This window comes from Sabethes cyaneus, chromosome 3 (assembly GCF_943734655.1).
Source record: "Sabethes cyaneus chromosome 3, idSabCyanKW18_F2, whole genome shotgun sequence".
Classification (NCBI taxonomy): domain Eukaryota; kingdom Metazoa; phylum Arthropoda; class Insecta; order Diptera; family Culicidae; genus Sabethes; species Sabethes cyaneus.
In genome coordinates, this window is record NC_071355.1 from 33,035,001 (window position 1) to 33,179,179 (window position 144,179).

Below are 144,179 nucleotides of genomic sequence, written 5' to 3' on the forward strand. Positions count from 1 at the left end.
TGTCGGAATAATAAAATAACTTTGTAGAACTTAATCGGAGTATCTTAATGGACTGTCCTGTATGTTATTCAACATCGCTATTGAAGCGACTTACTGACAAATCTTCCATATGATTGTGAGGAACGTGCTGCTCGAGCCAAAGATGCTGATACCTGATACTGACACCCAATTACCCGGGAAGCTGTCAACCGACTGCGATATTTTCTCTCTATGCCGGTTATACGCTACCGGCTACGACCCAATTAATGTGTCATTAACATCCAATTGGCCTCGAGGTAAGACGCTGGTCTAATAAGCCAGTCGTCGTATGTTAGAATCTCGGCTGGGAGAGGCTGTTAGAATCAATAGGATCGTAGTACTGACCCCGCACTGTCCTGTATTCTAACAGCTGGTTGCGAAGTCTGTCGTATAAAAACAGAAGGTCAAATTTCGATAACGGAATTAGCACCCAGGCTTTGCTTTGCTTTTTAACACACACTACACACAGCCACGTAGCCAGGGGGATGCCCTGGGGGCCTTGGCCCCCCGAAAAATTTTGGATTAAATTTTAAAAAAAAATTTCAATGCAGAATAACAATACACCAAGCTAAAACTGTAGCACAAGCATATTCCGGATGAGTGCGCCTTTGAATAACAATGTAACTGACGACGTTTTGTATATCTCCTAGTCCTCGAAAATTCTCAACTATGTAGCTTTTCGTTTTATTTGGCATTCGGCATTGACAAAGGCGACGAAATAAGGACATCGAATGGAGACTGGAACTGCAAATCGCGTTGGTGGCGATAGGATGCTGCTCGATCAGTTAGAACCCCGAAAGTTTGGCATCGTGGCACTGCAGGAGATCTGTCGCAAAGGTGAGAAGGTGTGGAGGATCCGTGGCGACAAAGCCCAACTTTTCCAGAGCGGTAGAGCGACCAACGAGCTGGGAACGGGCTTCGTATTGTTGGGCAAAATGCAGGATCGCGTAATGCACTGGAAAGCGGTCAACGAGAGGATGCGCGTGTTGAGGATAAAAGGCCGTTTCTTCAACTACACCATCATAAACGTATATTGTTCACACGAAGACGACGAGAAGGAAGCGTTCTATGCGCAGCTGGAGGCAACGTACGACAGCTGCTCACGACAGGACATCAAGACTGTCATCGGGAATGCAAAGACCGGTGATCGGGCCCCACAGCCTGCACATCGACACGAACGACAACGGCCAGCGATGCAACAGCCCTCCTCAGTTAAACATTCGGCAGCTAACCAACCCGCCAGTTGCTGTAAACTACGCGCGCGTGCCGGATGAAGCTCTGCCTTCTTCTGTGGGGCTAGATGCTTCGACCTTCGAAAACGGATGGAGCATGATATGCTCTGCTGTCAACGAGGCCGCAACCGCGGTGCTAGGAGTGGAAACCTCGAGTGCACGAAAAGATTAGTTTGACGGGGAATGTCAACAAGCGATAGAGAGGAAAAAAGAGCTTAGAAAAACTGTCTAAGCATATCCACGAGAGAGAATTTGGCCAAGTATCGACGAGGGCGGAATGAGTTGACCATGATCCTTAGGAAGAAGCGCCAGAAGGAGGACAGAGATCGTGAGGAGCTGGAACAACTATTCCGGGCTAATGACACGTGCAAGATTTACACAAAGGTGAACCACACTCATAAGGACTACACACCTAAACTTGACATGTGTAGGGACGAGGGAGGGGATCTAATCACAAACGAGCGCGAGGTGGTCGACAGGTGGAAGAAGTATTTTGATGAGCACCTCAATATATAGCGATATAGCAATAGGAGACGCAACGGAAGTTAACCTCGGAGTGCCTACAAACGACAACTGCGTGCCGGCTCCCGATGTCGAAGAGATTCGACGAGAAATTCGTCAGCTGAAGAATAGGACTACCGACCAGATTAGCTTTGTGCGGCGTATGCTCCTTGATCAAAGCGTCTTGCGGAGGGAAAAGTAGGCTCGATGCGAGAGTGCCAGAAGCTATGCAGTCTTTAAAAATCCTGCAAAACATTCTTCTCAACAGCAAACTAATTAGCAGAAATCCTATTATATGCAAACTTTTGAAAACCATTAGAAAGTTACTTGTGTTACATGAATACTTAGTTAAATAAATAAATCAATGAATTTGAAAGAAAATTCTTTAACATAAGCATTAAATATATTGCTTAAACAAATGGTTTTCTGCATAATAACTTGTCCTCCCTCCAGAGGCGAGTGAACCTCTTAGCTTTAAAACTTCTCTAATAACAAAATGGCTTGGCCCCCCCCAAACGAAAATCCTGGCTACGTCACTGACTACACATTGCAGGCAAATCTATTGATATGCTATAAATACCAGGATGCCACATCTTCCCCCTACAGAAAATGAAGACCATATCGTGTTTTTTTTTGTCGGAAGATTTGACCACTGCGACCATTATTTTGATCTATTGTGGTATACTTCTTCTTTTGTCTAGGTATTAGTTGCCGACATAACACTATTGATGGAAGTGTTTGTCATTGTCAATTCATACCTCTTCTCTCAGTCCGGCATTGAACTTCTTATGAAGTTTATTACCTGGTTGGGACCATATCGTGTTATTGATACACAGTATCATTGACAGCGGTACACAGCACTCACCTTTAACACGCGGGAACCATGGCCTTTTGCTGTTTTAACCTTAATATATATATTAGCCATGTGCTTAATTTTAAAATGCGTTGACCTTGGCCCTCTCGCCGGCTTAACTTTAACACGAACTGGCCATGGGCTTTTCTCGGCTCAATCTAAATACATTTTCCCGAAAAATAACCATCAAAGATAAGAATTATTGTAACAGTCAAGTAGAAAATAATGTTAAAACTCCAACATTTATTGTCAGAAAAGACAACCATACCCCGAAATCTGGAATCTCTGGTCACCGCCGACAATATTACGAGTAAGAAGATTCAACGGCGCATTCAAGCTGGAGGTCGTGCCTACTTTTCCCTCCGTAAGGCGCTTCGATAAAGGAGCATACGCCGCATACAAACGGATAGCGGAGAGTGGCGTAGGCGTATGAACCACGAGTTACAATTCAGTGGGCTGGCCACGTCGCAAGGATACCGGAAGACCGTGCAACGAAATCCGTTCACCACGTCTTAAGCGTTCGATCCATATCTTAAGCACAACAAGCAAGAGAGAACACTAATAAAATTTGATGCTAGATGATAACAACCAACTGTACCGTCATTAGTACTATCATAATTATGTTCTAATAATTAACTTTTATCTGTTGTTCATTTTAATCTTGGAATAATTCCTTCACTGTTAGTAGAGCGAGCTATTAAACGTATAATTAAAAACGTACTCCGAATTTTCCAACTTGCAGACCCATCGTGTTTCTCTTGTAAGAGAAAAAAAATTAAATCATAATGCGAACCAACGACTACCAGTCCTACGATGTAAAGCGGGAAAATACCCACTTTCGCTTAGAATTGTCCACTTTCGCTTGGCTTACCGTAATGCTCGCTCACACTGGCTCAGTGTCTCAATCTAGAGTACATATTTGCCTGTGTGCCACTAACTGCTTATGCTGTAGCTATGCTACGAGACGACACACAAGTTCGCCGTTCCACATCGTTCGTTCGCTTCACATCGTTTCAGTTTTAGTTTAGGGTGAAAATTAGGTCTCTTCTGGCTGGTAACCTTTCACACCTGTTCGGCGCAAAAACAAACGGATGGCGGGGAGGACAGCGTAACTGTAAATTTACTGAAGAATTGTTAAACAAATTAACCCGGATTCTTTGAGGATTCCCACATTCAAGACCGAATATTATCAAAGCAGGGCGTAGATAGATGGTTAAAACTTTGGGAAAACTGCGAATATCACCCCCGCTAAGGTTGATTAAATTCAATCTGTTTTCATTATTATCGCAGATACGTCAGTTTGTAATTAGACTCCCAGCTGATTGGATACCACAGCACAGGTGAAGCACAGTCCGTCGGACGCTTTTGGTTGTTTTCTCATCACAGATTGTGGCAGAGGCTAAAGGATAATGATTGTGCATTCTCCCGTTGAGCTCAGAATTACAAACATTGCGGGCGCACATGGAGGATGACATGTCAACGAACACAAAACAATGACGTGATGACAACAGAGAAAACCCTCCGTCTAATGGCGCTGCTTGAATACAGATGGTTCCGTTGTCTAGGTCAGTGGGTAGCTGCTATTCTTGTGTCCCTCCCTGCGCTCAAAAGGGGAAAGTTCCTCCACATGAGGACGAAACTGAAATGAGCGTTACCTACTGCGGTTGAAGACAATGGAAATGGAACAGTTTCACTGAAAATGAGCGACTGAAAACAATTACTCCTCACCCAGCATTTTCATAAACGGTGCCTTTTCTGTTGTCAACAGTAAACAAAATTTACCAAATAGAATGTAGGTTGCAATTCACGGAATCATCTCCATCTGTTCAAAGTTGATGGAGACGCTTTGTAGTGCACGAGCAATATAAACGGAATAAATTAGCCAAATTTCAAAATGGAAAACAATCCCAATAATACGTAATATTTCAAATTGAGGTAAATTATTATTACAATTTCTCGTTTTTCTAGATGGTTGCTTGCGAGAGATGTCAATAAAATGAAAGATAACGGGCCAACTTCTACCATACATATCTGGCTGCTGGATCAAGCCTATTTCTTTTCCAATTTGCCTGGATAGCTAAATATTCATTCAAACCTACTACGGTTTTAAAATTGATTGAAAACATCGTATGCCGCCTCTTCGTTCACTTTTCAGATATGAAGAAATACCTACATTGAGTTTGGCCTTTCCTTCATGTTTCTTATGCCGTTTGCAATGTGTGCCAAAAGTCGTAAATCATTGAAACCGTAGGATGTAGAAATGCCAGAAAACGGCCACTTCATTGGTTTGATTTGGGATTTATTTCAGCCTAAATAAGAACATATAGACTTCTTTGTTGAAAAGATATGTAGTACCTCTATTCGCAGATCGGATAAAACACGAGTAGTAGATTGAATCTTGCATGATGAAATTTATTTACAGTTGTGAAATAAACCGGACAACTAGGAGGCTTGTAAAACATATTTGAAATAACATTTTTTTCGAGATCATATTTTCATGTTGGTTTTTTGTAATATTTTCAATACTTCTAGACATATTTGGGGATCAGTTTCATATCTTAGCTTTTAGTAGTTTCTAGTAGTTTACAACGCTTTTAAGTTTATTTCGGGATCATTTGATCTTATTTTGAATTTATATGATTGTATTCTCATTTTTACATTTCTGATTTCAAAATGACGTCTTTAACGTTTATATTCAACTTTGTTTTTGTATTGTGAAGTAACGATTTAGTTTTTACCTCTTTCCGAAATGATTATAAAACAATACAATTAAGGCGACATAAACGACTAAAAATTTAAAAAAAAACATATTTCCCATTTCAGATTTCGATTCTGAAGACTTTTTGGCTTATTTTGATACTAATTTTGTAATGATTCAACCACAGGAAGGGGATAAAAAGTGTTCACATACATAAGTATTCCAGTGCGCACTCGGAACAAACTCGTCGTAATAAAACACCGCTCCTGTAAAAACATGATTTTCATGTACCTTTCTCTCCAAAACTAGATAGCGTATCGGAACAAAATTTTTTATTTTGTTTTGCAGGCAGAGAAAAGAAATTTATAACTTTTGAGTTTTGTAAACGAAACTGAGTCCATACTGGAAAAAAGATAGCAATACCAATGCACTTAAACGCATCCGCGTTATATGAATCAGTTGCTGGTATTATTAGTTAGTTGATCGTTAAAAAGCATGCATTGAAATGCATTTACATAGCCAGGGCAATCACCAGGTACACTGATGAGAATCCGTCAACGTTATTTAGGTCTTTTGAGTTGTCCGCATTCGCAATATTCTTAAAAAGCAAGCTCATCGCGTGTTGATGCTATCCAATTCGGTTCCATCTGAACTTGTTTTGTCATGTCTGCTTGCTTGCTCAAGACTAGCAACCGTCAAGGCACGACAATTTATTCACAGTAACCAGTCCGTTTTTGTACATATTGTCTGTGTTTGGAAAGGTGAAAATAATTCCAAACAAAACTACAAATAATCCTACTAACAGAGTAGGCCAAGTAAAGCCTCAAGAAAATTCAGATTACTAATGAAGATTAGACGTTGATGTATCCGCACTGGAGGTGGTCCTAAAAAACTATACTCGTTTTTTTATGCTGCAGAATGCTGTTCCTTCCTATCCAGACGCATTCCATCTAATCTGCTTCCTTAAACCTAGAGTTTCAACTCCGACCATTAAGTCACTGCAAAGTGTAAGGGACCAATCGTTTCTGAATTCTGTCTGGTTTATGGCTCGTTTTTAGACACCGTGTACCGTTTCAAAACAAGAATGACGTATTACGCCTGTTAGGTTTCATTTTTATTTTATCACGTACAACGGCAAGCTATGCTTGTATATATTTTGATGCAAACGTATCTTATATTATCAAGTTCTGTTTTGTCCGCTAACTTATCCCTGGGTTGCAACAATCGTATCGACGGTAGAATGTCGCGTCATTCTCTTTTACTCCCTTGTACCTATATCGGTTCACGAAAAAAAATTCCACAGTAACTAGTTCGTACATACCTGTATTATCTGTGTTTGGGAAATTGAAAAATCTGGAAGAAATTGTATGCAAAATTTACACCTCATTTATCGTCAGCTTCTACTATTTAGCGGTAATAATAGGATCAGAGCCGTGCCGTGACTTTGTGGTTCCCTTAGCGTTTCTAAAATCAGTGTTCCTTTCAAGTTTATTATTTTTGATCAGATTTTAAACCACCAACAGGGTTTTGAACCTGCACTAAATTTCAGATCACATTTTTATCAGATTTTGTTCCAAATTTTGTAATAAATTTTGGATCAGATTTGGACTAGATTCTGGAGCACATTTCGGATCTCATTTTGATCAGATTTTAGGCCAGATTTTGGCCCACAGTCCGGACCAAAACCAGATTTCGGACCTGGATCAAATTCTGGACCTGGACCACATTTTTTAACAGATTTCGAATCAGATTTTGGACCACATTTTTGATCAGATTTTTTAGGCCAGATTTTAAACCTGGAGCAGATTTTTTTTTATCAGTTATTAAAACACCAGTCGGATTTTGGATCAGATTTTGAACCAGATTCCGAATCTGTACCACGTTTTGGATCTGGACTATATTATGGACCACATTTTTTAATCTACTTTTGTTTCAAATTTTAGAACATATTTGGACTAGATTCTGGACCAAATTTTGAACCACATTTTTAATCAGATTTTGGACCCAGATTCTCACCTGATCCAGAACATTTTGAACCTGCATCAGATTCTGGACCAGTTTTTGACCACATTTTTATCATATTTGCCCCAGATTTTGGACCACATTTTTGATCACACTTTGACCCTCACTTATTTTTGATTCAGATTTGAGATCAGATTCTGAATCCGAACCATATTTTTACCTGAACCTGATTTTGGAGCTGCATCAGATTTTAGACCAGATTTTGGACCGCATTTTGATCAGATTTGGACCCCATTTTTGATCAAATTTGGGACCAGATTCCGGAGCTGGACTACATTGTTGACTTTTCCGTGACTCAGGGTCGCATTTTTTACTAGATTTGGAATCAAATTTGGGTCCAGATTCTGGAATTGAACCGAAATTTAAATCAGTTTTTGGGCCACATTTTGATCCGATTTTAAATTAATAAGCAGATTTTAAAGCTGATTTTAAATCAGATTCTGAATCTGGACCGTGTTTTGGACCTAGATTGCGAACCACATTTTTATATCAAATTTTGTTCCAGACTTTGGAATAGATTGGAACTAGATTTTGGACCAAATTTGGGCCTACATTTTTGATTAGATTTTGGCCGTATGTTAGACCAAATTTGAATTAGATGTTGGACCTCAATAAGATTCTGAACCAGATTTGGAATAATATTTTGGACCAAATGTTTGATCAAATATTGGATCAGATTCTGAACCTACACTTAGTTGTTGACCTTACCCCGACTCTGGACCGCATATAAACCAGATTTTGGGCCACATTTTTTATAAGATTTTAAACCACCAAGCAGATTGTAGATCAGGTTTTGAACCAAATTCTGGACCTGGACCGTATTTTGGACCTGGACTAGATTCGGAGCCACATTTTTATCAAATTCTATAACAAATTTTGGAACAGGTTTGAACTAGCTTCTAGACCAGACTTTGGACTACATTTTTGATTAGATTTTGGTCGAATTTAGGACCAGATTCTGGACCTGAACTAGATGATAGGACCTCAATAAGATTTTGAGCCAGATTTTGCACCACATTTTTATCAAATTTGGACCAGGTTTCGGATAACCTTTTGAACCAAATTTTTTATCAGATTTCAGGATCAGATGTGGGGCCAGATTTTGAACCACATTTTGGACCACAGTTTTTATCAAATTTTGGTCCAAATTTTGAATCAGATTTTGGATTAAACTTTTGACAAGTTTCTCAAGCTGGGTTAGATTATAAACTAGATTTTAGACCACATTTTTTATGAGATTTTAGACTTGGAGCCATTGGCGTAGCTAGGAAATTACCCTGGGTTGGGCCTAGGGAGTGTATTCTAAAAATTTTTCACTATGTATGAAAATAACGATCTACCAGTAACTTCCTGAATATTATGTTCCCAGTATGAAAGTTTTATCGATGTAAATTCCCACGCAAAACTTATATAAGTCGTCAACAGCAAAGAAGTTGGCGGAGTGGCTTGTGCTGTTTCAAACAGTTGTCTCCATTCAACACGATTTTGGGTCACTCATAGTTAATTTTCCAGTCGTCTCAGAAGTCGGAAATCATTTCGACCTGGTTAAGCCAACCTGCATTTTGATCCCCCTGTTTTTGGGGCCGGTGGGGTGGTTGAAGAACTATTTTCGTTGCATTGTCGCGCGACATCCTTACCACATGTTTGGCCCACCGTAGACTACCGATTTTCCCCAGATGTTTGAAAGGAATCTCTCCAAGTAGTCCCTGTAGCTCGTGATTCATACGCCTCCGCTACTCTCCATTTTAGTTTCGTCCGCAGCACTCTCGGCGTGCAGCGTCACAGCTTCAAAGCCATGAAGAACTACCGATCTAACTAAGGGTTTTGTACATTGTTAGCTTGTATACGCCACTGGATCTCCTTACTAGGGTTGTTGTCCACGGTCACCAGCGTTCCCAAATACACGAACTCATCTACCACTTCTAGTTCGTTGCTGGCAATGGTTACTGTCCGTAGAAGGCACGCGTTGGTTTCCTTTGAGCCTCTTCCTTTCATATATTTGGTCTTCGACACATTTATTTTTAACCCAATTCTCTTAGACTCCGCTTCCAGTCTGGCGTAGGTTGCCACCACCGTCGCAAAGTTCCTGTTTATGATATCAAAATTATCTTCAAACTCTAGGAGGGTCTCGGTGAAAATCGTACCTCGTTTCGATACTCGCTCGTCGGATTGCCACCTCAAAAACGATGGTGAACAGCATCCTGCAGGATAAACCATCATCTTGTTTCAACCGTCGTCGCGTCTCGAGAGTGTCCCCGAAATGCGCATGAAACACAACGCTCGGTCCAATAGCTCGGCCCAGTCGCGTCAGTTTATCCGGAAAATATGCATTGGTCATGCATTATCTGCCAAAGCTGGTCTCGATCGACTGTTTCGTATGCCGCTTTGGAATCAATAACGATGTGATGCGTGGGCTCGTTGTACGCTTGAGTTTTCTGCAAGATCTGTCGGATTGTAAAAATATGGTCCGTAGTTGTGCGAGTCCCAATAAAGCGTGCTTGGTAATTTCCAACGAAACCATGTGCTATCGGTGACAGCCAGTGCAACAGGATCTGGGAGAATTCCTTGTAAGCGGCATTTACCAGCATCGTCGCGATAGTTGCAGCAGTCGAGCCGATCACCCTTTTGATAGATGGGACAAACACTCCTTTCATCCATTACTCCGGTAGCTTCTCCGCCTCCCAAATATCGGAAATAATCCAGTGTAGAGGCATTGCCAGCGTTTCTCCGCCATGTTCATAAAGTTCTGCCAGTTGACGGTCCTTACCAGCGGTTTTGTTGATCTTCAGCAACCCAATTTCTCGTTTGACTTTTTGAAGATCAGGTGCTGGAATATTACTCTCTTCCATGGGCACTCCTAGGTTAACTCCCTTTCCACCTCCTGCAATTTCGCCATTGTGGTGTTCATCGCAACTACAAAGCTGATGACATTCGTTTGGTTTTGCGCGAGAAAAATAAGGAGGGAAATATTTTTGGGAACATATATACTGAATTTTTTTTCCGGTTTTCAATTTCCAATGGTGATAACTTCTGGAGGGAGCCTTGTCCTCCAGAAACCCCCTCTAACTACGCTAATGCCTGGAGTAGATTTTAGACCACATTTTTTATCAGATTTCAAACCAGCAGCCAGATTTTGGATCAGTTTTTGAACCAGACTCTGAACCTGGACTATATTGGGGACCACATTTTTATCAAATTTTTTCCAGATTTTAGACAAGATTGTGGACCATACTTTGGACCAGAGGTTATCAAACTTTGGATCCAGATTCTAGACTCTAGGCCTTGACCAAAACCTAATTTGGCGCCCCTCGTTGGTTAAATCAGTGTGCCTTCAAAGTTTATTGTTTTTAGACTTAGACAGTCATACATAATTCGTACAACTCCCTATATCCAGTACTTCGTTACACTTGTACTGAGAACCCAGTAAATTGTGCTCCTACGCCAAAATGGACATGGATGAAATATTAACAAAGTATCAAACATAAAATTGACTGCAAATTAAAATTATTTTAGAATAGCAGCATTTGCATATAGCATAATAGCATAATTGACAGCGTTATATGTTGAGCTACAGCAACCATGGTGAAAACAGTCTAACAACTGCGTTCGATGCTTTATTCGTACTACCAGCTCCATCCCGGAGCGAAAAAGTTGGACGACGTCGAACGGACGGTGTTGCACAACCGTAATGTGCAGCAGAAGCTGAAGCCAAAAGCCGAGGGCACGCTGGCATCAGCGTTCCGCGCCCTGGGCTGAGAGGTCGGAATAGCCGTCCAACCTGGTCAAAATGGGTATTTTTATGTCTGGAAGCCAGTCGAAGCCGTGTACTTGAGTAGCAGGCAATCACTCAAAAATAGCGGCTTACTTAAAGTGCTGGTGAAAAACATTTTTCCAGCGAAAAGCCAAGACCGTGGTAATAACGGTTTACGAGACCTACTTAACGCTGCCAGGTACCTAACGATTCCACTAAGGAAATAAATGAGTTCCCGAAGAAGCTCCTTATTCAAGCCACCGTAAACGCGGAGATACACAATATTAAGTACCTGCCGAAAGTTGCCGCTTTCATCAAGAAGCATCTCATCCGGCCAACTGCGGTAAAGTCGTCCAGCAGTGTGTCGAAGCATTTTTATAGAAGATTCAAGAATGCTTTGTAGTTTTTATTCATCAACATCCGAAGTTTCACATTTCACAACTTCGAGTATCGTACTTTTAGTATGTTATTTATTCTTTATAAAAAATCTACTGGAATTGAATAGAATTTAATTTGACTTTGAAATATAAATAAATTGAAAATAGTATAAACTATGCACTCAAAACATTCAGCAAATAACTTTTCTGTTGCATCAAATAACATGAGCCACACTCACTTATGTTTGATCTACATAATTTTGCGTTTTAATTGCTTTGGTGAAAAAAACTGTTTCATGTATTCATGTCCATTAGGTTGTCTTACACTACAGCTGTCTTTGCTTTCAATATTTTCCTGCTGAATTGCCTGTTTTCAATTTCATCATGTTTTCTCCATTTGCGTTAATGAGACATTAATACAACATATCCTGCATACAGACCTATAGAAACGTGCTCCAAAGCAAGGAGGGTGCTGAAGCTGACATTTATAATTCCTTTCGCGTGTATAATTTTTTGGGTTAAAAATGTTTTCAACTCAATTTCAGTTCAGTTGTTGACTCTATTTAACGTTGAGTTGCTTATAAAATTTAGTGCTCATGTGAACTCTGCCCTAGTTATGGCATAAAAGGAAGTCGAGAAAGGCTAACAAAATTTCACGAACCCCACTGCGTTTCGCGTAAAGCAGTGTCCTGAAAAGGCTCAGTTAAAACCGAACAAAAAAGCCGAAATTGTTTTAAACCTGCAAGGTCGATGTTAACATCTTTTCCATTAATGTTTGAAACAAAAATCCTGAAAGCATACCTTCTTACAAAATTGCATTTCAAGTGACATTTTTCCTATACCGCTATAAAACTTTCATAGTTTTTACAAAGAAATACCTATCAGAGAAAATATTTTTTTCCCTAAAGTGAAACTGGATGATGGTGTCAAAAAGGCCTACAAACGTCAACGGTGTCGGGCATGTGTCCCGCATCTGATGATGGGAAAGATTTCGCTAAACATGCCGTCAGAAGTTGTCCCGAGCACACTAGCAGCTAGGCTCTGTTGTAACGTTTTGGTTCGGCAACATCAGCTTATACCTATAATATAAGTAGGTATACCGGAGCAGAGTTGAGCTGGGTTGAAATGCACCGATGATGAGCGGAAACGAGAACAAACTGACAGATTTTCCAGTGGATTCACGGATTCCGAACAATGCACGGGTATGAATTACCTACGTGTAATTTCGGTCGTGGTTTTGTCTTTGTCGTTGCATTTTCTATTTTATTTCTCTCGTGTCTCTAGTAAAGCAATCAAGATAAAAATATTTATTGTTGCTGCTACTATGACTGTGGTTTATTATCATTTTGGGGTTGATCTTCCATTTGTTAGAGTGGCATTAAACTGTTAGTCAAACTTACATGAAAGTAAAAAAATACCCCTAGAAAAAGATATTGATCGATAACTTCAGTAGCTATTATGACTCCCCACTGACTGGTTTAGTTACATATTTTACGACCATTTCACTCCCCAATTTACCAGGAAAAAACAACCACCTCCATCGGTCCTAGTGTATGGTTAACTCCAGTCTGGAGGTGGCCTTGTGTAAGCTATTCACCCGAATTTCAATATCAGGCACTACTTTCCAATGTGTAAAGTCAATCTATGCTCTTAGCCTCGTCAACTCGGCTATAGCTGCAGGCAATAATTGCAACTTAAATCCCCCGGTTCGTGGGCGTTCGATTTCCTCAGGTTCAAATTGCCAGTCGGAACGTACGTACATAAGTGTGGAAAGGACAGTCAAATTATTGCGGATTTGCCTTGTGTAAATCCCGAAAGACAACATTAGCTTTAGCTGGCGTACGGTTGTATCATCAGGAAAAGTGAAATATGTTAGCGTAACGGAACGGAGGATAAGACACACTCGGCGGGTGCTCGACGGGGGCTGCTTTTGGGGGTTTCACTGCGATAAAACAGACGGTGATTGGGGAAAGCTCGCCGAAAATGGGAAACGTTTTCCCATATGGTTAGATCGAATGGTTCGATTTCATCGTCAGCGCGAAGCTCCGTTCGGAAATGGTTATTCCAGTTGGAATACCTAGCGATTATCTTTTCTAGAAATTAAAATTGCGATTTGACATCTGGACTGACAAATTTGCGCGTGGGCTGCGGACGTCTTCGGGGACTCGTAGCCAGCACAAACCAAGCCATTTCTGCAAATCGTAATTTTATAAATTTTACTCAACTAGTTGTAGGTTAGTTCAATAATGATTAGTTTGCTAACAAATTACACCAGAGAATAATCCGGTGATCCAGCTTTAAAATCCACCGACGACACTACACTTTCATTGTAGCATAAAATTAGCAGGATTAGCAGTGTCTCAATTATGATAAACTGCAAACAATCGACCAGGAAAGCAAACCACCAACAACAAAAAATAATTCTCATAAACTTTTCCAGACGAAGTCACTTCGTCAGAGAGATACTTCCTAATAAAATATTGATCGGGTGGTTTATGCCCGGCACATTTTCACTGTACCTAACCTAAAATATGAACCATCAACCACTGTCTAGGAACGGTCTGACAATGGTGACACTTTTCCCCAAGGTGTTACACCAGAAGTAAGCAAGCGTTCGTTCGAGCGAGTGCTCCTTTGATTGACTAGTCGGAATAGAATCGTGCGGTGCGGTTTGCGGTTGCCTATCTGTACGATGATGGAAAATATACGACCAATTCGAATCATAGTTGCCTATTGTTGGTACATTCATGTTGTTGTACATTCTAACAACACATCACATTCGACGGTTTCGGTGTCGCCTTCGTGTAGCTGTCTAATTGAAATTTGATTACAGTGGTCAGCATTCTCAAAACATTCTCTCCATTCAAATCTAATGACTTAGCGCTTATGAATAGAATGTTTAAATTGACGATATTTCAATTGTTTCAATTGATTGTTTAAAATCGAATGTTTAAATTGACAACTTCTCGTACATCCTACTAATGGATGATACTCGTACGTGGAACTGCAGATCCTACGGCAACTTCTCGTACATTCCTTAAGAATGTATACCTGTATGTATATTTTTTTCAAATAATTTTATTCATTCTATGGTCAGTGAATAACTATAATGGAGTTAATTATACAGAATTAGTTTTACAAACGAATAGCAAATTTGCTCAAATGAGCGTTTCTGGTAACTCTTTGCAATGCTGGGAGCAATTTCCATTGAAAGTGGTGAATTTTTCCTAAAACCGACCACGACGCTGCTACCGGCCAGTCGGTCCTCATCGAGCTGCCCAGTTTGAACGGTTGGATGGCAACTTGCGCAAACCGGATACCCCGGCTTTCGGTTGCTTTCATTTTGAAAGAAATATCTCCCCATTACGATCGCTACGGGGTATAATTGGCCCCACCGAACGAACGCCGGATGGTCCGTGCATTTTGACCCGCACAGATGGCGTGTGCAGAAAATGCAGAGACAAAAACTAGAACATGCAGTTGGTTACATTGTTATTTCTAGCTACGACGACGATGGTACGGCAGCGATGCCGCAAGCCATTAATTAAACTGTGCGTGTATTTGCTCAAACAACAAATACCGGATCGCGGAGGGAAACAATATCCATTGTGCCGAGCCGTCGGTCAAACGAAGTATCACACGTGCTTCTCGAATTGCTAGCGGGTGGGCACGCCGCTGCTGGGTCAATTTAATGAAAAGTCGATCTAAGGTTTCGGGACCGATTTTATATCGGCGATTTTCGGACGGATGTAGGCCACGTAGATTGGCTTATTAATGATTGTAATTAACCGAGCTAGAATAGGAACAAACACTTTTCAATATCAGTTCCATCATTAAATAGAACACAGCTGACCAAACATTGCCGCTGGATACATAATTCTGTCGCATCTATCGATAATAAGGATTGTGCAACCGCGGTCAGAATGCTGGCGTTGTAATTTGAACTTACTTGTTTTCTAGCTTCTGGATTAGGATCTGGATTAAATCACTTTTTTGTAAGAGTAATCCAGATTATTAATACTTCATCTTATTTAACCTAAAACATAACATTTGCCATGTCATTGCTAGGATAGAGTTCTTAGTCTTTTTCGGAGCTTTCCCTGTGCAGAAACATGTTCACAAGAGGGAAAACTCGTTTTGGATCGAAATTGTGCAGAGTCTTTCCTCAGCGGAAGCAGCGGCTAAATAGCACATTGACGGACGGCTTGTGACCCGGCAATCTCAATAGTGTTAAAGTATTCAGCCGGATTTCCTGTGCTATGTACATCGTTAAATGTTCGTGCAGGAAGCAGATCAACAGCGGTGTCAGTCAGCGGTTGGTGGCTACCAATTCGAAAGGAATTATTCCACTCTTCAGCTGGAGTTTCTTTTACTTGATTTGGACTGACTTTTGTTCAAAAGCTGTACTAAACAGATATATTTAAGTGATTTACTTCAATCTGTAGGTGAATATTTTTAGGAAATAGCTACAGGTATTAGCATTAAGTTTCGTGAATGGAAAAGTTTGTGGCTCAAGCACCACGCTCCTCAATATCATTCGGAAGGTATCCTGGCCCGTCTTTTGTCTTTTGCTTGTAGGGTAACCAACCTATTTTGGACCCCCTCAACAGCTGTACATAATTTGGACACTTACAGCAAAATCAAATGGAAGTGTCCAAATTATGTACAGCTGCTGATGGGGTCCAAAATAGGTTGGTTACCCTATCATCATTTAGAGAGGAAGGGAACTCAGAAGGAGCACCCAACATAGTTCTGGCCATTCAAAGTCTCTACTTTGCGCCTCTAAGTAGCTATATCTTACTTATTCACTTTGTTGGCTTGCCGTCCTAAGACAAAACCTAATGAACAAAGTTTCTCCAATTCCTTGGACACCGAGTATTCTCCGTCAGATTTCGCTCTACCTGATCTAACCATCTTGCTCGCTGCGATCCTGGTTGTCTTGTTCCTACCGGATTTGAGGCAAACATTATCTTTGCAGGGGTCCGGCATTCTTGTAGCATGTCCTGCCCATCGTATCAGTCCAGTTTTAGCCACCTTTTGAATACTGGGTTCGCCATAGAGCTGTACGAGTTCATGATTCATCCGCCTCCATCCGCTTCATGCCCGTAGAGAACAACCGGTCTAATAAGCGTCTTGCATAGGGTACACTTTGTACCAAGAGCGTAGTCTATTCGATCGCAATTTACTTATGAAGCCCATAGCAAGCACGACTTCCGCTAATAGTATGCCTCCGAATCTTACGACTGGTGTCATTATCTTCCAGGTAGACTAATTGTTCGACTACCTCAAACTCATCGCCGTACATTGTTACATTAGTGTCCAAGCGGCGACGGTTGGCCTCGGTTTAGTTTGATGTACTGTTCAGCCACCGCCACAGATGTTCTGCCGATAATATCCATGTCATCGGCAAAGCAGACGAATTGACTAGATTTGTTGAATATCGTGCCCCGCGTGTTGATATCCGCTCGGTTCATAACACCTTAGAGCGCTATGTTGAACAGCATGCACCTTGACGAAGCTCTCTGTGTGATTCGAATTAACTTAACAACCCACCCGAAATCTTTCCGGTCGATGGTATCATACGCGGCTTTGAAGTCAACGAATAAATGATGCGTGGGAACTCTGTATTCACGGTCCTTTTGGAGGATTTGCCGCAGTGTAAATATTTGATCCGTTGTAGACCGACTTTCGACGAAGCCGGCTTGATAAGCTCCCACTAATCTATTCGCAATTGGTGATAGTTGGCGGAAAATGATTTGGGACAGCACTTTATAGGCGGCATTGATAACGGTGATCGCTCGATAGTTCTCACAGTCCAACTTGTCGCTCTTTTTATAGATCGGGCAGATAACCCCATCTTTCCACTCCTCCGGTAGCTGTTCCGTATCCCAAATTCTAACAATTAGTCGGTGAAGACAAACGGTCAGCTTTTCTGGTCCCATTTTAATAAGCTCCGCTCCGATGCCATCTTTTCCAGCTGACTTGTTGTTCTTTAGCTGCATGATGGCCTTCTTAACTTCGCCTATCGTTGGGGCTGGCACCTCTTCCCCGTTTGTTGCACCGTCGAAATCGCTTTCCCAGCCGCCATGGTTATCCGCCTGGGCGCTGTTCAGGTGTTTATCGAAGTGCTGCTTCCACCTATCGGTCACCTCACGATCGTCCGTCAGAATACTGCCAGTCTTATCCCGACACATTTCGGCTCGCGGCACAAAGCCTTTGCGGGATTCGTCCAGTTTCTGGTAGAACTTTCGCGTTTCTTAAGAACGATGCAGCTGCTCCAACTCTGCATATTCCTGCTCTTCCAGGTAGCGCTTTTTCTCCCGAAAGATTTGGTTCCGCTGCATCTTCTTCTGTTTGTGTCTTTCCACGTTCTGTCGTGTGGCACTGCGCATCTTGGCCGCCCGCGCAGCCTTCTCTTCATCCATCACCCTCCTACATTGATCGTCAAACCAATCGTTCCGCTGATTCCGGGCCACATGCCCGATGGAGCTCTCCGCTATACTGCTGATGGCTGTTTTGATAGTGTTCCAACAGTTCTCGTGATGGGCTTTGTCCAGCTCGTTCTCTTCCGGCAGCGCAGCTTCGAGTGAATGCGCGTAGTTTGCGGCGACGTCTGGTTGCTTCAGCCACGCGAGATCTAACCGAGGCTGGCGTCAGTACCGAATGTTGTTCACAACGGAGAGTCTTGGGCGCATCTTAACCATCACTACGTAGTGGTCCGAGTCAACGTTAACGCTTCGATAGGATCTGACGTCGATAATGTCTGAGAAGTAACGACTGTCGATCAAAACGTGGACGATCTGTGATTCTGTCTGATTTGGTGACCTCCAGGTGTACTTGTGATGGATTCTATGCTGGAAAAAGATACTACGTACGGCCATGTTCTTGGAGGCGGCAAAGTCGATAAGTCTTAGGCCCATTTCATTGGTCCGTGGGTGTGCACTTAACATCCCAATCACCGGTTTGTATTCCTATTCCTGGCCGACCTGAGCATTGAAATCCCCGTTGACGATCTTGATATCATGTTTTGGGCAGCGGTCGTATTCACTCTCCAACTGCGCGTAGAATTCATCCTTGCCGTCATCGGTACTTCTGAGGTGAGGGCTGTGCACGTTGATGATGCTTATATTGAAGAATCGGCCCTTGATCCTCAACCTGCACATTCGAGGATTGATTGGCCACTACCCAATTACCCGTTTCCGCATCTCGCCCATCACTATGAAAGCTGTACCCAGTTCGTGTGTGTTGTCGCAGCTCTGGTAGATGGTATGTCCATATCTGAACGCACGTACCGTTGAGCTCTTCCAGCACACCTCCTGCAGCGTTACGACGTCGAACTTGCGGCTCTTCAATACGTCGGAGAGCACTCGAATGCTTCCTTGGAAGTTGAGAGATCGGCAGTTCCACGTCCCGAGTTTCCAATCCATAGTCCTTTTTCGTCGCGTAGGTCTATTTCAATTGTTCCAGTAAGAATTTATTTGTTCTTCGTTCCGTGCTTTAGTATTTTTCGTGGTGACGGCTTGCAAAGCCTGCTTTATCAACCCCCTGTTTCGCAGGAGGGCCAACGAAGCTCGAAAGAGCCCTCCTTTCCTGTCAGCATACGACCTTGGCTTCCACCAGGGTTGGTTACCCGATCTCCACCAAAGTTGCTCGTATCCCGGCTGGTACCACGAGGAGGTAGGAATAGGAGTTGCTGAATAAGAGGCTATGAACCACTGAGAACGTCGTCAATCGAAAAGTTTCATTGTAAGTTTCTTTTACAACACTTTATGCCTAAATTCAGTGTTCTTGTCAGGTCAATGACTGGTCACTGATTTTCACATGCCGACAAGTTCTCCAGAAATATCTGTAGTACAACCGCTTGGTTTCAATCCTTCCTGTAGATAAATCTTCCACTCACTCCTCCACCAAAATCCTGGAAATCACCCACTGAAGTGATGTTGCTAGTGATTTATTACCTTTTTGAAGAGTTCTGTCGCATGCATTTTCCTAGGTTTACTGATTAGTAGGGATAATCTCTTAGTTGAATCCAAACGAGCGGCAATGAGTAAGGACAGCATATACCCAACATTTGTGCAGTTTGAAAGCCGTGAATTTCTTCGGCCGAATATGCCATCCCAAGTAACAATTTCAATTTTAAGGTACACTTGAAGAGGTTTCCAGCATTTGCTGCTTAAAACCGATCTCAAAACTTGTAATACTACAAAACTGCGATAAAACAGCCATAAAACCCTTATGAGGCGAGGGAGGCCCACACTAAAGAAGGCTCTCAAGAAAATTTCCAAAGATCCTTTTAAAACTTGTAATTCTTATCGACATCTGTTTATAATGACATCCAAGAGTCGCTTGAAACAAAAAGAAAACCGCCACAAGTGTTGATGATTTTATTGTTGTCTCTTCAAAGAACACTTGCAAGACATCATACACTTTTCACAGTCTTAAATATTTTAAATTGACTAAGAGCTATAAGCTATAAGCATTCACAGATATTGCTATTTCGAAATGGGTATAAATGAAAATTGAAAATAAAAATGGTGATAAAAGCAGCTGCTTTGTTGCTCATGAAAGAGAAATTTTTCATGCCACGCTCGGTTTGTCGATGTTTTGTGACATGAAAGTTAGAAAATTTTAACGCGCCAGTCATTTTTGCTAGATTATTGAAAAATTAAATAATAAAAAAAATTAATGATTTATGAAGAAGTTGATAGCTACCAAATTTTTAACTAATTGTGGAAAAAAGGCTTTTATATGTCTAAACATTTATTTAAAAAGATAAGATCACTAATGGTATTGCATAATACCATATTTATAAGCGCCCATATGCAATTGACTACAATTTCAAAAGTAATCAAAATATTCCTGTTCGCCATTTTTTCAATGGTTTTATCTAAATCAACCCGAAAGCGCTTATTAGACTAACATTTCTTGCACAAGACAAAGAACATTTTTCCAAGAGCGCGATAAGTTCATCAATACTTATTGTATTCTTGAAGAAGACAAGTTGCGCTTGAATAAGAATTGTTTGAATTACTTGAAGTTAGTCCTGAGATCTTTATTGTTTTGTGACTTCGCTGAATGTTCATATGAAAGAATTTTCCAAAATTTACACAGATTTTCGCTTTATTTTCGTTTAAAAGATCTGTATTCTTCAATTTTCTTTAGGTTCAGACGCCCATTTTGACAGATTAGTTGTTTACGTTAGAATGTTCTTATTCAAGAGTATAATTTCTCTTTCAAAAATATACGATTTTAGGAGAGTTTTATGGCAGTATTGTTAAGATAAACGAATCTTGCAGAAGAATGTCATAAGTTTTTGTCAAAACTATTGTTAAGTTTTAAGGAGCGTCGTTTTTAAGCAAAAATGAAGTATCCTTTAAAACCCCTTATAAGGTGAATTACACTTATTGATAATTTAGTTTTATGAGTGATTCTTCAAGTCTCCTTCAGTCATACTTCAGAAATGTAATTCAAATAAGATAAAATTCACTTGAGGAGAAACATTATAAAACCTAACAGACTTTGAAATGCTCTGATAAAACTATTATAAGAAATGAATAAGACCAATTTGCCATTGGATTGTTACTTGGGATTCGACCACTTGTCTTTCGGCCATTCGTAGCTAATCCGAAAAACAAACAAACGAATAAAACGTGACAAAATGGAAAGGAACGGGACATAAAAAGAGAAAAAAATTGAAGAAAACAACGAGATAGAAAGAGAGAAAACACCAGGAGGATGAACAGAAAGAAGAATAGCGGAAATAATAAACAGAAAAATGAGAATCATTTAAAAAATTATGAAAACGATAGGAAAACCACCATAAACTGGATGGAAGAGGAGGAAAACTTGACAAAAAAGGGGAAAAACCGGAAAAAAAGCAACAGAGCAGGTGCAAATACAGGAGAAGGAAAGCGAGAACAGAAAAAAGGTACAGAAAAAAAGGAAACGCTAGACAAAATGGATAAGATGGAGAAGGAAAACAGTACGTGATCTGTCAAAAAAGAATAAGCAGGACATAATAAGACAGACAGAGCACAGACAAAAACGAAAAATAGAATAGGAAAGGAGTAAAATAGCATAAAACATGACGAAACCGGGACATAAGAAAGCCAATTACAAGACAGCAAAAAGGAAAACAGACCGAAAAATGAGGAATGGAAGAAACGGGATAGGCAAAGAAGAGAAAAGGAAGAGAGAAAGAGGAAACAGCGGTCTTAAAAGAAACAAAAGGAAAAAGAATTGAGAGAGAAAACGATAGAGGAAAATGGGAAAAAGAGATCATACGGGATAGAAGAAGAGAAAGATGAGACAAAAAAGCAAAAAGGGATAGAAAAAAAGAAAGAAAATATAAAAAAACGAATGCAAAAAAGGGAAAATGGACTAAAGGAAGACGAAAAACGGAAGATGAAAAAGAAAACTGGAGAGGAAAAGGAAAAAGGAAGCAAACAACGTGAGTAAACGTGACAGAAAAGACGACAAACAGGGAATCAGAATAAGGTAAAACGGAACGAATGAAGACGAAAAATTAGGAGGAAATGAGGTAAAAAAAGCTAGAAAAAGACGAAAACTGGGAAGGAAAAGAAAAGGGAAAGGAGAAAACGGGAAAGAAAAAAAAAGAATGAAAAACGCAAGAAACATAAAGTTGAAAATAGGAAAAAATGAGACAGGCAAACGGAACAATGAAACAAGAAATCGGACGAGAGAAAATGACGAAAAGCTGAAGGTAAGTTATAGCGCAAAAATCAAGAAAACGGTACAGAAAAGAAGAAAAAACGGAAGAAAAAGTAGAAAAACGAGACTGAAAAAGAGGGAAAACGGAACAGAAAAGAGGTTAAACACACGAGGGAATAAAACAAAAAAAAATTCAATTCTAATTTCAACTAAAGTTACCTTGCTGTAAAAAAATATTGAAACACAAGCTCCAGCACTACCTACCGTCAGCATTTAATCTAAGACACTACATTTTCTTCTATTTTCCGATGCCTGTCGCCACATCGCTGCCGGCTACAAATCGTCAATCACTACGCGCCGCCCACCATACATTCCACGCCTGCCACCCACCCACAATTCCCACCTTCTTAAAAGAGTTATTGCTCACCTGAGGTTAATTGTTAAAAAAGTGTAAAATGATGTAGTTCAATTAAAAGATGAGGAGGTTTTATGCGTGTTAGAGAAGAAACCTGAAAGGTGTTTACTTCAACGGGCCTTTCTCTGCTCCATGGAAAAAATCAAAGAGAGAAATAAATAAATAAACAAATATAAATAAATAAAAAAAATACAACTTATCTAATTTATTGTCTATGTTCGGTTTGAAGTAAAACTTCAGGTTCACATTAGTCAAAATTCTAGTGTAATTTAATGTTCAATGTCAAGTTCAACTGCATGTCCGACTTTAAGCCAAATTTCAAGTCTAATTTAATTCTAATTTCAAGTCTAATTTTAAATGTAATTCCAAGTCTGATTCCAAATCAAATTTAAATCTCATTTATGTCCAACTTCAATTCCAATCTTAAGTTCAATTTCAAGTTTATTTTTATATCTAATTACAAGTCTAATTCAATTCCAATATCAAATAAAATTTCAAGTCCAGTTTCGAATAAATGTTTTGAGTTCGATTTAATGTCTAATTGGAAGAAAAACTTCCAATTCAGTAATTTCCTTTAAATTTAAGCCTGATTTTAAATCCAATTTCCATTTCAAGCTCAAATTTTTCAACTAAATGTCCTTGTTTCAAAATTTCTTCGTTAATAGAGAATTTCTTGATTTTTTTCGAAATTTTCAGAAAGTATCTGTCTTATCTGTGGCGTTTCTCTGAGTATTTCAACTTTCACCTCGTATGATAAAAAATCGCCATTCGGGACAAGCCATCCAAATCCGGGACTTTCTGCTAAATTCTCAACATGTCCGGGTAGCCTAAATTAGTCAAAACTTAAGTCTAATTAAATGTCCTATGTTAAGTCAGATTTCAACGCTAATTTCTAGTTCAAGTCAGTTTTTTTTGTTTATGTCTGGGCACGCTAGTGATTATAACAATTGTAATGAAAACTCAATGAAGTATTTGGAGCGTCTTAGTAGAATACGAGTGAAAACTCAGTTTTTTTACTGTGATATACATAGATACATAACCAAAAGTACAATCTATAAACTTTCAGTTGAACAATCTTCAAATAATTATTCATGTAGTTTACTTTTTGGACAGGCCGGACTGTTGACAGCAGCAGCACTAAAGCGGCGATGTCCGCATGAACCATTTATTTACGTATTCATGGATACTTCCATTTCATTAGCGCGGGGATGATTATTTTTAGTCTAATTCATGTTTTCAAAACACGACCAAGATTCCCATAAATTAAACACACAATGATAATTTGATGGTAATCGAACGAAAAGTCATGGAGGGGGGACGTTATTATTTACCGTTCCTTCTTCACGGAATAAAAACTATAATTTCCTTCCGAAAAAATGAGCTCTGTAATTGAGTAAAAATGCGTATGCATGTGCGTGTTTGAAAAGCACAATTAAAGGTGATCAAATTGGACAAGCCGTTTTTTGGCCAAAATGGAAAATTCTGTTCTGTTAAATTCATAAAGCCGAAGACAACGCTTCTTTCAAATAAATACGAAACAATACACGAAAAATTTTAAAGGAGGCGCGAGTAGTTTGTATTTTAATAGAGGAAATACAAACAGTTTTTAGATGTTAAATGTTAAAAACCGATAAAAATTTAGGAGAAATGCATACCTTCGCTTGCAGATGGATTAATGCTGTTGTTTTGAAGTTTTATTTCCAAAAGTTAGTTGTAATCATAATAGCTTATAGACCTAGAAATTGATAGCGACTGTGCTCTTCATAAAATGTTGAAAGAATTGTCACAAGTCTTTCGACAATTTGTCTTTACAATCGAAAGGGAATGTCAATGCCCCACGATAGGTGACTGATTACAATCTATCTAAATTAGTTTCATTCGAATTTTAGGTGAAAAGACGCCACTTTTACCGGGGCTGGGGATGTCTTGCACGGAAGCACCTCGTCCAATCACACGCACTCGGTCCGTAGACAGACACTAACGACGAATCACCTCGGCTGGCAGCCTTGACAGGGGTCGTCTAATTACTGGTACCGATACACAGCAACAACGAGCGGCAGGGGTATTACTTTGGCTGCGTCATGTCCCCTCTGCCGATCGGTCACCGCACCGGTTACCCGTTAAAGCATCAGGACAGCAAATTGGTCGCAATAAAAGTGAAGTTTTTATTTTTGATGTTACTTTCTTCTTGGGTTGATGTTTGGCTAATCGATAATGTCGATGTATATAAAGGGGGTAGCACTTTTTCTAAAGCGTTAATTCTTGCTTAAACGTCTCCCTAGGTACGTCTGGTAGTTGCTGATAAATTTAAGAAATCTTAGAAAAAGTTTCCAAGTTACTTAGAAAAACAAGTCACAGACATAGAGAGTGGATAACTTTAAAGCTAGTGATATAGTGATAAGTGATAAAGCTAAGAAATACAGTTCAAGAAATTATAAAATGACAATCAAACTTTGAAGGACTGCTTAATTTAACTTAGTCAAAGTAGGCATGCGTTTCAGTGAATTGTTTGTGTTTTGTGCTTTCAGCTAACTCTGTTGGTTCCCGTGAAAAATGACTACCCAAGAACAGGATTTATCCGCGTTACAATTACCGGACGATACCGGACTGACCAAGTCCCAGAAGGTCGCCGTAGTGGCAGCATGGAGCATCGTAAAACAGGACATGATAACGCATGGGCGCAACATATTTATACGGTAGGATTGTTGGGTTCACTATGGGAAGAACAGTTCTTAAATTATCTGACGCTTCATTGACAGTTTCTTCGAAGAACATCCCAAGTATGTCAGCTACTTTGATTTTTCACAGGACACTGAGGCAATCGAGCTGAAAGACAACAAGTCGCTGCATGCGCACGCTCTGAATGTAATGCAACTAATCGGTGAGGACTGATTTATTTCTTATTGTAGCCATTAAACAAAGTAACTAATTTTACTAATTAATTCCTCTAGGGTCACTGATCGACTATGGGCTCGAAAACCCAGTCATGTTCAAATGTACCCTTGCTAAAATGGCGAGGAATCATAAAATGCGTGGCATCATCAAAAAAGACATGGAGGTATTCAATAACCTTTTATCTCATGACTCAAATGTTTTTTTTGTTATTGTTATTTGGCTTTTCACAGATTGTTTGTGAAGTTATCAAGGACTACTGCCTCGAGGCATTGGCAAGTCATCGCTCAAAAACTTTAGATGAAGGATTGGTCGCATTCCTAGAAAGTGTTGTCAATTCATTTGAAACCTAGTTTTATAGATATACATGCTAGATGTTTGTAAATGACCCACAAGGAGTTGACACAAGTTTGTGAAAAACAATAATTTTAATTATTTTTATGAAAAATAACTTTCAAAACAAGAGGATAGAAATTTCTTTGAACATAACATTGGAAAGCTGTAGTGAACAAAGAAGATATAATTCATAAAACGGGAATTAGAAGTATAATTCTACTTGGAGTGTTAAGATTTCGCAGAAAGACAACATTAAATTCATTAAAACTGGCAAAAAGCAGTCTGTTTCACTGCCTACTTTGGCGACAATTATAAAAGTACTAATCTCCGATAGAACGAAAACAGTAGCGATAACCTTTTTCCTTCCATTTTCACTGACCTATAAACAAAACAAATTGTGCAGCGAAAGAAGGATCGCGCACCGGGAAAGATAACCGGAATCGCTGCTGTTGATGTTGTGTTACCGCGAATGCGAGTGGGTGACAAAGCAACAGCCAGGAGCAGAACACCCTCCGCAGTTGACCCACACTCGACCGAAGCTAACTTCGAATAAGCGCGAAAATCGATTTTTTTGTCATTTTGCACTTATTTTTTTTTTTTGCGCGTCTGGCACTAAAACTGCTGCCACCAGCAGCAGCGGCAATAGCACCAGCACCGCCTTCACCACCATCGTCGTCAGCATTCGCTAGAATACTTTCTTAAGACGGGACCCAAGCGGAAACGGGCGCAGAGCGGCCGGACGACGAACGTCGCGGAAAAACCAAACAAAGAAGTCCTACAACTGGGTATTCGCGAACGAACGTTGATGGTGCGTTTTTACATTCTTTTTTTTTCTCTCATACCCCGCACGTTCGGAAAGTCATTGCCTTGGATCTTCTGAAAATGGGGACAATAGTGCGAATACTTACATTACTAGTTGCAGGTTGAATTCTTACATAATCGTCCAAACGGGAAAATATTGGTCAACAAACAATGCCAGTCGAATGCAAAACTTCCTGTGCTGTTTAGGTCAGCTAATCCTGCTTTTCTGGGAAAAACACTGTACTGTTTCTAGCACTTTTCACTCGAACTTTGTTGCCGATTGGCTCTTCTTGCACACTTGCACTGGGGAAAATAACCGTCCATTTACAGACACGTAAAGGAAGACGAAATTTCCGCTTCTCGTTAACAAAATTTCAATTAACTACAGGAACTAAAAAAATCAGAGCTAAATTTTCAAACCAAACTGCACAATCTATAGTCAAGTACCTGTGACTCTCCGTACCCCGATGCGAAAGTAAGAGGAGGTTCGCACAAACAACAACACAGGATGCGCTCTCCTTTCCATTCGCTCGCTCGCTCGCTCGCTTTCTCTCTGGCTGGCGGCGGCGCGACGGTCGGGAAAAACTCGCTGTACCTATCTAATGCTCTCTCGAACTTGGGGGTGACAGCTTTTCCAGTGCTCCATTCCACGCTGGCGGCTTCATTAGAAACACACCACCACACTGGAACGTCTCGTACCGTGTTGTCACATGTTTCACCTGACTGCGACTGCGGTAAGGTGGTTCAAATTTCTGGTTAAAAAATCCTGGTTTTTTCTTTTCTATGCGAAAGAAATCGTCCCACATCAAATTGCACCACGGAAGAAACGCTGTAGAAAATTACCGATTGGGTATTTTTTCTTGAAAATTTGAGTAGAAGTAGTGTAGAGTATATTGTTTACACTTTATTTTTATCGTTGTCAGTTTTTGGAAAATTGGAAAAAATGGCGTCACCCAAAAAGGAACGTCGCGAATTGATTTTGCGCAAGCACCTGGAAAATCCTCACCTATCTTATCGGGATATCGGAAAACAACTCGGAATCGTGCACTCAACCGTGAATTGAGTGGTTAAACGTTACTACGAAACTCTAAGCATCGAACAGAAGTAGAAATGCGGTCAGAATGGATGTTTTATTGATGATTAGGATCACAAGCCTGTCGTGGAAGCGTTGAAGGAGAATTCCAATGCTTCTTTCAGGAAACTGACCAAAAAGTTGAATCTGTCCAAGTCTTTCGTCCAGAGAGCCAAGGAACGGGAGGGACTGCATACCTACAAAGTGCAGAAGGCTCCAAATCGTGACGAACGGCAAAATACGATGGGAAAGTCACGGTCCATTAAGTGTAATCCCAGATGCTGACGAAGCCTCATTGTCTCATCATGGGTGATGAGACTTACGCCAAGGGGAACTTCCGGCATCTTTTGGGGCTACTGTTTTTCACCGCCCAGCGCAATTTTGGTGTTCCAGAGGAAATAAGAAAGCAAAAACTTTCAAAGTTTGCCAAGAAATACATAAGTTGGCAAGCGATCTGCTCATGTGGCAAACAGAGTGCGCCGTTCGTGACTACCGGGACCGCAAACGGGCAGATCTACCTCAAGAAGTGTCTACAGAAGCGTCTGCTTCCTGTGTTGAAACAACACGAGGGTCCTATGATCATCTGGCCGGATTCATCTTCGTCAGACTCAATTTGAGTCAGATTTAAAACGACTTTTGCTCATCTTCAACAAAGCAATTCACAAACATTCAACAGAAAATGAAAACGATAGTGATTAACTCAAGCGCTATAATTAAATCAATATAAAGTGAATCCCATAGATCATTGCACTTGACAAAGATAACCCCACTAGTTTGATAGTGCTGAAAGGTGCAAGGGATTATAATTTGAATTTTGCTTCTGATAAATGAGATGATGGGAAACGCTTATCGTGTTGTTCTTAGGATACCAATCTGCAAATCGATTTATAAAATCTTGCATCTATTTGCAGACCTCCACTGATCTTACAACAAGGAATATTTTTAGATCATCCGCATATAGTAGGTAACATGTTTCCAGGTTTCATTACAAAATAAAAGCGAGGAAAAAATAATGGTCCTAGATAACTTCCCTGTGAAACACTGGACTTGTTGCAGAAATCAGTTGGCTCAGTTAGAAGCCAGCAGACAAAACCTGTTGTTAATGCTGCTAGTCGGTTTTTAAGTAGAGTTTAGTAGTCAATATGTCTTGGCATAAACATAAAGGTGGAGCACCCGACCTTCGGAATAATTATAGAATGACGAATCTATTATTACCTATCACAAAAATACCGGCCGTGGAAAACTTTGCATTTTTGGGTGTAAATTGTAAAGTTGAAATTTGACTAGAAAATAGAAACAGAGTTGAAATCGAACTTGACATAGGACTTTAAATTAGACTAATTTGGGCTTGAAGCTTTACTTCATATTAAGGGGACATGAACGACATAAAATCTATGAAAAAATCATTATTTTGTTATCACAGATTTTGATTCTGCGGTCTTTTCCGCTTATTTTGATACTAAATTTGTAATGATCCGACTACGGGAAGTGATTACCTGATTAGTTCGTAAGTGATTACAAAAGTAATCTCTGATTACTACGCACTTTTACGCCTTACTGGAAACCCCTTGCCTTGAGTACATGTACATGTCCCCTGTACATGTGGCAACACTGGCTGGAACATAAAAGGGGAGTGGACCTGAGTAAGCGTATTTATTGGGGAACTGTAGCCGTAAGGTTACCGATTCTGCTTTGACAAGCGAATGGTCATGGGTTCGAACCTTAGTAGAATTAGGCCATTCGATGTCAAAGTGACTTTAGCATGGGTTTATTCTCAGGCCCCTCACCACCCTTCCTTCATGCTGAATTCTATGTTATTCCGATATGGCCTATTGACAGAGCGAAAATGATTATTTGTGCCAAGGCTGGGGACAGCGCTGTCATGTGGAATGTGGTGGGTAAAGTAGAGAAAAGCATTAAAGGAAGGGTACCCAATTACACACAAGCACGCATAAAATTCAATAAGCATACCGCTCACTCAATAGCGATTATAGCAAAAATAAATGCAGTGCGGGTATACAGCAAACACCCGGGCGATATCACAATAGATCAAACGATACTGGTCGCAGTGATGAGTCTATACAGGAAAAAAAGTGTGTTTATAAAAAATTATCGCGGAATGCTGCTGGTTCTTCGTTCTTCGATGATCACCTCAATGGCGTTGTTGCACAAAAAGGCGAAATGGAAGTTAACCTAGGAGTACCCATTAAAGATAGTAATGCCCTAGCACCTGATCTCCAAGAAGTCAAACGAGAAATCGGCTTACTAAAAACTAACAAAGCCGCTGGTAAGACCGAAATTTGAGAGAAGGAGAAGCTACCAAAAGAATGGATGGATGGTCGTAAACTGGTTGCGACGGTTGAAAGTTTTCAATCTAATGCGTTTTCAGCCTCGTCTGGAATCCCACAAGGCAATCATTTGGGACCATTAATCTTCCTGCTGTACTTCAATGATGTCAACCACGTTCTTAAAGGCCATCGTTTATCCTACGCCGATAATATTAAGATTTACCTGAGGATTCACTCCAAGGTCGATGCAATCCGTCTTCAACGAGAGTTTAACATCTTTGTGGATTGATGTAACCTGAACTTAGCGAATTAGCGAAATGTTATCAAAAAGGGAGATATCAGCAAGCCTTGGAAGCTCATCTATAAGCATTAGAGCAGTAAAAGGTTGCCCACAAGGAGGCGTAATATCACCTCTACTGTGGTCTTTAATAGTTGATGATCTTCTTCAAAAGTTGACGGCGCTAGGCTTTGAAATAATTGGCTTCGCAGATGATATAGTCATAATTGTTCGAGGAAAATTTGATTCTATTATCGCTGACCGAATGCAAATGGCTTTAAATTTGATTTCATCATGGTGTGATAGGCAGGGTCTCAGCATAAATGCCAATAAAACTTCTATCATACCATTTACGAGAAGGAAAAAATTTACATTAAATAACATCAGATTGAAAGGAACACTTTTAAAACTTTCAGACACTGTTAAATATCTTGGAGTATTTCTTGACAGAAAACTCAATTGGAACACACATCTAGAGCAAGCAGTAAACAAAGCAACAAATGCTCTATGGATATGTAAAAGAACGTTTGGTAAGCAATGGGGACTGAAACCGAAGATGATCCATTGGATCTATTCGGCCATTGTCAGACCCAGGATTACCTATGCTTTGTTGGTCTGGTAGCCAAAAACGAAAGAGAAAACTACCCAAACAAAGCTGGAAAAGCTTCAAAGGCTAGCCACTCTCTCAATAACAGGTGCAATGAGAAGTACACCTTCGAAGGCATTGGATGCTTTACTCTATATACTTCCATTGCATCAGTTTATACAATTAGAAGCTGAAAAAAGTGCTCTGAGGATCAAAAGATCAAAGAACCTTTTTGAAGGGGACTTAACAGGTCATCTCAGTATTCTAAAAACTATTAGTATAAATCCTCTTGTAACCAGTAATGAAGATTGGATGGAGAAAAAATACAACTTCAACCGAATATTTCGTGTATTTGAGCCTAGACGTGATTCCTGGGAAGATGGTGGTCCCGATATTCGTCCAGGCTCGACAGTTTTCTATACAGATGGTTCAAAAATGGACAATCAAGTGGGAGCAGGAGTCACTGGCCCAGGAATAGACATGTCAATTTCTATGGGCAGATGGCCAACTGTATTCCAAGCTGAAATACAAGCAATTCTAGAATGTACGACTGTGTGCTTGCGCAGGAACTATAAACATTCAAATATATGCATCATGTGCGACAGCCAAGCAGCTCTAAACGCTCTAAAGTCGGCGACATGCACATCAAAACTTGTCTGGGAATGTATTCAATCACTCCAAAAATTGTCTCGTCGTAACCAAGTCAACTTGTACTGGGTCCCAGGTCACTGTGGAATTGATGGAAATGAGAGAGCTGATGCACTAGCAAGACTCGGATCATCTCATCAATTTGTAGGACCTGAGCCCTTCTGTTGCTTATCTGCTTCTGCTTTAAAAATGGAGCTAAAAGCATGGGAATGTACGAAAGTGGAATCAAATTGGAATAACACTTTCAATGCTAGGCAGTCGAAACGTTTCATCTCTCCAAGCGTTTCAATTACTCGCAAAATACTGGAGCTTTCGAAGAAAGATCTAAGCATTTATACTGGTCTTATAACAGGACATTGTCCGAGCCGCTATCATCTGAAGCTAATGGGAAAACTTCATGATGATATATGTCGCTTCTGCGGCATAGAAAAAGAAGACTCGGAACACCTGTTATGCCGATGTCCGGCAATTCTCAATAAACGATTAAGGTTCTTCGAAAGAGGGCTGTTAGAACCCTCTGATATTTGGAGAACAACTCCCAGCGCAGTAGTGCACTTCATCCGAAGTGCATCACGGGGCTGGACAAATGCTATCGTCTTCCGCATTGCTAAAGGTTTCAGCAACGTGTATTGTCTCAAGGCATTATACTGCTCGCTCATCCGTTCGACTCTCGAATACGGTTCCATTGTCTGGTATCCATATTATCAAAACGGAATGGCCAGGATTGAGTCGATTCAACACCGCTTCTTACGTTTTGCGCATCTACCTTGGCGAGATTCGTTCCGATTGCCGAGTTACGAGAGACCATGCCGATTGACCCATTTGGAGACACTTCTGGTGCGAAGAAACGTCGCAAGAGTATTTTGGTAATGATCAATCTGATTGTACGTTCCAGGGCGCTGTGGAACGACGCAATGCTGCGAATACCATTTCAACGCACCAACTATATAAGAACCCATTATTAGGACAACTGTAGTCTGTTGATGTTAAATTAATAAATTTTAATATTAAATGTTAAACGCAGCCTACAAGGTACTCTCCCAGATCCTGTAACGCCGGTTGTCACCGATAGCACAAGGTTTCGTAGGGAATTATTAGGCGGGCTTCATGGGGGCTCACGTCACTACGGACCAAATTTTCACCATCGAAAAGATCTTGCAGAAATGTTGGGAGTAACTACAACGTGCTCACACATCATATCTTTATTGATTTCAAAGCAGTATACGATACACTCGATCGAAACCAGCTATGGCCGATAATGCACGAGCACGGTTTTCCGGATAAACTGACGCGACTGATTAGGACTACATTGGATCGAATGAAGTGCTTCGTGCGCATCTTGGAAACACCCTCGAGTCGCTTTGAGGCGCAAAGGTCGAGACTAGATGACGGTTTATTCTGCATGCTGCTTAACGTCGTTCTTGAGGGCGTGATCCGACAAGCGGGCATCGAAACGAGAGGCACGATTTTTACTAAGGTTAGGCAATGCCTAGGCTTTGCAGCTGACTTTGATATCATAGCCGCGAACTTTGCGACGGCGGAGGCAATCAGCGCAGTCTAGGAGAATTGGGCTAAAAATAATTGCGTCGTTGACCAAATACATGAAAGGAAGAGACTCAAAAGAAACTAACACGCGCCTGCTACGGACGGTTACCGTCGACGGCGACGAACTAGAAGTGGTATATTTGGCGGAGTACAAGTTGAATGCGAAGAGTGACAAAGGCGTATGAATCACGAGCTTGTGATCTACCTTGTGATCACAATACGTTTTGGTCACTGAGCCAGCTTGAATTAGGCCCTGTGAAACATTGTCATTTTTTTGTTAATATTGTTAGTAAATGTCTGACGGCAGAATCAATGTCAATCCTCCATGCTTGCATGTTTGAGGGACGTTTATTCTGTGTTCAGTAGCCTGAAGTTGGTTTCCGCGAATATTAGAGTTATTTATTTAAATTATTTAGTTTTGTTGAATTATTTGTTTGTTGCATGCAATAGTTTTTGAGTAAGGTTTAGTATTAGTTTTAAGATCAAGAAAATTAAAAAGAAAATATAAAAAAATCTGCATGCAACATTTACCATAAAAGTATTCTTAAACTTAAATTTTGCTCGAGACACCAACTCGATATTGTAAGCCGAAGAACTGTCATTGAGTTGCTGAACCGTCGGGATAGAAGAAATCACTCACACCAACAAACTTACGGAGGTATAAAAGGCGGCACGATGGCGCACACGAGGTCGGTTCTTGTCTATAGAAATCAGTCCGTGGAGTGAGGTCCAGTGGCACCGTTAGTCGATTAGTCAGTGTCGATCCGCGTTTTAACAATTCCAAACTAGGGGGATCTTCTGATCCGAAGCACGATCCGCCAGAAGGCTACACGGACGTTATTTCCTGGCCGGATCAGTCGATTGGGGTGAAATGCAGTACAAGTGCGAACGTTTCGAAAGCCCAGTCCCAGGAAAAACTATACAGTGTACCGCGAGTGCGACAAAATGTCGGTGGCAACCATTTTGGACGCTAACTTTGAACAATGGTGGGGACTGGTGCTTTAATAATCGCCCCGACACCTAAAACGTTAAACCCTTTTCGACTGTGCAAAGTCGCTCGCGAAGTTATGTGCACGATTCCACTCCCGGACCCGAAACGCTAGGCCATACGTTACACGGTCGAGTTGCCACCCTCGATACAGCTTGCCAATGCCGTCAGTGCCCGTGCCCGCTATCAGTGCCAGTGCCCACCGTCAGATCCGGGTAGTCATCAGTTCCTGCCGTCGAAGCTCCTGTTCCGTTCCAGTCGTCAAGATCCCCGGTTCCTGTATGTCGGCCACCGTTCGTCCCGGCTGCAACGAGACCGTAAAAGTGATTGAAATAAACAAAATTATACCAAGTAAGCGAGTATGCATACAAATTTGGCTTTCCCACCGTTAATAGTAATAAAATAAAAATGTATGGTCTGTCTAATTTAGCTGTTTTGTGTGTCATCAATTACATGAAAGTCCTTTAGGTTAGCTTGTTCACTAATTATCGTTTGAAAGTTTGCATCGCATACGCTCAGTGACCAGACCTACACGATAGGGTAGGAAAGGTACTGCCCCCGAAATAGCTCCAGGAGACCCCGTGAAACGACCCGGTAAAAGCTGGTGAGTATAGTGTGGCCCCACCACCACCCAATCCGTACGTAACAAGCTACAGGCACTGCTTTTACAGATGCCCATCGTACATCTGGCGAAAGTCGATAGGTTACGGTCGGTTACGGTTACGGGTCGGACACGTCATAAGGATGCCGGACGACAGCGCGACGAAAACAGTTCTCTTCAACAACCCCACCGGCACTAGGGGGCTCAACGTGCAAGGTGGCGACCAAGTCGAAAGTGCCTTGCGACTTCTGAGATGACTAGGAAATTGGCGACGAGTGGCCAAAGATCGCGTTGATTGGAGACAACTGCTTGAAACAGCACAAGCCAGGACGACGACGACTGCTGGCATGGTCCTAGAAGGAGCTACCATCGAACTGATTAGAATGTCTCATATGCCCGATCTATCAAGAAGAGTAATTAACTCGAAAGCATCGACCCATCGATAAGGGAAGTTAAAGAAGCCATCCAGCGTCTGAAGAACAACAGAGCAGCGGGAAAGGATGGCATCGGGGCGGAGCTTATTAAAATGGGCCCGGACGAGTTGGTGCATCAACTGATTGTCAAGATTTGGGATACGGAACGACTGCCGGAGGAGTGGAAAAACGGGGTTATCTGCCTTAACTACAAGAAAGGCGAAAATATGGATTGTGAGAACTATCGAGCGATCACTATCCCGAATGCCACCTACAAAGTGCTGTCCCAAGTCATCTTCCACCGACTATCGCCAATAAACAATAGATTTGTGGGAAGTTACCAGGCCGGCTCCATGGAGAGTTCCAAATCTACAACCTGCGGCAGATCCTCCAGAAGTGCCGCGAATTCCGAGTCCCCACGCACCACCTGCTCATCGATTTCAAAGCCGCACATGATAGCGTAAACCGACAAGAGCTATGGAAAATTTTGGACGAAAATGGCTTTCCGGGTAGGCTTACTAGACTTATCATGGCTACGATGGATGGGATCCAGTGCTGCGTGAGAACCTCGGGTGGATTGCCGGACCCATTCGAATCTCGCAGGGGACTTCACCAAGGAGATGGTTTTTCCTGCCTGCTATTCAACATTGTGCTTGAAGGTGTTATAAGACGAGCGGCGATCGAAATGCGGGGTACGATTCTCAATAAATCCAGTCAATTTATCTGCTTTGCTAACGACGTGGACGCTGTCGGCAGAACATTTGAGGTGGTGGAAGATCAGTACACCAGACTAAAACGCGAAGCAGAGAAGATTGGATTGAAGATAAATACGTCTAAAACGAAGTATATGCAGGCGGGCGGAACCGTGGTAATCGACGGGGATGAGTTCGAGGTAGTCGACGAGTTCGTGTACCTTGGCTCACTAGCAACAGAGGACAACAATATCAGCCGTGAGATTAAAAGGCGTATTATCAGCGGAAGTCGGGCTTACTACGGACTCCACAAACACTGTAGTCTGTTTAGTTTTCTGAATCTTTTCGTTGTTACCACGAACCACAGGAAGCCTGTCTGATTTGCAGTTGCAGAATTGCAGAATTACTCATCATCCGAGCCGTCAAGCAGATTTTCAATTGCTCAATTGCAAGCTTCATACCTGTCGTAGCTGGGTCCTTCTGTAGAGTGACTTGAGCCTTCCGCCATTCTCGACTGTTGGAAATATCACGTTGCCCCAACGATGATGTGTTCGCAGTCCAAAAAAGAGCCACGTGAATGCCACCGTGCACGTAGAAGGGGCGAATGTTGTTGCCGATGTGTTACTGTTCAAAACCGCTGACTAAATGACCCCGTGCACCGAAAAGGTGCGCTTTTTATGCAATGTAAAACTTAAAATACGGCCACGGATATGAGTTCAGTCGAAATTACTCACCGCGATGCCGCATAGATTTTGTTTCTAGAACGGCCGAAAGTTATTTAAACATTTTCTATGATTTTCCGACTTTTCTTCGAAAATTATCCGCCTACATTTTCATAAAAACTATTTTGATCTTTACAATGCAATGGTTGGTTCAAGATGCTTTTTTGAAATATTTTAAATGAACAATTCCCAAAAACAACTCCTAAACAAGAGAGTTTTTTATGGTTTTGTCATAGATTCAGATGAACAACACTAACGGTCAACTTGAATAGGATGCTCAATTCTCATCGACCCGTTGAATCTCGCAAACTCGTTTGTGTGAGTGTGCGGGAAAGCTGTTTTCAGTTTTCCACCGCTGCTGAGAGACACCTTTAGGCTGTTTCCCTGCCAGCAGTAGGTAAGGGGGAGATTTGCCTACGTACTGTGTCGCCGATGCAACCAACGCGCTGGTGTCATCAGAAGGTAATTATAATTTCCACCGGACAGACGGAAATCAATTTGAAAAGCTAAACTAACTAAGGCTATAGACAGTTTATACGCCTACATATTGTATGGAAGCAAACATTTCGTTGCAAGGGAGGGCTGAAATTTATTACGTTTATGTGATAACTAAATTGGTGCTTCATTCATTTGTATTATTCTTTCGGCCCACCCACAATGTTTAACAACAAAAATAACGGATAGACAGACATAAACAATATAAATAAAATCAAGCTGTATGCATCCCTGCATCGATATGGGATGTACGAAAAGGCGGCTTAAAACTGTATATCAAGTCATTTTTATTAATTTTTTTTCATCTACTGGCCGCTAAGAGTTAAATCATCCGGTTGCAATTATGCATCCCTGCCGTACGATCAAACAGAAACAAATTATGCCAGTTCGCGCAGATCCAGTGCACCTTGTAAGTTTCCTTAACCCTGTCCATTTGGAACGGATTTAAGCTTATTTCGAAGCAGAAATTGTTCTAGTTCCGAATATGTAAGAGTCCTAACCTTTATTAATTCACGAATCCCCTGGAGGATTCCGTATACTATTTTTTTCCTGTTGTCTTTAAATGCAGTGGACGATTTGTTTTATTTTACGCCAACGTTTGGATCTTTGGTTTAGATCTTCTTCAGGGCTTCTGTCTTGTGTCTTTTATTAGTTAATTGTGATCTATCTTGTAATTTGTGATGTGACTTACAAAGTTTAAACCGCCTTTGTCTAGTAGCGTATAGTGTTGTCTGTCTTTGGGTTTGGATGTATAATGGTTCGTTTGTCTATAATGTCTAAAATATGTTAATTGTGTCACAAGTTCACTCATTTGTAGCTGTTTTTGATCACGATATTTTTAACTCTTAGCTTGATTTTTCCTATTGTATTGCATATTGGCTGTTTTCTTCTGTTTGCGTGTAGCGTTAATCATTTATGTACGTGCTAATTTGTATTTGTCTGTGTGTGAGGTTTATAATTTTTGTGTTTTAGTGTGTTCAGTATTGCTGTGTAACATATATTTATTTATTAACTTGTGGCACAATTAACATATTTTAGACATTATAGACAAACGAACCATTATACATCCAAACCCAAAGACAGACAACACTGTAGGCTAAATGTTACTAGACAAAGACGGTTTAAACTTTGTAAGTCACATCACAAATTACAAGACAGATCACAATTAACTAATAAAAGACGCATTCTAGAAGCCCTGACGATCTGAACCAAAGATCGAAACGTTGGCGTAAAATAAAACAAATCGTCCACGGCATTTAAAGACTGAACAGCCAATTCTCCAACCTATTATGGTTACAGTCGAAAAAACTCCCATTTTTTTCCTCTATGGAGTCATCACTGCGACCAGTATGGTTTGATCTATTGTGATATCGCCCGGGTGTTTGCTGTATAATCCGCACTGCATTTATTTTGCCTATAATCACTATTGAGTGAGCGATATGCTTATTGAATTTTATGCGTGCTTGTGTGTAATTGAGTACCCTTCCTTCAATGCTTTTCTCTACTTTACCCACCTCGTTCCACATGATAGCGCTGTCCCCAATTATAGCCATCCCTGGCGCAGATAACCAGTGCATTTAACTATAAGAGTCTCATTTTTGCACTGTCAATAGGCCATATCGGGATAACATAGAATTCAGCACGAAGGAAGAGTGTGGTGAGGGGGGCCTGAGAATAAACTCCCATGCTAAAGTCACTTTGCCATCGAATGGCCTGATTCTACTAAGATTCGAATCCATGAACATTCGCTTGTCAAAGCAGACTCGGTAACCTTGCGGCTACAGAGTTCCCTATTTTACTGTGAGTTAAGTTTTTCATGAATCCAATTTTCTATCAGTCACAGCCGAGGGACGTTGGGAAATTGGTGGTTTTCGCCATAACGCTTACCGTCAGGCGGTCCATCTTCTTAAGTGATCTCTTGGCATAATGGTCCGGCCAAAAGACTGCATCCTCCTTTTAGAGTGACAACTGTATATCTCCTCATTCACCGCTAGCACCGAAAAAAAGAACAGCAGCTTAGACTTTTCCTTCTTCCGTCGGCAGCTTGCCAGCCACAGAAGGATCTTTTTCGGAAACTTAGTGTGGGAGATATGTTTGACTTCAGTGCTTACCTCCTTGGTGGGGACGTGAAGTACCCGGTCCTCTGCCACTCGTTGCTGTTCAGCCTCATGTAGGTCTCGTCGTCCATTATGATCACGGCGTCAGGTTTCGCCGGAACGAAGTTTTTACACCAGCACCTTCAACCGAAGTTTCTGGTCTGCTGGTCAGACACGGCTAGTCTCTACGTACGCTTCGGCATAAAAATGTCCATTTTGGCTAGATACTCCTTTTCCGTTTGGCCGATTGCTCCGACCTCTCGGTTCAATGCACGGAACTATGAGGCCACTTTATTCTCGGTCTTCCTCTTCAGCTTCTGCTGCACTTTACGTTCGGGCGGTCGGAGGGTTTCGTTCGACGTTTTCGCCTTTTTCCAGAAATAAGAGAATGAGCCATCACAACGCACTTCGGGTCAGCTACTCTTCGTCACGTTTCATCGTTTATTGGCCAAACCAGATGGAAACATCCGCCTTCGTCACCGCATAGAGAATAGAAAGTTTCGGCCGATGCTTGAACAGACTCGACATTTTTCTGGCCATCCAGGTCAGCTGTCTTCGGTTTTCTGCTTGAATGACTTCACCACTAAGGACACCATTAAATGATGGATTTTTTGGTGTTTCCTGGTCCATCTGTAGGACGTGAATTCTTTAACGTTCTATTTTCACATAAGCCAACAGTCGAAACAACCCCTTTCACTAGGTTTATCTATATGCGAATAATATTAAACTTTATTTTCATCTTTTTTATATCAACATAGTTTTCTTGTAATGAATCGATTTTTCATAAAATCTATTTGCACCATTTTTTTAATTTCTTTACTTTAATTTATATTTAATATATATTAAAATATATTTATCATTTAATAAGTTACTGAGTCCTACAATTTTCTTAAAACTTCATAGTACTGTTTTTTTCTGAAATGAGAAAATTCCTAAGTTCCAAGCTTTCTACAGGGTCGCAGAAAGCGCATCCTACCGGTAAAGTAATAAAAATAATAAATGTGATGAGGAGAGGAATACCGTAAATGTTTGATTTTTTTTGCGTGTTCATTTTTCGGTCCGCAACGTCAGTTTTTATTTTTTGTTGTTGTTTTTGTTTTTGTTTTTACATTGGTGTGTCGAGCATCTCAATAATGAAGTTATCCAAATGCTTATCACTGAGCAACCGTATAAAGTTGAGATGATCGAGACACTTGAGACTGATCGAGCGCAGGGCTGGCAACCTCAGCAGGAGCTGCGCGAAACGGCCATCCTCAGCGGGATGCTGCTGTTTACAGTACTCGTCCAGACAGGAGTAGATTTTCTCCCGCATCTGGTCGATCTCTTTCTGGCTTTTCAGTCCTCGAATGTCTGCAGCGAGGGTGTTTGCCGATAAAGTTAGAGGCAAGTTGGAATAAAAGACGACAAATTTAATTTAAAGATACGGGGAACTTACCGGGATTGAACAGGATGATAGCCTTCAAAACTCCAAGTTCAGCTCGGGTTACGTCAAGTCTTTTCATTTTGATTCCGAGCTCGCAAAGAATCCGGTCGAACAGTGTGTCTACTCCAGCCTGCAGGGCACTGTTTCGGTGCAGTGTGAAACCGGGGCCCAAGCACAGCTGCTGCGGTTGTCGAATCATCACTCGGGTTCCATCGGGCGACCGTTCCGTTTCAATGTACTGGAAAGCGAGTAAGAATTATGACATTCAAGTTTGCCCAATTGCAAGCTGAAATTCGCTAGACAGTACCTCCATACTCCGCCAGGCTACGGAAGCGATAAGCATCTCGTTCCAGCCACATCGCAGTAGCATCACCTGGTCGTCCCGATGCAGGTTGGTGAAGTTGGGCATCCGTCGGGCGTAGTCTATCAATTGGTAGATCTGCTTGTTTACCATCTGACAGAGGTGAGATACGGGTATCTGAAAGAAAAAGGAATATTTAAAACAGGTCTTGAAACATTTTTTATGGGAGTGATGGCGCTTGCCAGAAGGTTTGATCCCCGATAGATGGTCCTACGTTGTGTCTGATGGTGTATGAAATCCGGTTCACCCGGAACGAGAATTAGCGCAAGGGGCTATGGTGAAAGGTTGAGTCGTAGACGACAGTAGCGGCTCCGGAGGTGATTTCGGATCACGGGCGGCGAGGAGAATCACTTTTGTCACACACTTTATTTTATTTTAACTAACTTAACGATGACAAACAATTTGGGGTTTTATATAAACTTTTATTAACGAAGGGATCTCTTAATTTAGCATGTAATCGGTATGAGATCTCGAATGTGACTGAAGGCTAACTGCCGAGTGGACAGATCGGTCGGGTAGTTGGCTTGACGATCAAGTAAATGTGGCTGCCAGAACGCCTAGAAAAACTCGCCTATTGTGCGCCCGTTAGCACCAGCTGCGAAGTGAGAAGACGAAACCTCACTCCGTGCTGCCAGAGCCAACATACCCGCCGCTTTGAACTACTATGTTCAAATTAACTAGTTATTTAGGTTCACTTTTATACATAGATTAATATTTATTCTTGTTGCTCAGGATGGTGATTGATGGCTGGAACATCCAGTTGCTCATCCTCGAGAGTCGATTCCGGAACTGGTAGCAGGCAGATCTTCGTGATTGGCCTTGTTATGGTTCCTTTTGCTGTACGCAAAGTTACCACGCGTGTCAAATTGTCGCTTCCAGGGTGTATTTGTATGATGCGGGCTAGTGGCCAACGGATTGCTGGCAGCATTTCATCTACCAGGATTACCATGCGGCCTGGTTGGATCTCGTCGTTTCGAGCAGCACGTTTCGTATCCTTTATCAGCTCCTGCAGATATTCTGATCGCCAGTGTGACCAAAATTTCTGGACGTGTTGTTGCAGTCTTTGGAGATGGTCGAGGGCGTTCACTGGAGTGTGTAGAAGATCTGGGTCGGGCAAGGCTTGAAGCGATGATCCGGTAAGGAAGTGCCCCGGTGTCAATGCAGCAAGGTTGTTGGGATCATCGGACATCGGCAACAGAGGACGTGAGTTCATGGCCGCTTCAATTTGGTGCAGAATCGTATAGTAGTCCTCGAAACTAAGGCGTGTACTACCCAATTGCCGAAACAAATGTCTCTTGGCGGTCTTCACAGCCGCCTCCCACAGGCCCCCGAAGTTTGGTGCTTTAGGGGGAGTCAAATGCCACACGATTCCTTCCTCTGAACAAGCAGATGAGATTTTGCTTTGCTCAACTTCGCTCCTGAATCTTGCGAACAATTCCGCCAGTTCGCGTTTGGCTCCTTCGAAGTTTTTTCCGTTGTCGGAATATATGTGCGCCGGGGTTCCCCGTCTCGAAATGAATCGACGCAAAGCAGCTAAGAATCCTGGGGTGGACAGGTCCCCAACCAGCTCTAGGTGGACAGCTTTTGTTGAGAAGCATATGAATACACAAAGGTAAGCCTTGGCAGGGGCTGCACGCTTGTGAACGGGTTTTATGTAGAGTGGACCTGCATAGTCCACACCCGTATGTGAGAATGGGCGACTTGGGATGACTCTAGAACTAGGCAGCTGACCGATTTGTTGCTGCTCGGGAACGGGATGCTGGCGTGAACAGCGGAAGCAGTTTCGTACGATGCTTTTCACCAAGTGACGACCATTCAAGGGCCAATATTCCTCGCGAATCGTTGACAGAAGAAGACGCCCGCCGCCGTGGACAAGCTTTCGATGGTAGTTCTCGCCGATAAGCCGAGTGAACGGATGGTTCTTTGGGAGGAGGGCAGGGTGTTTCGATTGGTATGGAAGCTGAGAAAGGTTAAGCCGACCTCCAACTCGCAAAATTCTCTCTGGGTCTACAAATGGCATGAGACGACGAATAGGTGAACTTTTGGCAACAGAATTTCCTCGCTCAAGCTCCTTGATTTCATTACGGAATGCGTCCTGCTGAGCTAAGCGCACTAGAAGGGTATTGGCATTAGCAATTTCTTTGACAGTGAGCGACTGTCGATCAACGTCGTTATCTGAAAGAGGTGTACGTGGCTGGGTTCTGGTTTTTGATCGAGTTCTTTCCGAAAAACGCAGGCAGTAGCCGATGATGTGGAGTAATCGATTATAGGAGGACCACCGTATAAACCATGGGTTGATGCCAGGTGTCGTTTGAACCGATGCAGCTACGCATTTTTTCTCAGGTACTTCATCGGGGACTGTAGGCAGATGACAAATTGGCCAAAGCTGATGCGGTTGAACCAACCAGGATGGACCATACTTCCAGGCTTCACTATTTACGAATTCTTCGACTGACATCCCGCGTGAAACGAGATCTGCAGGGTTCTCCGATCCGGATATATGATTCCATTTCCCGCCATGTGTGTGGTGTTGTACTTCTGACACCCTGTTCGCAACGAAAGTTTTCCAGGAACTGGGTGGTGCGCGAAGCCAGTACAAGCAAACTGCAGAATCAGACCAGAAATAGGAAGCCGAGACACAAATGTTTATTGATTCCTTTACGCGATGATACAGGTGAGCTGCCAATACGCAAGCGCAAAGTTCTAGACGAGCGATTGTGAGCCTTTTTAGTGGAGCCACCTTGCTTTTCGAAGCTAGTAGCCGGACTTTAACGATACCCAGAGCATTTTCACATCGAACGTACGTACAGGCTCCGTATGCAGCAGTGGAAGCATCAGCGAACGTATGTAGCTCTACGGTGGCCTCGGGTAGAAACGCGTACCGGTCGATTCGATAGGTTGCAATCTTTGGTAGCTCTCGTCGAAAGTTTTCCCATTTCAGCTGGATGGAGTGAGGTACTGGTTCGTCCCAGTCGCAGGAGAGTGCCCATAATTCCTGCATCATGATTTTCGCTGTGACGACGACAGGTGCAATCTGGCCGAGCGGATCAAAAAGCCTAGCGATGTCAGACAAGATGGATCGTTTCGTAGGAGCTTCATAACGTTGTAGTATTGGAGAATCAAACCGAAGTTGGTCGGACTCTGGCTCCCACCAGATCCCAAGCGTTTTCACAGACTCGTCTGGGATGAATTGGACACTGGATTGTGTGCCGATCTGATCGTTCCTCAGCCCCTGCAAAACTTCTAACCGATTCGAAGTCCATTTCCTCAAGATGAATCCTCCTTTGGTTAATAATTCAGACAACTCTTCTCGGAGCTGGATAGCTTCCTGTACCGTGTTCGCTCCTCCGATAAAGTCGTCCATGTAGAAATTTTTGCGCAGCGCGGGGGCCCCTAAGGGGTATGCAGAGCCTTCGTCGTTTGCAAGTTGTTGAAGGGTTCGTGTAGCCAAAAAAGATGATGGAGCTAAACCGTAAGTCACGGTTAGAAGCTCGTAAGTCTGGACAGGGACGTCCTTCGAAAACCGGAACAGAATGCGTAGCAAAGCGAGGTCATCAGGATGATGTAGAATCTGCCTGTACATTTTTTCTATGTCTCCGACGACAGCCACAGGGTAAGTGAGGAACCGAAGAACAATTGAAAGGAGGTCATCTTGAACCACCGGACCCACACAAAGTGCTTCATTAAGAGAGAAGCCGGTCGAAGTACGAGCTGAACCGTTAAATACCACTCTAATTTTGGTAGTCGTACTATCTTCCTTCAGGACAGGGTGGTGGGGCAGATAAAACGTGTGGGAGTGATTTCCGTCGTCCGGCTCGACCAGTCGCATATGGCCAAGGGAGAGGTACTCCTCTATGAATTTATGGTATTCCTTCTTCAATGTTTCATCGCGGTCGAGTCGCCGTTCAAGCTGAGAGAAACAGCGAAGTGCACAGGTTTTAGATTCTCCTAACATAGCATCAAAGTCGGGCTTTCGTGGCAGACGAACGATGTAGCGCCCCGACTCGTCTCGTGTTGTCGTAGATTGATAGAAATCTTCACAGTAGCGCTCTTCGATGGAGTAGTTATTGTTGACGGTTAATTCCTCGGTTTTCCAGAATCGTTCCATACTCTCCTCCAGTGTCAGCATGGAAACAGCAACGATACTAGGATTTGAGGACTGCAACTGAGCGGGGTGTGTCGTGGTAGCTGAGCCTGTGACGACCCAACCAAATACGCTGTCCACCATAATCGGAAGATTATCGGCCATCCGGAGACGAGCTGTGCTAGGGAAGAATGAATGGAAATGTTTTGCGCCTAGTACCATGTCAATCTGCTGGCTCTTGTTGAACAGGGGATCTGCTAACACTAAATTCTGCGGAATTTGCCAATCATGAACGGAGATGTCCTGCGCAGGAAGATCTGCAGTAACCGTATCCATCAGTAAAAACTCGATCCCGCATTCAAATTGATCATTCTGGGACTTGATGCGAGCGAAAATTGTTTCACGCACCCTCTTGGAGAGATTGCCTGCTCCCTGGATAGTCACGTTCACTGGACTTCTCTTCAGATGCAAACTGCGTGCCAAACGATCAGTAATGAGATTAGGCTGGGAAGCACTGTCGAGTAAAGCACGAGCTGTATGGTCCTGACCGTAAGCATCAATAATCTTAACCAACGCAGTTAATAGAAAGACATCTTCTCGAGGCTGCGGCGCAGCAGTACTAGCAACAACTCTGTGAACACTCTCCGCTGATGCCATGAAAGATTGGGATCCATTATTGTCGATGGGCTGAACCGCTTGAGTCGGCATAGACGTATGAACGACGGTTGGTTCATTTGCTGACCTAGAATTTTCACTGGAGTGCAGCATGGAGTGATGACGCTTATTACAGTGCTTGCAATTGTAATTCGAAGGACAATTTCGAACGATATGATCGCTTTTCAAGCAGTTGTGGCACAGTCGTTTAGCAGACACGAATTGCTGCCGTTCGGTTGGAGAATATCGGTTGAATTTTGCACATTTCATTAGCGGATGTTCCTGGTTACAAGCAGGACATTTGCTTCCAGGCCTGGATGTGGAAGCGCAAGATGACAAGCGAAAGTTGGACGACTTCTTGGACGTAGACGTGGACACAAATGGAACGGATGGTGGCTGATGATGGTTAACCATGACGGACTCCAAGACTCGCATTCGTCGCTGTAGAAATTCGATCAAACAGTCGTAGTTTGGTTGATTATTCGTTGATGCATGATCCTCCCAGGATTTCAGTGTGTCGCTAGGAAGTTTAGTGCATAGAAGATGCTCCAGGATGCTGCTCCAGGAGTCAGTCAGCTCACCTAGTTGACCCAAAGTTTTAGTATGACGCTGGAATTCATCGACCAGAGCGTGCAGAGACGCGGCAGATTCCTTCCGAACCGAAGAGATATCGAACAGAGCCTGCAAGTGTCGCTTCTTCAGTAGATAATCATTCGCGTATCGGTCGACGAGTGTTTGCCAAGCCAAGTTATAGTTCGCGGAGCTGATGGCTATCGATTCGATCAGCTGCGATGCCTCACCTTTTAAAGCTGCCTTTAAATAGTGAAATTTTTGGATGGAAGGAACGTCCCCGTTAGAGTGGATCAATGCCAAGAAGGTGTCATGAAATCCTAGCCACTGCATGTAGTCTCCATTGAATTCAGGGAGAGAAATGGTCGGAAGTTTCAACCCAGAGAGAGCGGAAGTGTGAGACGAATTTTCAGGGATGCGAGCTGGTAGACTTGAAACAGGAAGTTTGGAAATCAAGTCGGCTTTTATTTGAAACAGCCGAGGCTCAAAATCGGCACGAATGTCTGCGTTGATTTGCCTACCTTCCTCAGTATCCTCGCTGTCTTCTAGCTGCCCCTGCACCTCCTCCAGGGACGCCCACATGCTGTTCAGGTATTCCAGACGGATCGATACCTGAGCTTGATCCCGTTCTGCGTTGAAGGAATTCACGAAGGCCTCTGCCCGACCCAATGCAGTCATCATCGTTGCTCGCCGGGATAGTAAAGTTGCTTTATGTAGTTGAGCCATTTTCCGTCGTGTTCGGATGATGTTAAATAACTGGCGAGAAACGAGTCTGTCGAACGAAAAGACCCCGGTAGGCCTGGTGAGTGGATTGATAAATACTTGGAATGGTACTCACCAATTCCAAGGCAAGTATGTGCCTTGTATTTTATAATATAAAGCTGCCAACCGGAACGTATAAAAGCACAGTCCGTGCTAATTGAGCTGGATGTCGCTAGCAGTTTATGAATCTCGACGAAAATCCACAGAATATAGATGCTGGATAGTTGAACTGGGTGCAGAAATTATGCACAGAAAACCAATGTCGGTCCGCAATGACGATTGGTAGCGATGATTGTTGTATCAATCCACTGAATTGCCGGGATGCAATGGTGGAATAGCGTCTCTGGGACTATCCAAGCTCGCTGTAATGGCGCTTAATGGCCAAAAACACAATGGCGGTGTTCGAACAATAGAGCGGTTGGACAAATTGTCCTCTCGGTGACGGTAACCGGTGGCAGTCAAGATGTACTCCAAACGGCTTGGCAGCAATCACGATCCGGTCCGTCGACAAAATATGCAAAGAAACGAAACGGGAATCTAAGGGCACCTGCGAGCCACAAAATATCAATCGGACAGGTAATTACCTGATGGCCGATTATTCGAGCCTTGTATAATTAGGATATACGCCTATAAAGATGGCCGGAACAAAATGGCAGCGCCCAGAAGATCGTCTCACGTGCTTCGGATGATTGTTGAATCCGGACGATGTGGCCGATCCTGGTCACGGCACCAGTTTTATGATGGCGCTTGCCAGAAGGTTTGATCCCCGATAGATGGTCCTACGTTGTGTCTGATGGTGTATGAAATCCGGTTCACCCGGAACGAGAATTAGCGCAAGGGGCTATGGTGAAAGGTTGAGTCGTAGACGACAGTAGCGGCTCCGGAGGTGATTTCGGATCACGGGCGGCGAGGAGAATCACTTTTGTCACACACTTTATTTTATTTTAACTAACTTAACGATGACAAACAATTTGGGGTTTTATATAAACTTTTATTAACGAAGGGATCTCTTAATTTAGCATGTAATCGGTATGAGATCTCGAATGTGACTGAAGGCTAACTGCCGAGTGGACAGATCGGTCGGGTAGTTGGCTTGACGATCAAGTAAATGTGGCTGCCAGAACGCCTAGAAAAACTCGCCTATTGTGCGCCCGTTAGCACCAGCTGCGAAGTGAGAAGACGAAACCTCACTCCGTGCTGCCAGAGCCAACAGGGAGTAATCCCCTAAACAGAGCGTACCCGGTGTAAGAACCAGAAGTCTTGTGCCTTGTTTTTCGGAGTTGATTGTTCGAGAAAAAGAACTCAATATTAAAAACTTTCAGAAACATAATTTTAGCCTCAACAAAGCCTGATAAGCTCAATCAGGGTATCTACTCAGTTTCGAAAAAAGAATTTCCTGAGTTTTTTCATTGGAGGAAAAAATCCAGGTTACTCAAGTAATGTTTAAACTATGTTATTCAAGAAACATTTGCGGGAAATAATATTAAGATATTTTAATAATATCCCAATGACAAAAAGATTAAACATAATATGATTTCTGGTGATCAAAAACTTCATTTTCTACCAACTGCAATCAAATAAATATTGCCGAATTTTGATGCTCTTACATATTTTTGTAAAGTAGTTAACGTTAATGAAGTTAACGAATCTATGCTTTCTTTAAAACTTTTGACGAACAACTTGCTATCAATCAATTCAAAAGTTAGGTATATAGGTAAGCTGGAAAACTACGACTCTATTAACTTGTAATTCTACGTTTTATTTTTTTTGCCGTGTAGCGTAAATGAACTACTGTTAACTATTAATTTGGATTTATTTTTTGATTCAGCTTATTGAGTCATGTCAATAAAAGTATTTTTGACACTATGTTTCAGAGGATTTTCTGAAGAAATAAACAAGAAATAATTACAAATCCAGCTAAACGTCGACAAAATGTATGCTTACAATTAATATAACTGCTTCGTAAAATGTTTATATTTAAGTTTCGTTCTCCGAGCCACAAGGCACGCGAAATAGTTTAAGCTTTTGTTTGACTTCAATTTCGTTGCGCACACCCTTCGAGAAACCGGGCCGCGCACTCCGAAAATGTTCTATATATTTATGCCAACGTCGGTCGTTCAATTGTCTGACCAACGCAGCTGGTTTTATTTTGCATGGATTGACCGGGATTTGATCCGCTGGGTCCAGGCCAGATTGCTGAATGCAATTAGATAGAGGGTGGGGTCGTTGTTAAGCGCTGTGAGGAAAACTTTACGGTAGATTTTGATAATTCTCTGAGTTTGGATGAAATTTCCTGAGAATTCCAGGTTTTACCAGAGTAAATGAAAATCCCTGAGTATTCCTGGTTTTCCAAGTTTTTCCAAATAAAGTTGAAGACAACCTGTCAATTGAAAAAAGGGTGAACACGAAAATTTTGGCGAACACGAACACTTACAACTGGCCATAATTTTCTTCTACTGGATAGAAATTAACCAGTTTTGGTACAGTTTTTCTTTAAAGTGTATAGTTGACATCTTGTGAATTTCGTAGTTATGCATTATGTTTTGGCAAAGGTGGAAGCGAGTGAAGTGAAGACGCGTGAACAATTTTTGTTCGCTTATGTGAAGAACCAACAGCTTTCTTATCGTGCTTTGAAAAAAAGTGGATCTTTTTAAAAAGAAGAAACTGTCGAAATACAAGCAAAGTAAAATTTTCGTCACGAAAGGTACCATCAAAGGTAAGATTTACAAGACTGAGTACCTCCAAAAACTTCTTTTGCCATCGCTGGAGCTGCACAATGGAAAACCGTTATTTTAACCGGAGCTTCATGTCACTATTCCAAAAGCGTGTTGGGATGGTATGAGGCTTATTCGGTGCTGTTGTCCCCCAGCATATGAACCCACTGAACTGCCCTGAATTACGTCCGGTTGAAACTTATGATGAGGCCATGCTGAGGCGGGAACTCAGAAAGAACTAAGGAGTGGGGAAAAAATAGAAAAAGGTACTGGATACGACTGTACAAACTCTTATGGACGGCGTTAAGTGAAAGTGTCAAGCATTTTACTAAACAATCTCTAATAATTAATTGATTATGATAATTGAATTTAATACATTTATGAAACTGCCCGACAAATTTGGTATTGATTCGATAAATACAAGAGAATTGGTAGTAAATTTACTGTGTTACAATCGTAGTTGCAATAATTTTGTATATGCCCTTTAATGCGACTGCATGCATGCGCAATACTTATGCTGAAAACTTGCATGATTTACTTCCTGGATAACAATTCAACTTTAGTGTGGATATCACGGCAAAGACTGGAAATAAATGTTATTTGTTTACAATTAATCCCGTTGAATTCAATCCATAAATCAATGAAATGAGAACCTACTCGGAGCTGACCATCAAATGCTCACATTCTACGGGAAAAACGTCGTTGCTGCTTGTCGATGAAGTTAATAATTCATCCAAAAACAACTGCAATGCAATTCATCCAATGTTCGTTCTTCACAAAAAAAAACACATTCACTCCCTCATAAAGTACAGCTGCAATCGTTTAGGTATTACCCCGATGAAGCCTCTTAAGTCAGTGCAAAAGTTACTCTTAATGTTAAAATGTAGGTGCTGGTTAAGGCAATAAGATGGTGGAAATAGCACTGCCGTTATGAACGAGGTCGGTAAAGTAGAGTAAGTGTTATAGCCAAAACCCAATACAAGCACCCAATTTGATAACAAGCATATCGTCGCTCACTTAACAGCAAACACCGGGTTATATCAAAATAGAACAACAGTATTGGTCGCAGTGATAAGTCTTCGCAAGTGCAAAAAAAAAACAAACATGCATAACTGGTCATTCTTCAGATTGAATAATGAAGCCGATGGCACAGAATACATTTGGAGATAGAACGGAACAGGATTGGACAGCATTACAAGTACGAGTACGAGTACGAGTCTACAGTTTTCTCATCACCAAGGATTTTCTGGTTTTCTATTCGCGCCAGTATACGAGTATCTTTAATCCGTGTTGCGACAGTGCGGTGTTACTACGGATCAAATTTTTACTCTCCGCGAAATCCTCCACATATGTCGGCAGTGCAACGTGCCCACGCATCATATTTTCGTGGATTTCAGGGCAGAATACGATACAGTCGAGCGCGAATAGCTATTGGACGAGTACGGTTTTCCGAGCAAAATTACGCGGCTGATCAAAGCTACTCTGTAGTGAGTGAGGTATTACGTGCGTGTTTCGGGACCATTCTCAAGTCCTATCGAATCGCGCAGAGGGTTGCGGCAAGGGGATGGACTGTTCTGTGTGTTACGATGTGTGGAAACGATTAATGGACAACGACTGGCTGTCGTTTGATGGATAAATTGGTACCTGAAATGTCAGAACTCCCCATTAATCGCCACGAGCGGGCTTGCTTGCTCGAGAGCTACTTCGACTCGGAGTGGAGATCGCTGCTATTCAGTTCGATAGCCAACTTCCGGAGAAAGGGAATAGATACTATTGCAGGCGACAAGTGCTGCATCTACTACAGTGACGATAGAAAAGCAGAATATAGAGTCGGTTTCGTAGTGTTGCGAAAGTAAAAGCAACGATTTATCTGGTAGAAACCCGTAGATGATTGTATATGTGTGTTGAGAATTTAGGGCAAATTCTTCAACTGTCTGCTTAACGTCTACGCACCGACAAATGATAAATCCGATGATGCTAAGGATGAGTTCTACGACGAACTCGAGAGGACCTATTGAGGGCACCCAAAACATGACACTAAAATCATCATCGGAGATGCAACTGCGTAGATCAAGAAGGAGGAATTCTTTCGTCCTGTCATTGGGAGACATAACCTTCATCTGTCGACCAACGATAACGGTCTGAGGCTTATGAATTTTGCCGCGACTAGAAAAATGGCATTTATAGCTCCTACTTTCCACGTCTGAATATTCGGAAACACACATGGAGGCATCCAAATGGGGACTCTAGCTCTCAGATCGATCATGCCTTAATTGACGGTCGACACTATTCGGATATCATCGATGAACGGGGACCAAATATCGACTCGTGTGTAAGATTAGTGCAAGATTGTCGAACGCGGCGAATGCTCGCACTGAGAGGACGCTACATTTCAACATCCAGCGATTGACAGCAGATGGCGTGGTAGTGTAATATGCTAAAAAACTTGATCAATGAATCGCAGAACAGCAGGAGGAGACGAAAGATATAAGTGGGTTGTGGAAGAACCTCCATCGTACCATTGAAAAACTGCGAGAGTTGATAGGCACGACGCGTGAAAGACAGCATAACAGCTGGTTTGATGCCGAATGCCACAGACTGACAGATGAGAAGAACACAGTCAGAACAGAGAAAGGTATAGAATCCACCGTATAAAAAACACGAGTACGAGAAGCACATGCTCGCCGGCGCAGAGGAAAGATTCACCAACAACGACGCACGGAGTTTCTACAAAACGGTGAGCAGCAGGAATTGTCTTATGCCTGTGATACGCAATGGTAGTACTGGCAACCCGTTTACTGACAAAACGGCAGAAGCAACCAGGTGGAAGAAGCACTTGCAGATGTTGCTGAGGTGGAGATGGAGAGGTAAACATGAAGATCAGCAGAAACAAGATAATGATTGTGAGCGATGGCCAATCTGTCGAGTCACCAACACAGGAAGTTAATACGCAGCACAGTTAAGAAGGCAATCAGTGAGCTGAAAAACGGTAAGGCTGCTGGGAAGGATGGTATCTTGGCTAAACATCTAAAAGCAGGGAGCAAGCGGTTGAACGAAGCAATCCACCGGATCATTTTCAGGATCTGGCAGGAAGAACAAATGCCGTAGGAGTAGTTTGAGGGCCTTATTTAATCTACTTTCAAAAAAAGACAGACTCGAGTGTTAAAACTATTGAGGCATTACATTGTTCAATTCTGCGTATAAGGTGCTTTCCCAGCTAGCATTTTCATATGTATAAAAAAGGTAAAAATCAGCATTACGTACAGATATACATGCTAAATAAATCGTATTTCATGCGCAAAATTGGCATATCCGTACTATTTTGGAGGCGATATACGTTATTACGAATAATTTTGAGCGTTACGACTTTATAAGTATTTCTATACGATAATATCCGATTAAGCGCGAGTCGCTCCGTACTACTCTACGATTTTGTGCTGAAAATCGTATGTATGTCAGTCATTATCATTATATACGACAGAAAATCAAAATGATCTCACTTTATCCAGCTTTAGTTACGATTTCAAGTTTGTTAGGAGATATTTACGATAGTTTTCGTACATTGATATACGAGTTGGTGCTAGCTGGGTTCTCGTATCCTGTTCTGTAGACTGAGACCGGCAGCGGAGTCTTCGTCGACGAGTACCAAGATGGTTTTCGAGAGGGTCGCTCCACATCCAGCGTCAGTTACTAGACAAATTTCGGGAGTACAACTTGCAGTCTCATCATCTGTTTGTGGACTTTAAGGCGGCGTACGATTCAGTGAAACGAAATGAGCTGTTCTAGATAATGGATGGGTCAAAATCATGCATCAGAATAGCGGGTGAGACATCAGCCGCTTTCGTGACGTGGTAGTAAGGGAATGCACTCTCTAACCTGCAATTTAACATCACCTTGGAAGATGCAATACGAAGAGCAAACGTGGAAAGGAACGGAACTATCATCACAAAGTCTCACATGCTTCTTGGTTTTGCAGACGACGTCGATATCATTGGAATCAGTCATATAGCAGTGTAAGAGGCCTTTTAAAAGGGAAGCAGCGAGATTGGGACTTATCATTAACACCGTCAAAACGAAGTACATTGTTACTGGCAGGGAACGCGGGAGTCTAAATGGTGTTGGTGCCTAGATGGAGCTGGATGGGGAACGATATGAAGTAGTTGAGAAATACATATACCTTGGTACGCTCGAAATATGTGACAACGATATAAGCCGCAAAGTGAAACGAATTGCCCTGTACGGACATGAATGGATGCTAAACGAAACTGATCGACGAGTGTTTGGGGTATTTGGGCGTACAATTTTGCGATCAATACTTGGTGACAAAATGGAAAACGGAATGTGGCGCAGACGCATGAATCACGAGCTGTATCAAGTATACAAATATGCGGATATAGAGAAGGTGGTACAATGTGGCAGGCTGCGATGGGCTGGGTACGTGGTTAGAATGCCCGACGAAAGGGTAGCCAAAACTATTTTCAGCGGAGAAGCAGAAAGAGGCCATGGACTTCTGGGTAGACCCTGCATCCGGTGGATATGCATTGTCGAGGACGACGCATGTCGAGGACGACGCATGTCGAGGACGACGCATATCGAGGACGACGCATGGGATTGGAGAACGGAAGTATGCGTTGGTTTGGTTTTATTTTCTAAATAGTTGATTTCAAAGTTGTTTTTATGTTCCATTATTTGGCTCCTAAATTGATTTTTAGTTTTATTCAATTAAAATGCTGCCATTAATTAATTTGTTAAGGAATCTAAACTTTCACAATTTTGCTGAAGACAATTGTGATCAGGAAAAGATAATTTGTTTACATAATGGCGTAACCAGAACAAGCGCGTCGATAATCGATCCTACACGCTTCAATAAAAATCTCGAACTATCCGCTGGGGAGTTGGCAGAACCGTTAAATTAATCGAAATCCAGGACGTGCGTTATTCTGAACCCGGAATAGTCATTGAGAGACGCGACGAAAATGGCAGGAGGTCCGCCTTTCGTATGCCTAGAGAGCAAAGAAGAGTGTTGGTTTAAGAAGAAGGCCACAGCGTATGAAGTCTATCGTATGAAGTTGACCGATCTAGGCAGACTTGCTACGTAGCAGCAATTGCCATTACCATAAAGATGAGTAAGATTTGACGGGCTAGTGGAAATAATCGGCGGTACAAAAATGTTTCAATCACTCGAATTTATAGTGGCTTGTGGGCTAACCAACAACAGTCCCGAGCGTCCTATCATCTTTTCGATAAAGTCAACCAATTCTACGATTTTATAATATCATCTATAAAATCATAGAATTAGGAATAAATGTTTGCTTAAAAAGGTTGTCTGAGCAGCTGCATACTGAATATAGCATTCAAGGATAACTAAAGCAAAGAACACAGCGCGAATGCTGGCCTTCAAATTTATTAGCATGTATCATCACCATACCAGCGCAGTGTAACTTAGAACTAGCCAGGAATAATCCGTCGCCTTAGCTAAATTGCTTTCTGGAAAAGTTCAATTCTCAATAATGTTTGATATTATTGTTATAACTATTGTTTATAACTTTTCTAAACCGTAAATTCGATGGTTGATATTCTCGAGCAATCTGTGCGCAACTAACTGTTGCAAAACATCACTCACCTTGAATTCCGGCGGTATCATCGAATTGGACCCGACCCGCAGGTATGGAATCGCATTGTCGCCGCTCTTCTGCTCGCTCAGCAACTCAGCCTCGTGGATTCGCTCGATCGTAACGTCACGCACCGAACTGGTCGAGTTGATTTCTTCGTTCTACAATGCAAACAAGTAAGCAGTTAGACGCGAGCGGTTCAATTCTCAGTTCTCAGCTATATGTATGTACCTTTATGGAAAACTTGGAACTCCGCTGCCGTTCCTCCTGGACGGCTTCCCGTTTCATACCGCAGGCCAAACACTTCTGGTAGCGACAGTACTGGCAGCGGTTTCTTTGGCGTTTATCTATCGTGCAGTTCTTGTCCTCCCGACAGGCATAGGAAAGGTCTTTCCGCACCGTTCGTTTGAAGAATCCTTTACATCCCTCACAGCTGCATGGGGTAAGAAAAAAAAAAACAGATCAAATTGCCATTAGAGCAATACAGGAAAACGATCGAATGGGTGCAGCCAGCAGATTCACACTGCTGCAGTTGCAGTGACCAAGCGAGAAATATGCTAATGAATGATGATTAATTTCTATAAATTTTCAATGCAAATCGTGCATAATTCACGGAGCGCAACGATTAAGTGGTTTGCTTTTAAATGTCACGCCAGGCCACACGGAGTGTGGTAATTAATAAAAGGCCAGTTCAGTGTACAGTACGGTTCGTGATAGTTTCAAGTCGGGCATCCAATAATGATAAAACTTTATGAGCCATTCAGAAATTCTAGAGCCGTAGAAGCGTAAAGTTCATCATCAATGTTTGGGAAGAAGACCCGGATAAATCTTGTCAAAATAACTCGTCTGGCGTTACTTCAAATTACTTAAGTAGTAAATTATGCACGAGAATTTTTAAACGAGTTCTACGTTTCACGAGAACTTGCATAAGTGTCCTTGGATCATTCTATCACAACTAGTTGCTGGTTAATCCAGCAACAAGTTAAAGCGTGAAGATTAAATGTCGAGGTCAGATGAATAATCTTCACGTTTTCTTCCTTGGCAATCTCGGCAAAAAAGCCTGCAGTATTACTGCATGATATCGTTGGCTGCCATCGACGACCGAAACATACGTCACCGAAAGGGGTGTCCGGTCGAGTAAAAACACAATTTGCATCTAATTAGACTGCACCGAGCAAAACTAACCTATAAACTCCGTAGTGCTTTCCGCTGGCCCGATCCCCACAAATCGAGCACAGATGTTTGGAACCACTGAGCGGATGATTCGGCGGATAGTGCTGTGCGGATCCCCCGCCGCCGCCGCCTCCGCCACCATTTCCCCCGCCGCCGGAGTTCTGCTGTTGCGCTTGACTGTTCTGACTGTTGATATTTTGCTGCTGCTGCTGTTGCTGCTGTGACGTTAGGACTGCTGAGACCTGCTGGTTGAATGCACCGGGACTTGCTGGGCCGCAGTTGTTACCGGGCGAGAATGGTCCCACGCTGCCGTTCAGCAACGAGATGTCCGGCTTCAGATCCGGTTTCATGTCCGGCGGCGAAAGCGGCCCGATGTGTCCAACGAGGGCAGAATCGAATCCTAACGGAGGGAATAGAGAAAAAGAAACAGATGAGTATGAGATATGATTTTTAAGACAATAAAGTTGGTGAAGTAAAGTTTCAGAAAGTTATGACATGTTGTATTTGAGATTATTGCATCGAAGGTGACTTCAGTGCTTTAGTGTCGTTTTTTCCCTTTGGAAATAATAAGAAAATTACCAAATTATTTCGAAAAGAGCGTATTGCGCAAAAAACATAAAAGGAGAATTCTATGGGGATTTTAACTTTTTCTACCAATCTGGATCTGAATGGTAAAATAAGCCATTAATTCTGTTTTTACTGTTTTCAACTGGTTTTTGCCTTGTTAATAATTTTTAAGCTGTTTTTGTTCATTCTATCATTTTAAGCTTATTTTTATTCCTATTTAGTCGTTTGTTGCTCTTCTTGATTCATCTCTTACCGATCGTTTTTACGTATTAAAGTTATTTTGAGCTGCCGGTTCTCTGTGTCATTTGTTTAAGCTGTTTATGTTTATTCTACTTTTTAAGGTTACTTTTGGCTGTTCTAGATGTTTAAACTGTCAATTTGTGTTTCATATAAGAATAGTAAATATTTATAACCACATTTACTGCACACCTCAATCTGCATAGCCAACTCTTGCTATAAGAAAAGTGAAACAGCTTGATATCCACATCTGGTAAAACAAAAAACGCGTAATTATGCCATTAACTTTGTCAAGCTAATTCAATTTTTTCAAGTCGGTAAATTTAGTCAAAAGAAGCTAAAATTGCGAATCAAGAATTCACGAAATAATTTCCGACGCAATTTTTTATTTTTTTGATTAAATGATGGTAACTCATATGTACCGAATGTTGTTCTGTTCGAACCAAACTGTCTAGTGAACTGCTTTGATATTTAGCGACAATTGTTGGATTCAGTTCAGCAAATATCGATAATCGGCTCGAAGAAAAATGAAAAGAATATTTATACTCATCCGACTTCATTGGTCTCCATGGATCTCATCTAGTTTTTTTCGATGAGCGAATGAAACAGGATCAGGTTTTCTGCGTTACGCGTTACAGCCATCTTCGGACTACTACTGTTTCAGACTAATTATTATAATTAGTATGAAACACTAGTAGGATTAAGGCGTATTTTCTTGCGTCCGAACATGGCTGAATGAAATATAGTAGGCTGAAACGCGTGACGTAGGAAACCTGATTCTGTTTCATTCCCTCAGCGAAAAAAATCAACTAAATCCAAACATACAATTGAATGGTGATTCAAATATTCGAAATAAGTTCTTTTTGGGTTCCACTTCTATTACTTTTGACATTCAAAAATAGGTTTTTCAGCAAACACTCAAACACTGCGACAGATTTGATGTCCCGGTTGGAACAATCTTGATCTAATGATTCTAAAAACAGTTGAACTGAGCATCGCAGTAAAAAGATGGTTTGTATGAAAACGTAAGCAAATTTTCTTAGCACACCAGCAAAAACATGTAAAAAGAAAAATCGGAAAACCTATGTTAAGAATACGCAAAGGATTTTTCACATACTTTTACTTGCTGACTGGTGAGAGCTTCACAATAGTGTTATATTTTGTTGCTGAGTTTTGAACGAAACACGTAATTGGCATAACTGATTATTAATTATTTAACGATGAACAAGTAAAAACTTCCATGAAAAAGAATATATTTTTTTCGGCTTATGTTTATAGTTTGCCAACGCCACGAAAAACTAATAGTTTCTTGAATTGCTGACCAAATTTGTCTACATTTTTATTGAAAAAACTTTGTTTCAGTATACTTGATCCTAGAGTTATGGATTCTTGATACAAGCAATTCCCGACAATATCGCAAAATTTCCAAAGGAGTTATCTGAGAAAAAAGCAAACCTGGATGAGTTTGGCCGCAATCGAATCGCGAGTTCAGACGAGTGGAAGGTGTCAGTATGGAGTAGCTTCCTGCAATTTCGCAGATCAAATTGCAATGTAAGGACTTATAAATAACTACTCAACTTAACTCGTCGCACAATAACGGGACTTCTAGCCCGACAATGTTCCGCTCTTTATCATTTAAAGAATATCGCCAAGATATGCTTTGACACCTGCCGCCTTTGTAATTCAGAACCCGAAAGTTCAGCGCATCTGCTCTGTAGTTGTGGAGCTCTTGCTTCATGTAGGCAGAATTTTCCTTCTTATTCCGTATCGTACCGTACCGTATAGTATAGAGCCTGAATCCTCGGAATCATCGGAAAGACGAACTATAAATTTTTGGAACAGTGTTCCCGAAAGTCGAAGTTCGCACTCATGCACTCATTTTAAGAGCTGGTTGCCGACGTGGTAGTTCAAAACTGTTTGGTTCTTTTTTAAGGGAAAACTCGATCCCTTGCGCTCCCTAATAGTAATTCAGTTCTTCCAACATTGGTCCACGAAGATATCGAAGGGTTTTTGCAATTCACGAAAATCTTCACAATATTTGACATGGTTAAAAATGTACACATCACTAACAAAGAGAAATCTGGAGCAATTATCGTGGAAATACAGCGCACACGTCGTTAAAAAAATAAGGAAAACAATACTGGTCCAAGTTTGCTTCCTTGTGGAACACCCACACTGAGAGGGTGAAACTCACCAGAAGAAGCATTAGCAAGTTTCACTGAGAAGCGGCGATTAATCGGGTATAATTTCTACCAGTTCATGAAGATCCACACTCTCCATCTTTGCTCAAACATCTTGTGATTCACACGATCGAACACGGTACACGGTACAGGGTACGTGCTGATCACAAGAGACGTGTCGCTATGCTTCGTACATCAGTTACTTGTTTATTACGAATTCCAAGACAATTTCGATTCAGTGCTCAGGGAGGAGGTAACTATATTTCTAATAACGAAACAATTGTGCTACTAATCTTGATTCTTTTAGTTCTTTAATGCGTTAACTGAAAACAGCGACTGGAAAGCCAACCGCTAATTGTGCACAGAACAAAGCATCTCGAAGCTAATCGAAAAACTTTTGACCAGAAAACAGAAGGAAAGCTACTACCACAAACAAAAAACTGGATATGGTATCCACTATATTTTACCATTTTTTAAATTCAGTCAAGCTAAATGGCGAATTATTTTTCCAATTATCGGTATTAATTATTTATTACCAGCATTTCCCAACAAAATTTTGTCGATTTCCTTTGAAAGTTTTTACCGAAACAACGAAGCACAGAGTTTGTGGACGACAATCAAGATCTACAGAATTTTGACTTTCATAAAAACGAATCTGTTGGTGAAAATTAGCAGGTTAGGGTTAGGGACTCAACTAATATTCTGCTTTCATTTGTGTATTACTGGTAGGATTACGGATATACGTACTTGTACTACTACCAGACTTGTGACAGAATGCATCGCACTGCGAATCGTACACACTTAAAAAAGCACCGAAGTCGGCAAAATTTGTCGAGATTTGGACAGGTATATAATCTATTCTTTATTAGAAGTACCCTGCTGAATTTCGAATCCACACAAATAGAAAAAAATAGAGGGGTCCCAAAATCCGCAGCCGCCGAGCAACTTAGTCATTTGCATTCATTTGTCAAACGCACCCAAGGCCGTTCAAAAATATATAAATATTAGAGTATCGTACTGAGCTCCAAGCTCGCGAGCGGCACCGTGCCACACCGAGCTAGATTACGGAGCCTAAGTACTGAGCACAAGTTCTCAAACAGCTCAGCTACGTATAAAATGTATGAATATATAAGGCAAAAAATAACGAACAACGATATCATGTAACGTTCGATGGTACCGTGCCCATTGGTGCCGAGGGCGGCATAGGGCTCCAACATAAAGAGGGATCCCGATCCCCGATTAAATTGTCAAATCGTGGAAGTGATTGCCGGCATATTGCGTTAAATGGGATTCTTTCTGTAACAACATGCTAGGAGGAGAGATTCGTGAATCTGCTCTGAAATTCAACGTGTAAAAGGATATCTTGTACGTCATATTCGGCAGTTAACAGCTTACACACACAAAAAAATAGCGAAACTTGCCCACATCGATTGAACGGGCCCACACCCAACAAACCGCAGCGATCCTCATATGGCGGTAAATATTGCTATTTATCCAAGAACGTTGATGTAAAACATAACGAACAAATTTCTATCTGAATTCTATGGTCTGATTCTATGGACCAAAGGGACCAGATGATGGTTCCAAATAGAAATAACGTTTGCAACTCCAACGTCGATTAAACAACGGAACTGTATTAACACTTTGAACCAAAATAGGTCATTGAATTGGCGATCTCAAATATGAACCCAAGGCTACGATTAGGCTTATCTAATTGTAGCAGAATAGTGGGGCCTCAACATTATTTTTTCTTCTATACTTGATCTTTCATCTTTTGCACCCTGCTCAATTTGAAACTTTCGAATCTTATTGATAATGACTAACGCAACATTTCTCCACAATTAATAGCTTATGCACCAGATGACAAACAAATCAATCTAATCTGCAGTCCTCGATTTATTAAAATATATGATGGATTTTTAAGTCAATCAGCCCTCAAGCTCTATTGAATAACGGGTGGTAACTAAACTTTTGGAATTCTTTTTAAGCTGTTAAAAAAAGACAAAGATACATGAAGAAGTTCTGATTTACCGAAATTAAAGATACATTATCCATTGTTGAAAAAAAATTAGTGTACATTTGAAAACGGTCCGTAATCGGCTGTTCGGCGAAGCTTTCGTTTGACGTCGAAACAGGAGCGTTGTACGGCCGTCATATCAACTTTGCGAATGCATCTCTTGATTCTACCAATCAACGGTTTGCAATTCGTGGCTCTCCAGTTAGGGTAAGGAACGAGTTAAGCAGTCTCACCTATTTTAATCAGTTGAACATAAATGATCCGAAAATGCACTTTTTTATTCATATTTTCAAAATCTTTTGATAGGATCATCTTCACAAATCGCTTAACCATACATTTGATTCACACAAACACAATTTACTGGGTTTCCGACCCAGTAATTCCGACAAGAAATATGATGAATTAAAAATTGTTGTCCAAAAACGTACATTTTTCAGCTGCTCTTCAGCAATCGCCACCTCGCTACTAACGAATTCATCAAATTTTCAGCACTGATTACAACCACTCTGAAAGTCAAGCACTCAATTGTCACATACCATATTATTCACTCTCTTTTTTTCTATTATCTAAGGCTTTGTCACTAGCCAAAAGTTTTATTATTTTCTAACAAAACTGAAAACAAATTCTGAATTGACGGAACCTGTTCACCACTAGCAGCAGCTGCAGCACAACTGATGAACTATCGTGTTGCCAAGACATTGTTTCGGTTCTGGAGATAAGAATTATAGGTTAGAAATTAACTGAAACCTCCAATGGTGAAAACGTGGTTCAATACTTTCAAGAGAAATGTATGTTCATAATTAATTTTTCTTTATTAAAAACAACACAAAAGACAGCTTTTTCAATAATTTTCGAAGATTTTCTCAGTGATTTAATAAAGCAACGATGTGTTTCAATGTTATTTGCTTTGACAACACTGTTCTGATCGTTTGTACTCGGATCGTTTGTACTGCTATATGTTTACCTCTTTTGTTCTCCCACCATCCTTATGAACAGCGAGTGAGACGTCAAACTCGCAGTTTCCCATAAGAACATCAGAGAATAAAAGAGACGACGAATACCGTTTGTCGAACGGTACGGTGAGTGTATGCCCCGATAAACAATTTAGACAGATGGCATTTTACGCATCTATGCCGATACGCTATGCCGGTTACGCATCAGATGCCGATTAGTAGGTCGCGGATAGGAACGCGAACTTACTGAATAGGGGGAAAAGTTCGAGTGATTTTTTGAGGGGACGTAAAAAAATTCAGATTTCAGGATTGCTTAAAAAAGCACCTTGCGGGTGAAAATGGGTTCGGTCTGTTCAAAATTAGTTCCGCCGCTCCAACTTTTAAAGCAAAAAATCAAAAGTTTAGCTCAACAATGGTGTCTTCCAATGGTAACAGCTTGAAGAACTAAAGATAGCAAGAAGATTGGTATGCTGATATCCCCCACTTAGTCAACCCATCGCTATTAATAAGGTAACATAATCAGTGACCCGCTTAGACTGCTTAAAACTAGTTCTTTACCCTATTTTTGTACACCAAGAAACTCACAGACAGATTTTTCGGGTCGTGGTTTTTGGGTACAAGAGGGATCGAATGGGTATTCAGGAACGATTGTGTTTTTTTGGCGTAATGCGATGATGCTCTTTCCGGCCAAAACACGTATTCTCCATCCACGTAATGTTTTTGTAGAAACGGGATCAAAACTTTCTTCAAACATTCGTCTGGTGCATATAAGGGCCGCAAAAAAAATCCAAAATTTTAGTTGCTACCCGTTAGTAACGCTGCATCATTGACGTAAATACAGAACATCAATGGCCCTACCCCAAGTAACAATGCAAAGTTTTATTACGTTCCTATAGTGGTTTTCATGACCAATTTCATAAAACCGCTAATAAAACTACGAGCTCCACCAGAACTTTATGATGACCGCTATAAAACTGCTTTCTGACCGAGTGGCCCACTCCTCAGAATGTTTCCATAACCTCTATAAGAATCAGGTTATAAGCTCAAGTAGTCGTATCACGCTCTGCTGAAGGCAGCAATAAAGCCGATTAAGCCTGCGCTTGGATGGTAAATGGCTGAATAATGCGCTCCAGAACCACCGAGAGGTTCCACAGCCTCTTATTCAACAACTCCTATCTCGACCTCCTCGTGGTACCATCCGGGATACGTTCCTTAGTGGAAATCGGACAACCGGTGGAAACTAGGGTCGTATGCGGACAGAGAAGGGGGCACTAATGCGAAAGCTGAAGTGTAAACTCTCCGCCTGCAGGACGGTTCTCTTGACTCCCAGGAACCAAAGCAGAGGGTCCAAAGCCCCTAAAGGAGATGGTTGTAATAGCTGTTATCTATGGCTATTACGTAAAAATTTGAATGGATAAACCCCTAATCCAAGGTGTGACGCGACCCGTGCCGAGGGATGAATGGTGGAGGGGGTTCTATAAATTCTCTCGCCGCAACGGAGCCTGTGGAGTACCAGGGCGCCCTCCACAGCAATTTGCCCTTGCTGCATCAAGCCGGTCACTGATGCAGTGGACGATTTCTTACCGTGCAAGCTCTCTCTGCCGAAAAACAAAGAAACGAATGAGGCGGAGAGGAGAGTAGTGGAGGAGCAGGACTTGAACGATGCGCTAGCAGAGGTTCAGTCCTGGTCCTCGTCTATCCTCAACACGTCGACTCGTTGTGAGTCGACAAACGAATATGTGGCTCCAACTCTCTACTCACGGGTCGAGATTCACTCTGCCTGATCTTAGACTGTGTGCTGGAGGGTGGGCTGAAACAAAAGGAGAGCCGAACAGTTATGGCCAGTAGGATGGCTGTACAATCGCTCAAACAATCTATAAAAGAATATATAACGTCTAGTATCCACCCCTAGGTTACTCAAAAGTTGCTGAGTCTCAATAAGAGAGATCTCAGCAAGCTTACCGGTCTTGTGACAGGACATTTTCCGAGTAAATATCATTTTCGGAATCTCAGTTTCATACAAGATTATATTTAACTTCGGAACACTTGCTCTGCTATCGTGGAGCACAAATAGTACGCAGACTGCAGTATCTCAAAACGGGGAGATCTGATTGGTGTCGCCGATCAGGATACTAGGTTCATAAACCTAGTCATCCCTGATTGGCACATGTCTCGCTCCAGCTACCAGCCTGTCACTTCCTCAATAAGTGATAGGTAAGCTTGAAGCGTATAGTATAATAATAAAACGGGGCATACCACAATAGTTCAAAATAATGGACGCAGTGGTAAGAGTACCCAACAGAGGAGAAGAAGCCTGCGCTTGACAGCCACCGCCATAATTTAATAAAGCTTTTCGCTTTTCGCTCTGATGAAAGCTAAATCAGATCGGCAGTTTTGTCAACTTGAGAATACATCCGTGAGCAGAAAACTTTACTGTTTTACTGTCAGATCATTCTGAACGATTTGGTTTATAGCGACCATAATAAAACATCCCATAGAATAAGTAAAGAGTTTTGAGCAGTCTTAGTTCATTTGCAGCATATGCGCATTAAATTTTATCGTGCATATTGATATGACAGGGGGATAAAAACAACGCGCAACTGAAATTTTGCAATTTTCGAAAACTGGTTGTTTTAACAAAATAAATTTAGACTAAACCTCGTGTATTTTTAGTCTTGACCTGGAAATGCGGTCAGGCATATATTAATACAGTAGTTCTACAATTGATGAGGGGACGGTAGGGGAAAGTAATGAAGAATTTTTGAATGGAAGGGAAAGTGTGGGAAGGTGAGGGGGGCGGGGGTGGGGGGTTATTGGTAGCTACGCTTAATAAGTTGTCGTTGTGACTCCTACCTTTTGTCCAATGCTGAAAGGTGCATGGGTCGAACCTAGCTATAATCTGAGATTATAACCGGATTCGAACCCACAACACCCGCCAGGTCATGTGTCACCATTGAATCATAGAGGCGCTGGACAAAAGGAAACTGCGTAACCCCGCTTATTAAGCTAGCGACATGGGTTGGGTTATTAGACACAAATTGTGCCTCTTCCTCTATCCACTATAGAAACTACCGACCGAGAAGTTTAATCTAACGTTGTTTTTACTGGCGGGACGACGATGCAGGCCCTTGCGACTTTCAAGATACTGCGTGTGACGCTGTTCGTCTGTCAGCGTGTTAGCCGCGATTCTCAGCGCGAGTTTTCGGGAAAAGGCTCCGTTCCTATGAAATAGACCAAACCTGGTGTGTTTTTAGTCTTGTGTGAGTCTGTCTTGTAAAGTTTGTCTGTCTTCTGAAGTCTTGTGTGAGAATATGGGGAATGGAAGAGGACGGTAGACTACAAACCTCCCGTTTGTAATCTATTTTTGTACAGTCCTCTACTGTTTGGTAACAAATGGTTCCCAAAATTTAGATGGTTGTTTACTACTAATGAACAAACTATCATGATATTAAGATAAATGCAGTAACGCAATTACTGCTAATCATTACTCAGTACCGTGACTTGAATGGATGTACAACGACCCCCAAACAGGTGTAAACATAACGCTCACGAACATTTTCTGATGTATACCTTTTACATGTTCGACAGGCGCATGCAGCTTCTTCTTATCGTGGTGCAGCGCAGCGTGACGCATATAAATAATAAACAATGACGCGTGAATTGTGCACAATTAATCAGCCGTATGTTCGCTCGTTCGCCCGTTGTCACGTCACTGCATATATTCTCTGGGGCTTTTCTCTTACAATCTGCTCTTGTCGTTCAATGCGCGCGTACAGTGACGACCATCACGAAAGTAGTCGGTTTGGAAAATGATGATCCCCGTTACAAAGGACGAATGGCGGCGGGGGGAGGGTCTGCCGGTACGAGATGGCACCCAATCACATGGTTTACCTTAGTAGCATTCGTATACTACTCATCACCGGCAGGCACACCAGCGCAGCGCAGCGCCGTCGCTCACACAGACGCCAATGAACGGATCGAAATGAGCGAATTTTCATTCCCGCATGCACCGCGCAATCAGTGCGCTCTGGTTGCTGGTAGCGTTGGTGTTTAGCTTGGGGCAAGGTAACCGGGGTGGAACTGTTCTTCCTGTACGGCACCACATAGGTACAATGAGTGGGTGGTGTTTGTTGGCTCAGCTGCCACCGCACCGCACCGCCGCGCCGCGGCCGTAACCATGACCAATATCAAGGATTTTTCAATTACCATCACCTTCAGCGCAAGCAGCAGTGAAAAGCCGTTATACCTACGAACTGAAGTTCTGATTCATCCGCTCGGTTACCGCCGGCGGCGGCTGGCGATGGCTACCAACAATACTGCACATGTTTATATTTGCTGCTGCATCGACACAACCGTGTGTAAGTATGTAGCTGCCACTCGCGCAAACTGTTTGATTATACCTTCTTTTTTTCTGACTGCAGTTTTCACTTTTTATCCAATGCAGCAAGCGCGATGGATGCAGTTCGCACAAACAATGCTATTTTGTTTGTGGAAGATGTTTGCCGACTCGTGAAGGTCTTTCATATATATATTTTTTCTTTCTTTTTGTGCTTCTTCTTTTCACCAATGGAATGTTGTTTACTTAGCTTTGTACATTGGATTACATTGTGTATGGTGTTAGTAGCTGGAAATGAGAGCTCTCTTTGGAAATACAGTAATAACACACTCCATTGTGATTCGGCGAAATTATTGAAACTTGACAGTGTGTCGAGGTAAGGTTGGACGTTACAACTGCCTTGGGCAGAGCTATTTTGCCTTCATGACATAATGTTTCAGCAGGTTATAGTTCCATCGTTCATAATTTATAATATAAATAAAACGAGTGGCACGTTTTCGCAATCTTTTCTAACAAATTCTTTTGATTTCATTATCAGGGATTTCAGCTGTCAAATCATCGACCTTGAAGTCTTGCTAAAACCCCAGATTAAAGCCACTATTAAAATATCTGATTGAAATTCAATCGCACCGGTCGGTCGAACGAATGTTATGCTGTTAAATGTATGAATGTACGAGTATAACCAAAAAAAAGCATCCCCAACCAATGGAAAGCCGGCCGCGGCTTTGCTCGCCCGGGCGCAGTAAACAATTTATTCAATTTTACAATTCTAAACGTGCCGTAGCTGGGAAATTTGCAATTTAAATAGCCTCTATAAATTTCGGTACTACCTTGAACTATATCCCAGGGTTGTTCCGCCAGCCGGGCGCCTTCCTCGGCATCTACGAACCCGGGCAAAAACTATTCCTAGCTGAAGCGAACTGTTCGCTATTGATTAAACGTTTATCCAATACAGTATTACGAGATTCCGTCATCGTGTCAAGTTGGATTAAGTTGGAGCTTCTTTTTGTTTCTTCTTCTTTTTTTTTTGTTTCGGGATGATAAATAATTTGCCAATTGCTGCTCATTTGAAATGCAAATTTACTTCCGATAGAGTGGCGTAGCTTCACTGCCAAACCCGTTGAGATGAGATATCTGGAAACAAAAAAAATCTACGAAACCCTGAAACGACACGAGCATCGCTCGCAGTCAGCGTAGAGAAGCAACAGTGGCAGAGCCACTGCTGTTGTTTTAAGCTTCTGAAAATTGTTCACCCTTTCCGGGCGGTTGCAACCGTAACCGAAAACAGGCCCAATTACTCTGGGCAAGCGGCAACCAATGCAACGCAAGCGTGGCAGTGAACTGATGACCGGTCTGCCGGCCGGCCGGCAACCATTAGAGCTGAAAACAAAACGCGAAACAATTATATTGGCAAAATTGAATCAGCAGCGGATAATGACACTAATCGTATATGCGATTTAATTAATTTTATTTGTATTCAATTGGGCGCTGCCAGCATGACAGCAGCAGCAGCAGCAGCAACGACGACGGTGATCGTAGGAGGCTGTCTCGCTATGGTTGTTGCTTTGTTTGGCGAATAAAAATGGTAAATTTGGCTTTGATTTGCACGGAAGAGCTGCTGTTGCCGACCGGAAATTGTTACCGTGGGGGACTGGATAAAAATATGTGTAAATATGTGCGATCAAACACATCGTAGCTGCAATCAATCATGGAGGAATGACTGGAGCCAGTGCGGTTACTCCAACCGGGACATCAGGTCTATCGCAGCGTTTGAGTGTCTGCGGGAAACTAATCCTATTTTTGAGTGTCAAAAGTAATAGAAGTGGAACCCAAAAAGAAATTTACCAAATTAAAAATTTTATTCTCGCCATCAAATGGCAACTCAATTGATAATTTCAAATTCCTGGTTTTTTCCCGGTTTTCCTGGACGATTTTGGCAAAATTCCTGGTTGGTGAATATAGCTTAAAATTAGCTACAAGAATAAAAAATCCAAATACCCTTGCCCAGCAAAGTAAGTTATCTCTTTTGGCCAGTTGGCTCAATTGGCATAGCCGCCTGTAACTCCAAATACTGTAACTATTCGAGGTCCAAGGAGCTCAAAGTAAATTGATATATACCAGGTATGTGACCATCAAGGGTTGCATTAGTGTGTGTAGAAAGAAGAAGAAATAGTTCTGAAATATGGTGGAACTTGCATGAAAATTAAAACTAAATTAATTGTAATTAATGAATGCAGCTATATTATTCCAGAGAAATATTTGAACATTTACAATGAAATGTAAGGAATATATTTTAAAGTCATTTGCACTTGTAGCCTTCTTTATTATGCGTAAAAAAATTGAGAACATGGGTGACTAACTATTTCGATGTGCAATTGAAAAATGAATTAATGTTTCTAATACTTTACGATCAATACGGTATACGGTTGCTTAATCTTAGATTGCTACAAAATGGTCTTAGAAGATAATTACCACTTTAAAAGCTTACCAGAAATCAGACGAAAAATATCGCGGGCGGATAACAATGTTGCTCATGCTGCTTATTGAACAATCATGTCCGAGCATTTTAAAAAAAATCCTTTTTCGTTTTACTACTTGTAGGAAAGCGATATAACGACATTTCTTTGAGACATCTTGATACCGTTTCGACGAAAAAATTTCCGCTTGCAATTTGGAATGTTGCACTTCATTGTATTCATGAAAATACATACTAGAAATAATGTTCTAAGCATAAACATAAAAACTGTGAGAAAAAAAATAGACAAATCTTGCGTATCCAACGATTTTTTTGAAAAATTAACTAATTTTCCATACAAAATGCTCGAAATCTTAGAACTAGTGTAGATGTGTTAGTGCAAAGTGTATATGACAGCTCGCATTGTCATATACCTGGTATATATCAATTTACTTTGCAAGGAGCTCACGCGGTCTTGATGAGATGGGAACAATGAAAACAACCGTTGTCTGATTTCAAACACGGCGAAATCCAGGATTGAGCGTGCACAAACCAGGGCGACTAAGTCAGCAACCTATCAACGATATACCATGCTGGAAAGGGCTGTTAAGAAGCCTTGTTAACGGGACAAAACAGTCAAGGTCAACTATCTAGTTAAGGAGGAAGAAAGGGCCACCGCCAATAGCAATATCCACTTAAAAAAAGTGGACATGTAAAAAGGTTTTCCCGCCTTAGTGGTGTGCACCAATGCGAGAATATCGCTCACGGGAAGAGCTGGCCAATAACTAGTCGACAGTACAGACAAGCTTAACCGTTGAAGTGTACATTTAAGTAACTATTATGAGTCTCAAATATCGGAGGTCAACAACATCAGCAGCACAGGACGCCCACAGTACGTGCCCAGATAACACAAGATCGAAATAGAAAATCCTCATTAAGTCGTATGCATGTTAGTTTTACATTGGAATTGCAAAATGATTAGAGTATGTCAAAGCGAAGTGTACAATCAATTGTTTTGTAGTCATGCGTGTCGTCATATACTACTTATGGCTGTGAATTATATAGCAGTATAGTTGATTGTAACATTTAGTTATATCTTGTTTGCATATTGAGAAGTAATAAGTTGCGTGTTCCAAAAACTGTTGTATAGAATGCAAGACAGAATTACAAATGATTGTCAAAAGTTTTGCACGAATATTGCCTCCATTTTGGTACTTATATGTTCTTATGTGGCGTGAAATATAACTTTTTCGTGCGGATATGATCGACCGTGTCAGCTCCGTGTCAGCTGTTGTTAGTTCAAATTGAAGCAGCACTCAAATATATAAAGTCTTACAGAGCAGCAGGAAAATTCTGCATGTCAACCGAGATGCTGAAAGCTTACCCAGTATTGTCACCGCCAATGTTGCATCAGCTCTTCAACAATATCTGGATTTTTCTGTGGAGTGGATGCAAGGCATCTTGACAAATCACCAAGAAGGGAACCGGCGTTACAACGCGCGACGCCCTGTGCAGATTAAGCAGCGAGGCTTTTTTGTATGCCACAAGGGCATTGGATTAAAAGGCCACTGTAACAGTCTTAATGTTCATCTTTTGCGGTAGGCTCCGGTTTGTTCCATCACAGTTTACGGACTGCTTATGCCCATTGCTGGAGTTGAGCTAGATAGTTGAAATCTTGTGCCCTAAGTCGGTACTACATGGTTAAAAAAAATCAACGAACTTTTAGGATTTGGGCTCTAGAAAGGAAATTTTGCCTAGAGAAGTTATGCCTAGATAAAGCCAGAGCCCCGTAATTGCAGGGCAGATGGGCTGAACTTTCAAGTTCGGAGTTACAAAGGTTGCGGCAGATTTCGGAATCATCCGATATTCTTTAAACGATCAAAAGCGGAATAGTGTCCAGTTAGGAGTCTCGTGATTGTGCGTAGTTCACTACGAGTTAAGCTGAGCAGTTTTTTAGCTACTGCAGGATTTGGGTAGATAAATTGTTTAACTGTTTAGTCTACAACCCTGTATTTGATTTCAACGGAATGCTTTCTTAATAGCAATATCTAGGCGGTTACTGAAGCTCAGCCTGACACCAAGCAGTATAGGGGAAGAAATAGCATGTGAATAGTGAATGTTATAGCGACTGTTTTTGTGGGGTTTATATTAGGCCCGTCTTGTAAGCATTATAACATGGTGCTGTTTAGAGCTCCTAACAAACAACTTGACAGTACTGCGTTAAACTTTTCTCGAACGATAAGTTCTACGTTGATGGCTTAAGCAATAATCTCATAACATCTTGGTTATCAGGGAGAGAACTCCTTATGGACATCCTTTGATCGCCGAAATCGTGACCGACTTATCTTCCAATGATGTTGTGATTTCTCTGTTCGGAAGCATTGCTTGAATCTAGCTCATTGAGTTTGGTGAATTGCGTTTTGAAAAAGAGCCGTAATAATTGAAATGAATGACGTGTAATCGAGAGCTCCTTCAATATCAAGAAAAGCACAAAGTGCCGTTTCCTGATATTTTAGTGATTTTCTGTAAAAAATGGATAGAATGCCATCCGGACTGGAGATCTCATTGGTTCAAAAGACCTAAGTGCCCATTTGATCGAAACCTCTGTAAACAATCGGCGTACAAGCTAAGCCGAATCATTTTTTTAAACATTTTTCTCAAGTCATCACCAGGCGCGAGACCCCTCCGAAGCACGAGACTGAGACTCTGTGTGACCGCACGAGTTTGCCGGTCTGACGGTCTGACTCTGAGGGAACCTATCTGAATGTCGGAACTAGGGCAGTATCATAGTGCTCTGTATCACTCGTAAAGTACTCTTTAAGGTGATCCTCAATCGAATCCAGAAAAAAACGATGCTACTCTACGATAGTGCCCTCTTAAATGATTCTACCTGTAAATTGATCGGATTTAGTTAAAACTTAGTTGAAACTACTCAAAATGCCCTTAAAGTGAAAAAGCTTAAATTTTGGGGAAAAATTTAACTAATTTTAACTACTTGCTACCGATAATTGAATTTTTCTCTGTGACAAATAACGCACTTTTAAGTTTGTACTACCAAATTTATAGTTGAAGAACTACTCAAAATCTGAGTTTGTGCACTTTAAGGGCAGTTTGAGTAGTTTTAACCCAGTTTTAGCTACCAACCAATTTATGGGTAAACTCATCTTTCAATGCCAGCTGGATTTTGTGCCGGCCGATCATATGTGGATCGGATCACGACGATCAATATATTATTCGGGTAAATCATCGAAATCCAAGGCTGTCTTCTTCTAGTGCTTGTTGATTTCAAAAAAGCATTCGACCGACTAAATCACGAAAATATCTGGGGCGCAAAAAAAGGTGTAGAAGAGTTCCGGGTAAGCTATTCTATCTTATCGCCGCTCATTATGAGGCCTCCTGCCGGGTTGCTGCAGGAGTGAGACAGGGTTACATACTTTCACAGCAACTGATCCTCGTGGTTATTGACGAAATTTTAATTGGAGCCATTGATAGTAAACATAACCGAAGATTGCCCTGGAACCCTTTAACAAACGAGCCTTGACCTTAACCTAGCCGACGACATTATCTTGCTCTCCCAAATGTAATATGATGTGCAGGGAAAGCTTGATGGTCTCTGCGATAACTCTAAGGCAGCAGGTCTCATAGTCAATGTCGCAAACATCAACAATCCCTCTAATTTCACAGTAGAGGTTGAGGACGTGGCAGATTTTTTATATCCTGGTAGCAGATAACCCTAGGCGGTAGTACCAAGATGTGATGTATTTCAGCGGACACAACCGCATGTCTTCGTCAATCGTTACATGGATCTGACATGTTTTGAGGAGAGTAGAGAACAATATCTACAGAAAGACAGTCAACTGGAACCCGCAGGGACAACACAGAAGAGGCAGATCTAGAGGCTGTTGGCAGTGTAGCCTAGTCGACTGTATTCAGACTATTGATTCGAAACCCTCCTGGCGACAGATCAAGGCCATGGCGTATTACTATCATTATTTGGGAAATGAAACATTTTGTTCTGCCGAACTAGCGGACATGAACGCATAAGTAATTAAGTCGTCAGCAAGCGTCAGAATTTTTTCCTGGTTTTGAATAAAAATTCCTGGTTTTTCCCGCTTTTTCCTGGTGAAATAAAATTCCTGGTCTTTTCCTGGTTTTCCCGGTTTTCCTGGTTGAGTTGCCATCCTGTAACGACCAAATACATCGTAGTTGCAATCAATCATGGAGGAATGACTGGAGCTAGTGCGGTTACTCCAACCGGGACATCAGGCCTATCGCAGCGTTTGAGTGTGTGCTGGAAACTAATCCTATTTTTGAGTGTCAAAAGTAATAGAAGTGGAACCCAAAAAGAAATTTACCAAATCAAACATTTCACTTCACAAACAGGTCAACGAACGTACCTCATCTTGCTTGCTGTTAGTTCTGTGCGGTTTCACCGACAAGCTGGATTTGCTGGACAAGCTTGTGTATACTATGAGAATTTGTATATAAAGCTTTTCGTACAACGTAATAACTGTTACAACAAGTATTACCGTTCGTCGGCAACTTTCTTTTGTGTAGAAAGGTTTAGCCTAAATTATGTGCACATAGCTTAGTTAGTATTGCAAGCACGGGGTGGTGAATATGGTCGACGTTTGACATTTCGACATCCAGAGGACTCGGCTGTTGCTCATCCTATTGAACTGACTGACAGAGCCATGAAATCGGCTGTATGGAGAGTTTTCCGATGATCTCGAGGTGTTGAACGGATGAGTAGATCGGGATGGGGACGCGATAGCGAATAGATCGCTTGCCATCTAGCGAGACGAACGAGTTCAGTTAGTTGCACGAGGTGGTCCATAGTTGTCTCACGGTGACACGAAATCTAATCAATCGATTGGAGTAAAAGTGGGATCCTCCACTGCGAATATCCAGTCTGTACAGTGAACCATAATCTCGGTCAAACGAGATCCCCGAAAACGTCATCTTGTCAGCAGTTTTGTCCAGCATCTTGTCCATCCCAGGTTCATCATGGAAGCAAATCGCTCTAGCACCTATCAACAAGTATTTCTCAGAAATAACCATCTAACAGTTGTTACGACTCGAATAATTATGAATTGCCGCCAAATTTAATGTTACTCATTAAGCAAAAATGTGATTATAATGATGACATAGTGATTCAGTATAAATTATTGCCGATTTTTGGCGACAATATAGTTAGTACTGCTTCAGAAATCTAACTTTTACATAGAAAAAATTGATCTGCATTCACAAAATTTTCCGTCATAAATGAAGTTACAACATTTCGATCGAATGCGGGGCTATAAATTATAAAAAATTTAAAAATTAATAAAAAAATATTAATAACAGCATATTTCAATATGCCAAGCTCAATACAAGCAATTGTACACAAATTTATTTCAATTCGGAAAAGCGATCCTGATTGAAGATGAAAAGTTGTGACGATAATGTCACCATAACAGCAATTATGACGACCAACAATGCGGCACAATAAACGAAGTGATGGTTTTGCGCGCAGCAGCAACACCATCTTCTAGCCGAGGAACACATTTTCCACAATGTCCGTCAAGCAAGCGTGTTGCTTTCGATTCAGCCAAACTAACTGACATCGAGCTGATACATAACCCTATCATGGGAGAAAAGAGTCGGACTGCAAAAGAACTTTCTTCGGTGGTATGTACCACCCCTCTTCCTTTCTTCACCCTCTTTTTTTGCTCGCATGTGGAAATCTAACAGCCACGAGGATGCAAACCGAATGCGCCACAAATACACCGTCGACAGTTCGTGGGTTTGCTTGTTGTGGTAATGTAGTATATACTTTTTATCGATCCCCTGTAACCTTCATGACCTTAGTCAATTTTTTCTCGATTGAGCAGCCCCTGCGCGTCAATTTTCCCAAGGACTCCGTGGCCTCCACCCATTCATATGTCTTATATACGAGAGGAGCGAACAATATGGTACCAGTAGAGCTGACGCAACTGGTTGGTTTACCATTTGCATTTACATATGAGAAGATGGTTTTGAAGTTTTGTGGGTGGTGATTTGCCCCACCTTTTCCAGCGGATGAGAATTGCGTTGCAGGTTTTACGATTACAACAGTCAGTGCCAGGAATGGCATAATAGTCGAGGTTTGACAAAAGCGTCGTTTGATTCTATTTTAGTAGCTTGAAAATTGCTCAACCTTTACGATTAGCCGCACACTACTAGGTCGGCGAAAGGAGGATAGAGAGCGCGAAAGTGGCGCACTTACAGCAGAAGATGTGAAGTAATGGTTGAATTTTGATGACACCGTACGTACCTAAGCGGCAAACAATATTAGCGCCGCTTCACTGACAGTATGCTGGCCTGGCACTGCACCCGGATTCGGCAAATCAGCATTTTGAGATGGCGTCACCGTCACAGAAGATGATAGTTGAGCAATTCCATTTAATTTTAGCTGATTCCTCAGATTTTTATGTCAGTACAAATGTGGTATTTTATGGTAGTGATTTTCATTGCATTCCAGGGGTGGCGCTGCATTTCTCATTTTAAATACCAAATGAAAGCTGGTCTTTACGGCTGAAGCTGACGATGTACAACGAAACTTTCATCAGACCAGTGCACTTGAAACTGTGACGATGCTCACGAAAGACATATGCGCAATTACTGTATTTGAGCGGAGAGTTTTCAGGATGATTTCTGGCGGAGTACAAACAGAAATTTAGCGGAAGTTGGAAGATTTCCGTAGGTAGGACTGTAGTGCCCTGGAACCCACTCAGCGGTTTAGTAATAAATCTGTTCAGCGACCTCTTCTAATTAAAAATGTGTTATTCACAGGCGTGTCTGCATATTCTTTGTTTAGAGCGTATTCAAATGTCAACATAGCTTGCAAGTTTCTTTTTTGAATTTTCATTCGTTTAAGAGTCGTGGTAATCATGGAGCTCAAAAAGGGAGCTTGTGATAAGTTTGTTTTTGAAAAATTTTCGACGAAACAATGTTCCTGCTACAGGATCACCACAACCAAAGAAAAGATCAGATGTATGCAACACATCTTTTTGATATTCCTCGGAACAAACTGGCTGGTCAAAGGTTCCTGGTGTTTTGAAGAACCATTTGCTTTCCATCGTTAAACAACACTACAAGAATGCACCCTACTGCTTCCAACAAAATTCTGCATCGTCTCACCAGGCGAAAGCTATCACAGACGTTGTGTGAGGACAATTTTCCGAAAATTTTTCGGCCGATTTTCGGAAATTCCGTTGTTCGAATTTTCATTTCTGTTTCGTGTTAGAGGCATTAACTCAACTCGTACACTCATTTTTCGAGTTTTTCAGACTGTAGAACCCACAGACAATTGAGTTTATGAAAAAAAAATTAACTCATATCCCACAAATTATTTTTTTGCCCCCCGATTTTTCAAGCCAATTTCCAAGGGGGGGGGGAGTGACAAAAACTTTTGAAATTATTTGCAAAGGCCTTATTACTACTCACCCTGTAATATATTATCTTGTAATTGGTCGAAAGGTTTAGCGAAATAACAATATTTGGTGAAATAGCGGCTTCTCAAACAAAAATAATCAAACTCAAACATGAAAACAAGAATTGATTTTTTTTATAACACTAATTTTTACAATCGATGTAGAGGACACTAGAAGAAAGTTCAAAAACAAAAGTGTTTATAGTATCCAAACAGAGTGGGACAAGACGTGAAGGAGAGAGTGGAAAATTAGAGTACTAGAGCGTACTATTCCTCTTTTTCGTGCCTCCAGTTAGCTTCGAGGTATGACGCTGGTCTAATAACCCAGTCGTCGTATGTTCGAAACTCAGCTGAGAGAGGCTGTTAGAGTCAATAGGATCGTAGAAACTGGCCCTGCGATTGTCATGTACTCTAACAGCTGGCTGCGAAGTCTGTCGTATAAAAATAGAAGGGCAAGTTTCAATAACGGAATGTAGCACCTAGGCTTTGCTTTGCTTTGCTTTTACTGTTCCTCCTCTGAGAATCCGCTAATCGAATCAAGCTATAATATGAACCATATATAACCGGATTTGAACTCAATTTCTTCTCCCATGCCCTGTGGATTGCCGCGAGGTTGGTCTACGAAAAATCGATTTTTAGGATACACTTTGCACTCAAACTGTTCATAAAATGACAAATATTAATCGACGCGGAAAAATTTTTGATTAATTTTTAGGAAATATTCTTAGAAAGCTTGTGATAAAATTTAAAGGGGATCAGTTCTGCCGTTTTTCAGATATTTTGCTCACCGACTTTGAAAATAAAAATCGTAATTATTACTGGCCCTTCTATTTCTAAAAATTTACAGCTTTTGAATCACTGAACTGATTTCCAGATTATATGAAAAGCAATTGAAATGTTATTCGTTGTATTGATTATTCGTCAACTTTCTATCAGTAGAAGTGTTATGAACTTACGAACACAGCATTAATAAAGATTTGAATTATGTTCGGAAGATGTATCAATTTCTATTTCGAATAACACAAGTACGATCTAAGATACAGTGGTAACCCGATTTTGTCACTCCCCGATTTTGTCACGTTTTTGGCCCGATTTTGTCACGTTTTTTATTACCCGATTTTCGCTTTTGATTTATCGAAAGCTTAGTTTGAAAATTATTTTTAAACATGTCAAATGTGTTAAAATACTATGAAAAGAACTGTGTTGATTATCGTGGAGTTTCCACAAAAGTTGTTTCTTATCTCCACAACAATAATAGCTAGAAGGTCACTATCTTCGGCAAAGTTCTTTATAATAATCTTATCAAAAATTTTGTAGAACATTGTTTTGTTCTATCTCTCACTGCTTGAAAAATTAATTTTCTATCTTACTTTTAGGGGGATTAATCAAAGAATCGTTCATACCATAAGAAAGAGCTTTTTACGCTGTGAAATTTCTCTGAAAATAGTTAACCAGTATAATCAACCATTTCGGCGCAATTAAAAAGCGCGTGTTTTCATACCTGTGGGACCTGTGCTGTGAACAGGTGACAAATGTCCAGAGAGGTAGAAGGAAGGAAGGATTATTACCTCCAGAAACCCCCACATGCCAAATTTGGTTCCATTTGTTTGATAAGTTTTTGAGTTATGTAGAAATTAATGCCCCCCCCCCCTCTTAGGGGGCTAACTATCATAAGAACCCCGGCTCCAAAAACCCCTGAATGTAAATTTTCACGCCGATCGGTTCAGTAGTTTCCGAGTCTATAAGGAACATACGGACAGACAGACAGAAATTCATTTTTGTAGGTATAGATCAGTCAATATTAATTTCTAGTAAAATCATTTTAGTTGCTTCCTGTGACATGAAAACCGCCCAGCAAGCATTTTCATATGTATAAAAAACGTAATAATCAGCATTACGTACAGATATACATGCTAAATAAATCGTATTTCATGCGCAAAATTGGCTTATCCGTACTATTTTGGAGGCGATATACGTGAATACGAATAATTTTGAGCGTTACGACTATATAAGTATTTATATACGATAATATCCGACTAAGTGCGAGTCGTTTCGTACTACTCTACGATTTTGTACTGAAAATCATATGTATGTCAGTCATTATCATTATATACGACAGAAAATCAACTCGATCCCACTTTATCCAGCTTTAGCTACGATTTCGAGTTTGTTAGGAGATATTTACGATAGTTTTCGTACATTGATATACGAGTTGGTGCTAGCTGGGCGATTGAAAACAGCTTTCTTTCTGCAACACACTTTGCTTTGATGAATTTTCGTTTGCGTGCCAAAAATGATTTCGGTGTTGAACTCTAATATCCTTTACACTAGCAGCAAAAAATCTGATTGGTCAAGGTGTAAGCGTTTTAATAGTTCTATAAGACTAACAGATTTACTGATAGGTTTGACAAGCAACCGCAATAAGATCAATTGATTGAATTGAATTGTTTGGAGCGCTATATTGTATTGCTAAAGCCGCTGGGAAGGACCGCCTACCGGCAGAGCTTTATAAACATGGCGGAGAAACGCTAGCAAAGGCTCTGCACTGGGTTATTTCAAGGATTTGGGAGGAGGAAAAGCTACTGGAGGAATGGATTGAAGGAGTGGTTTGTCCCATCTACAAAAAGGGTGATCGACTAGACTGCTGCAACTATCGCGGTATTACGCTGGTAAACGCCGCGTGCAAGGTACTCTCACAGATCCTGTTACGTCGGTTGTCACCGATAGCCAGCGGTTTCGTAGGGAATTATCAGGCGAGTTTCATGGGGGCTCGCGCAACTACTGACCAAATTTTTACTGTCCGACAGATCTTGCAGAAATGTCTGGAGTACAACGTGCCCACGCGTCTCATCTTTATTGATTTCAAAGCAGCATACGATACAGTCGGTCGAGACAAGCTATGGCAGATAGTGCACGAACAAGGTTTTCCGGAAAAACTGATGCGACTGATCAGAGCTACATTGGATCGAGTGATGTGTTTCGTACGCATCTCTGGGACACTCTCGAGTCCCTTCGAGACGCGCCGAGGGTTGAGACATGGTGACGGTTTATCCTGCATGCTGTTCAACATCGCTCTTGAGGGGGTGATCCGACGAGCGGGCATCGAAACGAGAGGCACGATGTTTACCAAGGGTAGCCAACTTCTAGGCTTTGCAGATGACTTCGATATCATAGCCAGGAACTTTGCGACGGAGGAGGCAATCTATGCCAGACTGAAAATGGAGTCTAGGAAAATTGGGCTAAAAACAAATGCGTCGAAGACCAAATACATGAAAGAAAGAGGCTCAAGGGAAACAAACGCGCGTCTCCCAGGAGGAGTTCGTGTATTTGGGATCGCTGGTGACCACGGACAACAACACTAGTAAGGAGATCCAGCGGCGCATTCAAGCGGGAAATCGGGCTTACTTTGCCCTTCGTAAAACGCTACGATCAGGAAGCGTACACCGCCTCGCGAAGCTAACAATGTACAAAACCGGTAGTTATTTATGGACTTGAAATCGTGACGCTACTCACGGGGGACATCCGCGCCCTTGCCGTGTTCGAGCGGAAAGTGCTGCGGACAATATTTGACGGAGTACAAACTGAAAGCGGAGAGTGGCGGAGGCGTATGATTCACGAGCTACAGGCACTGCTTGGGGAGACTCCCATCTAGTACATCTAGCGAAAGTTAGCAGGCTACGTTGGGCCGGATACGTCGTAAGGATGTCGGACGACAGTGCGACGAAAATAGTCCTCTTTAACAAACCCACCGGTACCAGGAACAGGGGGGCCCAGCGTGCACGATGGCTCGATCAGGTCGACGAAAGCGATTTGCGATTTCTGAGATGACTAGGAAATTGGCGACGAGTGGCCCAAGACCAAGTTGAATGGAGACGAGTGCTTGAAACAGCACGAGTCACCCCGGCTGAATGCTGAAGAAGAAGAAGAAGAAGATAAGCAACTAAATGAATTTGATTTATTTAGCTAGCTATAAGCAGTTTTTGACACCCAATTTAATGAATGTTTTTTCTGTAGGATTTTTTCTCAGCTTTCGAATAGTGGTCTTGAAATTAAAATCGGTTTGGGGATCATGGCGAAAATGGCGATTTTTTGTTAGAATCCAACATGGCGGCTGAAGCCAAGATGGCCCCCGATTTTTTTATTTCACTTGAAAGCTCTATCCTTTCTCTTTACAAAATCGTGTCGTTCGTAGTTTATTTCATAACCAATTTGGGCAATATCTCAATAATTATATGAAAACTGTGAATATTGCCACAGATAACTGGTTGTTTTATTTAGTTAATGCTAATGCACTCCTAATTTTAAAAAAAATTCTTGAAGTATTTTTTCTCAGCATTCCAATGGTGGTCTTAAAATGAAAATGGGGGGAGGGAAAAGGCGAAAACACTGGTTTTTTGATAAAATGCAATATATCGACCAAATCCAAAATGGCCGCCAAAATAATTTTACTCCATTTGAAAGCCCAGTTTACAGAACTGTGCCATTGGTTAGTTGTCTCATAGCAAATTTCACATGATATAGCTCTCAAGATTTGCTAAAAATTCGACATTTTTTTTAAACTGTCGGTCCCCTTGGCGATTGAGGGGTCCACTGTTTCAAGGTATTAAAATTGTAATTCTCATTTTTTAATCATTTTCAACCAATCAGGTACAGAAGCTCTAATAAGACCTCGTAGACCCAATTATATATTGGGGCAATAGCAGAAGGGGTTCTCACCCACGATCTCTCGGTTGGTACCCGAGTGTTTGACTAATTAAACTACCGCCACCCGCTATATTAGCTAATTTTGTTTTATTTTTCCTATTCTATCACAACAAAAGAGGGAAGTGTGTGATGTGAATACAGGAGTCAGTCATATATTTTTGGTTTACATAAAATTTTTCAGTTCATCTAATTAATCACTTCCTCCCTTTCAAAGAAACTTTGTTCTACATTATAAGACAAATCAAAATATTTTTTGCAGTTGTTTATCATTTTATAATCTTTTGGCGATAGACTTTTCATGATAGCGCTCCTAGATATGTCTTCACATGTCTTCAAGCGAAGACATTTCACTTTTTTGTAACAAAAATGTCTTCAAAATTGATTCAAGGTTGATACTTCTACACATTTACTCAAGTCAACGTCCAGTTAGCTTCCAGGTACGATGCTGGTCTAACAAGCCAGTCGTCGTATGTTCGAATCTCGGCTAGGCGGTGCTTGCTAGATAGAGTCAGTAAAAGGATAATTTTTCTGTACTTTAACAGCCGGCTGCGAAGTCTGTCGATAAAGAAGAATAATGTCTAAAGACGGTATAAGCCCAAGGCTTTGCTTTTTAAGAAAGCAGCATAAGCGAAAGCATACAATAACCTGATTCAGGTCGAATATTGTTCGTTAGGTCTACTCAGTTCTAAAAAGCTGCGGTTAAAGCGTTCATTAATTGACCGGGAGTTCATGTTGGTTAAACTGGATCTGAAAGTATGCATTTTAAAGCGCACGATGAAACCGTCAAGTATTACGGTTTACGGGTTGAGCTGTCTAACTCCGTTTATCATCCTTAAATTTTCGGTTCGAGTTACACGAACACAGGTTAATTTATGAATTCGTTATAAGATTCAATTATGTTGATAACATTTATGTTCTAAACGCAAGAAAATCACCAGCTGCATCGATACTATCGAACACCTTATTTCAAGCAAATAAGAAGCCTAAATTAGATACAGTCATACATTGAAAACTTCAGTAGACAAACCCCAGCAGATGTTACATGCAATTGGTGTTTAATTCACACTTCTTTTTCTATCGGAATTATCTTCCAGACGCACCTTGGGCGCAAAAAAAAACAAAAAGACGGGAAAATAAACTCCGTTTCGTACATGCAGTGCACCTAACAAGTAAATATAAATATTAAATGTTACTTGTACGTACGGTAAAAGACACCAGCTGTCCCGCAACTACTGCAGTGCGTCGTCGGATGCCTCCGAGGATTCGACATCGTTCGGTGTGCACCCATATGCCGACGAATAACAACAGCCAAATTTGTTCCTTGCCATGAAATCACGCGTCTCAACAAAACGGATCGCGAAATGCACATGTACTGCTGCTGCTGCTGCTGCAGTCAGTCAGTGCAAGTGATACCGTACTGGAAGCTTTGTAGCAGCAAAAACACACCGCAATTACTTTCCGATTTGATCGCCAGACAGATCTCCGCCTTCGCGTTTCCTCAAAGCCGATCCAACTGCAGCGCAGCGGGTCAAACTAAACATGTGGAAACAATAACAACGGCATCCGGATGATTGAAACAATCAGATAAAATGGATTTTCGGTTTCCTACCATCCACAAACTGAATTATTGGCACTTACCGAAAAAATAATACTACGTACAATGCAAGTTCTGTAAGCGCGAAAGTTAATGCACCTTAAATGTGCTCTCCTTCCAAACTCCCAGATGTGCGGCGAGATTTGCGCATGGAAGATGAGACAGCCAGCCAGCCAGACAGCGAGATAATCTAAACGCGAAAGTTTCAAGGCCAAATTGCGGCAGCCTTTTTGACTACAAACAAAACGCTGCATTTACAATATGCTAATGGTCATCATGAAAAGATGCTCTGTAGCAGCAGCGATCGTCTGGCTACAACATTTGCGGTTTAAAACTTTGAAGTAAAATTTCTGATGCAGTGTTGGACACTTGCATCTACAATCTACATACATAGTAGCAGTTTCTCCCTTGATGTTTGTGGAAGAAAAATTGCACTTTGATGCAGCGTTGTTTTTTTTTCTGCGAACCTTCCACCGTCTCTTGTCCTCTTTCTCACAATAGAGGATAATTTTTGTTTATGAATATGCACCAAACGAGATCGGTTTCATATTACTGCCCACGGTACATACATGGTTGCCCGGGTGTCGTCTGTGTTTGTTTGATGAAGCAAAGTTTTGAGAAATTCGCTACTCGGTATCCTCTTACCGTGTGGTGCATCGCCTTGTCGCCGCTGGATGGATGCAGTTTGGGACGGCGCGTGAAATATGACTTTCGAGGGCGACGTCGTTTTTCATTTCCTTGCCTTTGTATACCACACCGGAAAGAGTGCAATGCCCACGAAGATGATATTCAAAACACGACGACGACGACGGTCTTTGAAATACGATAGCAACGACACGTTTACTGATTTTGCTGGAATCAGCTGGGGCCCTATGCAGCGGCTTTTTTCCGCGAAAGGATCCGTTTCGCTCGCTTGTGCACAATGAAGTATGAGAAACTGTTCTGACACTGCAAGATTGTTTTCGAAAGATTTTTTACTCTTTGGTCAGAATAAAAATAGAATAATCGAAATTTTTTTTGCAGTCTCCAACGTTTCGACTTTCCTTTTAAGACTTCTTCAAGGACTGCAAATGGCTTGAATATGATTCATTCGAACACTGATAAAATACAATCTAATCTCACACTAAAAGCAACGGATTAATCAAACTAAAGAACAACTCAATCATCATGCAATCAGGTTTAGAGCTCACCGAAATTACCTGCCAGCCCGGCCAGCGGCAGCGTCCGGTCCCATCGTCCCTGCGCCTGAATGATCGCCGCTACCGACAGCATTGGTTTCTCCTTTTTCAGCATCGTTTGGGGCGTGCGGAATCCGAATCCGACGGGCCGGCAACGATCGTTGGGCGCAACGATCGTGTTTTCACAACAACACCACTGCCGAGGTCCGAGGTCGTTCGCGATGATTCAGCACTAGCAGGAGGAGCACCGCACGATCTGTGACGTTGTTTTGATGCTTTTTTTTCGGCTTACAAATTTCTGTATCTCTCCGGAATGTTTGTGTTGTGTGTATTAGTTTGCACAAGCTTGTTCACTCGATTAGCACATTCACTCATGCCGTACGAACGCACGTTGCGTTGCGAGTTCGGCTGACGATGAGAAATTCCGCGGTTTTCTGTTTCCACTAGCTACCATACACAAGCCATTATCACATCTTCTTCGGAATCTGCAAAGTGGACCTTCCATAAAAACTACAGCTGGAGTCAATTACTTCATTTTTTCTCTCTAAGTAGGAGCTAATTATTTTCAGCACCTACTTGACTGTGAAGTTGTTCTTAACTAACTAGCTAGCTAACCGAGGCCGAATGTACACATAGATTCTGCTGGTGTGCCCTTCTGTGTTATCAAAACGGCCCACTCGGGAAGCAACCGGTTCCCAGACCGCATTTACACATTCGCATTCGGGTGCGATCCAGCCACAACAGACTAAACTAACGTTCAATTGCATAAAATTGCATGATTTATTATTATCGCACCCGGTCTTCTGTCTGCCCTGCCCAGTGTAGATGATGGTTACCGAACAAGGAAACCGATAGCGCAACAAAGCAGAGAGGAACACAGACACATACACTGCACTGGCCGGGTGCAGGCAGGATGCAAGCAAGTGTGGTAGCAGACAACCTTCGGGAGAACGTTCCAACCGCAAAGTGCATTTTCTGCACACATTCAGCACACATACGCAACCGCGCCAGTACAGCAGGACCCCGGCGGGAATTGGGTTAACTGACGGTGTGACCCTGAGACACTCGCACAGATGGTGATGTTGATGATGATGATGATGATGACGACGATGTCGGCGACGATAACTTCACGGAGGGTGGTATGATGAACTAATTAGCGTTACATGGACAATACACGGCACTCGGGACACTACGTAGCAGAGAAGAGCTTATTGCTCATACGAGCTCTATGAAGCCGAGACCTAATTAACGATGTTTGATTAGCCTAGAAAGTCAACTTCTTATCATTGCGGAAGTTCGCTGGAAAGCTGGAAACAAAGCCCGTGTGTGTTTTTGCTCGCTCTCCGATAGTGTCGTAGGTAGATAGGGGCCTCGAGTAGTAGCACGCGACTAAGGGTGTTTCCCGGAATGTGCTGCAATCACGCTTTGCACGTTGCTCTCGGTCAAGGTTAACTGGAAACCGGGCGACGTATTTGGCGGGTATCATTGACGTAAATCTTAGAAGAATGGGTTCGATTTATAGACAAGCAACAAATGACGGCGGTTAGTAGCATCTAGATGCTGAGGCATTTCATTGTAAATGATGAAGAAAAAATTAATTTTTAAAACGTGACAACGATTTCGTTATTTTAAAAGAAGATAAAAGCATTTGTCGTCGAGACTTTGTTGCCACAGAGATGATGCGATACTGTATCTTCTTTAAATGATGGCCTCAAAATTCAGGTCTTGAGCTTAAAAGAAAAATGAAAAATGGTCAGCAAAACTAACACCTATTGTCTTCTAATATTGTTACTAGTTCCGCGCGTGGAAGCATTGACAGAATCTTCCAGGTTGTATGTCACGTAAGTATACTTTTGATACTTAACCATGTTCTAGCACGTCGGTGCAGTGATTTGATAAGGTAAGGGAAATTATTGCCAAGGGGTATGTGTATGTGATCGCATACCTTCCGTGTACTACCAGAACGTAAGAGGCTTGCGGCATATCGAATTACAGCATTTCCAAACATGCAGCTCCCCGGCCCCCCATCTGTCCATTTTTGTCACAAAAAGTAGAAAGATCTATGCCTCAGGACAAAGACAGGCTTGGGGTAGGACTAGGAATGTAGTTCCTGTTAAGGTTGTTTCCAGATATCGTGAAATTTCGTGTTTACCGAAATCGAACGAAACCAAACGAAATTTGCTATAGAATTAACTGTATATATATTGATTTAACTGTAGTTTAATGGTTGTCCTCTATAAAATCTAAGGTAAATTTCGTACGATTTCGTTAAATTGAGAATCACTGGGGTATTGTATTTACGTCTTCCAAACTCGCTGTTTACAGCCCAGTAGCATCAGGGAAACAGCCTTCAGTTGATATCATTACTCATGAAGATCTAAGCATGCATTAGATTTTCAGATTTAAATCACGCCCTTTTGACCTCAATGCATAGAGATATTTAACCCAAATCACGAAAAAAAAATCATAGTTGTTGCCCTGCTCTGGTGGAAATGTACATTTGAAAACAATTTAACTGCTGTCTTGTTACCTTACAGAAATCAAGCATTTTATTACCTTTCTCCACGTTGAATTTACCAATTCGATCCCATTTTATCAGTAGCACATCGTTAACCGACCACAATTTTATTACTCTTCCAATGAAACTGCAACAAGGGTAGAGTAGGGCGGGACATAAGTGCGAAGTTTGAAGTTGTCATCAATTTTCGTGAGATATAAAGAAGGACAACAACATTATATATTTTAAGGCGATGCAGTAACTCAATGTCTTCACATTCAACTATAAATCATCTGCGGTAATAGTGTTTTGCAAAATAAATTCTTCTTTCTTCTGATCAAGTGCCGATTCGCACTTTTACCCCACTAGCGGGGCAGAAGTTCGAATACCGCGGGGCAAAAGTGCGAAGCTCGAATCCATGAAATTAGCACAACTGTAGCTAACAACACCATATTATCTTCAATCTGCGTTATGTTTCGGTAAGGAATATTCTCAATTTGCATCTTTCGTATTTTGCGCTGGTGTATTGCAGACTCAGTCAGATCGAAACTTTTCCAAACGTTCTTTTATTGTTTCACGAGCGGAAGAACATTGCTTTCCTTCGGCCAACATCTGTAGAGCACATAGTTTTCTACAGATCTTCCATTTCCAGTATCTGTAATATAGTGCCTAAAGCTTTATATAATTAGCTATACATTTTTGCCTCGTTCATGGATCGCACTTTTGCCCCGTCCGTGAATCGCACTTTTGCCCCGTCCGTGAATAGCATTTTCACCCCGCTAGGCGCTTGACGGAGTGAGATTAAATTACGGAAAAGCGAAACATATTTTGTAAATTCTTTTCACCGTATTTTCAAAACAGATATGTGAGTGATGTGAAACGCTGCTACAAAATTTCAACAAGTAATATCCTCCTGTTGATATCGTATTTGCCGTATATCGAAAAATTACATCAAAACCGCCCTTAAATAACATTTGCGCATAATTCGGCAACTATCCTTCGTAAGCAACCAAAGTTTACGTTAGATTCAAGCTGTCAAAGTCAATTTACTTGGAATCTGCACCGATAAATCATTGAATCGCACTTTTACCCGCATCGCACTTTTACCCCTCCTTACTCTGTACATATATAATTATGTTACAACCGAACACTGCAGCTGTAGCGCACTTCTTCAGCACAGATATCAAATTAGCCTAGGAGGATCAATCGTCGTAGGTAGCAAAATCGCAACCTGTTGAACGAGAGGGTTTTGTCCCTTTTTCTATCGTACTTTCCAAGCAGAGACATCAAATTGGTCAAGGTTTAATCGTCGTAAGGATTATTCGACCTGTTGGGATGAGGAAATTTTATCACAGGCGATACTTCAATTCGTACAATTGAGTAACCGAGCTAGAAGGTGCGGGGTCGTGTGGCTGTCAATTCCTAACCTTGCAACTGTAGGTTTAGGCAACCATTGAACCACATGACTTTACTTTCAAGTGCCATATTATTAGAACTAATATTTTTGATAGACTAATCTATTTTCAGAGAGCAAAATAAGGCGCTATATCCTTGGCCTCTGGTCTAAGTACCATTAGTTCATCCTCTTTACTATCACTTACAGTGCTTAAAATTATCAGTTAATACTCATAAAATTGAATATCAACTCGCTCCCTATGTAGCTGATATTTATCAGCAAGAAAATCAATTTCAATATCCAGTAACGATATTATTGGAACAGATAATCATTATTCCATCTCTAAAACTGAATATCAAATACCAGTATAAACGAATTCGAAAAGAAAAATGATACTCAGTATCAGAAATGTCAGTTACATCTCGAGGTGTTGATATTTTCACTGAGCGTTGTTTTCACCATAAACGTTTGATTTCAATCTGTTGCGTCCCAAACCACTAGAATATAAATATTCAGTGCAAGGCGCTGAAACTGATATTCATATTCACTGCCATGGAACTGAAAATGATATTCAGCTCTGACTTTTTTCGTAACGCATTATGAATTTTTCGAAACGAATATACAGCAACATCGAAACTCAGTGACTTGGTTTATCAATGAATTTTTATTCCAATGATATTCATATTCCTTCTGGAAAAAAGACTTTTGATATTGTATTGACTCAAAATCAATCATTTTGAGTTTCGATAAAGTGATTTTTTCCAGCACTGATCACTTAACCTTTATTAGCAAAGATACTCCCAACGAATGTAAATCATTATCTATATTCGCTATGTGCGCGAAACGGTGCTGCCATCTTCCCAAGTTTGTTCTATTTGTGAAGTAGGTGCGCAGGTTTGTTAAAGCGTGCAAATGATAGACAAAACTTTGCACCAAATCTTCACGAACTTTCCATATGGCAGTTCCATGAGAGTACAAGAGATCGATTTGTGCTTACATAGAGGCAGATGAGGAGCGTCCAATATAGCTCTAGCCATCTCAAGTCCCTACCTAGCGCCTCCACGTGACCATACCTGGTAATGCTCTATTGAGAAGCCAAGCTAGGAGGTCCGATGCCAGGTGATTCCCGGCAACCTGATCTCAAAACCGCAGTTTTGGGCAGACGGCGGAGCCATACGGCCTAGCTAATAGGTAAGTCTAATATAAATTATTTTAATTATTTTTTTCATTTTAGCTTATGAAGCATCTCCTGCTTGGCCAAAACGAGTTTTAATATTGCACATGGATACCAGATGAAAAAATTAAATTAATTATTAGAAGCACCTATGGAACCTCAAAGGACGCCGCTCTATTCCATTCGAAGGACTGCTGGTGAGATTGTTCTATTTTTGCCCATATATACCACATTTCATCTCAATATCATAATAGTATTATTATTGATAGGGGCCTGAATGATGGAGTGCATTGCCAACCTGAATCTTTAGGTCTGATGCAAATATGGCAGTTCTCAATTCTCACAAACAAATCATCACGTGGGTTAAAGTTGGTATAGCGAAATTGATTATTACATGGAAGGGTCCTAATGCTGGAAGGCGACTCTTATAACCCCGGAATGCGTACAAGTGCCTCTGCTTCGTGGGTCCGCCCAATCCCGTTTGGTCCTTCTGTAGCAGCATTAGTGTGAAATTCATTTGATAATCTAATTTGGATCTACTGTAATTCTAACCACATACACGGGCAAGTCCTTGAAGTGATGGTGGCTTTCCCCTACTACTTCTACTACTGCTACTACTACTACATAGCGAATGGGAAATGTTTTGGAGGTCACGCTTTCTTCCTTGCGCTTGATTTCAAGGAGTTTCATTGAATTAGGTATTATTTCTGGTTCCACAGTTACAGCAACTAAAAAAACCGAAAAAAAGAGACAAGCGATGATTTCTTTACTACCGCAAACATGTACAGCAGGATCTTCATTTTATATCATCAATCATCAATGAACTGGAAAATTTCGATATAAACCTAAAATATATCAGGGTGACAGAAGGTAGGGTTCGCAGCCACGACCTTTCGGCTGGTACCCGACTGTTTTACTAGCTAAATTACTAAATTTATCATCAGACCCCGCATCAGACACTTCCTCACTGTTCAAAATAATTTACGTTATGACCGCGTATAGTCATGTTCAAGTAAATAAGGCTTGTTCGCGACAAAATTTGGACACCCCTAAACACACACAGCTTCGGAAATACATTAACAATGAGTGAAACATTTTTCAGAGTGGTAGACGTATGTCTGTTCTTTCTGAAAATATAACACTTGTTTATATTACGAGCGCTCAGCGTAAAATGGCGTCGAAAGAAGAGCAGGTGCGAAAAGCAATTGTGTGTGGTCGCAATGAAAATCCGGATCTCTCGTTAAGAAAACTTGGCAAAAAGCTTGGATCTCCTCCAAGCACTGTTCACAGTGTTTTAAAATCGTTCGATACTCGCTTGACAACAGCTAGGAAGAAGGGAAGTGGAACAAAAACGGATCTGAGGAACCACCACAAGGATCCGAAGGTCAAACAAATATTACGGAGGAGACCAGATCTTTCTGTACGTACCATTGCTCGTAAAATAAAAATATCGTCAACATTCGTGCACACCTCTAAGCAATGACAAGGCGTGAAGTCTTTCAAGGTCAGGACTGTGCCAAACCGTAATGATAAGCAAAATACGACGGCCAAAACACGCGCTCGTAAGCTTTATCGCGAATATTTAACGAAGTTTCCATGCGTTATAATGGACGATGAAACGTATGTCCTAGAAGATTTTAAACAGCTTCCTGGTATGTCTTTTTACACTGCCAAGAAGCGGAATGGCGTTACAGAGCATTTTAGGACAAAGAAGAAAGTCAAGTTCCCCAAAAAATATTTAGTATGGCAGGCCATATGCAGCTATGGTCGAGCAAGCAAAAGTTACATCACTACGGGAACGGTTAACAAGGAAATATACCGTGAAGAATGCCTGCAGAAACGATAGTCTGTCTGTCCGGTGGTAGAAACAAAAGCAGTCACACAAATAATATCGTTGCATGGGGAAGTATGAGACGCGTATACGGGAATAAAATAAAATTAGGTATTAAACTACCGAATATAACGGGCGGCGGTAGTTTAGTTGGCAAAACTGTCGGGTATCAACCGATAGATCGTGGGTGCGAACCTCACCTGCCTTCACTCTTCCCAAAATAATTTACGTTATGACCGCGTTTGTAGTTATGTATATTCCTATAACTTCATTATTTTTCAAGTATAATCAATTCGATTTTTTTAAGGAAATATACTTTGTTCTTGGACCTTTGCAAATATATATTTAGATTACCCAAATACTTTACGAAACGAAAGTTATAGGCGAAGGCGGAAAGGTGGCTTGACCACGACGACATTCCTTACCACTCCGAAATATCAATTTGTCGATAAAACGACAACTTCTCAGAGGAAATTTAGAAAGCCCTCGAAGATCTCGACTCAACAAAAGAATCGGAAAAAATCAGAGGGGTTGTGCACAAGACACGACCGCATAGGTGAAGTAGGACTACCTAAGACTACCTTTATGTATACATGCTACATACGTTGTAACGTTTATCAAAGTAGGAACATTGTATACGTTCAATCCTCAACAGATTTAGAAGTTACTTCTATGAATTGATTGAATCTATTTTATTAAAACGAATCAGTCACACTAAACCAAACAGTAAATCAATTTTTTTGATCTGTTTCTACGTTGAATAGTGCTTTTCCTCTGGTAATCGGTACATGGTACGCGCTAGTTTTCAAAAGGCTGAAAATTTTACGCAAAACTTTCTGCGACTTACAAAAGAAGAACACTGACGTTTTGGAAGTGGTAGAAAATGTCGTCCGTGACCAGAAAACGTATTCCCGCCATTTGTTGGTCGTCCGCAACGGCGAAAAATTCAACTTTTTCCTCGTTACAAGAAACGGTTCCGCTTATTTTTCGTGGTCCGTCATTCCATCATCTACGTTGAAGAAAATGGAGCATTTCAATTTCAGTCTGAACAAAAGAGCAAAGTTACCAGTGAGCCGTTCACCTTTTGCTGCCAAGAAAAATTACGCCACGTATTACTGTAGCATTGATGATGGAAAAATTTGTGTTGCTAAAGAAAACCTAGTGAAAAGCCCTAATTTCCAAGTTTTCTAGGTTTCATCCAAAATCACTAACCAAAAACCATTCTTTTAAGAATGAACAAATTCTTATATGAAGATGCAAAAGATGTTACTAAAACAATTTCAATCCATAGTTTTCAATGCATTTTGACGCTTGACCGAACACATTTACTTGGAGCTGGTATATTTGTTGATTGCTTTGGTGCCTTCCGAGACGGCCAACTCAACCTGCAGCAACAAACGAACAGAAGCGCGAGAAATAATCGGTTAAAAATAATTTAATATAAAGCGAACAATTAGAATCAATCGAATTAAATTGAACATCAGTGAGAGAAAATTCCTTAAATCTTCATGAACATATGTTTCGTCCTTAGAAGAACGGTTTTTCGTCGTTATATTTTGGAAATTTAAGCCTTCTTCAACAAAACAGTTTGGATGTTCGAAAATACACTTCTCTGAGCAGTGGTGACACCGGACAGCAATTTGTTCAACTCTTCGTCGTTGCGAATGGCCAGCTGCAAGTGACGATAATTCTGGTCGATAGGTTGTCGCGAGTAGCAATATTTCCTGCCAATTCCAGCACTTCAGCAGCCAGATATTCCATCACGACAGCCGTTGAATATGACCGACCGAGAATTGCAGACGTGCACGACTGCGGCACCGCTCGTGTTGCCGTTGGTGGTACATCACAGTAAGGAATTTTCAAGCCAATTAGCAATCAACGAGAAAGGGTAGGATTCCATTTAATTCTCTTGTAACTTTGTTATAGTAGAATTAAATGGAATTTTCTATCAACTTTCTCGTTGGTTCCTGAATTGTATCAAAACTTATTCGAAAATAATTGGAAATTATTCCAACCAAGCGCGAAGCGAGAATTTATACCTCGACGAAGAGATGAACAAACTGCTGTCTAACTACCGAGTTAGAGTTATATTTAATTTTTCAATGGCTCGCATTGAAAATTACTGGTTTTCTATAGTTTCTAATTCAATTTTCCGATCTATTGGTGTAAATAGGTTGGAAATCTATTAGGAGTTGACTGAATTATAAGCCGAAGCGTGAAAACGCATTATTACTTTGATGCCGTCATTTCCAACAACCAATCACGAAGCTAGATGGACAAGGTTTCATTATTTCCAATTTTTCAATGGTGCACACTTAAAAATCAATTGCTTTCTTTATTCGTGTAGATGCGTAGAAGATTTTCCGATCGATTGGTGCAAAAATATTTCAAGCAAAGCTATTAGCGCTCAAAATCTTTCATTTTTCGTGACGCACGCATTTTTCGATTTTATGGAATGACCCCTATACCAGCTATCTTCCTGAAAGACGTAGTTCTTCGTCAAAAACGACATGCGTCCAGTAGTGCATTGCAATGTTTCTGAAGAACTGCACTGTTTCGCTCGCTTGCCATTACCGCTGTTTTCAACCGCACGCTCCAGCACAAAACATACACTGTAGCAAGGAAAATGGCGTTCATAATTCGAATTCAAAGTTCGAAGTCTGGGCGCTACAAGTTGGCAGCCTTAGTGAAGTATTCTAAAAATTAATCCACAGAAATTTATTTACAGCAGATGTACCGGACATCACTAACAATCACATCGAATCTAATATGAGAGCGCTATCATGGAAGTTAGAAGCAAAGCGACCTGTGAATTCAGTTTATTTTGAATTTGCGAAACCCTCCGATACCATCGGTTTACTAAATAGTTTTCTACTTTTACATGTTCGATCGCAAAGCCGTGAGAGCGGGCTTCATACCTTCCAGAATATTTGACACCACGCGAAGTATCTAGTGTACCTCAAGGTAGTGTGCTCGGCCCTTTAATGTTTATAGTTTACGTTCTTACGCACTCCATGTCATTTAAACCCTGGTCACTTTTAAATTTTTATTTTACCCCGTAAATTTCTGTTGTCGGAGTCCAATGAAAGCTCTGTAGATATGTAGTGACGACTACTGTGTCTACGTTCATCATAAAGCTAGGGTGGACTAGCTTCATTGAGCGGAGCATATTTGGAAAGTGACATCAGTTCAGGAAAGTTTCATCTGCGGCGCAGAATCGGCCCTCCGGAACAGTGCATCATTTTAACGATGTGCATCGCACACGCTCTCGTTGTCACCTAGTCAGCGTGCAATCACTGGATGATACTGTTGCATGTATACAAACACACATGTGTGACGCTCGACATAACGACCGGCGGCTGTAGCGCTTAATTTATATGCGAAGCATCTGTGATTCGGTTTGCCATTTGCGGTTGCCGCTGCTGTCTCACCGGGCTGCCGGCCGGGCCGGGCCGGGACTACCAGAGGAATCGCCAACAAGTATAGGAAAATAAAAGTAAGCAACAAAGAAAAACAAAATGCATCTGAAATGAACCAAAACGGTGCAATAAAAATAAAAAAAATCGCGCAATAAAACATGCAGAACTGCCAGTGTGAATAAAGTGAATGTGACACATTTACTCGACAAACACGCACACCGCGAAGGACCCACGAATGCGCCGACACGACAAGAATAAGTGCACGCGAATGAAACTAGAATAAGGTGTAGTAAAAATCCTGCACCAGGCGGCGACGTTGACCGCTCATCATCAAACAAACCACTGGCACTGGCACTGCACTGCGGTGTGTAGTCCAGCCAGCCGCCAGCCAGCAGCAGTCTTTCGAAAAATGCTGATGCTTGAATTTTGCGTTCGCAGCGTTACTGCTTTGTAGCAAATTTTCGTGGAATTGGTACAAAGCGGGCAACAAAGTACTTATGTCTATATCAGCGCTGCGCTCGTCGGGTAAATAAAGCATGTATGCATTAAGTAAAACAAGCGCATTTAGTTTAGCCGTGGTCGAGATGAAAACGAACATTAGCCGGCGGCCCGAGATTAAATGCTAAATAATGAGGAGATCCTGCGCGTCGTCGTACGTACGTCGGCTGATCTGCATTGCATCGAGGAAAAGTGCAGAGTCGCGTGAGTGCGTTCAGGTGATCTCCGATGTTGTTGTTTCTTGACATTATTTTATCACCAGAAATGTTTCTGGCTCAGTACTTCTAATGTGAAATACCATGAAATAGAATTCACAAAAAAATTAATCCAATTTTAAGGACATCTAGAAAAAAATTGAAACATTTACACACTGATCAACGAACTTGATCAGTTGTAAATTGAGCGTAACTGTTGCTAATCAACCGTCACTGTCTTTGACATTCAATATGCTCATCTTTTGAAAATCATCAAACACCCACGGATGGGAAATGTCGCACTGCTATCACACTAGTTCACCAGTTCGGCCAAGGACGCGTAGTGAATGCCGCTCTGGAATGAATAATTAAGTATATTTTATTGTTGTGTGCTGCCCCGCGTACGCCATCATACAATATAGGTACCTCTAGTGTTATTCCAAAGTAGGATTTAATGCGTGACTGACATGTCCTGGAAGCGAATGGAAAGCGCGACGAGCGACGACAATCAATGGTGTGTGAAAATGTCAACCAGCACATAGATGCAACAGATTTACGACTCAATAATTACTATTCGCTCGAGAGCTCAGACAAAACTGCGGATGTCATTCCGAAACTAAATATGACGATATTTTGCAGCCGCTCGAACATCCCACCGATTATTGTCGGCGAGTCTTCTAGAATTCGTCGAAAGCCTAACAGCAACGAACCTATATGATATGGGACGCGGTATATTACCATCCTCATAGTTGTGCTCTTACCCTCACCCGTACGAACTATGTGTGCTGCGAAGTTTACCACTTTTAGCGGTCTTGTTTTTATTACTATTTTCTTGCGTCCGTTGTTTCGCGGTTTTGCACCGTGCACCGTGTACCGTCATTGCTCGGGCCTCCTCCCTCATCCATCGGTCGATCGAACGATCGGTGGTGCTTAAGTGACCTTGAAAATCGCAAGCTCTCTCGTGGTTTTGTTGTTTTATTTCTGTTTCCATCGTTCCACTACTCCGTAGAGTTCCACGCTACGGGGACTAACGTGGGCTCACCGGTAGCATCTATTTTTCGGAGATTGATCTGGTTATCAGCAATTTGGTAATTGTTCAGTTGAAAAGTTAATATATAATTAAGTTACAAAACGATTAAATATTGGGTCAAATGAAAGTTTGACTTAAAAATATGTGAAAATTAAGGGCTGGTACGTGATTCGGCCATTTATGTTTCGGCCATTTGCAGGTAATCCAAAATTAAAGATCCAACGATATCTCAAAAATGTTGCCTATAAGTTGATTATTTAGGATTTTTTGTTTCACGTTTGACTACCTCTTTATTAACTATACTGGATAGCACTTTGTGAAAAACGAGGACGGAACTGTAAGGTTTGAATGAAAAATTTCAAACATCAATAACTTGTTGATCATTGCATAAAATTTTATGCAATTTTGTTATGTGATGATTGTAACCATTATGCATTTGTTGTACAGTCAAAACTGATTTAATAGTCATGTTTTTCAACCAATCACATGCAAGCTCACTTTTTGCTTTTTTGATTTCAGAAAAAGTAACCAAGCCATCCCGTACCGATTATTTGTTTCTAGTAGTCGTACACGAAGTTGAAGTCTCGAAAGTAAACAACAATGTAACAAAATGTTATATTACTGTGTATTTTAACGCAGCCATTTTTGCAATAAGTAAGTTATTCTTTTATTCCTGAATTAGTTGTAGGTATTTATTCTGGTCCATCGTACGTGCTAGATGCTGTTAATTCTTTCCCTATTTTCACACAAATCGCGTCTGATAACTTGACACAGGGCATAGAATTAAGAAAACTTGTATAGTGAAATGGACATTCACATTCACAACTTTCCTAATTACTGTTACCATGAACCTAATTTACGCTTTCGATGATCCTATGTATTAATATCGAATAATAAAGCCATTGCAAATCATTTTCAAAGTTTTTGTCACCCCCCCCCCCTTGGAAATTGGCTTGAAAAATCGGGGGGCAAAAAGATAATTTTTAGGATATGAGTTAATTTTTTTTATAAAATCAATTGTCTGTGGGCTTTACAGCCTGAAAAACTCGAAAAATGAGTGCACGAGTTGAGTTAACGCTTTTAGCACGAAATAGAAATGGAAGTTCAAACAGTGGAATTTCCGAAACTCGGCCCAAAAAATTTTCTTTCGTTTTTGTCTTTTTGTTCGTAGATTTTTGCATGAAAAATAACAACGTATTTATTAGAAGCAAGAATAGATTTGGTTTTCACGTTTAAGTAAAAATGCCTAAAATCAATTTTTTTGCTCGATTAAAAATTCTCTTTGTTTTTTTTCGGCCCCCCCCCCCCCCCCCCCTTCAGTGGCCCAACACCGGAGGGACAAAAACTTTTTTAAATATTTGTAATGGCCTAATTGTAGAATCAATAATTCTAATAAACGTATAAAATAGTCTAAATACTAAGCTAAAGTTGCGTCACCAACTCGTACATCCCACGTAGATTTGTACCTCGAAGTTTTTCAGAAAAACTGCTAATATCTATTTATATAAGAGGCTTATGTCTGTCGTCAAAACGAGGGGCACGAGATGTATTTTCGTGGTAATAATCGCCCACATTAAGCAAAGACTCAAACCAATCATACCAGATTAAATACATGACGAGCAAAAGTAATATAGTTGCACCTCATAGAGTTACATAGTGTACCTCCTATTTGCTCTTAATGGATCATTGAAAAAGCTAAAAAATTTCACAGATGACTCCAGCATAGACACGTTTTGTCAAACACTCTCGACGAACGTCTATGACCGACCGTCAAACTGCCTTGCAATCTGATTGGTTCACCTAAAAAGACCGGTTCAGATTAGCCGTTATCAACCGTCAACAACAACGGAACGGCAAGAAATTATGACGTGTAATCTGTATCAGCCTTAAAGTTTACTCTAAATATGCCACGTGGGGCTTTAGTGTCCATCTGGCGGTAAGCATGAGCAAAAGCTACCTACAATGATCCATTAGATTATATAAATAGATAGTTGTAACCCGCGAGGCGACGCGCGCGGGTTACAACTATCTATTTATATAATCTATTTATATAAGAGGCTTATGTCTGTACCGAAAACCAGGTCTCTGACAGGACGTCATGCTTTCGTAGCAATGGGTTGTATTCTCAGTCGACTGCTGGACTGCTCGATTGCTCAACTGGTTGACTAGACTGCTCGACTGGACTGGTCGATTTGACTGCTCGATTTGACTGCTCGACTGGACTGCTCGACTGAACTGTTCGATTCGACTTCTTGACTCAACTGCTTGATTGGACAGCTCGACTTGACTGCTTGACTGAACAGCTCGATTTAACTGCTCGAGTGGACTACTAGACTTAACTACTCGATACGACTGCTTGACACATATGCTTGACTTACTACTCGAGTTGACTGCTCTACTTAACTGCACGATTGAACTGCCCGACTGGACTGTTCGATTCGACTGCTCGACTGGACAGCATGATTTATCTGCTCGACTAGACTGCTCGATTCAACTGTTCGATTCGACGCTCGATTTAACTGCTCGATTTAACTGAACTGCTCGATTTAACTGCTTGATTCCACTGCCGGACTACTCGACTCAACTGCTCGAATGAACTGTCTGACTCAACTACTCGATTGGACTATTCGAATCGGCTGCTCGACTCAACTTCTCAACCTGATTGCTCGATTCAACTGCTCGACTAGACTACACGATTTGATTGCTCGACTCAACTGACAGCTTGATGCAACAGGTCGACTAGACTGCTCGGCTAAGCCACTCAACCCGACTGCTTGACTTAACTACTTGACTTAACTGTTTGATTCGATAGCTGAACTTACCTGCTTCATTCAACTGCTTGACTGGACTACTCAACTAAACTGCTCGACTCAACTGTTCGACTTAACTGCTCGACTGAACCACTTGACCCAACTGCTCGACTAGACTGCTCAACTCAACTGCTCGACTAGACTACTCGATTCAACTGCTCGACGGAACTACTCGATCCAACTGCTCGACGGGACTACTCGACTTGACTGCTCGATTAAACTGCTTGACTGGACTGCTCGATTAAACTGCTTGACTCGACTGCTCGGTTCAACTGGCCATCTCGACTGCTCGACTCAACTGCTCGACTGAACTGCTCGACTAGACTGCTTGATTTGACTATTCGACTTAATTGCTTGTCTTCTGTTTGATTTAACAGCTCGACTTAAATGCTTGATTCAACTACTCGATTCAAATGCTCGATACAACTGCTCGACTGGGCTACTCGACTCAACTGCTCGACTGGACTACTCGACTCGGCTGCTCGACTCAACTGTTCGAATGAACCGTTCGACTGGACTACTCGACTCAACTGCTCGAATAAACCGTTCGACTGGACTACTCGACTCAACTGCTCGAATGAACTGCTCGACTCGACTGCTCGAATGAACTGCTCGACTCGACTACTCGAATGAACTGTTCGACTCAACTGTTCAACTTAACCGCTTGACTCGACTGCTTGACTAAACCATTCGATTCGACTGCTCGAATAGACTGCTCGTTTCAACTGCGCGACTGGACTACTCGACTTAATTGCTCGATTAAATTGCTCGACTGAACTGCTCGATTTAACTGCTCGACTCGACCATTCGATTCAACTGCTCGTCCGGACTGCTTGACTGAACATCTTGATTTAACTGCTCGACTAGACTGCACGATTTGACTGCTCGACTTGACTGTTCGACTCGACTGATCGGCCCAACTGCTTGAGTCGATTGCTTGACTCGCCTGCTCAACTCGATTACTTGTCGCGATATCATATGGTCGGTGTTAAATCAGACCGAACCAAGTCGTAAAATTTTAAAAAATGAGTTAATGATAGCAAACGATCAAGAATTTTCTTAGAAGATTTTACTCTATTCAGACTACATAAATGTTGCAGACAACCAGAAGTTTTTATTCAGTTAAATAAAATCCAATACGACCATAAAAACTATTTGTTTCAGTTTCCGACTATGACTCTTTTAGGTACAATTTCTTAGAGCTATATTATGCAATATAAGAACTCAAAGAACTAATACAAAGATTAAACATCTTCGCAAACACTGGCCAATGGAATGTATCCGCAGTCTTCGGAATTCTGAACAGACATTTATATTATCCGGATCGTAAGATGCGGGCTCAACTAATTGTTTCTACCCGAGCAGGAGCGAACAGCAAAATGATATCAAAATGAGTTATGGAAATCGAATAACTGGTATCAAAATTTGATCTTGTTTTGGCTGACATAGTTGGTAAAATAACAAAAAATAATATCAAAATTTTGCTCCTTTAAGGCCAAAAGAATAACTACTTGTGTTATTCGAATAACAAAGCAATAACATGACTGTATTCAGAGTTTAGAATAACATATTTTAGTATTATTAAGGTATTGAATAACAAATGCAGTAGCATATGAGGTATTAAAAAATCATTTTATAAAAAATTTATAATCTAAAATCTTATTAATCAATAAATTTTTTTTTATGAAATATATCGAATGTCATTTTAAGGTCAAAATAAGATATGATAACAAAATCAGTTATTAAACTCATCTTACAACCACTGTTTAAAATATCTACTCAATAACAAAATGTGTTATCATTGTATCTCCATATCTATTCAATAACAAAATATAGCATTATAACACAGTTTGATATTGTTTTTATATTATTTTGCTCTTCGCTCCTGCTCAGGTATATCTGCTTTTAAGTTTATTCGAAGGATATGGCTTTTAACTTTAAAAGCAAAAAAAAGTTCTTTGCCCAATGCTCAATGTATAAACGTTATGTGAAGCGAGCTCAGACTGACCTTTTGCTTTCTGGAAATTCGTAAACTCAAAGCGTAAAAGTTCTTCTATTTCTACGGAATCGGCGGATTCGAATCCAAGTCAAATTTTGAAAGCTATGAAAACGAAATGCAATCTCCGATTTGGCCAAAAACACGGAAACTTATCTCAAAAATGTTATTACCGCTGAAAAATTCAGACATTTAATCACCGTGAAATTAGACCTTTGTCTGAATTTTACATCTGGCGAAAGTCGGTAGGTTATGGTAGGCTGGACACGTCGTAAGGATGCCGAACACACAATGTGCAAGATGGCTCGACTAGCTCGAAAGTGATTTATGACTTTTAAGACGCCGGAAAAATTGGCGAGTGGGGAGTGGCCCAATATCTATTTGAACGGAGACGACTGCTTGAAACAGTAGTAGCCACTCCGGCTCTGTGCTGCTGACGACGACGACATAAGGATTAGAAAGCAGCGTTCGATCGGATTAACCATGATCAAATTAGGAAATTAAATGAAAAGAAAACTTATCCAATTTAATTCTTATTCTTTATTCTTGACAGATACGTATTTCGCCTACAACTTGCAGGCTTCCTCAGTGTCTGTTTTCGAACTTTGTCTGTTCGTTAAAATATACATAGTAGAATTAAATTGGATAAGTTTTCTTTTTATTTAATTTCCAGGTTTCGTATTCTACTAAGACGCTCCAAAAACTTCAGTCATGATCAAATTGATTATGAAATGTGTACAGTTCGTTGGTAGTTACAGTTTCAAAAACAGGCGATCCGCAAGGCGGCAATTTGGACCCAATTCTATTAACGATGTGTTTCAACAATGTGGCCATGTTCTTCTGTAACAAATCCTAGAAAACTCATTTGTCAGATCGAATATCAAGAATTGCAGTGCAGTAACTCGAACGAACTTACAACAATAGTCCTTATCAATGGACGCAGTTGCGATATGGCTCTACAGGAAGGGGAAAAAACTCGAACTTGAGTTTTGCTTATACCAAGCACACTTTAGACAGGTCTTTGGTAGCCTTCAAATCAAAAAAATTGGGTGATAAAGATATTGGATATTGGATTTAATCACTTAGTTGGTTTCGAGGTACGATGCTGGTACAACTAGCCAGTCGTCTGGGCTAGGCAGTGCTGCTAGATAGAGTCAGTAGGATTATTGTACTAGCCCCGTAACTGTCCTGGACTTCACAGCCGGCTATTAGTTTGTCGATAAAGGGGGGCCAAAGCTTAGAAAAGACGTTTAAGCCCAAGGTTTCGCCGTTTTTTGGATGAAAATTTTACCAACGCTAACTGGAAAAAACCAAATGGGTGATGAAGGAATTTCAGGCTACGCCAAAGGGTTTTTCGAGTCGATCAGTCAGAAGGCTAATTGATTTGCTCTCTCTCTCTGTCGGATGTTTCCTTCTCTGACCAGCGGAGAATTTTTTTCTTTTGCAGTGCTTTGCAAAAGAAAGAAAATTATTTCATACTTTGGCTAAATTTTATAAACAAACGAAAGGGGCATCCATGGTGAACCCACCCCTTCCAGCTTTTCTTTGCGAACTATTAAAGATGGACACAAGAAGTAAGTTTAAAGACACAAGCCTTCTACGAAACCGTTGATACCACAATAGATCAAAATAATGATCGCAGTGGTCAAACCTTCCGACAAAAAAACATTGATGGCAAGCTTTGGACGATATTTTTGACGTAGGACTACGTCTTATCGCAGGGTGTCATTCTATTATTTAGATTCCAGTTACCATCACGAAAATATGAAATAAGTTCGCTATTGGGCCGTATGAATAAAACAGTTTCTGTTCGACAGCCTTCCCATCCCACTGTTAGTGTACAGGACAATTGCAGGTGTAGTTTTACGCTCCTGTTGACTCTAACAGTCTCTCTCAGTCATTCTAACATACGACGACTGGAATGTTAGACCAGTACCGTACCCCGAGGCCAACTAGAGGGCCTATCCAAGGCGACATAACCGTTGAAAAAATTTCGATTCTCTATTGAAATTGATTTTGTAACTATCCATACACGAAAAGTGGATGAAAAATAATAATGCACCTCTTAAAAATCATGTTTTTCAAAATACCTTCTTAACGGGACATAACCAACGTATTGAAACAAACTTATTTTAGCTTTGTTAGTATATGTTTGGGGATGATTTCTATAACTTTTGAACTTTGAAACAAACAACAACCCAAAAAAAAAGAAGAAGGCGAATTTTTATTTTTTCCACCAATTTTTTCTTCTTCCTCCTTTTTCTTAGGCTGTGTTTTGTTCATTATTCAGAAAGAATATGCATACTTTTATGATAATCATTTTGCACGTTTCACAGCACTTTCGCACATACTGGAATCACACTCAATTCAAAATATGGCCTTGATTGACTTTCTTTCCTTCACACAGAACAACTGCAGGCGCTAAACACTGCTAACTCAAGTATCTATCCGTCGAGGAGTAAGATGACTTGCTTGTTAGACCACCATCATACACCGGGACCAACTACCGGGAGGAAAAGTCACACTCAATTGAACGGAAAAGGAAAACAAACCAATTTTCAAACAACTTCCAGCTATTAATTGCAGTTTTCTCTGGAAATGATTTCGGTGACTCGTCTTTCAAACTATCAAATCAAAAAAAACGTAGAAGCTTACACACCAGCAGAACCATTTACGCCAAAACGGCAATGCACACGACAAAGGCGTAAAATTGCCCTGAATCGGCCTACCGATTCAGATGAAAGGGAAATTCAGTGTTGTAGACACACAGACACAGGCCGACACAGGCCAATCCAAAACGGCATCGCCAATATCATCATCATCACACACCGAAAACTGCACTATTTTCCCTCACCGTACATCAATCTGTTTTCTTCTTCACTGAATGCACGCACCACACCACACCGCACCGTGTGATAGTGAAACTAGTTTCGAGCCGAGATTTCAATTTTCCATTTTTCCTCGCGGCATTCCGGTTGCCTCTTGCGCGGATCACAGATTCCGCGTGATCTACACTCGCTCGCTCGCTCGCACCGTTTCCAAACAGCACACGTCCGCCTAAGGAGCTCCTTAGCCTAGCCTAGAAAGCCGCCTCTCCGTTCGTGTTCCTGTCGCTCGTATGGGACACGGATTTGATTGATCCATCCGCGATCGATCGCCTCAGAACTTGAACCGCGCGCGGGCGTTTTGTGCCGAGCACTCGCGAACACCGTCGACCGTTTAGTGAACCGGCTGGAAGTGGACTGTGAAGCCTGAAGTCGAGCAGAGCTGACTTTGAGCAAGGTAGACCAGAATTGCAAATTGCTTCTCCTGTTTCAGCTCGCGCGCGCCCGCCAACCACGGTGCCGCCGGATCGACGACGGGGTGTTGCTGCTGCTGCTGCTGATTGCTGTTGCTGTTGTTATTGCACCCAAACACTCGAAATGGCTTGTGCTGACAGTCGCCGCGCGCGCTTCGGCAAATGCTCTCTCGCTATCTCTTGGTCCGCTGCGCAGCCGATGGAGAAAAACTAACCATATATGAAACGAGTATATTGAAGACTCGGTAGCACGTACGAATCTACGACCACCACTGTACTGCAGTGCAGGCGATTATATGCAGTTTTACATATGGGACATACAGTACATTAGTAACAGTACTACTAACACAGAAAGACGTTACCGAACATAGTATAATACTGGTGCTGGCATGCCGCCATTCCGCGGGAGAGAGGCCCACATGAATGACGGTATAAAACATATCAATGTTGCTGATGGTGAAGGAGGAGATGCAAGAGAAATGTTGTCTCCGAAATGCATCAACCATAAAAATGTTTCTGTATCTAGCAAATCGTCGAAAATCAACCTAAAACAGGATCTTGTACTCTCTCCTGTCAACTTTTGCGCTATTCGAGAATGGATCTGAAGCCGTCCTCCTGTTGCATCGGTGCTCTTGGAAGTTGGAACACTATATGGTGCTATTTTGCGCGCTTGCTGCTGTAAATAAATTTACATTTTACCATACAACCAAGTCAAGAGCAAGGGAGGTAGCTGGCGAGAGGAGTTGCAAACCATCGTTGCTGCATTTACTTGCTAATATGGGAGAAGCTCGTTTTAAGTGAATTGTATATAAATATTATTGTGTATCCCTGTTTCTATCTATATTAATTTCACTTCTACTTTTATTCTATCGCCCGGCGACTAATAGATTTTTTATCGTCAACGTGGGAGCTTATGATCTTTTGTTGTTATTTGGTAAGCTTCGGGCTAAGAGGGGCGGTCTTCTTTATTCTGAAGGAGTGGAGGAACTTCAGTGGAAGTTGATCCACTCGCATGCAGCGATGAATAGACATACTAAGTTCGTTTAGAGTTGTGATAAAATATAATTTTTATACAAAAATTATGTATAATGAGTAAGTTTACACAACATTAAAAAAAAAGATGTTTTTCGCTCTGATCTCGTAATTTCAAATGATAGAGATATCGGCAGAAGAAATCAATTAAATTAAATATAGATTGTACCTATAAAGGAAGCAGCAAAATTGTGGAGAAGAAACAGCGGAAAATTAGAAATAGCCAGGGTCAAATCATCATTACGTAATACTTTACTAGACTATGAGCAACGATATCTCGTTCGCATGTTTTTTTTTGCACTGCACAGTGTAATATTTCCAAAAAACATAACAGTTTTACTAAACTTATATTAATGTTGTTCAACTGCTCCCTTGCCTTACTTTACTGTATTTTATTACAGTTTGATTTGGTTACAGACGAAATAAGACGCTTATAGTATTAGAATAAAATTTATACAAAACGTAGTGATTCATTTTTAGCCAGCAAAACAAATTTACAAGCAATAATAAATTGAAAATAACTTACAGTTGGTGAAACCACAAATCTTGCCTGAAATACGTTGAATACTGACCTGAAAAGAAAGAAAACGTTGCATTAGTCTGACATTCTGTTTGGCTTGTTTCTCATTTCTAAGCACTTTGCCGTCAAGTTAACATTAAGTTTCTCATGGGAGTAGAAAGGTCATTACAAATATTTTTTAAAGTTTTTGTCCTTCGGATGCACGGCGACTCAAGGGGGAAGGGGGTCGAAAACAACAAAGATTTTTTTAACCACACAAAAAAAAATTAAGATTTTAAGGAATTTTTACTTGAAGTTTAATCGTGAAACCTGAATCTATACTTGCTTTTCATATATAAGTTATTAGCAGTACTTTTGTTCATCCAAACTGTGACTTCGCTGTTTTGTGCATATGTTCCCAAACCTAAACCGAAGCGTAAACCTCCATGGTCAAACCACCGTCTCCGCGTCCTTAAGCGCAAAAGAGCAGCTGCATTGAAGAGGTACTCCCGCTCTAGAAATGTAAACACCAAGCTAGATTTCACTGCCGCAAGCTCCCGGTACAGAAACTACAACCGTCAACTGTACTCGATTTACGTTAAGCGAAAGCAATACGAGTTGAAACAGAACCCCAAACTGTTTTGGTCGTTTGTGAACGAGAAACGCAAGGAGAATGGTCTTCCTGCTAAAATGTTTCTTGGTGAACAATCTTCAAGCAGACTTGAAGATACCTGCAGCTTATTTGCTCAACAGTTCTCGAGTGTTTTCAGCGATAGTGATGTATCAGTTGAAGAGATTGATGAGGCTATTAAGCTTGTTCCAGAGAACCTCTGCAATATCAACATCGATAATTTCTCCGTGAACGATGTCATGAACGCTTTAGATAAATTGAAGTCGTCTGCAAATCCCGGGCCGGATGGTATTCCCGCTCTCGTATTAGAAAAATGTGCAGGGACACTCGTGCATCCACTCCGCAAAATATTCAATCGTTCTCTAGGTGAGGAAACGTTCCCAGCAATTTGGAAAAAGTCTTTCGTTTTTCCTGTGTATAAAAAAGGAAGCAAAAGTGATGTTGCAAATTACCGTGGAATCACTTCACTATGTGCAGGATCTAAAGTGTTTGAATTACTCATTAGTGAGGCATTACAGCGTAACGTCACATGCTATGTTTCACCTGATCAGCATGGGTTCTATCCTGGTCGCTCCATCAATACAAACTTGGTCGAATTCACTTCATTTTGTATCCAGCATATCGAAAACGGAGCCCAGGTGGATACTGTCTACACCGATATTAAAGCTGCGTTTGATCGCGTCAACCATCGTCTACTTTTAGCGAAGTTGAAACGTCTAGGAGCCTCCGTTTCATTCACGCGTTGGCTAGCATCGTTTCTCTCCAACCGCTTTCTATCGGTAAAAGTGGGAAACTTCAGATCTCAGGAGTTCCTGATAAGCTCTGGCGTGCCGCAAGGTAGCAATTTGGGACCACTGTTATTCTCGCTTTTCTTCAATGACGTCTGCTTAGCGCTACCGCCCGGATGTAGGATTATGTATGCAGACGATTTGAAAATCTTTTTCGTGGTACGGTCGAAAGAGGACTGCAAGCGACTTCAACAGTTGGTTGATTTGTTTTTTGAATGGTGTTCGTACAACAGACTTACTATCAGCGTAGCAAAGTGTATAGTGATTATGTTTACCAGAAAAAAATCACCTTTGGACTACTGCTACACTATTAATTGCCAGCCAATTCAGCGAGAAATAGTGGTGAAGGACCTTGGAGTTTTGTTGGACGCCGAACTGACTTTCCAGTGCCACTATAACCACATTATCGCAAAAGCGAACAAAAACCTGGAATTCATTATGCGGATAGGAAAGGATTTCCATGACCCTTACTGTTTGAGATCTCTCTACTACTCATTAGTGCGGTCTACCCTTGAAACAGCTGCAGTGGTTTGGAGCCCTTATATCGCAGCGTGGTCCATGAGGATTGAAGCTGTGCAAAGAAGGTTCATCAGGTCTGCATTGCGGTTCCTTCCGTGGACGAACCCGCTTGAACTCCCACCGTATGAAAGTCGTTGTAAACTATTAAGTATGGATACCTTATGGAGAAGAAGAGACTGCATGCGTGCCGTATTTATTGCAAAATTACTTTATGGAGAAATAGACGCACCGAATATTCTGATGCAAGTAAATATAAACGCAGCTTCCAGGTCTCTACGGTCTAATAACTTTCTTCGCCTGGCATTCCACAGGACGGCTTACGGTCAAAATGAGCCAATTCGAGCAATGTGTAATATGATGTATTGTAATTACACGTGTAATTTAATGACGTGTATCATTTGTTTGACTTTTGTATTACTAGTAACTGTTTTAAGAATCGTGTTCATAATTTTTATTAATTTCGTGTGTCAGATGATATAAATATACATAATGATAATGATAATGATAATGATTTCCCATGCAAAACACCTTCCAAAATAGAGTCAAAATCGAAAAAAAAATGTTTTGCAGTGTTTCGAAAGTTACACTATTTGTACTTCCACTTTTGTTTCGTGCTGGAAGCGTTAACACTCCGTTAACTCTTTTTTCGCGTTCTTTAGGCTGTAAAACCCACAAATAACAGATTTTATAGCAGATATCAAGATGGCTTGACAATATAATTTTTTTTAAAACTTTTATCACCAATATTTAGTGGTTAATTTGTGGCTTCGAAATCCAATTTGTGGTAATTTGTGGTTACGTACTTTCTGAGATTTTTTCATAAAATTAAGTCAAGCCATCTTTGAAATTGATTTCGCGATAAACACATCGGATTACAATGTTTTATATCTTAATCGAAAGCTTTTTATTTGTGGTTCACGAATATATGATTTTTAATGTTGTTATTGTAAGTATAATCGCAAAAATCCGTTTTTTAAAATTTACAATAAAACGTAAACATATCTGCTGTTGATGACGTTACTTGAGCTATTAGTAATGCTGCTATCTGTCGATAATGGCGCTAGCTGTATGTGACGCTCAGTAAAGCCCTTTAAATGTAAATTTTGAGTTTGAACGACTGCCATCAAATAGTAGTTCAAATCGAACTATTAAAATTCGTTCCAATCGAAATGGGACAATGTTTAACGTTTCTTAAAAGCTCACCCAACAAAAAGTATCGTTACTTATTGTATAAAATATGAAAATTTACATTTTAAACACTAAATATCGCTTACGGTGATGATTTTCAGCATGTGCGAAGCCTATTAAAACGAAAATAAGGGCTGAAAGAAACATTAAGTCAAGCCAGCTTTGACAATTTTTTTTGTAAAACTTTTTCACCGATATTTAATGGTTAATTTGTGGCTTCGAAATCCAGTTTCTGGTGACGTACTTTCCGAGATTTTTCCAAAAAATCTAAGTTAAGCCATCTTTGAAATTGATTTCGCGATAAACACATCGGATTTACTCATTTGCAGCCGTAATGTGCCTTATTTTTTGGCTTGACTTAGTTTTTCGGAAAAATCTCGGAAAGTACGTAACCACAAATTACCACAAATTAGATTTCGAAGCCACAAATTAACCACTAAATATTGGTGAAAAAGATTTACAAAAAAATATTGTCAAAGCTGGCTTGACTTAATTTTTCTTTGGAAAACTTGGCTTGACTTAGTTTTTTTGGAAAAATCTCGGAAAGTACGTAACCACAAATTACCACAAATTGGATTTCGAAGCCACAAATTAACCACTAAATATTGGTGAAAAAGATTTACAAAAAGTATAAGGGTCCATACCTAGTGGCACGGGCGCAGGCTTGAAGTAGGACTACGAATGTAGAGCAATTCGTCTCCCAATCGTAACACCAGACAGAGCATTTCCCACCAATTTAAGCCCTTCTGCTTCCGCGACCAAAATTTTGGTTTTCTAGCTTATTTAATATTCTATTATAGCAGCTTATTGTCAATTGCAAGTAAAATTGTTCCATCCAAAGTGCGATGTCGCTCATAAAAGTGCTATTTTGCATTAAATCGTTTCGGTATCTTCGGTGCACTTTTTTGTTATCTTCCAAACAATAAGTGCGCCGAAGAGACCGAAACGATTTAAGCTAAAATAGCACTTTTATGAGCGATTGCGCACTTATTGATTGGACAATTTTCCTTGCAATTGACAATAATAGATCGATGTTTCGAATCCAACACGGTCGGCGTAATTTACACTCCACACCAAACAATAACCGGCTGCTGCCGAGTTTTACCACCTTTGCCGTGTCCGGAAAGGGAGATAAAATCGTAACTCTCATTATTATTTGCAACCCAAACAATGCGAAAATGATGCCGTTCGCAAAATCAATTCAACTGCTTCATATACTTATTCAGTAGTTCTTAAAAGAACTGATTGTTTTCTACCAGCTGTTAATAATACAAATCGAAGAAATTTACTGCTTGGCAGCAGCTTTTTTCGGACCGTATTCTCCGTTAGAACTTCTTTTGGCTTTGGAGTTTTCGATGCCTTTACTATGGTTTGGACCAGCTTTCTCTTGTTGAAAACTAACTTCAAAGCCTTTTTCACGAATGTGTCCAACCTTGAAACGTCACAATTGTAGCTGGCGGCGATATACTTCTATACTTCTCCTCGTTGCAAGGATGCGTTGACTCTTCGGTTTATTGGCGTCTCGCTTAATGAATTTGGATGTCTTCGTTGCCTTATTCCGGGGAAGTAACAACAGCTGAAGCTCAACGATTTTCGAGCGGATTCTATAGAGCGTAAATTAAATACAATCAACCTTTGATTCAAAGGGAATTTAATCCATAGCTCTTCTCCTATATATTTCTTTCATCCGTGTTAGGGAAGCATTGGTGTGGGAAGGCAAAAATAAAATTAAAGCAACGTCATGAGTTAGAAGACCGCATGGTGAGTCACCACATATTAAACGTTTTATAGATCAAATCAGAAGAAATTCTTCATGATTTAAAGAATCGGCGACATTTGGAAATTTAAATAAAGAAATTTAGTATACAGAAAATTGTCATCTCTTCATAAACAAATTCGTTCGTCCTAAAAAGGACGGGTTGCGGTAAATTATGTGGTTGAAAATCCGTCCAGAAGAATGGCTTGAATGTTTGAAACAGCACCTCCCAGGGCAATGGTGACAATGGTTACCGGACAGAGCATTTTCCATTGATTCAAGCTCTTCCGCTCTCACAACCAAATATTCTAATATAGCAGATAACAGATCGATGCTCCGGTACCAATGCGTTCGGCGCACTTTACACCAAACAATGATCCGCTGCTGCTGTCGCTGCTGCTGCCGCTGCGCTGCGTTTTGCCAGTTTGCCGAGTCCAGTGAGGGATGTATAATCGCAACTCTCTGTCTGTTCTGCACCGTACCGATGCCAAGCCAATGCGAAAATGATGCCGTTCGCCGGCTTACTTCTGATTATATACCAGAGCAAACGGCAGCAAGTTGTAACAAAGGCGGATCAACGTAGGGCAGAGAATCATAGACACGAAAGAAAGGCGGTACAACGAAATCGTACTCCGTACATTGTTTGAACAAAACCGGTGTCCGGTGCTTCCTTATTGAAGAGCTACCAGTTTCTGCAAAAGCAACCTAATATGAAGCATCGTCGTCATGCCACCGAAAACCAGTGGAAAGGCCGCAAAGCGCGATAGGAAAAAGAAGAAGAAGCCACGTCACTAGGAGAGCAACGCTATATTCTTTCATTTAATGCCGACAGGGATGGCACGGCAACGGGCATGGCAGACGTGCACTCACAGTTGTGTGTGGTTGTGCCGGGTGAGTTTGCCAAGTGCGCCGTCTCGGAAGGTACCAAAGTATACCGGCCTATAGTAAATGTATCTGGTCAGGCTTCTGTAACTATACAACAATTAGCCCTTTTTAGGGCCTAATATATAAATGAAGATGCAATTCGATTTTCTCACTAAACGCTTAGTCTTGAATTACGAAGTGGCGCAGTTTTCTTTTGCCAGATAATGTGGCTTACTCGTTTCATGTTTTTAGAAAGAATCTTAAATTCGTATTATTTTGCATGTGTAAGTATATGAACAATTTTGTTTAGAAATATTCTTCGGAAGGTTTCGTCTTAATACAGTTTAAACATGTAATTTCTGACGGGCTCATACTTCGAACGCTTATACTAAACTGCCAACATCACTTTAAAATGTGAGAAAAATCAATTTTACTGCTTCGTATACTTTTATTCAGTAGTTCTTAAAAGAACTGATTGTTTTCTACCAGATATTAGTAATGCAAATCAAGGAAATTTCCATCTAGGCAAGAGTTTTTTTCGGGTACCTTCTCCGCTGGAACGACTTCCTTTGACTGGGGATTTCGGTGCCTTTGCTACGGTTTTCATTGGCTTAGTAGATTTTTGTTCGGAGGCACCCGCATATTTACACCAGTAGTACAGCTTTAATCGGAGCCGCCTTTGCAGCAGTTAGCAAAGATATTGTTTTCGTCCGTTTTATCAACCTTGAACAAATCGGAAGCGCCTGTTCTTTTTGTTTGGACCAGTTTTTCGACAGCTAATTTCAAAACCTTTTTCACAAATGTGTCCAACCTTGGAACGTCACAATTGTGGCTAGCGGCGATTTACTTCTAACGGCTTGCAGCGAGGATCCATTGATTTTACTGGGTATTGATAGCAGCAAAAACCATATCGTTCGCTGGCGGGCGAGTCGGTGGCTTCTTCGGATTGTTGGCGTCTTGCCTGGTGAATTTGAATGTCTTCGATGCCTTATTCCGAGCAAGCAACACCCACTGAAGCTCAACAATTTTCGAGCGGATTCTATAGAGCGTAAATTAAATACAATCAAAACCCATAGCTCATCTCGTATATATTTCTGTCATCTGTGCTAGGGAAGCATTGGCGTGGGAAGGCAAAAACATGAAAATAATGAAATAATGAATATAGTCAAATATTTTCTCAATTATTAAACGTCTGTTTGGGAAACATGGAATCTATTGTATTGTTATGGATTTTTTGAAAAATTTCCAATCGATTGATACCAATATCTCTAGAATCTGTTGACGGATGACTGAGTTATAAGCGTGCAAACCATAACCACTTTTCGTTACATGTTCCCTTCTCGTTTTTCTAAAGTGCACCCCAATATAGAAATCAAAGAAGTAGTCCTACTTCAAAAAATATTGTCAAAATATTGGCTTGACTTAATTTCTCTTTGGAAAACTTGGCTTGACTTAGTTTTGTTGCAAAAATCTCGGAAAGTACGTAACCACAAATTACCACAAAATTGGATTTCGAAGCCACACATTAACCACTAAATATTGGTGAAAAAGTTTTACAAAAAAATATTGTCAGAGCTAGCTTTACTTAATTTTTCTTTGGAAAATTTGCCTTGACTTAGTTTTATGGAAAAATCTCGGAAAGTACGTAACCACAAATTACCACAAAATTGGATTTCGAAGCCACAAATTAATCACTAAATATTGGTGAAAAAGTTCTACAGTCCTATCGCTAGCAGGAAATTTTCAGCCCTTAATTTCATTTTAATTGGCTTCGCACATGCTGCAAATCATCACCGTAAGCGATATTTAGTTTTTAGAATGTAAATTTTCATATTTTATACAATAAGTAACGATACTTTTTGTTGGGTGAGCTTTTCAGAAACGTTTAACATTGTCCCATTTCGATTGGAACGAATTTTAATAGTTCGATTTGAACTAATATTTGATGGCAGTCGTTCAAACTCAAAATTTACATTTAAAGGGCTTTACTGAGCGTCACATACAGCTAGCGCCATTATCGACAGATATTAGCATTACTAATAGCTCAAGTAACGTCATCAACAGCAGATATGTTTACGTTTTATTGTAAATTTTAAAAAACGGATTTTTGCGCTTATACTTACAATAACAACATTAAAAACTATATATTCGTGAACCACAAATAAAAAGCTTTCGATTAAGATATAAAACATCGTAATCCGATGTGTTTATCGCGAAATCAATTTCAAAGATGGCTTGACTTAGTTTTTTGGAAAAATCTCAGAAAGTACGTAACCACAAATTACCACAAATTGGATTTTGAAGTCACAAATTAACCACTAAATATTGGTGATAAAAGTTTTAAAAAAAATTATATTGTCAAGCCATCTTGATATCTGCGATTTTATACAAAAAAAATTACTGAAGTTTTACAAAAAATTTTTTAGCCCCCCGATTTTTAAAGCCACTTTGAAGGGCGGGGGGACAAAAACTTTAAAAATAATTTGCAATGGCCTAAATAGGTGTCGTAAAAAACGAAAAATGGAATAATCCGGAGAACTATGATATACAGACTGTGGTAATTATCAGATTCGGTACGAGTAACTTAGTATAAGCTAAAAATTAATATAAATTACAGAAATTAAGCCTTATGAGTTACGAAATTTCGAAAGTCATCCCTCTTAAAGGGGGGAGGGGTCATAATTCGCCAAATAACAAATGCTTGTCCCCTAAAACCCCCACATACCCAATTTGGTTCCATTTACTTGATTAGTTCTCGAGTTATGAGGAAATTTGTATTTCATTTGTATGGGAGCCCCCCGTTTTAAAGGGGGAGGGGTCATAATTCGCCACAGAAAAAATTCCTGCCTCCTAAAACCTCCAAATGCCCAATTTGGTTCCATTTGCTTAATTAGTTCTCGAGTTATGGGGAAATTTATATTTCATTTGTCTGGGAATCCCCCCTTCTTAAAGGAGGGAGGGGTGATAATTCGCCATAGAAAAAATCCTGCACCCTAAAACCCCCACATACCAAATTTGGTTCCATTTGCTTGATTAGTTCTCGAGTAATGGGGAAATTTATATTTCATTTGTATGGGAGCCTCGTTCTTAGAAAGAGGAGGGGTCTCAAGACACCATAGAAAAAATGATTACCTCCAAAAACCCCCACATGCCAAATTTGGTTTCATTTTCTTGGTTAGTTCTCGAGTTATGAGGAAATTTGTATTTCATTTGTATGGGAGCCCCCCGTTTTAAAGGGGGAGGGTTCATAATTCGCCACATAAAAAAAATTCCTGCCTCCTAAAACCTCCAAATGCCCAATTTGGTTCCATTTGCTTGATTAGTTCTCGAGTTATGAGGAAATTTGTATTTCATTTGTATGGGAGCCCCCCGTTTTAAAGGGGGAGGGTTCATAATTCGCCACATAAAAAAATTCCTGCCTCCTAAAACCTCCAAATGCCCAATTTGGTTCCATTTGCTTGATTAGTTCTCGAGTTATGAGGAAATTCGTGTTTCATTTGTATGAGAACTCTCCTCTTAAAGGGGGATGGGATCCTAATTCTTCATAGAAAAACTTCCTGCCTCCAAAAACCCCCACATGCCAAATTTGGTTCCATTTGCTTAATTAGTTCTCGAGTCATGCAGAAATTTGTGTTTCTTTTGTATGGGAGCTCCCCCCTTTTAGAGGGGAGAGTTCTCTAACCATCATAAGAGCATTCCCCAGCCCCAAAAATTCCTGCATTCAAATTTCCACGCCAATCGGTTCAGTAGTTTCCGAGTCTATAAGGTACATACAGACAGAGAGAAATTCATTTATATACTAGCTGACCCGACAAACTTCGTATTGCCACAAATTACACACAATCGGATGATCTTTGTCACAATATCGAGTTTTGCAAGTTTCTGAGGAGTTCAACCTTAGATGATTCAATTTGGCAGTTACGTAACTATGGAAGCATCACCAATGCTATTCAAATGCAAACCAATAAGCATTTAAGTCGCCTTAAATGCTACTTAAATGCTATTTTGGCAAAATATACAGCTACTTTACTGCTAACCTTCTTATAGTGCTGAGAATGCCAATTTGCAGCTAAATACCGACACGAAGATTTTGAATAGAATTTTGGATGCCAATTTACAACATCTATGCAGTCAAAATGCTAATATACAACAACGTGCAGTACAATATACCAGATATGCTGATTTGCTGCTTATGTTAATGCTTATTGGTTACCTGGGATGGGTAGTTTAATATACAAAGCACAACTAGATAGATTTTTAGATTGTCGGCATATACCAGTACGCATCCGGAACCCAGCAGAATAGCAATGCTGTTAAAGTGTAAAGCAAAAAGCAAAGACCCCAAGTAACTACCTTGTAGGACACCAGAAGCATTACAAAAAGCACGTGAAACAGTGGAATTCAGCTTGACACGTAAAGCACAGTCTGTAAGATATGAGTTAAACCATGAAGTCAGTCTATCAGATCTAAACGGGGTGTTTAGAGGGTTTGTGCAAGAGTATTTCATGATCCACTGTGTCTAACGCGGCCTTAATAACTGTGTACACAGCATCGATTTGCGTTCCGGCTTCCATCTGTGAGATTCAGGTGCTGGTGAATTCGATCAAGTTAGTCGTCACAGAACCACTCAGCGTAAAGCCATGCTGGTCTAACCTGAAATATAGTTAATGGTACTATAGTCTTATTCTTTCCAAATAATTTTATCATTCTTTGGTTTTGAGAAATGGCTAGTGTCCGGGCATAGAGGCCTGTCCGGTCATACAGGACTTCCCCCTACGAAGTAGTCTCTGATTTGTGTTCCGATGCCGTTTCAATCTCGCCCAATAATGCAGTCCAGACCAGCGAAGAAAGGTATTCATCAAGTGCCTTAAAGTTTATCCGGCGATAATTTAGAGGTGCCATTCCGACATTAGTAGCAGGAGTGTCAACAGGATGTACCACAATAGGCAAAAATAAATCCAGTAGAGGATGGTGGGGATCGACCGGTAAGCAGTGGAGATCTCGATATTAATATTGAGTAAATCACAGAGATTGATCAGGAAGGTAGTAAACAAGGTCGAGTGTTCGTCCAAGGTAATTACTCAGTGGATTTACTTGTTTAGGTTTAGGAATTCGAATCCATCAACTACAGAAGCACTAACAGCAGGAAGCAGGAGGGAATTGTCCTCATTAAACCAGGAAATTTACGGTTGGTTGTATTCACCGCAAATCAAAATTGTGTCGTCGGAAGCCTTTTTCTCACGTAACTTACTAATCGAGAGGATATGCTCGTCAATGAAGCTGACTACCTTGCTTCTATCGGGAGGGATGTAAATTGCTACAAGCAAAAACTTCGTGCCTCTGTCGTGCAGTCAATATATCGTTCTCCAATCGAATTTTTATCAGAATCGTTCGGAAAGTATGTACCTACGAACAAGTCGCGTTTACTGCGGCCATATCGTTTTAAGCAAATAATGTCATGTTGATTATGACATTTACACCATTTTTAATTTGTACGTCACGCGAAAAAGAGAAAATACACTATGTTTTACCAAGCGCTCTTCCGGATAATTATTTTTGCATGAAAGTTAAAACTTGAGCTTCTTTCGAGTGTACTTGCATGAAAAAATAGTCGATGCTAGACCGTGTCGTTTTTACGATGTTGCCCGTTAAAGGGTTAATATTCATCTCTAGACTTACTTTCCATTCGTACTAGTTCATCAACTAATTTCATCCGCCAATAGTTTCGCCAATTTATTGTTAAAATGTCATCTCGAACACATCTAATGATATTCAAGATTACCTTTGATTTTAAGTGCAGGGCATTTTTATAGGAAAAAATACAGTAGTTTTAATTCAGTAGCTTTTTTCGTTATATCAGATCAAACCATCTCTTACTCGTCACTGGTTTCGAAGAACATTCCAAAGGTCAAAACCCGCCATTAAATGCTAAGGTGTAACTTTACTTGTTTGTGCAACCTTTCTTCTGCTATCCGTCATCGACTCAATCTCAAAGTGTGCAGATTTAATAAACCGAGTGTAGTGTACACGCTGGAACTTCATTGGTACGCTCTGCATCCCACTCGTAGTTAGGAGTAATTTTCCTCAACGAGTTTTTTATTGACTAGGTCCTGGTTCGCAGCGCCGAAGGATGTGCTGCCAGCGGTGAAACTTTGCCTGATTTATGTCTATCGCTCCGATGTCTATTTATTTCTATTCTCACACAATATAATATTACTCTGTGGATCCTGAACCGTTGCAGCAAAGTGAGATGAACATATAACTCGTGCCGGAGCCCGTCTCAACTGCCTTCCCATATTACCTACGTAACGAGGGATGAAAGTCGTTGGCATTGAATCGAGAGTTCGTAGAACTGGACGCTTTTTGGGCACAATAGCGCAAGAACCTTTCGGTGCGTTCAGCTACCTCTCGGTTACGGTACAAAAGCGAATCGGGGCAAATGTCCTGTCAGTAAGCCGCACCATGCCACCCAGGCCCGGCAACGTTCCGTGCCGCTATGTATTCCACTTCGAATAAGCTCCCTCATCTGCGGCGCTTTCGCCGTTAATATGTACACACAACATCAAAAATTTATTCAATTTCTATTTACCCCAGAGCTGTTCTGTTCCGCCGACAGCACAAATCCTTGTGATCTTTTGTTGGCAAGCAACGGATGTGCATGACGACGACGGCGGCGGAACCTACATCCAGCAGCAGCAGCAGCAGCAGCTACCTACTTGCATTACGGTTTTGTTTCTCTTCGGATGTTTGCGGCCACTCCTGAGCTACATATTGAAACTGCTTTCCAGCAGAATAGGGTGTCTAATGTGCAGCAGCGAAAAGTGAAAAATAAATAGACCGTACAGTCAAGACGATTCGATATAAATAAATAACTGTATTAATTTTGTTTTATTATCTTATTTTAAAAGACTCTAATGATAAACTTATACACAACATTTGATTCTTTCTGCAAGAAACAGCCAAAGTCCCACCCTCACACGGTATCAAACGAAAGAGAAAGCGAGGTGGCAGCCCGGCATCAGACGATGTGATGCAATAAATTCTTGCAAATCGGACAAACAAACTGTCCGGTTCTCGTCTTCGCGCAGATCCTTCGGAGTGCTTCTCCCGCCGCCGTCATCAGAGCTGCGGATGCCTTCGGCTTGCTTTCACTATACCGAAAAACAGCTTACCCTAGGTCATGGCCCTCCGGTGTGCTCTGGCGGTGCGGTGTGGTGCGATCCAATGAAAATATAACCCATCAACGGTAGACCTAACCTCGCTAACAGTGCTGTGTGCTTGTCGTCACGGTAAGGTGAAATGAGCGAGTGCGGTTGATTTTGACGAACCCCCGATGTCCCACCGATTACGTCCCGATCACGACGGACGGTCTTCGATGGAACGGCATCCAACCAATCGACCGTTTGTTTTGGAATCTGTTATATGCAGTCTATCCTCCCCCGAACCCCGTCCCTGCTGCTGCTGCATGGCCGATGATGTTGATGAGGTGCGAAGGTTTTCCAATTAGCACAATCGGTCCGGAGAATGACCTCGCCTCGCTAAAGGTAGGTGCTAGGTCCGGTTGTTGGCTGGTCCGGTTGGTTAATGACACTGGTGCTCGTTTGTGCATCCGCCAATGTGGTTGCAATGCAACGAAAATTGATTGATTTGCTGTAGCGTGGAACGAAAGTTCTAATGGTTTACTCAAGTCCTTACGTTTTAATTTTCCGCTTTCGTGTTACTTTTGAACTTGTTAGCAAAGCGGTTTAAAAAAGTCTAATTAGAGCAAAAGCAAAGATGAAAAAAGCGAACGATTTGTTTGTGTTTTGCGCTAGTAAAGCATGGAGTTTTAAGTATTATATTTCAAACTATTATTACTGACAGGCCACGGGTGATTCATGGCACGTGTCCAAGTAACGTTACTCAGTTTGTATTGCCAATTGATCATGGAAAGATTTACACATTACATTTAACGAATCGCTGCGTCTTGCGCCTATAAATCTTGCATTTCTTGGCGGAATAACAAAATATTTGCATCAATCGTTCAGAAATTCTTGTGCGTATTAGCTCGCACAGAAGAAAAAAGTTGGTATGCCAATAGCTAAATAGTACATATTGGTAATAAGTGGGAGGGTGTAATTGCCATACATTTCCTTTCCAATTAAACAACTTCCAAGCGCAGACAACACATGCATACACTAAATCAATCTTATTATTCTAGTTTTGCGTGTGGTGCGAACGTAGAATGACAGAATTAGAGAATAAACCAAAACTAGATATTAAACGACCCGCCCAGTTAGCTCCGGGGTACGATGCTGGTATAACAAGCCAGTCGTCGTAGGTTCAAATCTCAACTGGGCGGTGCCGCTATTGAGTCAATCGGATCTTTACACTAGCCCCCTAGTTTTCCTGTACTCTATTAACCGGCTGTGAGTCTATCGATAAAGAAGGGCCAAGTTCTTAAGGACGTTTATACCCATGGCATTACTTTTTAGGTATTAAACAACCTAATATAACGGGCGGCAGTAGTTTAGTTAGTAAAACATTTGGGTACCAACCGAAAGAGCGTGGGTGCCAGCCCCATCTGCCATTGCACAACCCAATTCATCCAATTTCCAATTGAAATTCGTGAATTTCCAATTCATTCAATCCAATCATTCTTCGCATCAGACATTTCCTCCCTTTCCAAAAAGTACGTGAAACGTGTCATCTGTTATGATCGTAGAGAACCAGAGTACTCTTGGTGACTGTGAACGAAAGTTATGCGGTGGAGTTTAAATGGATAACGAACAAGCCGTGAATTGTACCAACTGCAGGGATAACCATCCGTCGTCCATATCGCAAGAATCGACCAGCTGCGGCGAGCTGGACACGTCACAAGAATGTCGCACGACAGCCTAGTGAAAATGGTCCTCTACAACCGACAGGAACGCGTCGAAGAGACGCATGGCGATAATTGAATCAAGACAATTTCTGTGCACAACGCAGATATCATAGGGATAGAGATATTTAAGTAAGCTTAACGAAGAGTTACATCGATTTTTCTCTATTTGAAGATGCATTTGAAGTCTTGAAGTGAAGTCAAATAATTTTTTTAAGAATAATTTTCCTGCTAAGAATTTTTTCTGCATGATACTTCCGAAACACAAACATTACATACCCGAGCAAGGATTGGCAACAAAGGAATACCTAAATTATTACATATTTTGCTGCTGATATCAACTAGAAAACATGTTTTGTTTTCAACTCAAAATGGTACTTCTGATGTATCAGACTTTGCTATCATTTTGTTTTCATTTTTATTGAAAGAAAATGTTTTGACAGATTCTATTTATGATGTAAATAAACCTTCAATATTTAAATTAATCTATTTTCACATAAATTTTTTTCTTGTAAAATGGTTGATTCAAACTATATGATGATAGCAAAATAATGATGATATGATAGTAAAATGACAACTAATTCTGCTTTTCTATTAATATCGTGTAACAGCAAGATTAGCAAGATATTTTTGATAGCAAAAGTAACGGGTGGCAACTAAAATTTTGGAATTTTTTCGCGGCCCTTGTGCTCAACAGCAAACGAGCTCAGAGAGCAATGAGAGTATGTATGTGTTAGCTCTCTCTCTCTCCTCTTTTTGTTAATATTTTTTGTTTGGTTTATTTTTGCCCAGTTTTGGTAAAAATGACGTCGAAACAAAAAGCATTTCGGGAGAGCGTTGTACACTTCTACGAACTGCAACAGAAATCTCGGCAAAAAGTATACGGTACGACATTTAAAAAGCAAATATGTTGCGGCTTCGACTGTTTACCATATCCCAAGATACCCAACAACTATTCGCAAGCAAGGTAGTGGAATGTCAGCTCAAATTACGGACGCAGAAGGGCATCGTTCTCTTTCTCGTTTCTTCAACAACAAACCCTCTGGTTTGGTTATCAATTAGGATGCACCAGCGGAATGCTTGAAGAAAATTTTGATCCCGTTTCTACAAAAATATCATGTAGATGGACAATACGTGTTTTGGCCGGATAGAGCATCATCGCATTACGCCAAAAAAACACAATCGTTCCTGAATACCCATTCGATCTCATCTTTACCCAAAAACCACGACCTGAAAAATCTGTCTCAGTGCGCCCAATCGAAGATTTCTTCGGGATTTTGAGTTCCTTGGTGTACAAAAATAACTGGAGAGCCACGAATTGCAAACAGTTGATTGGTAGAATCAAGAGATGCATTCGCAAAGTTGACATGACGGTCGTACAACGCTCCTGTTTCGACGTCAAACGAAAGCTTCGCCGAACAGTCGATTACGAACCGTTTTCAAATGTATACTAATTTTTTTAAACAATGGATAATGTATCTTTGATTTCGGTAAATCACATCTTCTTCGTGTATCTTTGTCTTTTTTGACAGCTTGAGAAAAAAAATTCCAAAATTTTAGTTGCCACCCGTTAGTGGCTACCCTATATGGCATAGACATTTGGCATAATGCTGTTTGGCATAACGCCATTTGGCATAAATCCATTTGGCATAACGGTCTTTTGGCATAATGGTCACTTGGCATAATGGTTATTTGGCATAACGACTCTTTGGCATAATTTATAATGTAGCCAGGTTTTGTTGCTTGGTGCTTAATCTTTATGTGTGCAGCAATTTACTGAGTACCTTTTCTTATATGGTCACCGTAGTACTGATTGATCATATCGGAACTGATTCTAAACGAATAATCGATGTTTTTAGTGCTAAGCATTATTTCGAATCCTAAACTATAATCTGTGATCCTGTAGAAGTCAGTTTCGCAATGACCAATCAAAGCAAAAATTACTACCTACTCCAAAATGTTCAACCTGATTCATCGAATTATATGAAGAAGTTCATTAAAAAAAATTTTTGTTATTTTTCAACGAAACCTTGACAACAGATATCCCAAATTATCACTTGTAAGAAAAAATAAAAGCTTTCTAAATATGTCATTTACCGTGCACAAAAATTTATTTACTGTTATGTCTATGTTTTACTGATAATATTTTTGGATATAAGATCTTGATTTGGAATAAACGTGATTTATGAATATTTCTGTGCAGGTAACCATTATTCATTAACACCACTGTTAGGCCCCTTGGCGACCGAGGGGTCCACTATTTCGAGGTATCAAAAGTGTAATTCTTCTTTTTCAACCATTTTCAGCCAATTAAGTGCAAAAATTCCAATATTTGAGGACCTCGTGTCAGTAGTGGCCCCGTTTCAGCGGGAATTACTCACTATCTAAATATATAACGTGTGTATTTATGTATGTTTCACCATTACTCCGGAACATTTGAACCGTTCTCCACCAAACTTGGTATACATGATCTTTGACGTAAGCGAGATTCAGCACGTGGGGCTGGAGGGACAAAGAGGAGGGAAGTCGGAAAGTCCAAATAAGCAAAATGGGCTCCGTTTCTGCAACATTGGGTATGAAATGCGGAGAGTTGCCTGAAGAGAGCGTCAAATAGAGTTCTGGGTCTCTCAAGCCCCTAGGCACTAGGTCTCCTCGTAGATCTAAGTCAATGATGATGATCGATGGCCATACCTGGAAATGCTTCATGTACATACTGGAGTAGCTAAGCTAGGAGGTACGAACCTGAGCGCCTGTTACCCAGGTGAGGGGCGGCTCAAACAGTGTCTGTCTTGGAGCGAGCGGCTGAATATGAAACGCTGTATCCCACAAGCTATACCGAGACCCAGCAAGCCACTCAGCATTTACCACGCCAAACGAAAATGGATCAATCGACATAGAACACGGCAAAGAACAAAAAAACGATTAATGGATAACGATTGAAAAGTTGGTGCATGGAATGTTAGAACTCTCTATGAACCGGTGCGACTAGTTGGCTTGCTCGAGAGCCACATCTACTCGAAGTGGAGATCGCTGTTATTCAGAAAGTTCGATGGTCAAATTCTGAAGAAAGGGAACGCAGAATATGAAGTTGGTTTGTAGTGGTGGGAAACCAAAAACAACGAGTTATCCGGTGGAGGCCCGTAGATGACCGTATATGTGTTTTGAGAATTAAAAGCAAATTTTTCAACTACAACCTAATCGACGTCTACGCATCGACAAATGATAAATCCGATGATACTAAAGACGAGTTTTACAACAGACTCGAGAGAACCTATGGAGACTGTCCAAAACATAACGTGACAATCGTCATCGAAGATGCAAATGTGCAGAAAGAGAGGAATTTTGTCTAATGTGTCCTGTCATTGGAAGACATAGCCTTCATCTGTCGACCAACGATAACGGTCTAAGGTTCATAAATTTCGCCGCGGCGCCAGAAGAATGGCCATCGATCTGTAGCACCTACTTACCACGTCTGAATATTCGGAAACACACCTGGAGGCATCCAAATGGGGACTCTCCAGCTCGATCGCGTCTTGATTGACGGATGACACTTTTCGGATGCTATCGATGTACGGTCTTTCCGGCGACCAAATATCGACTCTGACCACTATCCCGTCGTGTGTAAGATTCGCGCAAGGTGTCGAACGCGGCGAATTCTCGCACAGAGAGGATGCTACGTTTCAACATCCAGCGAATGACGGCAAATGTTCATGTAAAGTAGTTGGTAAAGTGCTCATGTAAAGTAGTTTAATAAGATATCGTAGTTTTAAACTTAGCATTTTATAAATATCGTTAATTTCGTTAATATCGTTAATTAATGTGAATCCCTTCAAAGGAACTAAGTTCAACTGGGATGTTTGTTTGTTGCGTTTTGTTTTGTTTTATATGTACGAGTCCGCTACCAGGAGGCTCTCAATGCGAGCCTTTTGGTGTGGGTGTCAGTGGAGAGTATTTAAAAAAATGACGTGGCAACGGAATACGCCAGAGGTGGTAGGTATGACGCGTGCAAGACAGCCTAATAGCTGGACTGATACCGGATGGCAGAGAGTAACAGATGAGACCAATATCGTAGTCCTTCGTCAGTGAGTACCAACCTGGTTTTCGTAGTAAGGGGGGGGGGCAAGCTGCGGGAGAACAACTTACAGACTTATCATCTGTTTGTGGACTTCAAGGCGGTGTACGATTTAGTCAAACGAAATGAGCTATGCCAGATAATGTTTGATTTGTGCCGCTTTCGTTAGGGTGGATGGATTGAAGCAAAGAGATGCACTATCTAACCTATCCAACGTTATCTAGGAAGGAGCAATACGAAAAGCAAGCGTTCACAAAGATGTAAGTAATTTGCTAATTCTTACTCAATAAACATCAAAACCACTGTTTCTCCACTAGTTTATTTGTTCTAGAAATTAAACGGCTGTGAATATAGTAACACAGAACGATTCTACTTTTTTTTATCGCGAAGCAACACAAAAATTTCCCTCTGAAATGAAAATATATTATATATTCACATAATTTGTAGCATTTTGTTTTTAATTTCAGCCTATGGGGCTCTATTTGCACTACTACAAATATACGAGGCAGATACGCCTGAAACTCTTCTATCGTGTTGACATAGACCAAACCACGTGTTTTTAGTTTTGACCTTGAAAAGCGGTCAAGCATATGTATTAATATTTTATGAAACGGGGGTTCTACAATTGATGAAGGGACGGTAGGGGAAAGTAACGAAAATTTTTGGCTCTTCCCCCCTCCATTCCAAAAATTTTCAGTACTTTCCCCTACCGTCTCTTCATCAATTGTAGAACCACCGTTTCAAAAAATATTAGTACATATGCTTGACCGCTTTTCAAGGTCAATACTGAAAACACGAGGTTTGGTCTATTTCATAGGAACGGAGCCTTTCCCCGAAAACCCGCGCTGAGAATCGCGGCTAACACGTTGACAGACGAACAGCGTCACACGTAGTACCTTGTAAGTCGCAAGGGCCTGCATAGTGTCGTCGTCCCACCAGTAAAAACAAGGCTAGGTTAAAACTTCTCGGTCGGTGGTTTCTACAGTAGACGGAGGAAGAGGCACAATTGGTGTCCAAAAACAACTCAACCAGATACGTCGCTACCGTAATAAGTGGGTTGTGCAGTCTTCTTTTGTCCAGCACCTCTATGGTTCAAAGGCACAAGTACCAGCGAGCCACACGCCCTGACGGGTGTTGTGGGTTCGAATCCGATTAAAATTTCTGATTATAGCTTGGTTCGACCCATGCACCTTCCAGCATTGGACAAAAGTAGGGGTCACAACGACTGCTTGTTAGGCGTAGCTACCAATAACCCCTCCCCTCATCTTTCCGTTCTTTCCCCTCCATTGCACAAAATTTCATTACTTTTCACTACCATCCCTTCATCAAAGTTTTCAAAAATATTAGTGTTGACGTAGTTAGTTTCTGAGTGACAACCACTTGCTTCTGGTGCTAGTGTATATGAACGATTTAATGTACACAAGCGCCAGAAGCAAGCTGTTGTCACTGCAAAACTAGTTATCTTCAATGAGCCGGTGTGAAGGCAATACCGATACGTTATCCGTTATCACGTTATCCATCTCTCTCTGTTTTGATCTGCTTTTGAAGGACAGTAATCCACCGAATAGGCCCCTGGGTGGTGCTATTTTCTCATTGCAATTTCTCAGGCCTCTTCAAATAGATACAGCTGGTTTTTGGTAGACGATAAGCCTTTGATAAGCCCCAGCAATATCCCAAAAAATCAGCTATATTGTATACCCGAGCAGGAGCGAAGAGCAAAATAATATAAAAATAATATCAAACTGTGTTGAAATGGTATATTTTGTTATTGAATAGATATGGAGATACATTGATAACACATTTTGTTATTGAATAGATATTTAAAACAGTGGTTGTAAGATGAGTTTAATAACTGATTTTGTTATCATATCTTATTTTGGCCTCCAAATGACATTCGATATATTTCATACAATTTCTTTTTATTGATTAAAGAGATTTTAGATTATAAATATTTAATATTTTATAAAATGATTTTTTAATATCTCATATGCTGCTGCATTTGTTATTCAATAGCTTAATTATACTAAAATATGTTATTCTAAACTCGGAATACAGTCATGTCTTTGCTTTGTTATTCAAATAACACAAGTAGTTATTCATTTGGCCTTAGAGAAGTAAAATTTTGATATTATTTTTTGTTATTTTACCAACTATGTCAGCCAAAACAAGATCAAATTTTGATATGAGTTATTCGATTTCCAATAACACATTTTGGTATTATTTTGCTCTTCGCTCCTGCTCGGGTATAGCGCAACTAAGAAATTATGGTGGGCGCACGCGCAGTATCACCTATTGAGTTATTCGGTGGATTACTTTATAACTCTTATGGATTGTGCCAAGCAGGCTTTTTCGTACTGCCGGCTATTTTAACAACACAGACCTATAGAAAATGGGCATCATTTCTCGCGACCATAACTCAAATTCAGTAGCGTTTCATTAAGACCAAAATGCACTCCAATATTCAGTAAATGTTATTCTATCATCAATTGGTATAAAAATCTTGTCTCGAATAAATCTAGTTTCAACGTAATTCTCCAATATTGTTCTGGCTACCGCTTAATGGGCTGAAAATACCCTCCGGTACACTACCTACATATAAAAAAGCGACCTGGAATTTTCGTGTGAAGCAATTCGTAATGGCGATCCGTAACATAGCTGGTCCTATTCAATTTAGTTATTTAAAGAAGAAATATTCGACACCTATTATTACTAGAGACAAAGAAATCCTCTGCATTATCCACAAATGCTACAAAAAGAAGTTGAAATCGTTCGACTATCCGGTCATAGTGGAATAAACCGTAAAATCTGGCTCAATCTCCTCAAAAACTATTTTCTTTGGGCTGCGTCGATACGATACAAAAATGTCGAGCAAGAAAACGACCAAAAAAATTCACAATTAATTTCAAAAACAGACGTCACCGAAAGTTTGCAACGATCGCGGCACGGAGGCAAACGATGTTGAAATCTCAAACGAAAAAGTGCTTATTATCTGAGCACCCAGTAAGATGGACATAAAAATTTTAAAAAAAAACTAATAATTTGTTTTTGTAAATGATTTCAGCCCGTTGAAATTTGACACGCAAAGCTTTTGGAATACCGGCCGCCGTTAGACAAAAACGAATCTTTGCCTATTTTTATGAAGCTTCATGAGAATTCGGAAACGGTAAAATAAACTTAAGTTGCGCTCAGATTCAACAGCTTAGTTCATTATATGTGCCTGAAAATAAAAAGTCAGACATAATCCAACTGTATAACTGCAGTTTCAGGAAGCGGCGCTACTTTTTATGTTTGGGGACTGTCGCGAACCCGGATAAGCTCGCCACGGGGTTGTTCTTGACGAGATGGATCACGTAAAAACCAACCTAGACAAACAACTGTGGAACCTTGGGCCTTTTACTTTGGTTCGCAAAACCTTTAAGTTACTAAAAGATCCCATCATTAAGCAACGGAATGGCGATACATCTTTATGTTCATCTTGAGTGATTGGCGATCTCGAACACAGCCAATTAAATATATGATTTGTTTCAACTCACAGCTATTTAAAACTATTTTTTCCAGCGACTGAACGACAATTTGAAACAAGGTAAGTATGCAGGATATCATAATGGTTTGTATTTGTTGTACAACAAACTGTTTTCAAATAAATGATCCTTATAGTGTATGTAACGGATTGTTCCAACAAACATTGATCTACATAGTATCCAAGGCACAGTCATTATTTTATAATATAAGGGAATTGTTTTCCGCGTAACTGAAAACAATTGCGAAGATGGCCATAACTATATCACTATTATAATCTCTGTATTCACCATAAGAACAAAGGTTATAGTACATTCCAAGAGCAGAACTTTTTATGGCGTTTCTGTTCATCATATCCTACGATTCAAAAATATGTATGGAAAATCACTCGTTTTCGTATTGTGAACATTCTTAGAGTATGGTTAGAGTATAGTTCCAATAAATGGAGATTCTCAAAATAAGAAAATTTAATGTTCACTATTATAAAATTTTAATAACGACGCATGCCACTCTCAATGAATTCCTCCTGAATTCCAAATGTTAACGAGTCTCGTGTTTCTGTTTTCGATTTTTTTTTGCTCTACCGGTGAAGAATATTTATTTACCTCCACTCACAAAAAATCGATAAAAACGCGCTCGAAATTCCATTGCATCGCATGACAATGTGGCATAGCATACTTCCAACGCCACTAATGGTTTTTCTTTTTGGCGTGATAACAGCAGCAGCAGCAAAAAAGTATCGACTGTCAAGTCCAAGTGCAGGGCAAGTTCCACCGAACAGCGAGTGCATATCGTATGCAGCAGCGCAGCATAAGTTTTAACAGCTGCCTTTTGCTAGAAACAGGAGCGCACACCGTCGGTCGGTCGGTCGTCATCGAGCGCGCCATATAGCGTGACAGCTGAAATTCTAAAAGTACACCAATTCTGTACCAAATGAGCAATCGCACGAACCTCCAAAAGAACTACTACGGACGGCAGCTACCGCGGTTGCGACGAGATTAGAATGCGGTGCAGGTGAAAATGAAAACGCTTCCCGGTTATCTATCACGATTCAAGCTAATTCATTCACGGAAAGGTCATTCTGCTCCTTGGAGATGATTTCTCTACTTCACTAATTGTTGTGCTTCGGTTAACCAGCAGTACATACTTCATAAGGTGGATGTTATAAGCAGGGAATTAAAATGCAAATTGCTAATCCGAGCTTGTTCTAACCGGTTAGACCAATCTAAGTTGTATACACTTGCATATTGTTTAGAAGTTTGCCGCTAGGAAAGCGTAGCTTTCAATTATGAACTTGAATTAAGCAGACTTGGACGTTCTAACGTTAGTTTAAAAATTACAATTCTAATCCGTTTCAGCAGCGGCTGAAATATAGTCAACGGGAAATGTCAAGCTTTTGAACAGGTTTTATGAAAGAAAATTCAACCTTTCGCTCCTACATAGTTAAGAACAGAACAGCTGAACTTTTAACTGTTGTTTTTCAGGTTTGATTAAGGTTTTATACGCCTTTTTTTTTCATTAGAAAGAAAAGCAAATGCATTAGCAAACCCAGTTCCCAGCTTTCAAACACATGACCCAGTCCGTCCAGTGAGGTACACGATGGGCTCCCACAGTATGTGAAGATGCGGAAAAGAATACCAGCCAGCACACAGAAACCAGCGGAACCAGTTCTGGATTGGTTTGTAACTCGAGACACACTGTACCTCCTACTGCAAGAAGATGCAACTGTGCTGATGCTTTGGCAAATCGACTCTCAGCTACCCGGCCAGCCGCCCTTCTGGCCTGCCCCCAACCAGACTGTGTGTGAACTCTGTCCGGTTTGTTCGCACGACACTCAATTTGGTCCATTTTTCCTGTTTTCCTGCTGTTACGCAGATTGCCTGCGTCCGCCTTCTCTCAGCTCAGTACCTCCTTTGCTGCCGCTGCCGACCGGCAGGCAGAGTAAAGCGTTCTCTCGTAAGTCGAAAGGAAATTTACAATAGTCAGCCGGTTGACCTTGAAATCCTGTTGCAGTCAGCTTTCGCACCACTATCGGCACTGCAGACCTGCACTGGACTTGTCAGGTGCTGTTGGAAACATTGTCGGTCAGATTTTTTTTCTGGCAAGTTGTCTAGTTGAGCTGGACCAGTAGGTATAATGCCGTCACAAAATAGAGTTTTGAGTGGTATTGCAGTTAAATCGATTTTAACTTAAAATGCGTTTTTCTGTCAGTACCTGCGCTCTTTGAATACTAATATTTTTTTAAAAAATTTTGCCTGAAATTTTGTTTCGCTTTTAAGATACTTATTTTTGGTTATGTTGCTTTCAGCTGTGTTTCAAAAACTTATAGCACATTTTAAACTAAAATGTTTCCAGAGATAACTTTTATTGTTATCCGTTCCAACAGCTGTAAGGAGTAAGGAGGGGTAAAAGTGCGATTCAATGATTTATCGGCGCAGATTCCGAGTAAATTGACTACATTGGCATGGATGGGTGACTACTTTGACAGCTTGAATCTAACGTAAACATTGGTTGCTTACGAAGCGTAGTTGCTGAGTTATATGCAAATGTTATTTTAGGGTGGTTTTGATGTAATTTTTTGCTGTACGGCAAATACGATATCAACAAGAGGATATTACTTGTTGAAAATTTGTGGCAGCGTTTTACATCACTCACATATCTGTTTTGAAAATACGGTGAAAAGAATTTACAAAATATATTTCGCTTTTCCGTAATTTAATCTAATGTTATCAAGCGCCTAGCGGGGTAAAAGTGTGATTCACGGACGGGGCAAAAGTGCGATTCATGGACGAGGCAAAAATGTATAGCTAATTATATACAGCTTTAGGCACTATATTACAGATACTAGAAATGGAAGATCTGCAGAAAACTGCGTGCTCTACAGATGTTGGCCGTAGGAAAACAATGTTTTTCCGCTGATGAAACAAAAAATAAACGTTTGGAAAAGTTTTGATCTAACGGAGGCTGCAATACACTAGCGCAAAATAGGAAAGGTGCAAATTGAGAATATTCCTTACCATAAAAGAAACATAACGCAGATTGAAGATAATATGGTTTTGTTAGCGACTGTTGTGCTAATTTCATGGATTCGAGCTTCGAACTTTTGCCCCGCTAGTGGGGTAAAAGTGCGAATCAGCACTGGATTAGGAGAAAGAAGAATTTATTTTGCAGAACACTTTTACCGCAGATGATTTATAGTTGAATGTGAAGACATTGAGTTACTGCATCACTATAAAATATATTATGTAGCTGTCCTTCTTTTTATCGCACGAAAATTAATGACAACTTAAATTAAAAAAAAAATTAAAAAAAAATTAAAAAAAAACTTCAAACATCGCACTTATGCCCCGCCCTACTCTATAGCTCTAGTTACCTATTTTTTGTTCTATTTATATGTAGAGAGGAAAGTAGCCTTACGCTACATGACCTCTTCCAATATTTTCGAAATTACTGCAGAATTTATACCTTCGAATTTAATTCAAAACTAAGTAGTTTATATCATGTTATATTTTTTACTATAGCAATTTACAAAACAAATGATTCATAATCACGGTCATCTCTGTTTAGTTTACTTCAACTAACTCTTCAAAAATTGGATTTAATAAGCAGTACATTTTTAAATATTAGTAGGTATTTAAGTAAAAGTCATTTTCAACTATATATAAGAGCCTTAATCTGTCTGTAACGACAACCAGGTCCCTGACAGGACGCCCTATATTCGTGGTCGTGGTTGCTATCGCAGCTCGCTCCCTACATGCTTTGTACAAAGCTGAAACTAATACATCTAGGACCTGATGACCATAATGTAGGACATCATGAGCACTCTGTGATTCTAGGCAGCATTTTTTGTGGGTCCGAAAAAGGGGCGCCAAATTTGAGTTAAAAACATAACAATATTCGTGACACGCATTAGTAACGTAGTTACGTCTCATAGGGTTACATGCGTTAGAAGTACTTTTGGGCATTTCGGTTATACATTCTAGTTATCTCCGTTATACTGAATCTACATTATCACATCAAAAAAGTGCTTTTCTGCCAAAGTTATAGATAATTAACCCTGGCACCTCCGATTGGTTCTCAATTAGGCGTGAGGCGACGCACGCGGGTACAGCAAGTGTTACAATAAACAATTAAATATACGCTGAAGAGATAACAAACCAAACTATTTTGCTACTCAACTAACTCAAACCGTGAAGTTCCATTGTGATAAAATCCATTATTGCAACCTTTACACACCGAAGAAAATTTGAAGTAATAATCAAAATATGTACGTATACTATCCCGACACTTTTGCAGTGAATATTTTCAGCTACAAATATTGGTTTAAATTTTTGCTTGCGATGATCTGTTTCTTTCCAAAAGATGGCGCAACATGCCAGAAAAAAAGGGAATTGTTTCGAGGAAAGTATACCAAGTAACAATTTGGGTATTGCACTCTTATGGTGTCTTTTACGACCAAAAATTAGTCATAGTAAAAACAGCAATAAGAGGGCAATCAGTGCTTCAGTCCATGGGCCATGGTTCGTGCAAAGTCTAAGCCTAAGGCTAGGGCTAGGGTTGAAGTTCAGGTTAAGGTTAAGGGTAAGGTTAGGGTTCGGGCTAGAACTAGCGCTGCGGCTAAGGCCAGGGGGGCTCCGTAGCCGCAAGGTTACCGAGTCTGCTTTGACAAGCGAGTGGTCGTAGGTTCGAATCTAAGTAGAATCAAGCCATTCGATGTCAAGTGACTTTGGCATGGGTTTATTCTCAGGCCCCTCCATTTACCCTTCCTTCGTGCTGAATTCTATATTTACCCTCTGAAGCCTCTTGACAGTGCAAATGTCCCTCCTATAGTTAAGTGTACTGGTCAGAGGTACGAATGAGTCCTCGCCAGGGACGGCTATAATATGGGGTAGTGCTGGCAGCGAGGAATAAGTGGGTAAAGTAGATCAAGCTTTGAAGGAAGGGTAAACCCCAATACACGCAAGCACGCATTAAATTTAATAAGCATATCGTTCACTCAATAGCGATTATAGCAAAAAGAAATGCAGTGCAGGTCATACAGCAAACACCCGGGCGAAATTACAATAGATCAACTATACTGATCGCAGTAATGAGTCCACACATGAAAAAAAGGCCAGGGCTAGGGTGACTTCGTAGCCGCAAGTTTACCGAGTCTGCTTTGACAAGCGAGTGGTCGTGTGTTCGAATCGTAGTAGAATCAGGCCACTCAATGTCAAGAGACTTTAGCATTGGTTTATTCTCAGGCCTCCCTACTTTTGCCCTTCCTTCGATCTTCAATCTTCTGGCCGGATCTAGCTTGGTAGGACTATTCAAAACTAACTAGGCGGTATCGCTCATTCAATAGCGATTATAGCAAAAAGAAATGCATTGTGCGTTATATAACAAACATCTAAACGATATCACAATAGATCAACGTGTACTGATCGCATTGATATGTATTCACATGGAAAAAGTGGCTAGGCCAACGGCTTGGAAATGGTATTGAAGTCCGTCTTGGAGTTGGTCACGGAGTGGATCTTGAAATTGGTCTCCGAATTGAACTTCAAACTATTCTCGGAATTGGTCTTGGAATTGATCTTGGACCTGAAATTAAGTAAAAAGAAAACTGATCCAATTTCGTATTCTACTAAGACGCTCCAAAAACTTTCAGTCAAATGATCTTGGAATTGGTCTTAGAATTTGTATTAAAATTGGACTTGGAATAGGTCACGGAACTGGCCTTGGAATTGGTCTCGGAATTTATCACGGCCATGGATTTGATCTTGGAATTGGTCTTGAAGTTTGTCTTGGAGTTGTTCTTGGAATTTGTTTTGCAGTTAATATCGGAATTGGTCTTGGAATCAATCTTGGAATTCGTGTTGCAATTGATCTCGGAATTGATCTTGAAATTGGTCCTGGAATTGGTATTAAAATTGGTCTTGGAATAGGTCACGGAATTGATTTTGGAATTGGACTCCGAAGTGGTCTTTAAATTGGTCTCGGAATTAGTCACGGTCTGGGAAATAATCTCGGAATTGGACTTGAAATATATCTTGGAAGTGGTCACGGAATTGATCTTGAAATTGATCTTAGAATTGATCTTCAAATTCGTCTCGGAATTAGTCACGGTCTGGGAATCAATTGATCTTGAAATATGTCTTGGAATTGGTATTGAAATTGGTCTTGAAATAAGTCACGGAATTGAACTTCGAATTGGTCTCCAAAGTGGACTTAAAATTGGTCTCAGAATTAGTTACGGGCTTGAAATTCATCTCGGAATTGGTATAGAAATGTCTTGGAATTAATCTTGCATTTTTTCTTGGAATTAATCTTGGAATTGGTATTAAAATTGCTCTTAGGTCTCGGAAGAGATCTTCAAATTGGTCTCGGAATTATTCACGGTCTGGGAATTGATCTTGGAATTGGTCTTGAAATATGTCTTGGAATTAGTCTTGCAATTGTTCAAGGAATTAATCTTGGAATTGGTATTAAAAATAGACTTGGAATAGGTTACGGAATTGGTCTTGGAATTGGTATTGAAATTGGTATTGGAACTGGTCTTGGCATTGTTCTTGGAATTGGTCTCCGAAGTGTTCTTCAAATTCGTTTCGAAATTAGTTACGGGCTTGAAATTGATCTTGGAATTAGTCTTGAAATATGTCTTGGAGTTGATCTTGGAATTAGTCTTGGAATTAGTCTTGGAGTTGTTCTTAGAATTTGTCTTGAAATTGGTTTTAAAATTGGTCTTGGAATAGGTCACGGAATTGATCTTGGAACTGAATCCAGATTATCACATCAAAAAGTGCTTTTTCGCCAAAATTATAGAAAATTAGACAAAAAAAAAGTAAAGCCTGGGTGCTAATTCCGTTATCGAAACTTGACCTTCTGTTTTTATACGACAGACTTCGCAACCAGCTGTTAGAATCCAGGACAGTGCGGGGTCAGTGCTACGATCCTATTGACTCTAACAGCCTCTCCCAGAAAATTAGAAAATAGAAAATTAGACTGGGTACCTCCGAATAGTTTTCAAGAAGACGTGAGCTACAGCTAGTGTTACAATAAACAAGCATACACTTTGAAAATGACAAATTAAACTATTTTGCTACTCCAGTAACTCAAACCGTGAAGTTCCATTATGAAAAAAAATTCATTGTTGCAACCTTTATATACAGAAGAAAATTGTAAGTAAAAATCAAAATACTACGTATACTAGTCCAACATGTTTGTAGTGAATATATGTTCTACTACGAAATATAGGGCTTTTGCTACACACACATGCATGACATCTGTTAGGCACACATTGCATATTTTCCTATTCGATGCAGCAAAAACGTGCTGCATAAAATTATCATTTTTTCTAAAATTATTCATCATTTTAAAGCAACTAATAGTCAAAGTAACCGACAAATGTTCCCTAAAATATATGCTGACTTCTGGTAACTAGGGTTTCAGTGAATTCGCGTTAAATCGGTGTTCCAAATATACTGTTTTTTGAAGCAGTATACGGCATAGGCCAAGTTGAAAGTAACGGAATATAAAATTGGTTTTAGCATAATAAATTGCTTTCTTAGCCGAAAGCGACTGCTGGCTATTGATATTTGTTTAATTTTATCCCGCTAACAGGGGTCATAGTCACATTTTTGATAATTGCTACCGCGTCTTAGCTTATTTGTTGAAAATAATTTTTTTATTTAGTAAACAGATATATTACCTTGCCATATGTATGAAGCAATTTGTAATTTCTGTTTTAACCGTTATGTGTACGGGAAATTTAACACCCATAAGTGTTCGGATGGGTACCCGGGTACCCACCGAAATGAAATGCTTCTAACTTTATCAATTCTTGACCGATTTTGGATCTTGAACCGTCAAAAGATTGGAAAATTTATCTATTTTTAGAGCATGAGACTTACCAAGCCTGGGACCACGTCTGGTTCCCGTAAATCCGGATCTCCAGGACCATGTTCCGGATCCAAAACAAATGTGTACAATTGTCAATAAAACCACACAATATTGGTATCAAAATTCATGAAATCACTCCAGGAGTTGATGTTTATCCATTTTGAGTCCATTCAACTTATAGTCTTTGGAATGGCCACTCCGGAGCAGGTTCCTGTGGGGCCTTACGGGACCGCTAACATATTTGAATAGAAAACCCTAGCAATATGTATATCAAAATTCACGAAATCACTCCAAGAGTTGAGTTTTATCCATTTTGAGTCCATCTGATGATTTGTCCCCGGAATGGCCACTCCAGAGCTTCCTGTGGGGCTCTATGAGACCAGTAACATGTTTGGATAGAAACCCTAGCAATATGTATATCAAAATTCGTGAAATCACTCCAGGAATTGAAATTTATCCTTTTTGAGTTCAGTTGATGACATGTCCTCGGAATGGCCATTCCGCAACAGGTTCGTGTGGAGCCTAATGAGACCAGTAAAATGTTTGGTTAGAACCCCCAGCAATATGTATGTCAAACTTTATGAAATCACTCCAGGAGTTGATTTTTATTCACTTTGAGTCCATTTGATGAGTGGTTCCCGGAATGGCCACTTCGTAGCAGATTCCCATGGGGTCCTGAGGCCACTAACATGTTTACGTAGAAACCTTAGCAATATGTATGTCAAAATTCATGAAATCCCTCCAGGAATTGATTTTTGTTCATTTAAGTCGATTTGACGAGTTGTCCTCGGAATGGCCACTCCGGGGACAACTTGTCAGATGGACTCAAAATGGATAAAAATGAACTCCTGGCGTGATTTCATGAATTTTGACATACATATTGCTGGGGTTTCTATCCAAACATGTTAATGGTTTCATAAGGCTCCACGGGAACCTGCCGCGGAATGGCCATTCCAAGGACATGTCATCAACTGAACTCAAAAAGGATAAATTTCAATTCCTGGAGTGATTTCACGAATTTTGATATACATATTGCTAGGGTTTCATTCAAACATGTTACTGGTCTCATAGAGTCCCACAGGAACCTGCTCCGGAGTGACCATTCCAGGGACAGCTTATCAAATGAACTTAAAATGGATAAAACTCAACTCCTGGAGTCATTTCGTGAATTTTGATATACATATTGCTAGGGTTTTCTATCCAAATATGTTAGCGGTCCCGTAAGGCCCCATAGGAACCTGCTCCGGAGTGGCCATTCCAAAGACTATAAGTTGAATGGACTCAAAATGGATAAACATCAACTCCTGGAGTGATTTCATGAATTTTGATACCAATATTGTGTGGTTTTATTGACAATTGTACACATTTGTTTTGGATCCGGAACATGGTCTCGGAGATCCGGACTTACGGAAACCAGACGTGGTCCCAGGCTTGGTAAGTCTCATGCTCTAAAAATAGACAAATTTTCCAATCTTTTGACGGTTCAAGATCCAAAATCGGTCAAGAATTGATAAAGTTAGAAGCATTTCATTTCGGTGGGTACCCGGGTACCCATCCGAACACTTATGGGGTAAAAAAAATCGAAGGCCCCCCCTTCAGCCCCCCCTGCTGCTACAGGCAATCTGTTGATGACAAATGGTTTATTCCCACTAGTTAGGAGCATTCTACGAGTTTTAGCTGGCTGAGTTGTCGTAAACCTTGTTTTTCGAGGCTATAAAGTCTCAAAAGGTACCCGGGTACCCAGCCGAACACATAACGGTTAAATGAAGAAAATAAATCATTTAAAAAATTTTGCTCTTCCCAGCCCGTGTGTTTTATATGGAGCTGTCACTTTTGCCTGCCTAACAGATCTCCAATACATATGCACTCTGCAAACACCCTATTGGATTTTGCCTGTAAGATATCTGTGGAATGAATATTTTGTGTGATCTAAATTTTTCCAAGGATGGCAAAATATGCCATACTGAATTATATCATGGAAAGTTTTCCAAGTAACAATTATGGTATTAGGTTTTATTACACTCTTATGGGATTTTTTGCTACCAAAAATTAGTCATAAATTATAAATTAGAGCGCAATATATCTCACATTGTTATTAGGGTTTCAGTCCACGGGTTATGGTCAGTCAATCCAAATAAACTTATACCAATCGATATGCTAGAGTCTAACGATTGATTCGGTGAAGTTACCTTTCTAGTCTGTATGTTGCATCGAGTCATCAAACCCATCAAGAACCTCAGCATAATCACCGTGATTAAAATGAAGTAAAACTTGAGTTTGAGCTTGAGATTAGGCTTAGGCTTTTTCGCGAAAATTATCAAAAAAATTGACTTCTTTAGTAACTGAGTGAACGTTCACTTAATCACTAATGAGTTACTAGTATTGTAACACTGTAATTACAAAAGATACAGCAAACCTTTATTCAGCAAAATTGTAGATAATAACTAATTCTACGAATGTTCTACATAACCTATAATTTTGTTAAATTTTGCTCGGTACAGATGGTACTGTCAAATGAATCAAAATCGAGTCAAAGCGATCGAGCCATTTCTGATATCAATGAACGAAAATTCTCGTAAATAACTCTTAACAAATTCGGGATCGTATCTAAAGCTTAATAAAGTGCGCTATAATTGAAGATAGTACTGGCTTTGAGAAACGAGTGGATAAAGTAGAGCAAGCTTTGAAGGAAGAGTAACCCCACATTACACACAAGCATGCATAAAATTAATAAGCATTTCGCTCACTCAATAGTAAAAAATCTGCGGGGTTGTGCACAAGGCACGACCACATAGGTAACGTAGGACTACGTAAGTCTCTTTGTAGCGGTAGTAGAATCTATCCATGTATGTAATAATACGATTCTTCGTGTATACAACCTAGATATTCCATCACGGCAGCGAGATGAGTGCTCCAGCTCCAACACGCTCAGCATACTTTCCTTTCCTCAGCAGCCAATGAACACGACCAACTGACGACGATGTACACCGTAAGGTAAACAATGTTTCAAATACAACCTTTGAAATTATGCCACGGATGTGACTCGAAAGCTGCCTGTCCGATGTATCACAAGCTAGCTGCTTGCCGATGTGTCGCCAACGAAAGCCGCTGACCGACTGACGATGCGCAGTAAAATGCATAGCAGCCAAAACCATATCGTTCACTGGCGGATGAGTCGATGGATTCTTCGGTTTGTTGGCGTCTCGCTTGGTGAATTTGGATGTCTTCGTTGCCTTATCCGAGGAAGCAGCAACAGCTGAGGTTAAACAATTTTCGATCGGATTCTATAGGGCGTAAATTAAATACAACCATAAGGAAGCTTAACCCATAGCTCATATCATATATATTTCTGTCATCCATGGTAGTAAAGCACTGACGAGGGAAGGCAAAACTATGAAAATAATTCAATTTTCAATGACGCGCATTGAAAATCAATAGTTTTCTACATTTTCAATATTTTCCAAATCGATTTTCCGATCAATTGGTGTAAATATCTTGGAAATCTTTTGAAAACTGACTGAATTATAAGCCGAAGTGTGAAAACGCATTTCCACTTTGATGACGTCATTTTCAACAACCAATCACGAAGCAAGAATTCTGGTAAAACATAGGTTCATTATTTTCAATTTTTCAATAGTTCAACATCAAGAATGCATACTTTTCTTCATTTGGGGCAATTCTTAGAAGGTTTTATAAATAAATTCCGGAAATTCAACATGCAGACTCACCATTTGTTTATAGACTTCAAAGCAGCGTAGAGCGTACGATTCAGTTAAACGAAACGAGCTGTGGCAGATTATGCTTGAACATGGTTTTCCAGCAAAACTGATTAGGCTGATACGTGCCACCTTTGATGGTTCAAAATCAAGCGTCAGAAGGATAGCGGGTGAGACATCGGACTTGTTTATGACGTTAGATGGTTTGAGGTAAGGTGACGGACTATCGAATTTGCTGTCCAACATTGCATTGGAAGGTGCTATTCGAAGGACAGGCAAGCAGAGAAGCGGTACCATCATCACGAAATCTCATATGCTTCTAAGGTTCTCGGACGACATCGATATTATAGGTGTTACCCGTAGAGCTGTGGAAGAAGCGTACACGCATCTTAAAGAGGAAGCTACGATGATAGGGCTTATCATAAATTCCACCAAAACAAAGTATATGGTGGCTGGTAGAAAGAGTGGTAGCCCTTCGGGTGTTGGAACTGCGGTGGTGATAGATGGAGATACTTTTGAAGTGGTCGACGAATTTGTTTACCTTGGTACGTTAGTGACATGTGACAGCAATGTGAGCCGTGAATTAAAAAGGCGGATAGCGGCTGCCAACAGGGTCTTCTTCGGATTACGTAGTCAGCTGAGGTCCACGAAGCGTGGACGTTGAAAGAGAGCGACCGACGAGCTCTAGGCGTTTTCGAGCGTAAGATCCTGCGATTAATTCTTGGCGGCATATTAGACGAAAGAGCGTGGCGCAGCCGTATGAATCATGAAATATAGGTACCAAGTATACAAAGATGCGGATATTGTTAAGCGTTTAAAATACGGCAGGCTACAATGGGCTGGCCACGTAGCAAGCATGCCGGATGAGAGACCAGCGAAAACAATATTTAGCAGAGAACCCGACAGAGGCCGATGACTTCGGAGGCAGACCCCGTACCCGTTGGATGAGCGCTGTTGACGAGTATTGTGGGGACGGCTTCTGAATTCTGCATGGATTCGATAAGCGGATTGTCGCCGAAAAAGTAAAGTAAAGTAGGCACAAGGCACAAATCTTCCACATGATTGTGAGGAACGTGCTGCTTGAGCCAAAAATGCTGAAAGTAAAGTAAGCATACAAATCTGCTTTTATGTTCATTAAAACGAATTTAAAATCTTAAAGGGAATGAAATGTTTGCATAATTTTATAGCAGTTATTTATTGTCAAATATACTCGCCAATGTTAATTATATTTAACTTTGAAGAATATAATGATGATTTGCCATGATTTGCAAGAGGTAACCGGATTAAGCCAGTTCGGTGACTTAATCACATGGGTAATTGTCAAATATATTACCCGTGACTTTAAGAGTATTGTTCTGCGCTATTCCAGGCAGAACAAAAGCAACTAATAAAAAATCTTCCGAGACGCAAACAACAGCCAACAATAGCTCAAATTAATTGAGAACTCTTTAACTTATAATGAATTGTTCACTAAAGTAATTTTTTATCGTTTTAAACTAATTTAATTAAACTGTATCAAAAAAATGTAACAACATACAATTAAATTAGATAAACACCGCCTGAACTGCGCTCAGTTAGCCAGCAGTGCAAAACCCGTGAGGAGGGCACCATTGTTATTCGTAGTGCCACGCAAGCCCCGTGTTTGAACGCAACCAGATTTGTGTTTAACCTTGAAAAAATCCAGTTTCCTACGCGGAGAGAAGAGCATCGCGCAAAGAAATGCCCGCGTGCATCCGCAGTTGTAGTAAGTCAACTATCGCACACACTAGCGCGCAGGGCTCTTCCAAGTTCCAACCAACCAACTCAATCCAACTATCACACGCTGGTTTATTGGTCGGTGGTGGTGCTGCACTGTAGTAGTAACAGTTGCTTGTTCCAGTGTCCAAAGGAACGCTGAAAAGAAAATCACAGACCACAAAGAACCTCCAATCTAAACACACTGAAGCCGAAGCACTATCCGATCCGGCTCGGCGCAAGCTCTTGGGTTGGGACAAAGCGGGGAAGGCTGGAGGCCTGAATCCGCATATGGAATTGCCCGGTGTTTATAATATGGTGCCTCTCACTTATACCAGTTTCCTCCCGGTTGTTGATTGTTGACGAACACTGTTGAGAAGCGGACGGCAGCAGTCAACATTTGGTGGAAACTTCTGCTGAGCTGTTGGTTGTGGAGTTATTTATGAAGTCTCTTCGGTGAACCTCACACTCTGGCACTGTTCTCGTTCAATGAGTACCTTGCGCGAAATAAGCAGAAATAATATTATTATTGCAGGCTATATTCGTGCACAGCTCCTCCTCCTTCTCCTCTCTCCCAAACTGACCCAACTCCGGGTGGCGTTGTTAATGTTGCTTCCTCATTCCTGGTAAATTTTCTTGAACTGTCTTGTCTTCAGGTCTGTTCGATTCATTTGACGCATCCGCGTGGCATGAGCTTCTTGGCCGGAACTTCGATATTTTCATGTATGTGCATCATTATTTTTGCTTCAGAGCGTCAACATTCACTTTCATTAACTGTAAACAACCGTAGAGGTACGTCAATGATTGATTGATTCATATTTTCTTTGTCAAATTATCGCTTCACCCGAATGCATATTTCGCCTGTGAAATTTAGAATGGAAGTCGTAAAATTTAAAGAAAATTTTATAACATTGAAAAGAAATGACTATTAAATTTAAAAAAAATATTACCCTCAATTGCGCGCAACAAATGTTGACATCGCTTATATAAAATTAAGTTATTTTATAAACCAACTAACTGACGCCACCCGCACCAACAATTACGAGGCTGATCATGAAGGACCTTCTGCATGGCCCATCAAAGCGTCCGCCCCGGCGTAGCCCGCACGTAGCGCAGCCGTACGTGGTTGGCTACTACTGTTTTTTTTGTCTTCTTTGCATTACTGTATAAGTACAATTCACTTCTTGGGAAGTGCACACTTTCTTTCATGCCTGCACATGACTGACAGTGAATCATTGATAAAGACATGCATGCATGCAAGCGCAAAAAATGGGTCAAGGATTCGTGCAATCGCAGCAAGAGCAGTCAGTGAGGTGGCAATTACATTTGGTGTTGCGAAACATCCCGGAGCTGCAGTGCGCGATTCAGTCTTTCGGATGTAATTGACCCGTGCCTCTCCTACCAGTGAGCAACTACTTCTTCTGTGCGGCGGATGCAATCGATCAACCGATCGATCGATGGACGGTGCAAATTTTGCAGTTGACGTCAACGGATTTATCGAAATAAGGTTAAGTGAGGAAAACGATGTTTGTACACACAGCACTTTCCAGCAAATTACCTATCGAATTGCGGCTTTTTCCGCTGATTTCGAGATATGGTTTATCGTTTATCGTGCGACGAGACACTTTCGATTTCGGTGCAAGTGGAAGAGAAATATACAAAAATAAAATCGAAATGATTGACGCAATTGTTTACCCTACATTGCAACAGCTTTCGTGCACAGAATGCACAGTAGAAAATTAGCAATCAATGCATCTAGAATTTTTATCTTTTTGAGTCATCGAAAAGAATAACCCATCTGGAAAAATAAGCAAACAAAGAAAAACTTTTTTGTTTATATTTTATTCGAAATTTCCAATGAAATTCAGCAAACAGAATGGTAACCAATGCTGACTGGCCCGATCGGAGCATCAACAAATCTACTTAGGGGAAGTTAGAGATCTTTCATAGGTTAATATAATTAGAAATTTTGTACATATTCCAATCAAAATTTCAATTAATATGCTGCACATTTCTAACGAGATTCGTACTGATTTACAGAGGCTGTCTAATTGTATGTCATGGACACATTACTTCGGCACTCAGAGCTTCTTGTGAAAATTAGCAACATAACCTCATAGAGGCATTTGTGCCTGACAAGTTAGTTAGTAGCGTCAGCCAATAAAACACGCAAATCAGCTCTAGGCGTTCCGTAAGTAAAAAAATGGTTGTGGCAAAGATAGACTTATGGCAAACACTAAGCTCAATTCAACAGCAATTACTCAACTCAATGCTAACTTAACTAAACGTTGTCAAACCCGTTCATATCCAGTAGTTTTACCCTCATTTTTCCATTATACCAGTTTAAGCAAGATACATATTAGTCTAAAAATATGTAAATATAAGAAATACAAATTATGAAAAATATGAAGAAAATAGTCAATGACCATAACGTATACTGCGGCTACTCGCATAACAGTCCCATTTTCTATGGAGTTTCCTATATAAATCGGACTGTAATCCGATTAGCGGCAGTATAACGAGTGGCAAATAAAATTTTGCGTAAACGAGCTCAAAGAGAAATGGTCGGTGTTAAGTCAGACCGAACCAAGTGACAAAGTTTTGATTTCGAGAAAAACGCATGCAAAGTTTGAAGCTCTGTAACTTTTGTAGTTTTAAATCGTTTTCCTTGATTTTTCTTCCACCTTTCTCAGTTGCTCTTCAACAACGTCGTGTAGTACTATTATTGCAAAAAATCCGTCTTTTGAGGAAAAACGAGAGAGTTTTATGACTGGTTATTAGCACTTGGTCCACTCTGACTGAACCGAAGAAATTGTTTTTGAGACTTGGTTCACTATGATTGAACAATTTAAAAATAAAATTATATCATTCATTCAGTGTGCATCAGAAACTACTTCATTCAATCCGTCTAGTAAAACAAACTGTTTGTGTAAGCTTAAAATAGCTTTTTTTTCCAACGA

General features: G+C 40.8%; 2 protein-coding genes across 3 annotated transcripts; one reads left to right on the forward strand and one right to left on the reverse strand.

Annotated features, from left to right (window-relative positions):
* The first annotated feature begins 25,091 nt into the window (after window positions 1-25,091).
* LOC128739451 (myoglobin-like) lies at window positions 25,092-25,813 on the forward strand. The gene is made up of 4 exons (XM_053834937.1): window positions 25,092-25,234; window positions 25,298-25,419; window positions 25,490-25,596; window positions 25,664-25,813. Exons 1-4 carry the CDS (start codon window positions 25,092-25,094, stop codon window positions 25,781-25,783), a joined length of 492 nt encoding a protein of 163 aa, XP_053690912.1. The 3' UTR covers window positions 25,784-25,813.
* Window positions 25,814-39,768: 13,955 nt separating this feature from the next.
* LOC128744132 (protein ultraspiracle) lies at window positions 39,769-104,074 on the reverse strand. 2 transcript variants are annotated; one of them, XM_053840936.1, is made up of 8 exons: window positions 103,692-104,074; window positions 84,039-84,502; window positions 56,356-56,743; window positions 55,402-55,603; window positions 55,182-55,331; window positions 40,721-40,891; window positions 40,426-40,651; window positions 39,769-40,340 (listed from the first exon to the last, which is right to left on the reverse strand). In XM_053840936.1, the coding sequence occupies exons 2-8, from the start codon at window positions 84,130-84,132 to the stop codon at window positions 40,096-40,098; spliced, it is 1,476 nt and encodes a 491-aa protein (XP_053696911.1). In that variant the 5' UTR covers window positions 84,133-84,502; window positions 103,692-104,074; the 3' UTR covers window positions 39,769-40,095. The 2 variants fall into 2 exon arrangements, with proteins under 2 accessions (XP_053696911.1, XP_053696910.1); XM_053840935.1 differs by having other exon boundaries at window positions 84,030-84,502.
* Window positions 104,075-144,179: the final 40,105 nt, after the last annotated feature.

Bases quoted from the DNA above. Each gene is read 5' to 3' on its own strand.
- LOC128739451 (XM_053834937.1), top strand. From the start codon at position 25,092: ATGACTACCCAAGAACAGGATTTATCCGCGTTACAATTACCGGACGAT. The intron at 25,235-25,297 runs GTAGGATTGTTG...CTTCATTGACAG, and splicing joins GGGCGCAACATATTTATACG to TTTCTTCGAAGAACATCCCA. The intron at 25,420-25,489 runs GTGAGGACTGAT...TAATTCCTCTAG, and splicing joins GAATGTAATGCAACTAATCG to GGTCACTGATCGACTATGGG.
- LOC128744132 (XM_053840935.1), bottom strand. From the start codon at position 84,132: ATGCTGAAAAAGGAGAAACCAATGCTGTCGGTAGCGGCGATCATTCAG. The intron at 55,604-56,355 runs GTTAGTTTTGCT...TACCCCATGCAG, and splicing joins AAGCACTACGGAGTTTATAG to CTGTGAGGGATGTAAAGGAT. The intron at 40,892-55,181 runs GTGAGTGATGTT...TTTTTCTTTCAG, and splicing joins TGATACCGCCGGAATTCAAG to ATACCCGTATCTCACCTCTG.